The sequence below is a fragment of the Bubalus bubalis genome, chromosome 19 (assembly GCF_019923935.1).
Source record: "Bubalus bubalis isolate 160015118507 breed Murrah chromosome 19, NDDB_SH_1, whole genome shotgun sequence".
Lineage (NCBI taxonomy): Eukaryota > Metazoa > Chordata > Mammalia > Artiodactyla > Bovidae > Bubalus > Bubalus bubalis.
The window spans coordinates 4586598-4730776 of record NC_059175.1 but is presented as its reverse complement, the minus strand read 5'-3'; the positions used below and the strand labels follow the sequence as shown (position 1 = coordinate 4730776).

The 144179-nt window shown below is 43.8% G+C and overlaps 3 protein-coding genes and 1 non-coding gene across 6 annotated transcripts; 1 reads left to right on the top strand and 3 right to left on the bottom strand.

Moving 5' to 3' along the window:
* The first annotated feature begins 3403 nt into the window (after positions 1-3403).
* On the top strand, positions 3404-6823 carry NKX2-5 (NK2 homeobox 5). The gene is made up of 2 exons (XM_006058706.4): positions 3404-4184; positions 5710-6823. The coding sequence occupies exons 1-2, from the start codon at positions 3854-3856 to the stop codon at positions 6348-6350; spliced, it is 972 nt and encodes a 323-aa protein (XP_006058768.3). The 5' UTR covers positions 3404-3853; the 3' UTR covers positions 6351-6823.
* A 51665-nt stretch (positions 6824-58488) lies between these two features.
* Positions 58489-58560, bottom strand: TRNAC-ACA. Its single transcript has one exon. It is a non-coding gene; the product is annotated as a tRNA-Cys (tRNA).
* An 8005-nt stretch (positions 58561-66565) lies between these two features.
* On the bottom strand, positions 66566-79488 carry BNIP1 (BCL2 interacting protein 1). Its single transcript, XM_006058704.3, has 6 exons — positions 79286-79488; positions 77022-77114; positions 75688-75779; positions 72160-72261; positions 70397-70515; positions 66566-67152 (listed from the first exon to the last, which is right to left on the bottom strand). The coding sequence occupies exons 1-6, from the start codon at positions 79367-79369 to the stop codon at positions 66956-66958; spliced, it is 687 nt and encodes a 228-aa protein (XP_006058766.1). The 5' UTR covers positions 79370-79488; the 3' UTR covers positions 66566-66955.
* A 53-nt stretch (positions 79489-79541) lies between these two features.
* On the bottom strand, positions 79542-143969 carry CREBRF (CREB3 regulatory factor). Of its 3 annotated transcripts, XM_025270850.2 has the most exons (10): positions 143824-143969; positions 120143-120338; positions 117743-117868; positions 115214-116300; positions 108761-108955; positions 106641-106830; positions 105138-105211; positions 96540-96662; positions 89184-89319; positions 79542-79560 (listed from the first exon to the last, which is right to left on the bottom strand). In XM_025270850.2, exons 2-9 carry the CDS (start codon positions 120149-120151, stop codon positions 89204-89206), a joined length of 1920 nt encoding a protein of 639 aa, XP_025126635.1. In that variant the 5' UTR covers positions 120152-120338; positions 143824-143969; the 3' UTR covers positions 79542-79560; positions 89184-89203. The 3 variants fall into 3 exon arrangements, with proteins under 3 accessions (XP_025126635.1, XP_006058764.1, XP_006058765.1); XM_006058702.4 differs by lacking the exon at positions 79542-79560 and having other exon boundaries at positions 83662-89319; XM_006058703.4 differs by lacking the exons at positions 79542-79560; positions 143824-143969 and adding an exon at positions 142277-142976 and having other exon boundaries at positions 83662-89319.
* Positions 143970-144179: the final 210 nt, after the last annotated feature.

The window sequence follows — 144179 nt, the reverse complement described above, 5'->3', positions numbered from 1 at the left end:
CTGGAACAAGGCAAGCCTGGGGCAGGCAAAAGCCAGTGCCGCGGAGCCCGCCGGGACTCTTCCGGAGCCCGAGCGAGGGCGGCAGCCCCGAGAGATGCCCCCAAGTCTCAAGCCCCGGCCCGAAAGGAAGCCAGGACGGCTGAGGGGCCCCGCGGCCGGGGAGCCAGGGAGCCGGGGCCAGGGCCGGGAACCGGCCGCAGCGCCGCTACTCATCCATCAGCCGGACGAAGAGCAGAGGCGCGCTCTCGGCCCTCTGTTTGCTTTCTCGCCAATTATTGCCGCGCCGTAGCCCCTTTGTTGATACAGTAGTCCGAAAAAGTGCTAATGTTCATTTATCAGGGGGCCTGCCGGGGACTCCCACGAGTTGCGATTCTTTCCAAAATATAAACACGGGGCGAGCGTCCCAGACAGAAATCCCCATCTGTTTCCCCGGCGCGGGCCGAGAGCGAGGCGTTGTTGAAGATAAAGCCGAGGATAACGCCGCCTGTCTCCAATGGACGTCTCCCCGGCGCATTAATGACATTCCCGGTGATAGTTCCAGCTTATCTTTCAATTAATCATATATACCTTTTGCGGCCGGCCGTGCTGATTGCAGGAAAGCGGGGGCCGGCTCAGGCCGCTCCGATCGCTTTTCAATTAATAATATTTTATGTGCGCAGAACGCGTTCCAGTCACCCTGGAATTTGGCTCATCTTAAAGCACCGACTCTTTAAAAGGCAAGGAAATGGATAGATTTTCGATCTCTCCTCTCTGCCCCCTTTTGTCTTTCTCTCTGTCTCTGCCTTTCCCTGGACTGAAGGCTGTTTGTTTGTCCTGCTAGTTTGGCCAAAGTGCGGCTTAGAGAGGCGGCCAGGTTGGATCAGTCGCCCTTGGGAAAGAAGATGCATCCCTGGTGGGGAGAATCAAGTTTCCTCCCTCCCCCCTCCCCCCTCTTCCCCCCTCCTCCCTCCTCTCCCCCAACCACTGCAGCTTCACTGAAAGAAAACAAAAATGTTTTTACTCAGAAACTGTGAGGACTGCAAAGAGAGGTTAGGAATTACTCTTCAATTACTCTTATGAATTATTCTTTGTCTGCAGACCAACATGGGTCACCTCAATTTGGATTTTGCACGTATTTATCCAGTTTTGCCCTGTTTTCCTCTCTGGCAGCGCTAAGGCCTATTTTAGACCCAAGAGGAAATATTACCAGATTCACAGAGTGTGTAAGGGGTTGAAAGTTATCGATTTTGTTCAAATATGGAAGGTTTTCTTTCCTCTCCTTTTCATGACACCTGACCCACAAAACTATTTGTCAGCCTTAGGGACCCCCTCCATGCCCCAAAATAGGTGATAAATCTTCACCGCCTTGATTTGCAGAGGACATGCTGAATTTCTCTCTTCCTTCAGAACTCTCTCTTAAAACACACACACATACACACACACACAAACTAAAAACAGAGATCCCGGATGCAGCCTCAATGTCCCCCATTAAACGGTAATATTTCAGGCGTCGGCTCACACTAATCTTTCAAACTGTCATCGCCAGCCGCCCGGCCAGCCCATTCACTTAACAGCGCTCCCAGGACCCTCGCTCCCAGCTCTTTTCAGCGAGACGTTTAATTGAATCGGATGTGCCTCGTTTGCCAGACGTCACCGCCTCGGCGATAGGCATCCTCTCCCACTCCCCAAAAACATTCTTGAAAGGAGAGGTGGGCCCCCAAGCTGGGTTAGTTGAGGGCAATTACTGTACTGTTGGCGGAAAGCCCGTATCGAGGTAGGGCCGAAGAGAGGCCACTGATCTGTAGATCCGTCGAGGGAGAACAAGGGTTGGGAGGTGAGTGGATGAGGAGGATTCCTGGGGCTTGAGAATTCTCCACATTTGAAAAAAATCATCTCTACGAAAGACCAAGCTAACAGTCTCAGAACCGACCGTGGTCCCCGGCTGAAAGACTTTAAGCGGGACTCCCCCGCTGGCACTGGCGGCTGGCGCCTGCAAGCCGAGTCGGAGGGCTCCCGAGACTCCGCGATCGCTGTGCTAGGCTCCGCTCCCCTTTGCCCTAGCCCGGGGGCCACAGGTCCCGGGAGTGCGGATCTGGTGAGGAGTTGGCAGAGTCCCAATGTTGGGCCTACGCTTGACTCCTCTCGTGCCCTTCCCAGTGGCGCTGTGCAATGGTTCACCGTCAGGCTTGAGGGGCGCCTTGAGCGCGCAATGCGGAGCCTAAGGCCCTGAGCCCTGTCCTTAGGTTGCCTTTCGCCCTGTGAGCCTTTCTTCTGGGCCAAATGCTTCTTCCCCAGTTCCCAACTAGTCCTGCGCCAGGAGCCGAGCCCTACAAGCCTCCGTTCTCAGTCTGCGCGCTCCCCCGGACTTCCCACAGAAGCCTGAGTCGTGGGAAATCGGCGCTTTCCCCCTGACAAGCCTGGCCATCGCTAAAGATAGGATAAGGCGGAGACCTTAACCTGGGGCCATTCTGTCTGCCCGGACCTTTCCTGAAATTGTACACAAAATAGAATGCCTTGCTACAGTTTTCTGGGGGTGAGCAGAAGGCCCTACAGGTTTTAATCAGATCTTCCAAGGGACCCAGAGGGATGAGGCGGACTAGCACAGAGCTAGCCCAAGATCTGAGCGGGTAGATTGTTCTGAAGCACTCAAAGACTGGTCTGACCGAAGATCCCTACTTTACTGACCCTGGACTAAAAAGTAACACCCGCCTCAGGCCCTCCCCGCATTTGCCTGGCCCCCTGATGCCTCCGCCGCCGCCACAGGGGCACCCTACTCGCAGCCGGCCCAGAGAAATCGTGGGCGGCTGGGTTCAGAGGAGCCCCGCCTGCCTGAGACCTAAACCTGAGCTGGGGACAGAGGCCATGCAGACAAAGGCCTAGGCAGGGAGGGCAGGTGGGGAGAGGGAGGCCAGAATGACTGGCGGGCCCTGAGCTAGGACTCCCTAGCAGACGGCTCTACTCCGAGTCGCCGAGTTGGCCTGCTGGAATGCTGGCCTCGCTTCGTTACTAAGAGGAATCCCCCCCTCTCTCTGGGGGGGGGGGGGGGGGGGGGGAGACTGGCGCCCCCTGCAGTTGTGTTTGTGTAACTTGCACTGTCAGCGGTGCTCCCCCATCTCACAACCACCCACCTCGCTCTCCAGCTTGACTCATTCCAGGAGTTCCCAGGGCCTGGCCTCTTGGAGAAAGGCCACCACTCGGCCTGTGAGCCAGCTACACAGAATCCCAAGTTCTCCAGAACGCCTCCCTCCGGCCGTCACCCCAGAGCAAACTCTTTCCCCAATGCGTCTCTTCCTATTCAGACTCTTCTACCATACCATCAGTAATAAATAAACGCCTGGAAATAACTCCATCCCCGAAGCCCCACCCATCCAGTCCTTCACTTTCCTATTCTGTTTCAGGTGCTGAGGAACATTTTCTCAAATCCCAGATCCACCCAACCCGGCCTAAAGGTCGGATTCGGAGAATAATCGCGTTCTTTCCTATGCTTGCATCCTGGTAGGATTTTCAGGCTAACGCTAAAGGCTGCAGGAGCGAAAGGAGTCTTCCAAATGTGTCGCGGCCCCTTTAAAAAGCTCAGAGGGATTTTTTTTTTTTTTTTTTTTTTGAGCCGTATGACTATATTAGGTGACACGAAAGTGCTCATCGCTCCTGTCAACGAGGCCCCCGGCCCAATGGCAGGCTGAGTCCCCCTCCTCCGGCCTGGTCCCGCCTCTCCTGCCCCTTGCGCCCCGCACTACCTGCCGCCTGGCCACATCCCGAGTTGGAAGGCGGGTGCGCGGGCGCGCGGCGGGCACCATGCAGGGAGGCTGCCAGGGGCCGTGGGCAGCGCCGCTCTCTGCCGCCCACCTGGCGCTGTGATTCGCGCGCTGCCACCATGTTCCCCAGCCCCGCGCTCACGCCCACGCCGTTCTCGGTCAAAGACATCCTGAACCTGGAGCAGCAGCAGCGCAGCCTGGCCGCCGGGGAGCTCTCGGCGCGCCTGGAGGCCACTCTGGCGCCCGCCTCCTGCATGCTGGCCGCCTTCAAGCCCGAGGCCTACGCGGGGCCGGAGGCCGCGGCGCCCGGCTTCCCTGAGCTGCGCGCAGAGCTGGGCCCCGCGCCCTCGCCCGCCAAGTGCGCGCCTGCCTTCTCAGCCGCCCCCGCCTTCTATCCGCGTGCCTATGGCGACCCCGACCCTGCCAAGGACCATCGAGCCGATAAGAAAGGTGAGGAGAAAACCCAAGCTCCTTCACTTCTCTGGGATAGCTTTCGTCCCCAAACCTCGCGGCCCAGAAACTCTGGTGTGAGTATAGAAGAGGCGAGTGCCTGGGCGGATGGTGGAGCAAAGGGGTCTCCGAATGTGAGAAGTGAGGTTGTTGCCAGGGCCCCTGGGCGTCCAGTCGGAGGTTTAGAGGAAATGCTGGATCGTGGTTATCAGAAACAGGAGAGGAAAGAAAGGGAAAATATTTATATATTTTTTTCCGGCCTAACAAAGCCTCAGGCGCAGCAGCCCTGCTCCTGGATCTGTTATGAAGTTGAAGTTGAGCGATCTGTTTGTGGTGGACACAGCGAGAAAGATTCTCTATTTTTTTAAAGGTCTTCTTGAGGATCTGACCAAAACCGCTGCAATTAAATTGCTGCACACCAGAAGTACTTTTACGCACAATTGGAGGAGGTCCAAGACCTTCTCTAGCCCACCCTCTAGCCCACCCGTTTACCCGGGGTTTCTGGGGTCTTTCCTCCTTTGTGCCAGGAGAGCGGCGTCATTCAAAACAAGGATCTTGAATTTAAAAAAATGGGATACCTCAGACTCAAGAATGATTTTAGCAGCTTTCTTTTTCCATAACAATTTCCTCGCGCGGCCAGAGCCTAGGGGGTCTTTGCTGGAAATAGAGTGTCTCGCGACGAAAGGCGTGTAGCAATGGAAGACATGACTGGGGGAGGTGGTCGTATCCCCGCGCACATCCCGAGGTCGGGGGGAGGCCGGCCGGGCAGTCGAGAATGCGCGGCGGGAAGACCGTAGCCCAACGCGGGGTTGGCAAGAACCCGGGGAGGCCAGGGGCGCGGGTGTAGGGCCGCTGTGAGCCCAGAAAGGGTCTTGTGAGCCTAGAAAGATTTGTCTAGTAGCAGAGGGAAAGTCCCGGAACAGCTGCCGGCGGGCACTGCGGCTTGAATTGGTCCTTACGGATTCGAATCCAATTCGATTTCAAGGCAGGTTGCAAGGCCGCCTGCCCACCCACTGCTTTTTGGGCGCTGCACAGTTCTCACGGCATTTGAACGGGAGCCTTCGATAAATCACCGAACCAACTGCCTGTTGACGTTCTGTTTCTTCGGTTGCCCTAATTTTGAGACAGTGTGACCAATCCTAGGGTGAGGCCTAGGTCTCCTTCCTTTAACTTCGCAAACCAAAGTCTTACTAATCTCATTCACTCCAGCGCATCACTGAGCTTTATTTTCTTTGCCGCCTATCTTAAGTCACTGTCCATCTGTCTCACCAGAATGTGACTTACCCGAGAACAGAGACCTCTCTTGTTCTCCAGTGCCCACAGCTGTGCCCGGCACATAGTAGGCAATCAACAAAAGCTGGCTGTAGAGCGGAAGCCCAGTGTACCGTACAGTCTGCCGCAGCCAAGCTAGGGGCTCCAGGCTGGACAGGGGTGGCACCCACTGGGGCCCATCACCCGGCGAGAGCTCCGGGGGGGTTGGGTGGCCGTGACACAGCGTCTCTCTGCTTTTCTGTTCCCCGCTCAGAGCTGTGCGCACTGCAGAAGGCGGTGGAACTGGAGAAGCCAGAGTCGGACAGCGCCGAGCGACCCCGCGCGCGACGGCGGAGGAAGCCGCGCGTGCTCTTCTCGCAGGCGCAGGTCTACGAGCTGGAGCGGCGCTTCAAGCAGCAGCGGTACCTGTCGGCTCCCGAGCGCGACCAGCTGGCCAGCGTGCTGAAGCTCACGTCCACGCAGGTCAAGATCTGGTTCCAGAACCGGCGCTACAAGTGCAAGCGACAACGGCAAGACCAGACTCTGGAGCTGGTGGGGCTGCCCCCGCCGCCGCCGCCGCCGGCCCGCAGGATCGCGGTGCCAGTGCTGGTGCGCGATGGCAAGCCTTGCCTGGGGGACTCGGCGCCCTACGCGCCAGCCTACGGCGTGGGCCTCAACGCCTATGGCTACAACGCCTACCCTGCCTACCCCGGGTACGGGGGCGCGGCTTGCAGCCCCGGCTACAGCTGCACCGCTGCTTACCCGGCCGGGCCGCCCCCGACGCAGACGGCCACGGCCACCGCCAACAACAACTTCGTGAACTTCGGCGTCGGGGACTTGAACGCGGTGCAGAGCCCCGGGATTCCGCAGGGCAACTCGGGAGTGTCCACGCTGCACGGCATCCGAGCCTGGTAGAGAAGGGACCGGTTTGGGAGGCCTCCGACCGATCCCACCTCTCAAGAGAGACACTGACTAAAGAGGGGAGAGGGAGGGCTCCCGACACGATCCTGCGATCCCTCGGATGTCACATGCACTCCCACGGAGGCTTCGGAGCTTTTCCCGCCCCGTGCGCCTTTGTTCCCCGAAAGGGAGAGTTTGTGGCCAGGTTTACGCAGCTTGTGGTGAGTGAAACGGCAGCCTGGTGCCTAGCTGTGGCCCCAGGAGTGCCCTCCGAGCGCCCAGGAGCATCCCCAACCGGCCGAACACCAGCCCATTGGGACTGGGAGCCCGGGCGCAGCAGCCTCCTAATGGCCGCCTTTCCCCAAGCCTGGGCCGGGCGCCCGGGCCCTTGCTGCCTTGCGGCTGCCCCCCGCCCCCACCCGTATTTATGTTTTTACCTGTTTCTGTAAGAAATGAGAATCTCCTTTCCATTAAAGAGAGTGCGCTGATCCCGCCGTGTGCTTCTTTCAGCTTGCCATTTTCCAGAGACTGAATTCGGAGGGCAGAGGCAGCCGACCTTGAGCTGTAGGAATAGGTGTTCACTGAGCGCATTGATGTTGACATAAATAAAGGCTCTCCTGTGCTGGGTCCCATGTTAGGTACTTTCTGGGGTTGCTCATGTCATCCTCAGTAACTCGGGAAAGGGAAGTTCTGTTTTAAAGGTTAGCAGACAGGACTGGAGAGATTTAGTGACTTGTCTGGGAACAAATAGCCAGTACCGGGAGAACTGAGGTTCGATTCTGGGTCTCACTGCAAAGACTGAGGACACGACCCAGAGGTTCCAACCTCACCTCCTTAAACTCTACTGTTCCTGGCACTGTTTCAGGTAGGGGGCATTAAATGGAGAGTAAAAGTACCTGAGTCCCGTGAGATTGCAGGGCACGCGAACTCATCCTTCTTAGAATAACGCTGCCTGCGGCCCATTTTATAGATGGAAAAACCCAGAACCAAAGCCCTTGTGAAGGTTTTCAGAATGCCCCAGCCCAGCGATACTCAGATACACCAAATGCAAGTGCAGCATGGGTCCTGTGGCCTGGCCTCTCCGCTGCTCTGCTGGGGAGAGAGCGGAGTCTGGACCACGAAGAGGTGACTGAAGGACCGGACCGCCTCCTTCTGCGGCCAGGCCCCATAAGTTCACGTGGTCAGGGAACCCTTCTCCCCCATTTGACAGTTTTTTCAGCATTTAACGAATTTTGTCCTAGCCCTGACCAACGACGGCTACTGTACAGATTTTACAGATGAGAAAATTGAGGCTCAGTGAAATCAAGCTAAAAACCTGCCCACTATGGGAGTTTCTGGCTGTATGCCCATTTTTCCCCCCATCAGTAAAATAAGAATAACAAAAATACTTGCTCTGAGTCCTGGACCACCAGTCCGAAGGGGCTGACTGCAGCTCCTTTACCTCCAGTTCCACTCAATTCTCTAAAAGGGAGGAAAGTGGGAGGGCATCAGAGGTTTTGTGTTCCTATGGAATATGGGGTTTTTTCTGGATTTTGCCTGGAAAGTACCAGCCCGGTTGCCTGGCCCCAGAGTTCTTCGTGGAAGACAAAACATTGCTCCTGGCATATCCTAACCTCCTATGTTGGGAAGAGCCCCCAAGCCAGGCCTGGGGCCATCCTGCTTTCAAGCTGAGGACCAAGCAGCTCTGCCAATGCCTGTGGTGCCGCCTGTCCCCCAGGCTCACCCCACCACCTTTGGGGAGAGGGGAAGATGCCAGGGGACTCTAAGTGCTAAGAGCCGAGCTGGACACCGCTTGTGATACAGGGATGCAGGGTGTACGGGCTGAGCTCTGTAAGGAGAGGGGGACATGCTGCCTCAGAGCTGGGCTCTAGGCCCTCAGACTTAAATCTCTCTGCTGTGAGGCACATGCCGAGGGCTGCGGGAGGGGGATGTGTTCAGCCCAGCGCTTGCGTTCTGCCTCCTGTGCCTACAACCCTACTTCATGCCTTCAGCACTCTCTGAGATGCACGTGGCAGTCCCATCTCCTGGAAGGGCACCAGACCAATTCTTGACTCAGATAACCCTTTCCTACCAGGCTAGCCACAGCAGGTGGCCTAACTCACACAACCAGGGAGATCCTTCTACCTGGAGCTCACCCACATTCTTGCCCTTCGCAGTGTCCACTACCTCCTGGGGGTCTTGCACACCTCTGGGCCTTTTTCACCTTACACTCATCTACAGTAACACCGTGTGTGTGTGCTCAGTCGCTCAGTCGTTTCTGACTCTTTGTGACCCCATGGACTGGGGCCCGCCAGGCTCCTCTGTCCCTGGAATTCTCCAAGCAAGAATACTGGAGCAGGTCGCCATTCGTTACTCCAGGGGACACCACCCAGAGATCGAACCCATGTCTCCTGCATCTCCTATATTGGCAGGTGGATTCTTTTTGACTGCACCACCTGGGAAGCCAGCCTTTTTTTCTGTTACATTATGCTAACAGTAACATTAGAGAGAAAAAAAATCTTTCTCATATTATCCCACAAGGTTTTTCTATGATGCCTCCCTCTCCTTCTTTGTCATCCTTCAGGGACCAGCAGAGTGACTCCAGGGTCTCTCACAAAGGGATAAGAATGGCTGGCTGACTCTGGCTGCACAGGCTAAATGCTTAGGGGAGTTTGCTGATCTAATCCATCTTAATTTGCAAACCGGGAAGCTGAGGACCAGAGGTTAAGGCAATGGTCAAGGTCATACATTCCCTAAGCACAGAGCTGGGAAACCCACCAGGCAGCTACCGAAAGGCAGGGTGGGAAGCGTTTAAGAATGGAGAGCCAGTCTCCTGAAGATGCAGGGGACCCTGCTCTCTACCCTGGGCCAGCCCACGCTCTCACCAGTGGGTGGGGATCTCAGGCTTGGTATCCAGGCTCATTATGGAACAAATTGTAGTTCGCGGAGCCCTGGGAAGCAGCACACAGCTCTTGCCGGCTGAGGGTGTGGGGTCCAGGAGCCAGAGGGCTGAGGGTCAAGGGGTCGTTACTATCTTAAACTAACGACACCTACCTTCCACTAGCGATCCCTTCCCAAGGCAAATCGGCAGATTTGTTTTCCAAGTATATCCTATAAACGACGCATGCTGAGTGAGAAATTTCAACCAGGACAGAAAAGTGAGAAACCCCGGGCGCCTCCGAAGTGGCATAGGGTGCGGAGATAAGGATGGTGTGGCGGGCTCCCTATGTCCAGGGCTCTGAGGGTGCACATAGAGAAGTAGTTATATCTAATATTTAAAAAGAGAAATTAAACAAGTACCAGCCTCACCGACCCAATGGACATGAGTTTGAGCAAGCTCAGGGAGATGGTGAAGGACAGAGAAGCCTGGCGTGCTGCAGTCCACGGGGTTGCAAAGAGTTGGACAGGACTGAGCGACTGAACGACAGCAACCCCCTGAGGTTAAAAATTGAGAGATAAGCAGTGACATTTAAAAGAAAAAAGCTGGCTCCGCAGGCTAGGATGCGGTTCCCTCAGCCCAGCGCTGCCCTGCACAAGCCGGCAGAGGAGAGCCCCGATTGGGGGTCCCCAGAACGAGAGACAGGGCCCACAAGCCTCTCCCCTTTCCACCAGGCTGGAGGCCCAGACCTCCTCTCGCTTCCTCACATTGCTCCCAGCCAGCAGACACAGGTTTTGCCTCATCAGAATAGCCCCCATCTTATTTTGTAGGGCTTTCTCTTAAATCGATGCCATGCAGCCCATTTCAATACTTGTATTTAAACAAATTTGCAGCAGACCTGCCAGCTTGACGCCATATCATCAGCCAGAAAACCTGTGCAGCTACTGGGCAGGCTCGCCTGTCCTGGGTCCTGGCCGGGCCCTTGCCTCCTCTGGGAGGTGTTCCCAGCTCAGGCTGCTGGCCCCTGGGTAGCCAACAGACCCACCTAGCCCCGGGTCTTGCTGACCTCGCTGCTAGACAGGGCTCCTGGAAAAAGGGACCGCAGCTTAGATTTCACTTGTTTATCATTTGTGGAGCTTACTGTGGTACAAGCATTGTCCTAACTCTTTAAAATAAGCCCATCTAACCGTCTTTTACATTTCTGAGTTCTGCTGAGGAATCCATCTTAGGCCCAGAGAGGAGGAATACCTTGTCCAAGTCACACAGCCAGAGCTTGGTTTCAAACCGAGCAGTCTGACTCCAGAGCCCAAGAGCAAGGAAACATTTCATCCTCAGTTCAAAGAGTAGGCACAAAAATGTCTGTTGATTGACTGAAGGGTAGGTATGGTAGTAAAATTAGCTAACAAGTCTGCAAACATTTCTGTGTGCCAGACTTATCAGGCACATAAGGTAAGCATGATTCTTCCTCACTTGGGGCGGGAGAGGAGACTGAGGCATGTGGGAGAGGCCCACCCAAGCTCTCACAGTGGGGGAGGCAGGGCGGCTGGGATGCGGGGAGGGGGCGGCTGCCCTGCACCACTCTGATGCTTCTCAGGAGAGCTCACCGCAGAGGGGCGTGGCCAGTGAGCAGGCCTGGCAGGCTGGTTCCCCGGAGCCACGTGCTCCCCACCCCACTCCCACCCACAGCTGCGGAGGATAACAGCGGGGATTAGTGCCTAACATCTGTTCTTGCTTCCTTTGTGCCAGGCCCAAGGCTAAGTGCTGAACCTGCGAATCTCATTCTGTCATTTCCCAAGGAGGAAACTGAAACTCAGAGAAGTTAAGGACATTGACTACCTAACGCCACTCTGGCAGTGTGGCCTGGGGAATCCTGGGGAATCCAGATGGTTCCAATAGAGGCCTGGCTCTTTGAACCGCTCTCAGGGGTTCCCAAAGTTGCCTGAAGACACAAACTGCTGGAGTCTAGGACAACCTCAACCCCCTCCCTGCCCCAGCTCCCTTGAATTGGACTCCTTGGGGAAGGCGCCTGCAAAACCACATTTGTAACCAGGTGATTCTCATCATCTGGCAAGTTGGAGAACTGCATCTTTTCCCAGAGGCCTCTGATTCTGCAGGCTCCTCTCTTGATGGCCTGGGAGAAGCTGGAGTCAGATTTCCCCTCTCCAGGGCCTGCTTCTCCATCTCAGGGTCTCTGTGTGCTTGCTGGGATGCAGTGGCTGAGCACAAGCCTGGTAGCCTAGGGACCCTGGGAGCGGGGAGGAGGGCAAAGGGAGGGAAAGAGGAAGAGAAGGTGGGAGAGGTACTGGGGACACAACTGGCAGAGCTCAGACCGAGAGGAGCCACGCTGTGACTTACATAGCCAGCTCCTGCCAGCGCTGCCTGCACGGACAGCAAGGGGAGTCGCGGGGGCGGGGGGACTCTTCAGGGACAGTCCACCTGTTCTGCCCAAATCCTAAGCTCCAGCTGGAGCCCCAGAGGGGAGTAGGGTTGAACCAGACTCCATAGGCGTTTCAGTTCAGTTCAGTCGCTCAGTCGTGTCCAGCTCTTTGCGACCCCATGAATCGCAGCACGCCAGGCCTCCCTGTCCATCACCAACTCCCGGAGTTCACTCAGACTCATGTCCACCGAGTCGGTGATGCCATCCAGCCATCTCATCCTCTGTTGTCCCCTTCTCCTCCTGCCCCCAATCCCTCCCAGCATCAGAGTCTTTTCCAATGAGTCAACTCTTCACATGAGGTGACTAAAGTATTGGAGTTTCAGCTTTAGCATCAGTCTTTCCAATGAACACCCAGGACTGATCTCCTTTAGGATGGACTGGTTGGATCTCCTTGCAGTCCAAGGGACTCTCAAGAGTCTTCTCCAACACCACAGTTCAAAAGCATCAACTCTTCGGTGCTCAGCTTTCTTCACAGTTCAACTGTCACATCCATACATGACCACTGGAAAAACCATAGCCTTGACTAGACAGACCTTTGTTGGCAAAGTAGTATCTCTGCTTTTGAATATGCTGTTTAGGTTGGTCATAACTTTCCTTCCAAGGAGTAAGCATCTTTTAATTTCATGGCTGCAGTCACCATCTGCAGTGATTTTGGATCCCCGAAACACAAAGTCTGACACTGTTTCTACTGTTTCCCCATCTATTTCCCATGAAGTGATGGGACCCGATGCCATGATCTTCGTTTTCTGAATGTTGACCTTTAAGCCAACTTTTTCACTCTCCTCTTTCACTTTCATCAAGAGGCTTTTTAGTTCCTCTTACTTTCTGCCATAAGGGTGGTGTCATCTGCATATCTGAGCTTATTGATATTTCTCCCGGCAATCTTGATTCCAGCTTGTGCTTCTTCCAGCCCAGCGTTTCTCATGATGTACTCTGCATGTAAGTTAAATAAGCAGGGTGACAATATACAGCCTTGATGTACTCCTTTTCCTATTTGGAACCAGTCTGTTGTTCCATGTCCAGTTCTAACTGTTGCTTCCTGACCTGCATACAGATTTCTCAAGAGGCGGGTCAGGTGGTCTGGTATTCCCATCTCTTTCAGAATTTTCCACAGTTTATTGTGATCTACACAGTCAAAGGCTTTGGCATAGTCAATAAAGCAGAAATAGATGTTTTTCTGGAACTCTCTTGCTTTTTTGATGATCCAGCAGATGTTGGCAATTTGATCTCTGGTTCCTCTGCCTTTTCTAAAACCAGCTTGAACATCTGGAAGGTCATGGTTCACGTATTGCTGAAGCCTGGCTTGGAGAATTTTGAGCATTACTTTACTAGCGTGTGAGATGAGTGCAATTGTGCATAGGAGTTTACAGGGTGCCAAAGTTTCATCTGGCCCTCTGTCCACTGGAGGCTGTAAAAGGTTTTGTCATTTGCCCTGTTGAAGAAGTTAAGAAGCAGCCCAGCTGAATTTTAACACCAAACCCTCTTCTTTACAGCACACCACCAACGAGCCCCACCCCACCAAAATTCTAGCCTATAGAAATCTCAGTTGCCGCACTGGCTCACTTTAATTCTGCCTCTCACCCCAAAGTAGTTTCCTTTGCCTTCGGCTTCTTCAGTTCAATTCAGTCGCTCAGTCGTGGCTGACTCTTCGCGACCCCATGAATCGCAGCACGCCAGGCCTCCCTGGTTTACCACACAAGGCTGGCACATTCCTGCCTCTGGGCCTTTGCACTGACTGTTCCTTTTACTTGGAATGACCTTCCCCAGATATCTGCCTGGCTGATGCTTCATCTGTTTCAAGTCTTTACTGAGATGTCGCCTTATGAGACACATCCAACTATCCTGTTTAAAATTGCATCCTCTGTGGGAAAAAAAGAACCTTTCTCTACACTGTTGTAGGAACGTAAACTGGTGCAGCCACTATGGAGAGCAGCATGGAGGTCCCTCAGGAAATTAAAAATTTTAATAAATTTAAATTTATTATTATAATTAAAAATAAATTTGCCATATGATCCTACAATCCCACTCCTGGGCATATATCCAGAAAAGATGAAAAGTCAAAAACATGTGCACCCCAATGCTCATAGCCGCACTGTTTATAATAGCCAGCACTTGGAGACACCCTGGATACCTACCAGCAGGTAAATGGACACACACACATAACCTAATATTATCCAGCCAAAAAGAAGAATGAAACAATGCCAGTTGCAGCGATATGGATGGACCTAGGCATTATTATACTAATATTCACTTATAATACTTATATTATTATAAGTGAAGTAAGTCAAAGACAATGCCATGTGATATTACTTACATGTCGAATATTTTAAAATGATACTGATTTACAAAACAGAAATAGACTTACAGACACAAAAAAGAAATCTTTGGTCACCAAAGGGAATAGATGGGGAGTGGGGAGGGAGACATACATAATACTGTATATAAAATACCTAAACAACAAGGACCACTATATAACACAGGAAACTATATTCAGCATCCTATAATGAACTGTGATGGAAAAGAATATGAACAGATATATGTGTGTGTGTGTGTGTGTGTGTGTGTGTGTGTATATAACTGAATCACTTTGCTGTATACCAGAAACACAACATTGTGAACCAACTGCATTTCCATTTTTAAAATAGAACTAAAACAACTATAAATATATTTATTGACTATAAGATAAATTTATTCTCCTAATTTTTCATTTCATTTTCAAGACAATGTTCCAAACTAATCTTTCTTTCTGTTTTTTTCCTAGAATTTTTTTTTTTTTTACATTTTTGGAGTCTGTTTATTTTAAATGCTTTTTTTCTGGTATGTGTTTTCTTTAGAAAATGATGACCCCCTGATCTAACTGTCTTAGAACAGAACTTTCTGTTATACATTCACAAATACATAGTCTTGTATTTGAAGTTCCTTCTTTCTACCTCCTGATCCTACCCATCCATCAAGGTCCATGTCATATGGCCCTCCTTTCTGAGAGTGTCCACCGTTGTTAGAGAATTGACTTTGTAACTTGGCAATCACCATAGTGTCTGACTCATCTCTATGCCCACAGTGCTCAACAAAGAACAGGCTACATAGTAGGTGCTCTCATCTGATGAATGAATGAATGAATAGGTGAATGAATAAAGCCTGCGTGAAGGAAGCAGTACATCTACAGATCCATAATCTCCTGTACTTCTTTTCACACTCATGGCATTTGTAAGTCCCGTTGTAATGCTCTCTCTGCTGCTAAAGTGTGGGTTCCATGTAGGAAAGAAGTGTGTGCCCACCCCGCCCAGAGCCTGCTCGTAGCAGGCACATGATAAATACGCAGTGCCTGAGGGATTTCCCTGGTGGTCCAATGGTTAAGAATCTGCATTGCAATGCAGGGGACATGGATTCAGTCCCTGGTGGGGGAACCATGATCCCATATGCCAAGGAGCAACTAAGTCTGCGAGCTGCAACTATTGAGCCTATGCCACAAGTAAAGAGTCTGCCATGAAAGGTCCCACATGCTACAAAGAACCGGCGCAGCCAAATGAAGATATAAATAGATATTTCTTTAAAAATATGCACTGCCTGAATGAAGGAACTGATTTGCTTACTCTGACTTATAAGGTTAAAAGTTGCATTTCCGGAAAAATAATTTTTTAAGAGTTTATTTGAGCAAAGATTAATTCAGATAAGGCAGCACCAAACTGGAAGTGGCTAGAAGCAAAGGAGCCAGGGCAAAGACTTCTACTGAGGAACTGCAGAAGCAACACAGAGAAACCATCTGACTGGCTGTACTTTAAAGTCTACTCGGTTGGCTATTTGTGATTGGTTGTCCCTACTGTTGTGGGTTTTTTTCTTTAATTTTTATTGGAGTATAGTTTATTTATAATGTTAGTATAGTGTTGGTTTCTACTGTACCGCAAGATGAATCAGTTATACATACATATATCTCCACTCTTTTTTAGATTCTTTTCCTATATAATCCATTACAGAGTATTGAGTAGAGTCCCCTATGCTATACATGCATTCGGGCTGAGTTGCTTCAGTAGTGTCCAACTCAGTGTGACCCTCTGGATTGTAGCCTGCCAGGCTCCTCTGTCCATGGGATTCTCCAGGCAAGAATACTGGAGTGGGTTGCAGTTCCTTCTCTGATGCTATATAGTAGGTCCTTGTTGGTTATCTATATTGTATATAGTAGTGCTTATCACGATGGTATGATCACTCACCTAGGGCCAGACATCCTGGAATGTGAAGTCAAGTGGGCCTTAGAAAGCATCACTATGAACAAAGCTAGTGGAGGTGATGGAATCCCAGTTGAGCTATTTCAAATCCTGAAAGATGATGCTGTGAAAGTGTTGTACTCAATATGCCAACAAATTTGGAAAACTCAGCAGTGGCCACAGGACTGGAAAAGGTCAGTTTTCATTCCAATCCCAAAGAAAGGCAATGCCAAAGAATGCTCAAACTACCACACAATTGCACTCATCTCACATGCTAGTAAAGTAATGCTCAAAATTCTCCAAGCCAGGCTTCAGCAATACGTGAACCATGACCTTCCAGATGTTCAAGCTGGTTTTAGAAAAGGCAGAGGAACCAGAGATCAAATTGGCAACATCTGCTGGATCATCAAAAAAGCAAGAGAGTTCCAGAAAAACATCTATTTCTGCTTTATTGACTATGCCAAAGCCTTTGACTGTGTGGATCACAATAAACTGTGGAAAATTCTGAAAGAGATGGGAAAACCAGACCACCTGACCTGCCTCTTGAGAAATCTGTATGCAGGTCAGGAAGCAACAGTTAGAACTGGACATGGAACAACAGACTGGTTCCAAATAGGAAAAGGAGTACATCAAGGCTGTATATTGTCACCCTGCTTATTTAACTTACATGCAGAGTACATCATGAGAAACACTGGGCTGGAAGAAGCACAAACTGGAATCAAGATTGCTGGGAGAAATATCAATAAGCTCAGATATGCAGATGACACCACCCTATGGCAGAAAGTGAAGAGGAACTAAAAAGCCTCTTGATGAAAGTGAAAGAGGAGAGTGAAAAAGTTGGCTTAAAGGTCAACATTCAGAAAACAAAGATCATGGCATCGGGTCCCATCACTTCATGGGAAATAGATGGGGAAACAGTGGAAACAGTGTCAGACTTTGTTTTTTGGGCTCCAAAATCACTGCAGATGGTGACTGCAGCCATGAAATTAAAAGACGCTTACTCCTTAGAAGAAAAGTTATGACCAACCTAGACAGCATATTGAAAAGCAGAGACATTACTTTGCCAACAAAGGTCTGTCTAGTCAAGGCTATGGTTTTTCCAGTGGTCGTGAATGGATGTGAGAGTTGGACTGTGAAGAAGGCTGAGCGCCGAAGAATTGATGCTTTTGAACTGTGGTGTTGGAGAAGACTCTTGAGGGTCCCTTGGACTGCAAGGAGATCCAACCAGTCCATTCTGAAGGAGATCAGCCCTGGGTGTTCTTTGGAAGGACTGATGCTAAAGCTGAAACTCCAGTACTTTGGCCACCTCATGTGAAGAGTTGACTCATTGGAAAAGACTCTGATGCTGAGAGGGATTGGGGGCAGGAGGAAGAGGGGACAACAGAGGATGAGATGGCTGGATGGCATCACCAACTCGATGGACGTGAGTTTGAGTGAACTCTGGGAGATGGTTATGGACAGGGAGGCCTGGTGTGCTGCAATTCATGGGGTCGCAAAGAGTCGGACACTGAGCGACTGAACTGAACTGAGTGCTTATATGTCAATCGCAATCTACCAATTTATCCCTCCCCCCTTCCCTCCTGGTAACCATAGTTTATTTTTTACATCTGTGACACTATTCCTGTTCTGTAAATAAATTTATTTATACCATTTTTTTTTAGATTCCACATATAAGCAATATCCTATTTGTCTTTTTCTGTCTGACTTACTTCATTTAGTATGATAATCTCTAGGCCAATCCATACTGCTGCAAATAGCATTATTTTTTTCTTTTGAGTAATATTCCGTCATGTATATGCACCACATCTTCTTTGTCCATTCCTCTGTCGCTGGGCATTTAGGGGTCTTCCTAAAACAGTGCCGCAATGAACACTGGGGTGCATGTATGCTTTTGGATTATGGTTTTCTCCAGATAAATGCCCAGGAGTGGATTATTGGATCATATAGGAGTTCTGTTTTTAGTTTTTTAAGGAACTTCCCTACTGTTCCCCATAGTGGTTGCATCAACCTACATTTCCACCAACACTGTAGGAGGGCTCTGTTGCTCCACACTCTCTCCAGAATTTGTTGTTTATGGACTTTTTGATGATGGCCATTCTGACTCGTGTGAGGTGATACCTCATTGTAGTTTTTTCTTTTTTTTTTTTTAAACATTTATTTGTTTATTTGGCTGCACCGGGTCTTAGAACCATGTTGGAACACGCAGGAATCTTCCATCTTGCATTGCAGCACTTGGGATCTCTAGTTGCAGAATATGAAGTCTTAATTGCTACATGTGGTATCTTGTTCCATGACCAGGATTGTACCTGGGCCCTCGGCATTGGGAGCTCGAAGTCTTAGCCACTGGACTGCCAGGGAAGTCTCTCACTGTAGTTTTAATTTGCATTTCTCTGATAATTAGTGAAGTTGAGCATCTTCAAGTGGTTTTTGGCTATCTATATGTCTTCTTTGGAGAAATATCTATTTAGATTTTCTGCCCATTTTGGAAAAAGAATTTTAAATATGCCTATTTGCAACTTACTCATCACCTTTTCAAACTTCCCTCCTCTGCTCCTCCTTGGCAGCCCTGAAATTGGTTCAATACATATTTAGTAAATATTGTGCAAGGCACAGGGGAGCCCACCAAAGAGTAAGATCCCTGCCATCATGAATCTTTGGTTCTGATGGGGAGACAGACAGTAAACAGATAAATATTTAAGATTTATTTAAGACAATTATCTCGCTGAGAAGAAAATTTGGCTAGATGATATGACAGTGGCTGCTGGGAGAGGGTAGGTGGTGGGGGCAGGGGGAAAGGGAAAGTCGCTCAGTCGTGTTCAACTCTTTGCGACCCCATTGACCATACAGTCCATGGAATTCTCCAGGCCAGAATATTGGAGTGGGTAGCCTTTCCCTTTTCCAGGGGATCTTCCCAACCCAGGGATCAAACCCAGGCAGATCCCACATTGTGGCAGCTGAGCCACAAAGGAAGCCCGGGGGTAGGGAGAGAGGTATTTTCCTTCATTTTCGTTGATCGATTGATGCCCTGGTCCTCACTGCTGCGTGGACTTTCTCTAGCTGCGGTGAGCAGGGCTGCTCTGTTGCGGTGCGTGGGTTTCTCACTGCAGTGGTTCTCTTGCAGAACACGGGCTCTAGGCGCTCCACCTCAGTAGTTGTGCCGTGCGGGCCCAGCCGCTCTGTGGCATGTGGGATCTTGCCAGATCAGGGATCAAACTAGAACAAATAATTTCACAATTTGTATGGAAACGCAAAAGATCTTGAATAGTCAAAGCAACCTTGAGAAAGAATGGAGCTGGAGGAATCAATCTTCCTGACTTCAGACTTTACTACAAAACTACAGTCATCAAGACAGTATGGTACTGGCACAAAAATAGAAATATAGACCAAGGGAACGAGATAAAAAGCCTGGAGATAAATCCACGCCCCCGTGGGCACCTTATCTTCAACAAAGAAGGCAGAAATATACAATGGAGAAAGAACAGTCTCTTCAATAAATGGTACCAGGAAAACTGGGCAGCTAGGTGTGAAAGAATGAAATTAGGACACTTCCTAACACCATACACAAAATAAACTCAAAATGGATTAAAGACCTAAACAATAAGACTAGAATCTACAAAACTCTTGGAGGAAAACATAGGCAGAACAGTCTTTGACATAAACCACAGCAAGATCCTCTATGACCCACCCCCCCTAGAGTAATGGAAATGAAAACAAAAATAAACAGGACCTGATTAAACTTAAAAGCTTTTGCACAAGGAAGGAAACTATAAGCAAAGTGAAAAGACAACCCTCAGCATGGGAGAAAATAATAGCAAATGAAACAACTGACAAAGAACTAATCTCCAAAATATACAAGCAGCTCACAAAGCTCAATATCAGAAAAACAAACAACCCAATTAAAAAGCGAGCAGAAGACTTAAAGAGACATTCTCCAAAGAAGACACAGAGATGTCTCCTACATACAGAGGTCTATGTCTTCTATCTACACATGAAAAGATACTCAGCATCGCTTGTTATTGGAGAAATGCAAATCAAAACTACATTGAGGTATCCCTCACACCGGTCAGAATAGCCATCATAAAAAAAATCTACAAACAATAAATGCTAGAGAGCATGTAGAGAAAAGGAAATCTTCTTGCACTGTCGGTGGGAATGCAAATAGATATAGCCCCTGTGCAGAACAGTATGGAGATTCCTTAAAAACCTAGAAATAAAACTACCATGCATGTGTGCTCAGCCGCTTCAGTCATGTCGAACTCTGTTACTCTATGGACTGTAGCCCGCCAGGCTTCTCTGTCCATGGGATTCTCTAGGCAACAATACTGGAGTGGGTTGCCATGCCTTCCTCCAGGGGGTCTTCCCCACCCAGGGATCGAACCTGTGCCTCCTGCGTCTCCTGTATTGCAGGTGGATTCTTTACTGCTGAGCCACCCAGGAAGCCCATAAAACTACCATATAACCCAACAATTCCACTACTGGGCATATCCCCTGAGAAAACCATAATTGAAAAACATCCTTGAGTTTCATTGTAACCTTATTTATAATAGCTAGGACATGGAAACAACCTAGATGTCCATTTACAGATGAATGGATAAAGAAGTTGTGGTACATATTCATGATGGAATATTACTCAGCTATAAAAAGGAATGCATTTGAGTCAGTTCTAATGAGGTAGATGAACTTAAAAAGACAAATATTATAAATTAATACATATATATGAAATCTAGAAAGATAGTACTGATGATCCTACTTGCAGGGCAGCAACAGAGAAGCAGATATAAAGAACAGACTTTTGGACACAGTGGGAGGAGAGGGTGGGGTGATTTGAGAGAATAGCATTGAATCATATATATTACCATATGTAAAATAGATAGCCAGTGGGAATTTGCTGTATGAGGTGGGATAGGGGTTCAAGAGGAAAGGGACATAAATATATATATATATATGTATACTTATGGCTGATTCATGTTGATGTATGGCAGAAACCATCACAATATTGTAAAGTAATTATCCTCCAATTAAAAATAAAATTACATTAAAAAAAAAAAAAACCACCCGGTGCCCTGCATTGGCAGGAAGATTCTTAACCACTGGATCAGCAGGAAAGAGTCTAGGGAAGGCATTTTAGACTTTGTGGTCTGGCAAAGTTACACACTGAAGGTGACATTGAAGTCCTGAAAGTTTAGCTGCAGCAACCATGGGAAGATCTGGGGAAGAGAGTTCAAGGCAGAGGCAGCAGCTTGTGCAAAGGCCCTGGGGTAGGAATGACCTTGACATGTTCCAGAAACAGCAGGTGTGGTCAGAGGTTAGGTGGTTAGGTGGGTGGGTGGAGGAATATGATGTGGGGTTGAAGAGGTCAGTCTCATAGGCATAAGGCAGATTGACTTAGTGGTTACAAGTCTCCACTTCCCTGTGCAGTATTTCTACCCAGACTCAAATTTTTCTGACTCTTAACTTTGGACTTTGATAAACAGATGTTAGCAGATATGACACAAGCTGAGGCTTGACATGTGCTTTCCAGGAGGGGCTTACTCCTCTATGTTTCTGCCATTGCCATGGGAAGAAACGGCTCTGCCAGCCCACAGGACTAAGGAGGAAGAGAGACTCCTGGACCTGACCTATGGACCAAGCCTCTGCCAAACTCCATCCAACCGCCTTAACCAAACTCCAGCCAACCCAAAGATGTGTGAACAAGAAAAGCTAATGTTTTCAAGCCATTGGATTGGTGAGGAGGTTTGTTTCACAGCATTATTGTGGATACAGTTAATAGATGGTCATTGCAGGAAGGAGGATATGTAGTTAAAGGGTAATGAGGAGCGAGCTGAGAATCCTTTCTATCATGGCCCTTAGATGGTGGCAGGCGGGTGGTCATGGGGGCAGTTGAGTTATACTCTATTTGTTCTTTCGTGGGGCACAGAACATGACTTCATTTTTTCCCATCACATTAAAGTTAGCGTGGCCTTGTGACTTGTGAGCAGAAACAGTATCAACATGCCACTTCCAGATGAAAGCTTTAGGAGCCAGAGCGCTGTTCTATCTGTCATTCTTCCTCTGTCAGGACAATCAGTAAATCTAATCTCATCTCACAGATTTTGCTCCACTTCCCCTGCTCCCAGCTTGGTCCAGGCTACCATATCTCTGGCCTGGGTGACCACAGTGGCCTCTAGCTGATCCCCACCTTTTCACACTGCTTCCCTGTGTTAAACAGAATAATGACCCCCACCGACGCCCATGCCCTCATCCCCAGAACCTGTGAATGTGCCAAAACAAAAACAAACACAAAAAACCAAACCAACAACAAGAAGCAAATGCCTATGCGGATGATTCAGTAAAGGTTTTGAGATGGCGAGATTGTCCTAAAATCTCTGGGTGGGCCCCATGTCACCACGAGGGTCCTTATAAGAGGCCAGACAGTGAGCGTCAGAGGAGATGTGAGGATAGCAGGCAGAGGTTGCCGCGATGCAGCCAGGGGCCAACAAATGCAAGCAACCTCGTGAAAGTAGAAAAGCTAAGGGACAGACTCTCCCTGGAGTCCCCGGAGGAAGGCATCTGTGCCAACACCTCAATTCTAGGACTTCTGACTTCATTGCTATAAGACAATAAATCTCTACTATTTTAAGCCACTGTTCATAGTAACAGAAGACAAATCTACTTCCCTACAGTCTGTTCTCCACTCAATAGTCAGAGTGACCTATCAGAAACTGTAAATTGGATGCTATCACTTACCTGCACAAGGTCCTCCAGGTGTCCCCCTTGCTTGTAGGGATTCTGAACTCCTTGCCTGGGCAGCTGGTCCTGCCCACTTCTCTAGCCCTGTTGCTCACTCCTGATCACCAGTTCCTGCCTCGTTGGCTTTTCCTCAGCCTCTTCCTGCAGCACTCTACCTTCTGCCCATGGTGGTCCTTGTCTCACTTGTAGCCTGTATCTTCTTCCCTCAGGACTCAGCTTGAATGCAGCTTTCCCAGAGAAGAACTTTCTGAGCCCTAGTCTAAACTGGGTGCTCCCGTGTCCTCTATTTCAGCAACCTTATTAGAGTCTGTGGTTACACGTTTGCAGGTGCATTGATACATTGTCTTCCCTTCCAGACTATAAGCACCAGGAGGGAAAGGACTTGGCAATCAGAGCCGATACTTATTGAGTGATTACAAAGTGTCAGGTTGCACTTGCACCATTCTATTGAATCCTCACAATATTTCTGTAGCTGGACATCATCCTTATTCTTTTCATAGGTAAGGTCCAGAGTCTCAGCCCACAGGACACCAGGAGTAAGGGGCAGAGACAGGACTGAACTCAGAACACAGGCATGCTGGTCCAGAGCCCATTCTTTAATTCACTGGACTCTATTGCTTCTGTCTGAGTCATCATCACCTGGCACACAGTTGGTGCTCAATAAATATGTGGCAAATGAATGGCTGTTATCTAGAGGTACATCACAGGGCTGAGGATGTGTGTGCCCTTAATGGGAATGCTGGACAGAGCACAGCTGCATTGGTTAACATACAACACACAGATGAAAAGCAAAAGATGACAACACCAAAGTGGAGGCGTCCATGGCCTGACTGCCCAGCTGTCTCCCATGGTGCCCTGTCCTTGGAATGTCAGGTCCATAAATCAAAGCAAATTGGAAGTAGTCAAACAGGAGATGGCAAGAGTGAACGTCAACATTTTAGAACTCAGTGAACTAAAATGGACTGGAATGGGTGAATTTAGCTCAGATGACCATTATATCTACTATTGTGGGCAAGAATCCATTAGAAGAAATGGAGTAGCCATCATGGTCAACAAAAGAGTCCGAAATGCAGTACTTGGATGCAATATCAAAAATGACAGAATGATCTCTGTTCGTTACCAAGCAAACCATTCAATATCATGGTAATCCAAGTCTATGCCCCAACCAGCAATGCCAAAGAAGCTAAAGTTGAACAGTTCTATGAAGACCTGCAAGACCTTTCAGAACTAACACCCAAAAAGATGTCCTTTTCATTACAGGGGACTGGAAAGCAAAAGTAGGAAGTCAAGAAACACCTGGAGTAACAGGCAAATTTGGCCTTGGAATACGGAATGAAGCAGGGCAAAGGCTACTAGAGTTTTCCCAAGACAGCACACTGGTCATAGCAAACACCCTCTTCCAACAACACAAGAGAAGACTCTAAACATGGACATCACCAGATGGTCAACACGGAAATCAGATTGATTATATTCTTTGCAGCCAAAGATGGAGAAGCTCTATACAGTCAACAAAAACAAGACCAGGAGCTGACTGTGGCTCAGATCACGAACTCCTTATTGCCAAATTCAGACTTAAGTTGAAGAAAGTAGGGAAAACCACTAGACAAATCAGGTATGACCTAAATCAAATCCCTAACAATTATACAGTGAAAGTGAGAAATAGATTTAAGGGACTAGATCTGATAGACAGAGGTTCGTGACATTGTACAGGAGACAGGGATCAAGACCATCCCCAAGAAAACGAAATGCAAAAAAGCAAAATGGCTGTCTGAGGAGGCCTTACAAATAGCTGTGAAAAGAAGAGAAGCAAAAAACAAAGGAGAAATGGAAAGATACACCCATTTGAATGCAGAGTTCCAGAGAATAGTAAGGAGAGATAAGAAAACCTTCCTCAGTGATCAGTGCAAAGAAATAGAGGAAAACAATAGAATGGGAAAGAATAGGGATCTCTTCAAGAAAAGCAGAGATACCACGGGAACATTTCATGCAAAGATGGGCTCGATAAAGGACAGAAATGGTATGGACCTAACAGAGGTGGAAGATATTATGAAGAGGTAGCCAGAATACACAGAAAAACTGGGCAAATAAAGATCTTTACAACCCAGATAATCACGATGGTGTGATCATCACCTAGAGCCAGACATCCTGGCATGCAAAATCAAGTGAGCCTTAGGAAGCATCACTATGAACAAAGCTAGTGGAGGTGATGGAATTCCAGTTGAGCTATTTCAAATCCTAAAAGATTTGTGTAAGGGCTGTGAAAGTGCTGCACTCAATATGCCAGCAAATTTGGAAAACTCAGCAGTGGCCATGGGACTGGAAAAGGTCAGTTTTCATTCCAATCTCAAAGAAAGGCAATGCCAAAGAATGCTCAAACTACTACACAATTGCATTCATCTCACACGCTAGTAAAGTAATGCTCAAAATCCTCCAAGCCAGGCTTCAGCAATACGTGAACCATGAACTTCCAGATGTTCAAGCTGGTTTTAGAAAAGGCAGAGGAACCAGAGATCAAATTGCCAACATCTGCTGGATCATCAAAAAAGCAAGAGAGTTCCAGAAAAACATCTGTTTCTGCTTTATTGGCTATGCCAAAGCCTTTGACTGTGTGGATCACAATAAACTGCAGAAAATTCTGAAAGAGATGGGAATACCAGACCACCTGACCTGCCTCTTGAGAAATCTGTATGCAGGCCAGGAAGCAACAGTTAGAACTGGACATGGAACAACAGACAGCTTCCAAATAGGAAAAGGAATACATTACAGCTGTATATTGTCACCATGCTTATTTAACTTACATGCAGAGTACATCATGAGAAATGCTGGGCTGGAGGAAGCACAAGCTGGAATCAAGATGGCCAGAAGAAATACCAATAACCTCAGATATGCAGATGACACCACCCTTATGGCAGAAAGTGAAGAAGAACTAAAGAGCCTCTTGATGAAAGTGAAAGAGGAGAGTGAAAAAGTTGGCTTAAAGCTCAACATTAAGAAAGCAAAGATCATGGCATCCGGTCCCATTACTTCATGGCAAATAGATGGGGAAACAGTGGAAAGAGTGCAGACTTTATTTTATGGGGCTCCAAAATCACTGCAGATGGTGACTGCAGCCATGAATTTTAAAGATGCTTGCTCCTTGGAAGAAAAGTTATGACCAACCTAGACAGAGTATTAAAAAGCAGAGACATTACTTTGCCAACAATGGTCCATCTAGTCAAGACTATGGTTTTTCCAGTAGTCATGTATGGATGTGAGAGTTAGACTATAAAGAAAGGTGAGCTCCGAAGATTGATGCTTTTGAACTGTGGTGTTGGAGAAGATTCTTGAGAGTCCCTTGGACTGCAAGGAGATCCAACCAGTCCATCCTAAAGGAGATCAGTCCTGAGTGTTCATTGGATGTTAAAGCTGAAACTCCAATCCTTTGGCCACCTGATGGGAAGAACTGACTCATTTGAAAAGACCCTGATGCTGGGAAAGATTGAAGGCAGGAGGAGAAGGGGACGACAGAGGATGAGATGGTTGGATGGCATCAGTGACTCAGTGGGCATGAGTTTGAGTAAACTCCTCACAGGGAGGCCTCGTGTGCTGCAGTCCATGGGGTTGCAAAGAGTTGGACACGACTGAGTGAACTGAAATGAACTGTCCCGTCCCTGTTAAGTGTATGGCTTGCAAATATCAAATCACTATGTAGTACACCTAAAGCTAACATAATGTGGCATGTTAATTATATTTTGATTTTTTAAAAGTATGTAATCTGGGGATAAATAATAATGTAAAACTATATTTTAAAAAAGATGTATGTATATGTATAAAACTGAAAGTGTTAGTTACTCAATCGTGTCTGACTCTTTGTGACTCCTTGGACTCTAGTCTGCCAGGCTCCTCTGTCCAAGGGATTCTCCAGGCAAGAATATTTGAGTGGGTTGCCATGCCGTCCTCCAGGGGATCTTCCCTACGCAGGGATCAAACCCAGGTCTTGCACATTATAGGCAGATTGTTTACTGTCTGACCCAACAGAGAAGCCCATGTACATGCGTGTGTATATATATATATATATGTATATATATGTATATATATATACATATATACATATATATGTATATACACTATATATACACTATATATACATGTATATATATGTATATATATAGTATGTATATATATGTATATATATGTGTATATATATGTATGTATATATATATGTGTATATATATATGTATATATATATGTATATATATACATATATATACATATATATACTATATACATATATACACTATATATACACTATATATACATGTATATATATGTATATATATAGTATGTATATATATGTATATATATAGTATGTATATATATAGTATGTATATATATATATGCATATATATATGTATATAGTGTGTTAGCCGCTCAATTGTGTCTGACTCTTTGTGACCCCCAGGGAATAGCCCACCAGGCTCCTCTGTCCATGGGATTCTCCAGGCAAGAATGCTGAAGTGGGTTTCCATTTCCTCTCCAGGAGATCTTCCTGACCCAGGGATTGAGCCTGGGTCTCCTGCATTGCAGACAGATTCCTTACTGTCTGAGCCACCAGGGAAGCCCATATGTAAATATGCCCATATATATCACTGTACAGACCATACTGAATCAGTTTGGTGTACAGCACAAAGTAACACATTGTGAATCAATAAAAATTTCAATTAAAAATTATTTTTTGGTGTAAAGCGCATAGAGTTTCATCTTGTTAGAACTGAAACCAAGCCCCACCTTAACAGTGTTTACAGACAAGGAGCGAGCCATCCGGCCTCACTGGAGAATGATGGCTTTAAACCCTGACAGCACCTCCTGTCGAGGAAATGCACTCTTTGGTCCTGCAGGAATCATCTTCAAAGCCAGAGAAAGTGGTTTAAGCATGGCCTTTATAAGATGCTAATCATGGCCTGACTCCCGCCAACCAGATGGCTAGGCCGCCTTCCCCTGGTGGAATAAGGGGCCTGCTCCATGCAGCTGTCCAAGCTGGGAGCTGACATGAAGATGCTGGAATCCGTCTGCTCTGCTCTTTCATCCGCAGCCTCTGGGACCTGCAGTCCAGAGTCAAGAGTGGGCTGAGTCTCAGGGGCTGCAGCAGGTGAGGCCTCGCCAGCAGTTAGCTTCCATGCCCAGATATTTGCTCCTTTTCATATTCCTAATCTTTTTACCAGAAATACCCTGGATTTTGTTCCAAGCTATACTGGGAGCATCACCCTCTTCAGAGGGCATTGGGAAGTCAGGTGTTTTCAACACTGAGGTCCCTTTGCAGAATGGCCCTCACACTGAATTATGAAGTTCCAAAAGCATCACCGAGCTACTAGGGAGAACGTCAGTATTAACGGAGCACTCCTAGACAACAGGTTAAGAGAGAATTTTGTATCAAAAGAAAAATTAGGTAAACTGGACTTTATCCCAATTAAAAACATTTATGCATCAAAGGGCACGGTCAATAGTGTAAAAAGGCCAACCTACAGAATGGGAGTATGTATTTGCAAATCATATATTTAATAAGGAATTGATATGCAGAATATACAGAAAACTCCTACAACTCAACAACAAAAAGCAAACAACTAGAGACTTCCCTGGTGATCCAGTGGCTAAGAATCCACCTGCCCATGCAGGGCGCACGGGTTCAATCCCTGGTCTGGGGCCCGTGGACCACAGCTACTGACACACGCGTGCCTAGAGCCCGAGCTCCGCAACAAGAGGAGCCGCCGCTTGCTCCACAACTGGAGAAGGCCTGTGCACAGCGAAGACTTAGCCAAAAATAAATAAACTAACTTTTCAAAAAAAAAAAATATATATATATATAAACTGGATTTAAAAATGGGCAAAGGAACTTAAATAGACATTTCTCCAATGAAAATATACAAATAAGCCAATAAGCACATGAAAAGATAATATCATTAATCATTGTGTGCATGTGTGTTCAGTGGCTCAGTCGTGTACAATTTTTTGTGATCCCATGGATTGCAGCCCTCCAAGCTCCTCTGTACATGAAAATTTTCAGGCAAGAATACTAGAGCGGGTTGCCATTTCCTACTCTGGGGCATCTTCCCAACCTAGGGATCGAACCTGTGTTTCCTGCGTCTCCTGCCTTGGCAGTAAGATTCTTTACCATTGAGCCATCATTAATCATTAGTGAAATTAAAAATCAAATCAAAACCACATATCCATTAGGATGGCTACCATCTAAAAAAAAGAAGGGGGTGTAGGTTGATGAGGATGTAGAGAAGCTGAAACACTTGTGCATAGCTGGTTGGGACGTAAAATGATGCAGCCTTTGTGGAAAACAGTATGGCAGCCTCTCAAAAAATGAAACATAGAATAATCATATGAATCAGCAATTTCACATCTGCATACATATTGGAAAGAAGAGTAAATAGGAGTCAAAAAGATATTTGTGCACCAGTGTTCATAGCAGTGTTATTCATGATGGCCAAAAGGTGGGAACAACCTACGTGTCCAGTGTTAGATAAGTGAGTAAATGAAATGTGGAATATATACACAATGAAATATTATTCAGCCCTAGAATGGAAGGAAATTCTGACATAAACTACAAGATGAATGAACCTTGAAGACTTTATGCTTAAATAAGCCAGTCACAGAAGGACAAATACTGTACGATCCCATTCATATGAGCCCCCTAGAGTAGTCAGATTAATGGAGACAGAAAGTAGAGTCATGGTTTCCAGCAACTGGGGGCAGTAGACAGTGAGGAGTTAGTATTTGATGGATAAAGCATTTTAGTTGGAGAGGATGAAAAACTTCTGGAGAAAGATGGTGCTGACGGTAGCATAACAATGTGGATGTACTTGGGGCCTCTGAACTACACACTTTCAGAAAACGGTGTACCTTACCACAGTGAAACAGATAAGATGGTCAGCCAAGTAACTGAACCACAGAATCACCCTTGACCTTGTCCCCCTCCTCAGCTCCATTGGTAAAGACATAGTGGTTACAGAGCTCTCTGAATTTACATTCTAAATATCTGTGGCAGGTTGATTGCAAATTAGCACCAGTTATCCTTCTCTCCATAAGCCTCTTATCCTTCTCGATCAGAGGGCAGACAGACTGAAAACCACAATCGCAGAAAACTAACCAATCTGATCACATGCACCACAGCCTTGTCTATCTCAATGAAACTGTGAGCCATGCCATGTAGGGCCACCCAAGACAGACAGGTCATGGTGGAGAGTCCTGACAAAACGTGGTCCACTGGAGAAGGGAATGGCAAATCACTTCAGTATCCTTGCCTTGAGAGTCCCATGAACAGTATGAAAAGGCAAAAAGATAGGATACTGAAAGATGAACTCCCCAGGTCAGTAGGTGCCCAATATGCTACTCAGTGGGGAAATAACTCCAGAAAGAATGAAAAGACAGAGCCAAAGCAAAAACAACATCCAGCTGTGGATGTAACTGGTGATAGAAGCAAGGTCCGATGCTGTAAAGAGCAATATTACAGAGGAACCTGGAATGTTAGATCCATGAATCAAGGCAAATTGGAAGTGGTCAAACAGGAGATGGCAAGAGTGAACATTGACATTTTAGAAATCAGTAAACTAAAATGGACTGGAATGGGTGAATTTAACTCAGATGACCATTATATCTACTACTGTGGGCAAGAATCCGTTAGAAGAAATGGAGTAGCCATCATAGTCAACAAAAGAGTCCGAAATGCAGTACTTGGATGCATTCTCAAAAAAGACAGAATGATCTCTGTTTGTTTCCAAGGCAAACCATTCAGTATCATGGTAATCCAAGTCTATGCCTTGACCAATAATGCCAAAGAAGCTAAAGTTGAACGGTTCTATGAAGACCTACAAAACCTTCTAGAATTAACACCCAAAAAAGATGTCCTTTTCATTAGAGGGGTGGTGGTTCAGTTGCTCAGTCATGTCTGACTCTTGAGACCCCATGGACTTTAGCCCACCAGGGTCTTCTGTCCATGGGATTCTCTAAGCAAGAACACTGGAGTGGGTCGCCATTTCCTTCTCCTCATTATAGGGGACTGGAATGCAAAAGTAGGAAGTCAAGAAACACCTGGAGTAACGGGCAATTTGGCCTTGGAGTACAGAATGAAGCAGGGCAAAGGCTACTAGAGTTTTGCCAAGAGAACGCACTGGTTATAGCAAACACCATCTTCCAACAAGAGAAGACTCTAAACATGGACATCACCAGATGATCAACACCAAAATCAGACTGATTATATTCTTTGCAGCCAAAGATGGAGAAGCTCTATACAGTCAGCAAAAACAAGACCAGGAGCTGACTGTGGCTCAGATCACTAACTCCTTATTGCCATATTCAGACTTAAATTGAAGAAAGTAGGGAAAAAAAAAAAAGAAAGTAGGGAAAACCACTAGACCATTCAGTTCAGTTCAGTTCAGTTGCTCAGTCGTGTCCGACTCTTTGCAACCCCATGAATCGCAGCATGCCAGGCCTCCCTGTCCATCACCAACTCCCAGAGTTCACCCAAACTCTTGTCCATTGAGTTGGTGATGCCATCCAGCCATCTCATCCTCTGTCGTCCCCTTCTCCTCCTGCCCCCAATCCCTCCCAGCATCAGGGTCTTTTCCAATGAGTCAACTCTTCACATGAGGTGGCCAAAGTACTGGAGTTTCAGCTTTAGCATCAGTCCTTCCAATGAATGCCCAGGACTGATCTCCTTTAGGATGGACTGGTTGGATCTCCTTGCAGTCCAAGGGACTCTCAAGAGTCTTCTCCAAGACCACAATTCAAAAGCATCAATTGTTCAGCGCTCAGCTTTCTTCACAGTCCAACTCTCACATCCATACATGACCACTGGAAAAACCATAGCCTTGACTAGACGGACCTTTGTTGGCAAAGTAATGTCTCTGCTTTTGAATATGCTATCTAGGCTGATCATAACTTTCCTTCCAAGGAGTAAGAGTCTTTTAATTTCATGGCTGCAGTCACCATCTGCAGTGATCTTGGAGCCCAAAAAAATAAAGTCTGACGCTGTTTCCACTGTTTCCCCATCTATTTCACATGAAGTGATGGGACAAGATGCCATGATCTTCATTTTCTGAATGTTGAGCTTTATGGCAACTTTTTCACTCTACTCTCACTTTCATCAAGAGGCTTTTTAGTTGCTTTTCACTTTCAGACCATTCATGTATGACCTAAATCAAATCCCTAATGATTATACAGTGAAAGTGAGAAATAGATTTAAGGGACTAGATCTGATAGACAGAGTGCCTAATGAACAGAGGTTCTTGACATTGTACAGGAGACAGGGATCAAGACTGTCCCCAAGAAAAAGAAATGCAAATAAGCAAAATGGCTATCTGAGGAGGCCTTAAAAATAGCTGTGAAAAGAAGAGAAGCATAAAGCAAAGGAGAAAAGGAAAGACATACCCATTTGAATACAGAGTTCCAGAGAATAGTAAGGAGAGATAAGAAAATCTTCCTCAGTGATCAGTGCAAAGAAATAGAGGAAAACAATAGAATGGGAAAGACTAGAGATCTCTTCAAGAGAAGTAGAGATACCAAGGGAACATTTCATGTAAAGATGGGCTCGATAAAGGACAGAAATGGTATGCACCTAACAGAAGCAGAAGATACTGTGAAGAGGTGGCCAGAATACACAGAAGAACTGTACAGAAAATATCTTCACGACCCAGATAATCACAATGGTGTGATCACTCACCTAGAGCCAGACATCTTGGCATGGGAAATCAAGTGGACCTTAGGAAGCATCACTATGAACAAAGCTAGTGGAGGTGATGGAATTCCAATTGAGCTATTTCAAATCCTAAAAGATGATGCTGTGAAAGTGCTGCACTCAATATGCCAGCAAATTTGGAAAACTCAGCAGTGGCCACAGGACTGGAAAAGGTCAGTTTTCATTCCAATCCCAAAGAAAGGCAATGCCAAAGAATGCTCAAACTACCACACAATTGCACTCATCCTCACACGCTAGCAAAGTAATGCTCAATATTCTCCAAGCCAGGCTTCAGCAATACGTGAACCATGACCTTCCAGATGTTCAAGCTGGTTTTAGAAAAGGCAGAGGAACCAGAGATCAAATTGCCAACATCTGCTGGATCATCAAAAAAGCAAGAGAGTTCCAGAAAAACATCTATTTCTGCTTTATTGACTATGCCAAAGCCTTTGACTGTGTGGATCACAATAAACTGTAGAAAATTCTGAAAGAGATGGGAATACCAGACCACCTGACTTGCCTCTTGAGAAATCTGTATGCAGGTCAGGAAGCAACAGTTAGAACTGGACATGAAAGAACAGACTGCTTCCAAATAGAAAAGGAATACATCACAGCTGTATATTGTCACCATGCTTATTTAACTTACATGCAGAATAAACCATGAGAAATGCTGGGCTGGAGGAAGCACAAGCTGGAATCAAGATTGCCGGGAGAAATATCAATAACCTCAGATATGCAGATGACAGCACCCTTATGGCAGAAAGTGAAGAAGAACTAAAAGCCTCTTGATGAAAGATCAGATCAGATCAGATCAGTCGCTCAGTCGTGTCCGACTCTTTGCGACCCCATGAATCGCAGCACGCCAGGCCTCCCTGTCCATCACAAACTCCCGGAGTTCACTCAGACTCACGTCCATCGAGTTAGTGATGCCATCCAGCCATCTCATCCTCTGTCGTCCCCTTTCCTTCTTGCCCCCATCCCTCCCAGCATCAGAGTCTTTTCCAATGAGTCAACTCTTTGCAAGAGGTGACCAAAGTACTAGAGTTTCAGCTTTAGCATCATTCCCTACAAAGAAATCCCAGGGCTGATCTCCTTCAGAATGGACTGGTTGGATCTCCTTGCAGTCCAAGGGACTCTCAAGAGTCTTCTCCAACACCACAGTTCAAAAGCATCAACTCTTCTGCGCTCAGCCTTCTTCACAGTCCAATTCTCACATCCATACATGACCACTGGAAAAACCATAGCCTTGACTAGACGAACCTTTGTTGGCAAAGTAATGTCTCTGCTTTTGAATATGCTATCTAGGTTTGTCACAACTTTCCTTCCAAGGAGTAAGCATCTTTTAATTTCATGGCTGCAGTCACCATCTGCAGTGATTTTTGGAGCCCCCAAAAATAAAGTCTGACACTGTTTCCACTGTTTCCCCATCTATTTCCCATGAAATGATGGGACCGGATGCCATGATCTTCGTTTTCTCAATGTTGAGCTTTAAGCCAACTTTTTCACTTCCACTTTTACCTTCATCAAGAGGCTTTTTAGTTCCTCTTCACTTTCTGCCATAAGGGTGCTGTCATCTGCATATCTGAGGTTATTGATATTTCTCCCGGCAATCTTGATTCCAGCTTGTGTTTCTTCCAGTCCAGCATTTCTCATGATGTACTCTGCATGTAAGTTAAATAAACAGGGTGACAACATATAGCCTTGACGTACTCCTTTTTCTATTTGGAACCAGTCTGTTGTTCCATGTCCAGTTCTAACTGTTGCTTCCTGACCTGCATACAAATTTCTCAAGAGGCAAGTCAGGTGGTCTGGTATTCCCATCTCTTTCAGAATTTTCTGCAGTTTATTGTGATCCACACAGTCAAAGGCTTTGGCATAGTCAATAAAGCAGAAACAGATGTTTTTCTGGAACTCTCTTGCTTTTCCATCATCCAGTGGATGTTGGCAATTTGATCTCTGGTTCCTCTGCCTTTTCTAAAACCAGCTTGAACATCTGGAAGTTCACGGTTCACATATTGATGAAGCCTGGCTTGGAGAATTTTAAGCATTACTTTACTAGCGTGTGAGATGAATGCAATTGTGTAGTAGTTTGAGCATTCTTTGGCATTGCCTTTCTTTGGGATTGGAATGAAAACTGACCTTTTCCAGTCCCATGGCCACTGCTGAGTTTTCCAAATTTGCTGGCATATTGAGTGCAGCACTTTCACAGCACAAGTGAAAGAGGAGAGTGAAAAAGTTGGGTTAAAGCTCAACATTCAGAAAACAAAGATCATGGCATTGGTCCCATCAGTTCATGGAAAATAGATGGAGAAACAGTGGAAACAGTGGCAGACTTTATTTTGGGGGGGGCTCCAAAATCACTGCAGATGGTGACTGCAGCCATGAAATTAAAAGACTCTTACTCCTTGGAAGGAAAGTTATGACCAACCTAGACAGCATATTCAAAAGCAGAGACATTTTTTTTGCCAACAAAGGTCCATCTAGTCAAGGTATGGTTTTTCCAGTGGTCATGTATGGATGTGAGAGTTGGACTGTGAAGAAGGCTGAGGGCCGAAGAATTGATGCTTTTGAACTGTGGTGTTGGAGAAGATTCTTGAGAGTCCCTTGGACTCCAAGGAGATCCAACAAGTCCATCCTAAAGGAAGTCAGTCCTGAATATTCATTGGAAGGACTGATGTTGAAGCTGAAACTCCATTACTTTGGCTACCTGATGTGAAGAGCTGACTCATTTGAAAAGACCCTCATGCTGGGAAAGATTGAAGGCAGGAGTAGAAGGGGATGACAGAGGATGAGATGGTTGGATGGCATCACTGACTCAATGGGCATGAGTTTGAGTAAACCCTGGGAATTGGTGATGGACAGGGAGACCTCGCGTGCTGCAGTCCATGGGGTTGCAAAGAGTTGGAGATGACTGAGCGACTGAACTGAACTTATCCATCTCTCCCTGAATCCATGTCCTTTACAATGTGACTTTGCTGGTCCTCTCATCAAGAAGTAGAGTCTATTTCTTTAGCCCTAGAGTCTGGGCTGGCCTTGCAGCTTGCTTACTCCAGTAGGATCTCATAAAGTGGTGTGCCAGTTTTGATCTTGTCCTCAGGAGATCTTGACTGCTTCTGCTTGCTCTGTTGGAACCCTGTCACTGTCATCAGAGTGAGCCAGAGGTAGCCAGCTGGAGGATGAGAGACTATATGAAGAGAGCCCAGTTATCCGGCTCAGGTCATCCCAAACCGTCCCACAGCCAGGGGGCCCCAAACACATAGTGAGGCCAGCCATGGTCACAGAGCTGATAACATTCAATTGACATGAGTAGGCCCTGCCAAGACCAGAAAACTGGCCAGTTGACCAGTAAACTCAAGAGCAATAATACATGTTTATTGTTTGCAACCATTCTTGGGGTTGGGAGGAGGGCTGTTATGCAGCAACAGCTGGCTGACGCAGTACCGCCCCCAGCACTGTCTTCTACTCTAAGGAAGAAGATTGACCTTAACCTTAGTTTTCCATCCTTCTGAGAACCAATTTTTTCAATGGCTAATGGGAAGGAAACTTTAAATTTAAAAACTTAAGCAGAATATATTGAGACACTGATTGGTTTGCTCTAATTTTTCAAGTTTTTTTACCTTTGATGAGTGAAGCATTTTTCGGATGAGAAATGGCCTTCTGTTAGCTCTCTGATTCTTGTTCTGTTTCGAGTTTTCTTTTGTGCTGGTTTCTCCTTCCAGTGCACACAAGCTGTGTCATGACGGGTCTGTGGGCTTTTCACCATGTTTCCTACCCTCCGCTTCATGCCTTGCTTCAGTCTTTTTCTCTGTGTTTTGAAAGAATTCCTCTTTAATTCATAAATTTGGTATTTTGTAGTATTCATATTCCTGTTGCTTCCTCCATGACATTTTAAATTTCTGATCATCATCATTTTCACCCCCTAGAATATTTTTCTGATTCTCAGATTATTTTCTTTTCATTACTGCTCAACCCTGTTTTCCAAAGGCTGTGTCCTTTCAGATCTTACTGAGAAGATAAATGAGAACTTGTTACATACCTCCCTGTAACATCTTTACATACATCTTTCTGCTGCTGCTGCTAGGTTGCTTCAGTTGTGTCTGACTCTGTGTGACCCCATAGATGGCAGCCCACCAGGCTCCCCCTTCCCTGGGATTCTCCAGGCAAGAACACTGGAGTGGGTTGCCATTTCCTTCTCCAATGCATGAAAGTGAAAAGTAAAAATGAAGTCACTCAGTTGTGTCCAACTCTTCACAACCCCATGGGCTGCAGTCTACCAGGCTCCTCCATCTATGGGATTTTCCAGGCAGGAGTACTGGAGTGGGTTGCCATTGCCTTCTTTGTACATCTTTCTGACCTTTTAGTAATTACATTTTAAGGGAGATTATTCCTTTTGGACTATAAAGAAAGCTGAGTGCCAAAGAATTGATGCTTTTGAACTGTGGTTTTGGAGAAGACTCTTGAGAGTCCCTTGGACTGCAAGAAGATCCAAGCAGTCCATCCTAAAGGAAATCAGTCCTGAATATGCATTGGAAGGACCGATGCTGAAGCTAAAACTCCATTACTTTGGCCACCTGATGTGAAGAACTGATTCACTAGAAAAGACCTGATGCTGCGAAAGATTGAAGGTGGAGGAGAAGGGGACGACAGAGGGTGAGATGATTGGATGGCATCACTGACTCGATGGACATGAGTTTGAGCAAACTCTGGGAGCTGGTGATGGACAGAGAGGCCTGGCATGCTGTAGTCCATGGAGTTGCAAAGAGTCGAACATAACAGAGCGACTGAACTGAACTGATTGCTTTTGGGGTGTTTTTTGGCTACATTGTGTACCTTGTGGGATGATCTTGTTCAGTCCTGACCAGGGATCGTACATGGTCCACAGCAGTGAAAGCACCATGTTCTAACCATTGGACCGATAGAGAACTCCCAGGTGACTTTAATTCCTCCAGGTAGACACTTTCTTTTGATCTGCTGAATTCTTTCCATATTCTAGGTAATTCTGTTTGTTCATGCTTATAGGAATGGTGGTTTTCATAACCAGTGGAGTGGTGGTGGTGGTGGTGGTGTTGATGGTGGTGATGGTTTTGGTGGTGATGGTGGTGGTGGTGATGTTGATGGTGGTGATGGTGGTGGTGGTGGTGATGATGGTGGTGATGGTGGTGGTGGTGATGATGGTGGTATTGATGTGGTGATGGTGGTGGTGGTGATGGTGGTGGTGGTGTTGGTGGTGGTGGTGATGGTGGTGGTGTTGATGGTGGTGATGGTGATGGTGGTGATGGTGGAGATGGTGGTGGTGGTGGTTTTGGTGGTGATGGTGGTGGTGGTGATGGTGGTAATGGTGGAGATGGTGGTGATGGTGTGATGTGGTGATGGTGGTTTTGGTGGTGATGGTGGTGATGATGGTGGTGTTGATGGTGTGATGTGGTGTTGGTGGTGATGGTGGTAGTGGTGTTGATGGTGGTGATGGTGGTGGTGGTGCTGGTGGTGGTTATGAATGGGGTGGTGACCTCACCCCAGGGCCTTGTCAATCCTCATTGGTTATCTGCAAAGCGGCTTCACCCTGAGCCTATAGGAGAGGTTCCTGAGGGCTGTGGTCACCTGGAATCCATCTCTAGCTGGTCTTGACCAGGGTGGGAGGACCAGCCACATCCTACACCACAGGCAAGCAGAGCATGTAACTGACCAGCCCTTAAGGAGTCCCTGTGGGACAGACAAGGGCTTGGCTGGGAGAGCACAGGGCATTGGACCAGGGAGGGTAGGGAGGCCTTCCATGGGAGGGGCTGTGGGGTAATGGATCAAGCTCTGGTTTTAGCACCCACTGCCTTATATTATTATCCCAGCTCTGCCACCACGAGAGCTTGGGGGGTTTACTCCACCTCATGAGCCTTGATTTTCTTGGCTGTAAAATGGAGTTAATACTGTACTATTAGTACACTAATAGTAACTCAACAAATGTTACTTCCCTTTCCCATTTTCTATGAGTCTCAGTTCAGGCAACAGGCTAGGCCTAGGGCACTTTCCATCTGAGATCCCAAAGCCGAGATTCCCCACAGACAATCTCAGGCTGGTGGAATTGGAGGTGGGGTGTCATGGTTAGAGTGCAAACTTTAGCCCCAGACAGCCCTGAGCACTGCTTCCCAGCTGCGTGACCTTGGCTAATACACGTGCCCCCGCTGCACCTTGGGTCCTTAGGCATTGTGGGGTTGATGCTGTACCGCCTCACGGAGCCGCTGTGAGACGATGCTGGGACACGAGAGCACTCTGTGAACAGTGTTTGTGAAAGGATTTGGCAATCCCTGATGTGGGTTTCTATAATGTAGTTTGAAGAGAAATATTACAGTGTTGCTGTGTGTGCTCACTGGACAGGAACCAGCTGGGCTGAATGTTTCTTGCAAGAGAGATTGACAAGGGCACACGTCCACTCTGCTGTCACTGTCCCAGGTCACCGTGGCCTCATTCAGAGCGGGCACGATTGGCCTGGAGAGGGGCGAGTCAACAGCTCTCCCCTGGTCATATTTGACCATCACACAGTCAGAAAGGAGGGCTCAGCAGGCGCTGCTCCCATGTTGTTCTATATTTACCCCTCACTGGTCTATCCATGGGGCCGGGTGTGTGCTGATCCCTGCCCAGCGCCTCCCTGGCTCCCAGGGGCTCGTTATCACTGGACACAGACCCCTTATCTCCGTTGAAGGCTCAGGCAGCAATTTGCTTTCAGGTTGAGACCTCCTCAAATCAATTTCGGATGCTTTCTGTGTGACAGCCTGTGGCTGCGGGCACCTCCCTGGTCCCCTTGACTGGTCTCTGCCTCTCGACAGTGGTTCAAAGGAGCTTTTGGAAACCTTTTACCCTGCCAACAAGTCATCATTCATTCATGCACTCAATCAATGCTTATTGAGACCTTGTGCTGGGGGCTGGGGATATAAGCGCTCATAAGATATATATGAAGACACGACGCTTCCTGCAGCTCATAGTGAATAAAATAATCATGCAGTAATGAGTGCTGTCTTATGAAGAGCCAGCAGAAAGATAATAAAAAGACTGCCTTTGGATCATGTGCTAAGATCCCAATGCTACTGCATTGGATCCCCAAGAGGCCCCCCCCAGGGGAATATCATAGGTGCTCCCCCAAACCTCCACATCCTGCTGGTTCAGAACTTTTAAAAATTATTTCTTTATTGAAACATAGTTGATTTACAATGTTGTGTTAATTTCTGTTGTGCCACAAAAGGTCTCAGTTAACACATATATACATTCTTTTAAAAATTCTTTTCCATTATGGTTTATCCCAAGATGGATTGGAAAGATCCCTTGGAGGAGGAAATAGCTACCCACTCCAGTATTCTTGCCTGGAGAATCCCATGGGCAGAGGAGCCTTGTGGGCTACAGATATAGGGTCACAAAGAGTCGGACGCAACTGAGCCATGCACTGTGCAGTATAGTAGGACCTTGTTGTTTATCCACTCCATATGTAATAGTTTGCATCTGCTGCTGCTGCTGCTAAGTCACTTCAGTCGTGTCTGACTCTGTGTGACCCCATAGACGGCAGCCCACCAGGCTCACCCTTTCCTGGGATTCTCCAGGCAAGAACACTGGAGTGGGTTGTCATTTCCTCTCCAATGCATGAAAGTGAAAAGTGAAAGTGAAGTTGCTCAGTCGTGTCCAACTCTTCGCAACCCCATGGACTGCAGCCCACCAGGCTCCTCCATCCATGGGATTCTCCAGGCAAAAGTACTGAAGTGGGGTGCCATTGCCTTCTCCCCCCAAACTCCCAGTCCATCCCTCCCACACTGCCTTCCCCTTGGCAACCAAGAGTTTGTTCTCTATGTCTGTGAGTCTTTCTGTTTCATAGGTAAGTTCATCTGTGCCATTTTCTAGATTCCACATATGAGTGATATCACATGGTGTTTGTCTTTCTGTCTTATTTAGTATGATAATGTATGGTGTCATCTATGTTGCTGTGAATGGCATCATTTTGTTCTTTCTTATGGCTGAGTAGTTTTTCATCGTGTATATGCACCACATCTTCTTTCTCCATTCATCTGTTGATGAACATTTCAGTTGTTTCCATGTCTTGGCTATTGTGAATAGTGTTGCTATGAACACAGAATACGTGTATCTGTTTGAATTAGAGTTTTGTCCAGGAGTGGGATTGATGGATCATATAACAACTTTATTTTTAATTTTCTGAGGAACCTCCAATACTGTTTTCTATAGTGGTTGTGCCAACTGACATTTCCAGCAACAGTGTAGGAGGATTCCCTTTTCTCCATACTCTCTCCAGCATTTGTTTGTAGACTTCTTAATGATGGCCATTCTGGCTCAGAAGTCTTATCAACATCCTGGGATCATATCCTTAATTCAAAGGTTGCCCACGCTGTAATGGGCCGAACTGTGTCCCTATACAGATATGTTGAGTGTCTCAGCATGTGACCTTATTTCAAAATAGGGTCGTTCCTGATATAATTAGTTGATATGGGGTCATTAGAGTGGGCTCTATGGGGTCCTTACAAGAAGAGGAAATTGGACACAGAGACAGATGTGCACCAGGGAAGATGATAGAAAGAAGCAGGCAGAGAACAGCCAAGAGATGACATAGACAAGGATAGACAAGGACATAGACAAGACTGGAGCGAGGCAGCCACAAGGCAAGGAGTGCCAAAGACCACCGGCTACCACCAGCAGCTGGGGGGCAAGGAAGTCTTCTCCCCTAGAGCTGCCAGACAGAGATGGTCCTGCCGACCCCTTGATTTCAGGATCCCAGCCTCCGAGAATATAGTTCTCTGTTCTTTTACGCCACCTACTCATGCACCAAGTCCTCAGTGGGCAGTTACTCTGTGCCGACACTGCCAGATCTAGGGACACAGCTGGGGCCTGGGGCGCGGCCGAGGGGTAAGCTGGTGAAGGGCCTGGGGCAGAGGTGCCAGGTCCAGGGCACCATCATGGAAAGGCATCTACGGCTGAGACTGGAACCAGAGTCAGAGGAGGTGTGAAATCATCCTCCCCGGCGGACAGAGCTGGGAGGCAGACTGTGAGATGGGACTTCCGGGGCGGCCTCTCCCATCCTCTGGGCTGTGGTCATCACCAGGTTGTGCTCTTGATGGGCCCAACACAGCAGATGAGGCTACTACTTCAAAAACTCCAGTCTCATCCAATAGTTAGGCCTCCCTGAGACTGCCCCAGATGACACTGGATGGAGTTTGGGGGCATCCCCAAAACCCTCCATTCACACGTACCAGGGTGTTACCAGTCTAACCCACATGTCGCTCAGGGCTCACTCAGGGCCGTCGTGTCAGCATTCTGTCTGCAAGGCCCCATGTGTTTGCCCCACGCCACGCCCTCCCCAGACCTGTTCTCGTGTGTTGACCGCATGCCTTGTCCAAGAGAGAGCAACCGGGGTTAAGATCCCTGACTTCCTCGGACTATTGATAACGTTCTAGGTATCTATTGCTGTGGAAGATAGCCAACCTGTGCTTAATGGCATCAAACAACCACCATTTAACTCTTCCATGGGTCAAGAATTCAGACAAGACACAGTGTGGGTCCAGACTGCATTCCACCCACCTCCTCTGGCCCTCTGGGCTCTCCTTGAACTGGCCAAATGTGTGCCAGTTCACATGAGTGTGCCACCCCCTGGCCAGCATGGGCCCGAGGACCTGTGACCCTCAAAGGGTGTCACTGAGGCCACAGGTCCTGGGATTATCCCTCCAGAGGCCCTGAGTCCCCAGGGGACACAGAAACCCACCTGGAGCTCTGGATCCTCAGCCTAGAGGTGATGCCCCTCGTTCCCCACTAACGACTCAGACACCTGTCTTCCCTCCTTGAACTCTGCTCCACTTGAAGCGGCACAGATCCCCAGCTGGGGCTTCAAAGGCGTAGGGGACGGGGGGATTGAGTGGCCCTAAACACAGGAATCGGAGCTGCTTGTGATTCTCTAGAGTTCCCGCCCAAACTCATAACTATTCGCAGGCACAGACAGCTGAGCTCTGTCTGCGCTCTTGAAAGCGCTGCCTTTGAAGCTGGCAGTGGAGTGCTGAATGGCCCGCCTGAGTGGGCACCACACCCAGAGAGGAGGAGACGGGGCAACCCCTGGAAGGGCCACTCTGTTAAAAGGATCCATGGCCACTGCCAGGAGGTGAGAAGAACAACAGGAAGAATACACGTCCCTGCCAGTGACCTCTGGTCCCCAGTGATGACCATGGGATCAAAGGGGACTGAGAGTCCAGGGACAAAGCCACTTCTCTTTTCAGCTGACAAGCTTCAGCCCAGCCTTTTCCTGATGGACAGTGAAACTAGAAGGAAAAGCCCTTGCTCTTTGGAAGTGGGAGTTCTTTCCTTCCTTACTCCCTTCATTCATTCATTTGTTCTTTCCATCATTCAACACAGAGTGATTGAGAGCCCACTGTTTACATGGTCCTGCTGGGCTGAGCACTGGAGGTTGCCAGGTGGCCAGGCCAACTCCCCCACCCCCAGACTAGATGATCAGACCAGCATAAGTTCACATCCTAGTCCAGTTTCTTGCTAGCTGAGTCTCCCTGAATGGTGGCCCCTCAAAGATACATCCACCTCAAATCTGTAAACCTGTGAATGTGACCTTATTTGGGAAAGGGGCGCACAGCAGGAACTCAAGAAATGTTGGCCATTTTCATTTGTTCTGAGTCCCCCACCCCACTGCCTGGCTGTAAACGGCGTCTTGGTCTCCAGTGAATTTCTAAGTCGGACCCTGAGAAAGAAAGATGCAAAACTTGATTTTGATACCATGTAGATGTTTTAAGGGGGTCCGCTCATGCTACCTGCCACCCTGAATTGCCTGCATTGCCTGGCATTTTGTGTGAAGGTCCTTGGGCTCCTGGACAAGAATGAACTCTAAGGAGATTAGACAGATCAAATTCACAAGTGTACAAGCTAAATACACTCTGCACTTGAACTCCTGCCCTTGAACACCACTGTGTGATGAAGTATGAGTGAAATGAACCCCAGCAGCCAGGGTGAAGCCTTCTTTCTTTATTTATATTCATCTTCAATAACTCCTAATGTTTAGAGGCTTTTTAAACTTTCTGTTTGGAAATCATTACAGACTCACAGGAAGTCACAATAGTACAAACGACTCAGGGTTCTGTGCCCCCTTCGCCCAGCCTCCCCTAGCGGTGACCCCTGCTTATACAGCAGTAGCCACTGTCCAAAGGAGACCGACCCGGGTATAATGCTGTCAACTATTATTCTGTTCTTGCCAATCTTTTCCATGCGTTCGCTTTTGTGTGTGCGTCTATGTAATTTTATCCCAGGAACAGACTGGTGTCACCACCACTGAAATCAAGACCCGGACCACATGCATCCCCACACAGGACGTTCCTCGTGCTGCCCTTCACAATCACAGGTGTGCATACCTCGTACCCTGGCAACCTCCAATCTGTTCTCCCTCTCGCTAGCTTTGTCATTTTGAGAATGTTATATACGTGGACTCGCAGAGTAGGCAACCTTTGAGACCAGCATCATTCTCCTGAGATCCATCCAGGGGGTTGCATCTATGAACAGTTTGATTTCTTTTACCGCTTTTCATTCTATTGTAAGGATGAACCTGATTTTGTTTAGCCATTCACCTGTTGAAGGACATTTGAGTTATTTCCAGTTTGGGGCTACTAAAGATGATTTAAACGTTCATCTACAGGTTTCTTTATGGGGGTACGTTTTCATTTCCTATGAGATAAATACCCAAACAAATGTTCAGTTTTAAGCTTCTCTATTATCTGGAACAAGGCTGCTAAGATGTCATGATCTGCAAAGACTTTAGAATTTGTGTTTTAAAACATCAGCTAGGTAGTCATTTTTCTAAAGAGAAATCATCTTGTTTTCACACTGATTTTGTAGATGGGGCTCCTTCTATATAGAATCTGCATATGAAAGAATACTAATATGCTCTTTTTGTCAGAGATAATTGTGTTAGTCTCATAACCAATTTAAAAAGTAGAGAAGAGACAGCCACTGTACCGCCATTCCATTTACGGTGACGTTGAAACCGGTGGCTGATGTGGTTTTCTTTTCCATTCTGCCAAGCCTGAACTGTCCTAATGGACCCCCACAGGCTTAGTGGTACCACTGCCCCTAAAGGGGACACGTTCGCCACGGTGGTAGCAATGTCTGTGTAGAGACGCAGCCTGGGCTGGGCCTGTCCAGACGCCCGCCTCCACCCTTCCCTCGCACCTCTGTGGGCCCCACTGTGGCCACACCCACTGTACCTGAGCACCCAGAACACAGCGCCGCCAGACTCACGGCCCTTCTCACCTCATGCAGCCGGCCCTCTGCCGCTGACTACAGTCCAGCATCCCAGGAGACAGCACCTCCTCGGCTGCACCCAACATCCAGCTCAGACCAGGAGGTCCCATTGAGGCCTGGCCACCAGGGGCCACCATCCGGCCCACACGCTCAGCTGGGCTCCCTGTGTTGACTCACAGGCCAGGGCCTCCTGGGGCCCAGGAAGAAAGTCAGCCAGAGAAAAAGAACCACCAAGACGGAAGCCATGGTCTTTCACAACCGTCGCTTTTGCTGTATTTCATTCATATTTGCAGAAGCAACAGAACAGAATGTATGAGGACCTTGCTTTGTTTAAAAAAGAAAATAACTTGCCATATCTCATCAAACCTAAGATGCTCTAGTTTGTAAGACGATCACTGCTTTATGTACCACAAAGAAAGAAAATGTGCTTCCATTTAAACCACAACACACGACTGCAAGACGTCTTGAGTTCAGAGATGCTCACAGTCAAGCCATGTGCATCTTGGAATCAGATGAAATTCAGGATACAAAAGTTAAGAAGCACCTCCTGGAATGGTAACAGCTCTTCTCTCTGCTTGGGGCACCCCATGCCCACCTGGGTGACTGCTATTTACTCTAAGAGTTCAGCTCAGATGTCTCCTCCCAGGGAGGATGCCCCAGGACATTTGGACTCTATTCTGCGAGCACAGGAGTTGCAAAATGATGGCCTGTGTGTGTCAGTCTGGTGCAGAGATGTGTTTTGTTTGGCCTGAGCAGGGTTTTGTTCTTGTTTTGCCCGTCATCAAAACTTTTTTGAAAATCTGACATCAAAATAGGAGAGAGCTGTTGTATGCCTTAAAATCTAAATATAGCTAAATTAACTACAAAGTTAATTAAATACATACTTATGTTATCTTGGTAGAGTAGCAAGAATTACTGAACTGATAAGGCTTTCTGTGATGGAATATAAATTGGGGAAGTTGTGTGGATCATCAGTGTTGCTTTCTTCTAAAAGAACACCCTACTGTGAATCTGGCCTTTCTTCCTGTCGGCAAGCAAAACAATGTATCAGATCAGATCAGTCACTCAGTCCTGTCCGACTCTTTGCGACCCCATGAATCGCAGCACGCCAGGCCTCCCTGTCCATCACCAACTCCCGGAGTTCACCCAGACTCACGTCCAACGAGTCAGTGATGCCATCCAGCCATCTCATCCTCTGTCGTCCCCTTCTCCTCTTGCCCCCAATCCCTCCCAGCATCAGAGTCTTTTCCAATGAGTCAACTCTTCACATGAGGTGGCCAAAGTATTGGAGTTTCAGCTTTAGCATCATTCCTTCCAAAGAAATCCCAGGGCTGATCTCCTTCAGAATGGACTGGTTGGATCTCCTTGCAGTCCAAGGGACTCTCAAGAGTCTTCTCCAACACCACAGTTCAAAAGCATCAATTCTTCGGCGCTCAGCCTTCTTCACAGTCCAACTCTCACATCCATACATGACCACTGGAAAAACCATAGCCTTGACTAGACGAAACTTTGTTGGCAAAGTAATGTCTCTGCTTTTGAATATGCTATCTAGGCTGATCATAACTTTCCTTCCAAGGAGTAAGTGTCTTTTAATTTCATGGCTGCAGTCACCATCTGTAGTGATTTTGGAGCCCAGAAAAATAAAGTCTGGCACTGTTTCCACTATTTCCCCATCTATTTCCCATGAAGTGATGGGACCGGATGCCATGATCTTTGTTTTCTGAATGTTGAGCTTTAAGCCAACTTTTTCACTCTCCACTTTCACTTTCATCAAGAGGCTTTTGAGTCCCTCTTCACTTTCTGCCATAAGGGTGGTGTCATCTGCATATCTGACAACTGAAAATACTGAGCATGGCTGAAAACCATGGTGATCTTGCAGGAATCTGGACATTTTACATCCATAAGGTAAGCATTTGGAATTTGAACCAGCCATTTCTTTTTATGTTTTTTTTTCTTTTCCTTTTCCAAGGAAGGATGCAGTAAATCTCTAGCCAAATGCATGTTGATCCTTTCACAAGCCTCCCCTGTCTGGATCACTAAGGTGACACCCCTAGCGAGCAGCATGTGCCCCAGAGTATGGCATCAATTTCCAGGATCCATGCAGGGTGTTTTTGTTTATCTTTTGGTTTTTTGCTTGTTTGTTTCCTTCTCAATTAGTGGCTAACATTTAAGAATCAAGAGTTTCAAAAAATCCAACTATCTGGCTTTTCTAGGAAAACCTGAACGTGTGACATTCCTGAGCCGGGGTCCCTGCTTGGCCTAAAGACATTTGTGTTATGACCCCTGCCACAGGCAGTAGGAGCACAGAGGGATTCAAGGAGGGTATGGCATGAGCTTCTGAAAGAGGGGCTGATGCCTAGCACTGATTTAATGAGGAAAGACTGATTGGGATCAATCAGAAGCTGCTGGAGTGATTCAAGCAGGAGATGGGGAGGCCTGAACTGGCATGAGGCTGCATGTAGAAGTGGGGGCCTCTGTGACCGACCAGGGAGAAGAGCTGAAGACACGAGAAAGGGACTTCCCTGGTGGTCCAGTGGTTAAGACTCCATGCTTCCACTTCATGGGCTTGATCACTGGTCTGGGAGATAAGATTCCACATGCTACATGGCTGAAAAAAAAGGATATAGGAAACGGGTTTGGTTTCTGGCTTTGGCACTAGAGGCCAGGGAGGGTGGGGAGGCTTCCAGGTGGGGATAAAGTTGCAACCAAAATTGGCAACCCTGGGGTTGACAAAGGCTTTGACACCCAGCTTCTGCATCCTCTGTGACTGTCCTATTTAAGCAGGCATCCCTCACCTACCTTCCGCAACCTTCTGGTTTGGTCTTGGGCCAGAGCCCTGTGATGAAGCTGAGGATTGGGCTGAATTTCAAGAAGAGCCAAATCGCAGGCTTTGGGGTAATGCTAATCCCAGCTCTGGGTGAGACCAGTTCATGGTCAATGGAACAACTGGTGATAAAAGGGAAAGTAAGCTGCAAAGGCCATCGAGGGGCTGCAATGGGACCTGGGGCGTTTGCAGGGAGAATTTTTGCTCTACGGCTACACTGCTCTTCTCTGAAAGCCCTGCTGGGGAGGGCACTGGCCTGCCAATGTGTGTGCATGTGTGTGGGCTCAGTCATGTCCTACTCTCTGTGACCCCATGGACTGTAGCCCACCAGGTGCCTCTGTCCGTGGAATTTTCCAGGACAAGTTACCATTTCCTTCTCCAGGGTGGCCTGCCAATCTCATCCTCTTAATTTCACCCACTTCCAATACCTAGGGGCTGTATCATTAAGGACACTTGGAGTGCAAGTAACAGAAACCCAAAGTAGAAGAAGCTAATTTTTGGCTGACCTACCTAGGGAAACCAGAGATACACCTGGTTTCAGGATTGTCTGGATCCAGGGACTCAAATGATACCAACAGGATGCTATCCCTCTGTCCTTCAGCTCTCCTTTTGAATAGACTGCCCCCAAAGACAGTCAGCCTATAACTTCAAAATCCCCTCCTTCAAGTTTATTGATCCCAGATGAAGGGAATGCTTCTATCTAGAGAATTCCAGCAAACATCCCAGGGCTGATGCTTGGTGGCCTGGCTTTGGTTATGTGAGCCAATCACTATGACCCCAATTGTGCAACTCTGGCATAGGGGCTTAGGTGAGTGCCACCCTGACCAAGACTGAGAGTGGGCAAGAGTGGTTCCACAGAGGAAAATCCCAGAAGAAGGGGACTGGACGCAGGGCAGGCAGACACACAGGATATCACCACAGAGCGTTTGCCTTTCAACCCTGAGGTCAGAGGGAGGAGGAGCTCCTCCCCTGCCCAAGGGGAAAGGGAATTCTCCCAGACCATCTCCTACCACAACCAAATAACCTCCTCTTGCTCAGCTAGACCCACTCCCCCTACCCCTAAAGAAAGGGGGGAAGGACTTCTGGATAGCCAGGGAGCCCCCCTCCCCCACCTTGACTCTGCTCACACCTGTTTTACATCACAGCAAAAAAACTAGCAAAGGAAACAATTTTGAGTATGTTAAAGTACATAAGGAAAAACATTAACCATGTCAGTAAAGACTTTCAAATCAGAAGGGACTGGATGTATTTGGGTCAGAGGATTGAGAAAATTCTGGATCACTAACGTTATCCACTCAAAAGTATCTCTGCTATTGCTTTCCAGGATTTTGGTTTGGAAAATGGTTAATAATTTGGTTTCAGCTGCTGCCACATTCCACACAGGCCTTGGGATTACACAACCACTTTTGTTCCTGAGAAGAGCTGAGGGTGACGCCTATAACTTGCTGGATAGAAATGTTTGAAGTCAGCGTAGTGTGGAGTAACATGAGCAGCAGGGCTGAAAGATGGATGTAAATATTAGCCTTGAAAGCTCACCTTCCTGAGTAAATCCGTTTTCCAGAAAGATGATGTCTGAGATGTCTTTTCTGACCTGCGGTGAGTCAGCGCCCCAGGTGGGAGGGAGGTGAGGAGCCCATGAAACGCTCTGCTACCTGGGAAAGATACATGTGGGGGAGTAGCCCTTAGAATGGCTTGCCCCCATACATCACAGCAGGATCCTCTATGACCCACCTCCCAGAATATTGGAAATAAAAGCAAAAATAAACAAGCGGGGCCTAATTAAAGTTAAAAGCTTTTGCACAACAAAGGAAACTATAAGCAAGGTGAAAAGACAGCCTTCAGAATGGGAGAAAATAATAGCAAATGAAGCAACTGACAAACAACTAATCTCAAAAATATACAAGCAACTCCTACAGCTCAACTCCAGAAAAATAAACGACCCAATCAAAAAATGGGCCAAAGAACTAAATAGACATTTCTCCAAAGAAGACATACAGATGGCTAACAAACACATGAAAAGATGCTCAACATCACTCATTATCAGAGAAATGCAAATCAAAACCACTATGAGGTACCATTTCACGCCAGTCAGATTGGCTGTGATCCAAAAGTCTACAAGCAATAAATGCTGGAGAGGGTGTGGAGAAAAGGGAACCCTCTTACACTGTTGGTGGGAATGCAAACTAGTACAGCCACTATGGAGAACAGTGTGGAGATTCCTTAAAAAACTGGAAATAGAACTGCCTTATGATCCAGTAATCCCACTGCTGGGCATACACACTGAGGAAACCAGAATTGAAAGAGACACGTGTACCCCAATGTTCATTGAAGCACTGTTTATAATAGCCAGGACATGGAAGCAACCTAGATGTCCATCAGCAGATGAATGGATAAGAAAGCTGTGGTACATATACACAATGGAGTATTACTCAGCCATTAAAAAGAATACATTTGAATGAGTTCTAATGAGGTGGATGAAACTGGAGCCTATTATACAGAGTGAAGTAAGCCAGAAAGAAAAACACCAATACAGTATACTAATGCATATATATGGAATTTAGAAAGATGGTAACAATAACCCTGTATACGAGACAGCAAAAGAGACACTGATGTATAGAACAGTCTTTTGGACTCTGTGGGAGAGGGAGAGGGTGGGATGATTTGGGAGAATGGCATTGAAACATGTATAAGATCATATATGAAACGAGTCGCCAGTCCAGGTTCGATGCACGATACTGGATGCTTGGGGCTGGTGCACTGGGACTACACAGAGGGCTGGTATGGGGAGGGAGGAGGGAGGAGGGTTCAGGATGGGGAACACAGGTATACCTGTGGCGGATTCATTTTGATATATGGCAAAACCAATACAATATTGTAAAGTTAAAAAATAAAAATAAAAAATGAATGAAAAAAAAAAAAGAATGGCTTGCCCCGATCCCACTTTGCTCAGCATGAGAACTTTAGAAGTCCAGACCCTACCACTCGAAAAACCTGAAAACCATCTAAATGCCCCCAAAAGAATGGAGGTGGGTGAAACCATCAGGTTCATTCACTTACTCAGCAAATATTCATTGAGTGCCTTTTACGTGCCAGCAATTATCTCTGGGTAAGAGGTTTCCCAATAATTTTTTTTTCCTTCTGTAGAATTTGTCAGTGTTTTCCCAATTTTCTCAGTAAGCCTGTATGACTTGTAACATCAGAAAAAAAAATCAATGATCTCCTTCAGTAAGCACAAAATCAACAAAAGGAACTCATGCTCGGAGCCCACGCTGGCAGCAGGCACCAGGTACCTATTGCCGTGTAACAAATGTGCCAAACATAGTGGCAAAAACTAACAACACTCATTCATGCGTTGTTATTTTCTCTCGTGGTTCTGGGGCTTGTCCAGGCTCAGCTAGACACTTCTCAGTTTCTCACGTACATTTGACATCAGATGATGGCTGATGCTGGAATCATTTTGAAAGTTTCCCCACTCGCACGTCTGGCATTTAAGGCTGGCTGTTCCTGAGACCTCAGCTGGGCTGGAACACCAGCAAGTGGGCTCCTCGTGTGGCCTGGGCTTCTCTACAGCATGGTGGCTGTGTTCCAAGGGGGAGTGTTCCAAGAGAGAGCCAGAAGGATGCGATGTTGCCTGATGACCTTGTCTCCGATGTCACACAGTAACACTTCCCCTGCAGTCACAGAAGCAAAAGTCACGGAAGTCAGCCTATATTCAAGGGGAGAGGACTTAGACTCCACCTTATGACGGGAGGCTTGTCAGGAAATTTGCAAATATCTTTAACAGGGATTACACCGTGTTTTCCTGAATCAAAGCTCCCAAGCACCTCTGTGATCTTTCAACACCAGCAGTCATCCTTCCCACCACTCTGTGAGTTCCTGTCTTATCTGTCTTCTCAGCATCCCTGCCCCCACTTCAGACCCTCTACTCTCAGCAGGAGACCTGGTCCCCTCAAGAAAGGGAAACCAGACACAGCAGATGTCCCCACGCATATGTACTCTTAGGGCTGAATCTGAACCCCCTTTCCAAGGTGCCCCCTCTCCGCTCAACTCCTCCATGACCTCACCCAACCCATTGGTCCATCCTTTCTCTCCCTTTTCCTTCACATTCTTGGAATGTGCTCTGTTTCTTGACCCTAAATAAGCCAGTCCCTCAGAGCCTGGGGGAGGGAACCATCCAGAAAGTTATTGCAATCAGGCGGCCCAGGTCAGATCAGGGCAGTGGGAAAAGGCAGGAAAGGGTCGGCCGAAAGCAAGTCCCCTTTGAAAACGGCTTTGAGGTTTCCAGTTTTTTGTCTCATGCATCATGGTATCTTTCTTACTAAATATGTCAGACAGAGTTCCCTCTGTCCTCTTAAGTCCCAGAGCAGCGAGTAGGCATGGATCCTGCTGTGAAGAGGCTGAAAGACAAAGCCTTTCCAGAGAAGCAGAGTCAGGAGGCAGCAGGAGCAGGGTCCTGGGGCTGAGAGTGCCTTTCTCAGAGGCTGAATCAGTTAATCCTCGCCTAGAGAAGGAGGGTGGCCACTGTCACTCCCTGTCTGCAGATTCCCTATGGCGGTGTGCAAAAACGCTCTCTCCAAGCTTACTAGTTAAGTGGAAACTGGCTGTGATGAACCTGCACACAGCACCAGAGCGACATCAACGCTGCACAGGGACCCAGGGAGAGGACGGAGAGCCTGGCAGTGGTGTTGTAAGGCTGCGGGGTCACAGTTCACACTCATCAGCATATCCAACACCCCATCCAACTGTGTGGAAACGACTTTTTAAAAAGCAGAACAGCTTTGGAAGAAATAATATCACCTAATAAACCTAGAAGAGAAGTCATAAGTGACAAAGAAAAACAAATCAGGAAGCGTCATTTGTACTGGATACCCTATGGCATTATTTTGCGTTGAACACAAACACACTCACTGTATGTGTGAAACAGTTGTTTAAATGCTGGATATTATGCTGAAATGTCTAACAATCCCAAAATATCTGATAAGTTGTGAGGATAGGAGTCTAAGACTGTATATTTGCCATGATGTTTGGGGAAATCGGTTGGGATTTCTGGATGGACTGGATATCAGGATGGTTCTTCTCCTTCAAATCAAGGATGGCGCAGCCTGTTGCCTTCTGAAGTCCACAGCTCAGGATAGGGGTTCAGGACTGGGGTGATGAGCAGTGCTTGTCCCCAGTTCCCCACCCGATGCCAGACCTAGTCATCATAGGTCTTCACGGCTGCCACTCTGCTGGGCAAGACATCATATATGTCTCATTTCAGTTGTGGATCATGGATTTCCAGTTGAGGGAGAGCATTTTTTCATCCTTTATTGGTTGGTTGTATCTATTGACTCCCATTAACTTCCTGGGCACAGAGAGACCATCTCTGGCTGGTGCCCTGAACTCCTTCCAGTCTAACCTTTAGAAATTCCCAGGATCTCTGACAGGCTCTCCCGCAAGCAGCTTTCCGAACAGGGCAGACAAGCACATTCCAAGAAGCAGGGCTGTCTGAGCTCTGCTGGGAAGGAGTGTGACTCCGGCACCTAGTTCCTCTCTGGGTTCCTCTGCCTTCCTCCCAGAAGGGGAGGTTGGGGGCCTTCTAGGCTCTCCTGGGGAAGTGCCCAATCAAACACCAGCTGGTATGGCCGGAGAGTAGACACAGTGTGGGGCACGTGACCAAGGGCATGTGCCACTCGCTGGGGCTTTGGGAGAGCCTTCTGCACCATAGAGCCACTTGTCATTTGGAAATGCCGCGAGGAGCCGGGAGGCACGTTCAGCCAGATGGTCCGACTGTCCTCCATGTGCTCTAAGACCACCCGGCTCCACACGGCCACAGGCTCCCCAACCTTCAGAGTGACCTTCATCACTGAAGGGCACTGATCACCTGCATCTGTACCTTCGGGGGTCCCTGTGGGTTGGCCCTGAGCAGAGGGCTGGGGAAGGGGCCCTGAGTTTTAGACAGTGCTGGCCTTCTGACTTGATCGGTAGTGGGTTAGAGAAGACAATGACACCTCAGTGTGTCTTGCTCGTTAACTGTTTTTGCGTGAGAGCAAGCCCCCGACCCCAGAACCAAGCACGCACAGACACGAGCGACTGAGCAAAAGTTTTAAAAACAAAACAACTGTCCCCTAGATTTACTTCTAATTTACAACGTGCCCTCTTATTACTATTTTTTTTCCAATTTATCCGCCCTCAAAGCCTAAGTTTTTAATCTCTTATGGCTGAAAGACGTGGAGCCTCAGAGAAGTCTAGGAACTTGTTCAGCATCAGAAACCTTAGAGCCGGGAAATGTAAAAACTGTCTGGAAAGCAGTCTGGCAGTTCTTTAAAGAGTTAAATCTAGAGTTACCCCCTGACTCAGCAATTCCACTTTCAGGTACATTTCCAAGAAAAATGAAAACGTGTGTCCGTGCAAAAACTGTTAGAAAAAAAAATTTTTTTTAATTTTGAGATATATTAAAAAAAAAAGACCCATGATAACCAATGTTTGTTCAATACATTTTTAAAATGAGAAGGGAAAAAAACTCTTTCATGAATGTTCATAACATACTCATGATAGCCAAAAAGTGGAGACAACCCTAATGTCCATCAACAGACAAAAAGATAGGACTTTTGTGGTGGCCCAGTGGCTAAGATTCCACGTGTCCAGTGCAGGGGGCAAGAGTTTGTTTCTGGTTGGGGAACTAAGATCCCACATGCCATGCAATATGGCCAAAAAACTTAAATTTTTTTAAAGAAACATCAACAAAATGTGGTCAGTCTATACACTGGAAGATTATTCAGCCACAGAAGGAATGAAGCTCTGATAATACATACTATAACACAGACGGACCAAAAACATCATGCTCTGTGGAGGAAGCCAGTCCCCAAAGACCACATTTTATATGATTCCAACCACATAAAAGTCTAGAATAGGAAAATCTATAGAGATGGAAGTAGACTAGTGGCTATTTAGGGCTGGGGGTGGGACTGGGGAATGGAGGAGTAATTGCCAACAGGTACCGAGTTTCTCGTTGAGGTGATGAAATGTTCTAAAATTGTGGTGATGTTTGCACATACCTGTGAATATATTGGTACTAAAACCATTGGATTGTTCACTTTAAGTGATCAGTTGTACCACATGTGAATTAAATCTAAATAAAGCTGTAAAAAAAACCAAAAACTTTCAAAGCCAAGACTTGCCATATGAGCTTTTGAGTATAACTTCATCTCTTTCCACACATCAGGCTGAAGGTCAATGCATGAGGTGCCTGACTTGAGCCCCAGAGGCATCTGCTGGATGGTGAGTGCTCACAAGCCCCAGTGCTGGCCAACAGCCTGATGACACAGCCTAGCCAGGAAGAAAGGGTGTATGCTAACAAAAATGGAGGATTTTAAAAAAGGACGGATGTTAATAAAAATATTAACCAAGCTCTATTACAGGGGGAAAGTAGCTGAGATACCCTTTGAACTATGGGATGGATTAACTGTGTCACGGAGTACGATGCAATCACAAAAAATGATGTACCAAATAAAATCTCAAAGTCCATTAACAGAGAACAGAGTAAATCATTTACAGGGTGTCCCCACAATGGTGTGCCACAGAGCCATTTGAAAGAATGCGGCAGCTCTATGAAAACTGAAATGGAAGGATCCTAAGAGATACTGATGTAGGTGCAAAACCGTGCATAGGATTCTTCCACTTGTATAATTTTATATACACACATGTACATATACACACACACACAGACACACACATATACTTGAGTACAGGGACAATATTTAAAATATTTAGCAATTGATAGAGCAGATAAAATTGTGGTGCTGGGGAAGACTCTTGAGAGTTCCTTGGGCTGCAAGGAGATCAAACCAGTCAATCCTAAAGGAAATCAATCCTGAATAGTCATCGGAAGGACTGTTGCTGAGGCTGAAGTTCCAATACTTGGACCACCTGATGTGAACAGTCAACTCATTGGAAAAGACCCTGATGCTCGGAAGGATTAGAGCAAAAGGAGAAGAGGGTGGCAGAAGATGAGATAGTTAGATAGGATCACCTACTTAATGGACATGAATTTGAGCAAACTCCAGGAGACAGTGGAGGACAGAGGAGCCTGGCATGCTGCAATCCATGGGGTCAGAAAGAGTCGGACACGACTGAGCGACTGAACTGAGGGTACCATCCAGTTAGCATGGATGCTGGCAGATATTGCTGCATCCACACTGAATATTAAACCTGAATTTGTGAGTGATATATTAGAACATTTCTGGAAGGAGATATAAGAAGCTGATGTCAGTGATTGTGTATTAACTAAGGAGCTTTTGACTGAATGTAAGATTATACCCAATAAATACTCAACTTTTACAACTCAACAATAAGAAAACAAACAACCTAATTAAAAAATTGCCAAAATATTTGAATAAACACTTCACCAAAGAAGATATTCAGACGGCAAATAGGCATAAAACATCATTAGTCATTGCTGGTAAGTCACCTCAGTCGTGTCCGACTCTGTGTGACCCCATAGACAGCAGCCCATCAGGCTTCCCTGTCCCTGGGATTCTCCAGGCAAGAACACTGGAGTGGGTTGCCATTTCCTTCTCCAACACATGAAAGTGAAAAGTGAAAGTGAAGTCGCTCAGTTGTGTCCGACTCTGTGCGACCCCATGGACTGCAGCCTACCAGGCTCCTCCGTCCATGGGATTTTCCAGGCAAGAGTACTGGAGTGGGGTGCCATTGCCTTCTCCGTCATTAGTCTTTAGGGAAATACAAATTAAAACCACAATAAATGCTGTCATACACCTACCAGAATGGCTCACGTTTAAAAGGTTGACCATACAAAGTGCGGGTGATGACATAGAATAACTGGAATTTACTCACACAGCTGGTAGGAATTTAAAATGGGGCAAACACTTTGAAAACACTTTGATAATTCCTTAAAAATGTAAACATACACTTATATGATTCCAACCACATAAAAGTCTAGAATAGGGAAATCTATAGAGATAGAAGTGGACTAGTGGCTATTTAGGGCTATTTAGTGGCTATATAGACTAGTGGCTATATGATCCAACCAGTGCTTTCCTAGGTATTTCACCACCTACAAATGAAAGCCTAAGTTTATACAGAGATTCTACACGAAAGTTTATATCAACTTTACTTTACAGCAAAAACTGGAAATGACTCTAATGTTCATTATTCAGTTTGGACAAACTGTGATATATTCACATGATGAAATACTACTCAGCAACCAAAAGGGATGGACAATTGATACATTCAACAAATGAATCTCAAAATACTTATCCTGAGTGAAGGAAGCCAATAGTTACACTAAGTGCAAGGAGCCACACTCCCAAAATAGTGTGATAGTGACAGGAAGCAGGTCAGCGGTTACCTGGAGAACACGCAGGGCCGGTGGAGGAACAGTGAGGGCCCATTGGCCACAAAGGGCCGCCCCGCTTCTGGGCTGACGGGCATGCTAGTCACCTTGGTTGTGACTGTATGCATGTGTCAAAGCTCAGTTGTGCGGTTTAATTATGTGCAGTTCATTAATTATCAATTTCATCTCAGTAAAATCATTTTTAAAGTAAAAAAAAAACCACAACAGTTCATACAATCTGAATTAATATATTTTTGAGAAAATAGAAAAGAAAAAATACACAATAATGTATTCCCAAATGTTAATGGCAGTTCTCTCTAGACGGGATTATGACTTCTTCCTATCTTTGAGGGGAGAATTTTGTTCTGATTAAATATGTGCTCAGTCACTCTTGTTGTCCAACTCTTTGTGACCCCATGGACTGTAGCCCACCAGGCTTCTCTGTCCATGGGATTTTCCAGGCAAGAATACTGGAGTGGGTTGCCATTTCCTCCTGGAGGGGATCTTCCCAACCCAGGGATCGAACCCAGGTCTCCTGCATCGCAGGCAGTTTCTTTACCTGCTGAGCCATCAGGGAGGCTCCCCTGATTAAATATACTTACTAGTTGTCCTGCAACTGGCACATCTGGCATTGCTCTCGTAACATGAAACTGCACTCTGACGAAAGCATGCCTCCACCGACAAGAGACTTCCCACAGACAGCCTTCATTAATTGGGGTGAAACTCCTAGCTAAGGGAATCTGGAAGGGGCCGGCCCTTGGGTGGTTGAACACTCAGCTGCACCCCATCACTACATCCCAAGGTTTGGAATCCGCCCTGCACTAGCTACCCCTTCTTAAGCATCCCCATGATTTCCTGGTGGGAACCGACCCCTCCTGCCTTCCATTCTGTGGTTGGTGAGAGCAGGGTTGTCTCCACCCCCCTGCTGGGCCTGACCAGACAGGACATCTGCCCAGTCAGGACATCTGGCCCCCTCAGCTGCAAGAATGAGGGCAGGGACCAACGCAGGGATTTTTGGGAACTCTTAGAGAAAAGGCCCTCTCTTCTGGGGTTCCAAGCTAAGAGGATGTAAGTCTGAAGCTGCCTGTGGAGGAAGAGGGAGACTTGCCACCTCAGGCAAGTCCCCTTGAGAATAAAGCCAACATGGACAGAAACAGGGAGATGAGTTCCTAACATTGTAATTAGAGCACCTGAATCCAGGTGTGATTAAAGCCACTCTCCATGTTTTATGAGCCAGTGAATTCCCACCTAAGCAAAAGGTTAGATGACTGCCCTGCTCCTAAACGCCCCTCTCCAACCCCAGGTCAGCAGGGATCCTCACCCCTCAACCCCTCCCTTTAGATCTCTGTGGTTGCTGGGTGGGGTCCGCATCAAGACAGAGCAGCTAGACCCTCTACCCATATTGTTTGGCCTCCCTTATTCTTGCTGTTGAGAGAATTCCAGAGGCCCTGGAGCCCAACTGCCTGATTTGAACCCTAGATCCATCAGTTCCTAGCTGTGTGATCTGGGGTATGTTTCTGGTCCTTTCTGGGTCTTAATCGCCTCTGCTATGATAACACTACCTACCTTATAGAATTCCTGGATTAAGTGAAAAAATAAGTAAGCAGTCAGTAAGTTTATTAACATCATCACCACTGCAGAACATAAAAGTAAAAGTCAAGTCACTCAGTTGTGTCTGACTCTTTGCGACTCCATGGACTGTAGCCTACCAGGCTTCTCCGTCCATGGGATTTTCCAGGCAAGAATACTGGAGTGGGTTGCCATTTCCTTCTCCAGGAGATCTTCCCAACCCAGGGATTGAACCTGGGTCTCCCGCATTGTAGGCAGACGCTTTACCGTCTAAGCCACCAGGGAATTATAGAACATAAACATAAACACCTGACCAAATATTGTTTTTGGATCTCTTTATAATTGCTTACCATTAATTTTATTTTGACTGCCATTTGCTGTTTCTAAGCAGTCTAAGAGAGTTGTCACTTTGCTCCCAGGGTTTCGGGGGCCCCTTCTAGGACACTCACCACCTGCTACTCTGTCTGGCTCCAGGTCTGTCTCCGACAGGCTGCAGGCTCTGCAAGGCAGGTGGAATCCTCGGCACCCAGAAGACTGTAGCCAGCGTTCACATGCAGGAAGGTTCTGGAATCAACTGGGTGGATGAGGTCATTCAGGAAGGCAGTCAGAGCTTGCAGAGTCTAATGAGACACCTCCTTAGTCCTCTGATCCCCTGGTTTCGAAACCTGTTTGGGTGGAGGCAGAGAATGCCCGGCAGTGCTGTGGACTGCTAACCAGGAATACCCTTCTGAGAAGTGCTAACACTTCTGTCAGGAGTACTCTTTGTTTTTCATACCAGTCAAGCTGTCAGATTAAAACTGATGGGCCATTTCCTCAATTTTCAGCCCATATTCATTGGCTATTTTATGGATTCATTTCATCCAGGGCAAAAACAAAACAAAACAAAACAAAAAAAACACCTCTTGGGGGAGGAGGGGAAGAGCAAAGACTTAATAATAAAAAAGAGAACATTTTACACTGAGTTAATTCTACCCATTGACTTTTGTTTTCTAGATGGATTAGGAAAGATGACGAATTTGCCCTGGTCTGCTCTGTCCCACTCTCAGCCCTTGCCCATTTGAGAAAATCGGCTCCATCCCTGGTCCTGAGTCCCTGTCAATCCCGGCATTCTCTTCTTGGCCTAAGTGCCATTTCCCCCAAAATAAAGTCCCAAAGAGAAAAGGGAGTGGATGCAGTGGCCATTGAGGTTATGGTGTGAGCTCTTGGCTTGAGTTTTGTCTTTTAATCCTCCCAGTGCCCCTGAGAGGTCCGCGCTGTTGGCTGTCCCTGTGCTCCAGAGCAGGGAACCACAGAGGGGCAACCGCTGCCAGGGAGAGGGCAGCTCACCTTCCCACCACCCCCGCGGTGGTGCGCTGACACCGCAGGCCCTGGGGCTTTGCTGCTGGGTACTGAGAAGGGGGTGTCACCCGCCTCCCCTCACCCCAGCCCACAGCCCTTCATTCCCGACAGCATGGCTGAGACTCCCGCCTGGTATCTCTTAGATTAGCCCCCAGCTATTTTTATTCTGCCCCTTGCTGAGGGAAGAAACACAAGTTTGGACAAACCCTCAGGCCGGGCCCCAGGGGAGACCACCACTGCCAAGGAAGAAAATGGAGCTGATTTTACATGTTACCATCTTTTTAACAACATCTCTTTTCCTTAGAAGCATGGCCAAATTGAACCACCTTGCCAGACTGCCTCCAGCAGGGCCTTTTTGACCCCCTAAACTCACTCACACAACGGATGGAGGCCGACTTTCAGAGTCTTGGGGACTTGTGCCTGTTGAATTAAAGTCCCATCTCCTGGGCTAGTGGGAAGAGGTGTTCTGGAGAGGCGCTTGCTGATGGGAAAAGGAACTGGAAGGGTGTCAGAAACACAGGGAAGCCTAGAGAAAGCCAGGCTGTGCTGGGAGGGTGAGATCAGGGCTGGGCCAAGGTGGGGACCTCAGGGACGTCTGAATGAAGGTGACGGGGTCCAGAGCTCACCTGAGTGGAGATAAAGCTTTGAAAACCTTTTTCTACTTTTGAATCTTATTTATTAAAAGTTTAAAAAATGTTTTTTATTGAGGTGTAGTTGATTTACAATGTGTTCATTTCTGCTGTACAGCCAAGTGACTCGGTTACACATATATTCTTCTTCATATTCCTTTCTGTTATGGTTTAATCACAGGATACTGAGGATAGTGCCCTGTGCTACACTATTTTTAAAGTTTTATTTTGTTGGAGTTGGTTGCAGTGCTGCTTCAGTTTCTGCTGTATACACAGACATGCTCTTTTTCATAGTCTGTTTCCGGAATCCTCGATGACGGCCCTCTCGACGACAGTGACAGCTCCGAGGACATGGGTGGATGGCCTTGCCTTTGAGAAGAGGGAGCGTACGAGCGTGAGGAAGACCCAAGCCAGCACTTTAGGCTGAATAGAAGATAAAGCAAGAGGAGGCAGGAGTGGCCGAGGAGGGACGAGGAAAACAGAGAGGGGTGTGTCACAGAGGCGGGAGGTCTCTGGGAAGATGCAAGGAGTGCTGGCCAATGCTGAGGAGGTAGGCGGGGCAACGCCTTCAGACCAGCAGCCTGGAGATACCTGATGACCTTAGCAGAGCTTGTTTTGGGGAGAATGATGGCAATCAGTTCAGTTCAGTTCAGTTGCTCAGTGAAGTCTGACTCTTTGAGACCCCATGGACTGCAGCACACCAGGCCTCCCTGTCCATCACCACTTCCCAGCACTTACTCAAACCCATGTCCGCTGAGTCGGTGATGGCATCCAACCATCTCATCCTCTGTCATCCCCGTCTCCTCCTGCCCTCAATCTTTCCCAGCATCAGAGTCTTTTCAAATGAGTCAGTTCTTCATATCAGGTGGCCAAAGTATTGGAGTTTCAGCTTCTGCATCAGTTCTTCCAATGAACACCCAGGACTGATCTCTTTTAGGTTGGACTGGTTGGATCTCCTTGCAGTCCAAGGGACTCTCAAGAGTCTTCTCCAACACCACAGTTCAAAAGCATCAATTCTTCGTAATAGAAGACAGATTGAAGGAGCCTGGGGAGTGGGAGCTGAGGAGACGTGTCCCAGAAGTCTGCAGAAAAGAGAAAGACAAAGCAATGGCTCAAGAGGGAAACCAACTCTTCCATGTCTTTTCCAGAGGGACGCCCTCTGCCTGCACAGGTGCCCCCAACCAGCACCCAGGACACCGGCTTCATTGTCATTCTGTGCTGTCCTGAAGGGCAGGGCCTCCACTCCTATGCAGTCCTCGGGGCCCTAACACACGCGGGGAGCTCAACAAACAGTAGGTGCTTTGGATGATGTTGACCACAACAGTGACAACAGCAACGGAGACAGTGATGAAAATACAGATTCCTGAAGGTTGGAAAATCTCCTGTTTGGAGGATTAAAGGAATAGGTAGACTCTGAGAAATCTGGCTGGTCAGAGCACCTCCTCTGTCGCTGGTCATCTCTGTCAGTCCCTGTCTGCTGATTCCTCTTTTCTCTTCATCCTTATTTCTTCTCTGTCTGTACTTAGGTCTCGGGGTGATTTCATCCACCCTCATGGCTTTAAATTCTGTGTGCCAGAGATTTCCAAATGGAAGATTTCCAAACCTGCCATCTGTCACTTTGACCTGGGTGTCTTTATGTAGGGCACAACTTTTGAAAGAATGACCTAGTCCAAGGACACAACATGAACTGATTAGAATCAAATGGGACCACGATGGCAGACAAGCCAAACCTTGATCCGGAATCAGCAAGTGAAATGGCACACCCAGAGGTGCCATGACACTTCCAAGGCACTGTCAAAAGACTAAGGAGTGGGTGGTGGCCCAAATCCTGGACATCTCCATCCCTTCCCCAAAATAGTTGGAATAACCCTCCCACTCATTACCATATGAAATTACCCAGCCTGTAAGAACTAACCACCCCACATTTTGCTGCGGCTCTCACCCTCTGCGATGGAGCATGCTGTGGAGTGTGCTTCTCTCCGAATCTGAATAACTACACTTCTTACCTATCACTTTGTCCCTCACTGAATTCTTTCTATGATGAGACATCAAGAACATGAGCTTTATTAGGCCCTGAAACCAGGTACCGTGGATTTTGGCTGGGTTTGAGTCCCAGAACATGTGTTCAAGTCCCAGTCTGAGACAAACGGTTTCATTGACACATCTAAACGTGTCCAAAGCCCAGCTCCTGACTGCCTTCCTCTTTTGGTTACTCAGGGCCAAAATCTGAGTTCTTTGCTCTCCTTCCTTCAAAAATGATATCCGTTCCTTCAGGAAACCCTGTCCAGCTGGGTTGGTTCTCCCTTCAAAATACATCCAGAATGTGACCACCTCTCGCCACCTCCATGCTGTTGGCCAGGTGCAAGCCACTATCGCCTGCCCCCAGGGTGGCCGCCATTGGCCACCGAACTGGTCTCCCTGCCCTGCCCGTGTCCCCTTCACTTTTTTTTTTTAAACAAACATTTAAGATTTATTTATTTGGTTGCAAGGTCCTAGCCGCAGCACATGGATCTTCACTCTTCGTTGTAGCATGCGGGATCTTTAGTTGCGGCACGTGGACTGCTATTTGCAGCCTGTGGGATCTAGTTCCCTCATCTGGGATCCAAGGGCCCCTTGCATGGGGATCTGAATCTTAGCCACTGGACCACCAGGGAAGTCCTCAGTATCCCTTTCATTTTGTTATCAACACATAAGTCATATGAAGCCACTCCTCTGCTCCAAGCCCCATGATGGCTCTCCATGTCTCTTCCAGTACAAGGTCAATCCTTCCAGTGACGTACAAAGCAGTCACGATTTAGACTCCCACTGTCTCTTTGACCACCTTTCACTCCTGTCCCTCTCACTCTCTGTTGTAGCCATGCTGACTTCCTTGCTAGTCCCCACATTTGCCAGCCATGGTCCAATTTCCTCCCTCCTCGCCCAGATCAAGCAATTCTCCACCAGCTACCCACTCCAGTATTCTTGCCTGGAGAATCTCATGGGCAGAGGAGCCTGGAGGGCTACAGTTCATAGAGTTACAAAGAGTCGGACACAACTGAGCAACTAACAGTTTCACCTTTTTTTTCACCTGGAGATAGTATCAGATCTCCCATAGTAAGTCCTCTGGGAGTCCTCCCGGCCCCATCCCACCACCCCCCACCTCGACTCCAACCACAAGTCCAGTCTGTCACCTGTGTTTCTGACCAACAGGCTATAGATGGGAAGTTCCCATGAACCCCTCCTCCTTGGGTCTGATTAGTTTGTTAGTGTGGCTCACAGAACTCAGAGAAATACTTAATTTACAAGAGCAGCACCAGTTATTATAAAAGGATGTAGCTCAGAACTTCCAGATGGAAGAGACGCAAGGCCTGGGTGCACCCGAGGTGGAGCGTCCCTGCTCTCCCAAAGCGCGCCTCTCCCCGCAGCCTCCAGATGCTCACCAACCTGCAAGCTCTCTGAATCCCATCCTCTGGGTTTATGGAGGCTTCATTACATAGTCACGGTTGATTAAATCACTGGCAATGGGTGACTGAACTCAATCCCTGGCTCCTTTCCCATCCTTGAAGGTCAGGGGTGGGGCTGAGAGTTCCAACCCTCTGATCATGTGATTGGGTTCCCTTGGTCACCAACTCCATCCTTAGTGCTTTCCCAAGTCACTTTATGAACATAACAAGACAATTTTATCACTCTCCTTCAGAACACATTCCTATGGTTTTAGGAGTTCTGTGCCAGGAACATGATTAAGATATTCAATATATTGAATATATTCAAATATATTCTGTATCTTATTAAAAATCACAATGTCACAGATGCTCTTACTGTAGTCCTTTGCTCTAGATGGTCCCTGAGTGGTGCCTTCTTCCCCCAGCTGTTCACTCTGCTCAAACCTTGCCTCCTCAGTGAGGCCATCTGTGACCCCCTTGCTTAATATTCCAAACCTTCCCTCCCTCCCCGCTTTCCAAATCTCCATTAGCTAGTGCCACATTTCCCAAAACACTTATTTTCTAACACAATGAATAACTTATCTAGTATGTTTTTTATTGAAGTATGTTCAGATATTAATACTACTAATTTCTGGTATACAGAATAGTGATTCAGTATTTTTGCAGATTATACTCCATTTTATTACAAGATAACGGCTATAATTCTCTGTGCTATACACGATATCCTTGTTTATCTACTTTATACACAGCAGTTTGTATGTTAATCCTATGCCCCTCCTTCATGCCCCTCCCTTACCTCTCCTCTTTGGCAACCCCGTGCTACAAGTTCCAAGATGGCAGAGAACCTTTGTTTTGTTCACTGAATATCCCTAACACAGTGCCAGGGACAAAGGAGGTGTTCAGTAAATACCTGAATAAACAATCCCTTGAAGATTATTCTAATACTTTTAATACCATGAGTATCGGCTCAGCAAAGTAAATATAAGCTTGCCTTATATTAAGGACTTTGGGACAGTTAAGGACTTTGGGAACATGATGTACACACTGCTATGTTAAAAATGGATAACCAACAAAGACCTATTGTATAGCACATGGAACTACTCAATACGTGCCAGCCTGGATGGAGGTGGGTTTGGGGAGAATGGGTACATGTATATGTGTGGCTGAGTCCCTTCGCTCTTCACCTGCCACTATCACAACATTGCTAATCGGCTACACCCCAATACAAAATGTTTTTGGTGTTGAAAGTTTTTTAATTAAAAAAAAAAATTAAAAATTAAAAAGTGAATTAAGGTAATGCGTGAAATGTCTTCCAAAGGCTATACAGGTGAACTTTGTTCATCTGCATGTTTGTTTAAAAATATATATACAATAACATTTCATTTGGATGAATGGAAATAGTTTACAGCAAGACCGTAAGCATGAAATGCGAGCACTGCCCCCTCCTGGTTGAACATGGAGACGCGGCCTCTGGCACCGCCAGCCCCACTGGGGACAAGTTAGGCTGGCTGCTGGGGGTTGCGAGACATGCTGTCGAAGGCGTTCCAAACTGGGTCAAATTCAACCCTATTTTCAGGAGGAGCAAGAAGAAGAGGAATAACGTATCAAAGGCAGAATTTTAGGGAGTACACAGCCCACACATTTACATATCGTGAAGAGGATGTTGACAATTAGTGGGAAGGAGTAAAGAAAAACGTTAAGACAATCCTAAAATGATCACATCCATCTGCTGCACTTACAGCTGGAATCTGAGTGGGAATTTCCCATCTGTGCTTTAGTCTCAGCTTTAATTTGACTATAAATAAGACACACGCGTGCACAACTTACAGTGAGCAGCTTCTGGGCCAGGAGCTGTTTAAGGATGATATATATAAACTGTGTGCACACACTGTAACTCAGAACCCACTCAGTACACTAGTCAGTCTGAGGCGTGCAGCCGATCTCTCATAACTTGGTCCCAGGATGATCTGACACTTCATAACGGAGGCCTTAACGTTGACACCCTCTGCTCAGACAGATGCAAACAGAACTTCCGACGCCCAGGCCAGCCTCCCCTGGAGAACCTAGCTGTTTGCTTCAGGAATTCTCAGCGCCCAGAGGTCTGACGGTGGCTGGATCTGGGAAGCCTGTGGTTCAGTCAGACAGAAGCGGCACTTGCTACTTTGCGTTCTTGTGTGATTCTCAAATGGTCTCCACAAGCATCTATATATGGACCATCACCCCCGCTGCCCAGGTAGGGAGGCTGAGGCTGAGCGGCCTAAGGTAACTTGCCGTGGTCATGTGGTTTCTTAGCAGCAGAACCAAGACTCAAAAAGTTCAAATCCACACGTTCTTTCCACTTTCTCCTCTGCCCCCACATTACCCTCCCGGGCCTCTGGGGCTATAAATAGTGGGGGAGGCTGGGATATTGTGGCTGAGGGCAGCCAGGCCTTTAGCACAAGGGGACACTAACATCTCCCAGCCGGGCCTAGCTTGGGCCCTGCTACCCGCCAGGTCTCAACAGAACTCAGGCCCAGACAGGCCCCAGCTTATCACTGGCTTCACTCTCTGGGTTATATTTAGCCCTGGCCCTCACAGAGAAAGGTGTGGGCCAGCCCCTGAGATGGTGCACACCCCCAGCCACTGTGCGCAGAGAGGGCGTCCGCCTTGGCCTCTTCAGACGCTGCTGCGAGCTGCCGCCAGTGGAGGTGCACCCTCCTTCCTGAGGGCCTGCGCGATCTTGTCTGTCTTGCTCGTTGAGGGACCATGGCAGCCTCTAGAACATTCTGTCTCTGTGTGGCTGTTGCTTAAAAATTCTTTGCTGAGTGAACAAGTGAATGATCTGAGTTCAAGTTCTAGATAGCTGGACTTCAAGAACAGGCACATGAATTCCCAGAGGAATGCCTTAGAAAACCAAGTGCATTTCATGCTATTAAATACAGTCAACTTTATTCAAGGAATGGATGTTTTCATCCTCCTCCCCCTCTTCTCTTCCCTCCTCCAGATCTGGCATTAAGGCTGCGGGGGGGCAGGGGGACATGGGAGGGACATCAAATCCTGGAGGCCGCCCGGGTGTCCCACGTGACTGCACTCACAGTGTGTGAGGGCTCTTGGCGTCCCTGCAGGGTCCCGATGACAGGCTCCCTCCTCGTCCTCTGCTCAGCCCGTCACACCAGCCACCTGCAGAAACTCGCGGGGCTGTGTCTCCATCTCACCTGCTGAGCACCTGAAGCAGGCTGGGGCCAGAGTTCAGGAGTGCGGCCAGACTCTGACAGCGGAGTTCAGAGGGCAGAAGCTGGCAGCTCTCAGATCTCACAAAAACGGAAAGAGCCGTTTTTTCAAAATATAGAGGACTGTAGCAAGAAAGAGTGCCAGTGCAAGGAAAATGAGAAGCTTGTCTGTCAGCTCTCGGCGATTATATTTTGTGATGAGCTTCCGTCCCAACTGGATGGTCCCTGACATGGATTTGAATTCTTCATTTGCATCCAGGATAGTCCGTGAAGAATTAACTGAAACGAGAGGGAGGGAGCATGACTCAGAAACTGTATGGCACCAAACCCAGAGACTTTGCTGGCTGGGTTCCCGGTGTAACACTGCGCTTGGAAGCAAGTTCCCGAGCCAGAGCAAAAGATGTGAAGATAGGCAGCGCAGAGGAGCACAGAACAAGGACAGGGCAAGGAGAGGCAGCTCCCTGGGTTCCATCCGGCTCAGAGAGGGATGAGGTTTGCTGACACACACTGTCACAGGGCCATAACTAGGGAGGACTCCTAACCTGACACCTTAAACCTTCTCCCAACGTGGACACCAACAGGGAAAAGGGCAGACACCGGTTCCTTTTCTCACCACCAACCTCCACTTTCTGGAGGAGGCAGGCACTGCTGAGAAGAACCAGTGGTCACAAAACTAACCCAGGGGACTGTGGACAGCACTGTGAGGTCTCTGTGGGGACAGGACTTTGCACCTGCGAGGTGCACCCTGCCAGGACGCCTCCTGGTCAGATCTGCTCTTCACAGGATCGTGAAAGAGCTGGGGTGTCCTGGGCCCTGCCACTCACCCTCATACAAGCCAGTCCTTTAGCCCAGGGACGCTGGCTGTAGTGTTAAACACATGATGCCCATGCTCCAGCCCCCTGGGAAACCTACGAAGAGGCCACGTGATGCCCGTGCTCCAGCCCCCTGGGAAACCTGTGAAGAGGCATGCACCCTTAAGGTTCATTGTGCCCATGTGACAAACGAACCGGAGTGCCGGTTACTAGGCCTGACACCTGGGGAAGGCTTACCTGGCAAGACTCCTCTATTAAGCCTAACAGGGCATCATCAGGATATCCCCGGAGTGAAACGCTGTCAAGTGAGAAGGCTGGGTGTGAAGGACAGCATGTGAGATGTTTCCATTTATGTAACAAAGGAGGGGATAACTAACACCTGCTTGTACTATGCACACTGGAGAATCTCAGAGGCTACAAGACAAACTGGGAGCGGTGGGCGCCTCTGGGGAGCAGGCCAGGAGGTCTGAAGGCAGAGCTGTTCCTGCCTGTGCCGTCCAGAGCTGTGCAGCCGGTGCTGACTGCAACAAGTCACGCGGCCCGAGGGAGTCAAATGTGCCCCATCCAAACCGTGATGTCCCTATAGGCAAATACCCACACGAGTTCAGAGATTCAGTGTGAAAAAGAATGTAAAATCTCTCTCAATAATTTCCACTATGAATTGCATATTGAAATAAATATATTACAATCAATATATTTGTAATATATTGCAATCATATACATTTGTAATATACTGCAATATATTACAATCATATATTTGTTTTTAACTTTTTTTTTTTTGATGCAAAATATTTATTCCAAGTTAGTTTGTTTTTAACTTTTTTTAATGTGCCTAATGAAAATTTTAAGTATGTGGCTCCCATGATGTTTCTATGGGACAGTGCTGACCTGGAGGGTTTTTCCCTTAACTACGTCATTCATATTACCTTTTACAAAATTACAAGCCAGTAAGCAAATAAATTACCAGAGGAAAGAGAGCAGTAGCTTGAAAAGCACAGGGGTACAAACAAACACTCATGCAACAAAAGTCCCTCTCATCCTCTTTCTCCATGCCTGTTGCCACGCTGAAAACCTAAGACTCTCTGAAGTAAAAATCTAACTGGCTTTTCCATTTAAACTTTCTTTACAGAGAACTTTAACCATCACAGAAGCAGACAGAACAGAATCATGAAACGCCATGTGCCACTGCCCATACCCAAGAACCATCAACTCCCTGGTAATCCTGTCCCTGCAAGACCCCCAAACAATTCTGGCCCCGCTACAATTGTGCAGCAAATTCCAGACATCATATCCTTAATGGGCTTAAAAAAAAAAAAAAGACAAAAAACTGCAGTCCTAATAGATTTCTAAATCAAGCTGAATTTATGTGTCACAAGGCAAGGATTAATAACCGTTCTTCGATGGCCATCTCGCCTATAACGTGTGATCCCAAAACAACCCTCAACACCCCAGAAACCACCAGGATCTGTGCCCCCTTCTCAGCACGTAACTCTATGTGCTCTGATCCACCTGCTGGGGGTGGGTGCCTGTTACTCACACCAGAGCAGAAAAGCCCTGGACTCCAAGGCCAGGCAGGCTCCTCCCTCTCACACTCTCCTCGGGCGGTGGCCCCAGTGCACACTCAGAGGTGACCAGCTGGTTCCGAGCCCAAACGCCCAGGTGAGTTTCAAACACAGGCAGTGACCTCAGGGACAAGCGCCTTGATTCTCTTTTTGCTTCTGCCTGTTAGGATAGTGCACGGAAACAAACAAAAGAGTGGTTCAAAATGCAGATAATTTCTAGGGGTGATGGTGGTATTGTTTTTTTGTTTCTTGTTTCAAAAGTCTCTTATCTTTTAGAAATATATATGGAAGCACTTATATGGATGGCGTCTGAAATTTGCTTCAAAGTAATCGAAACAGGGGCAGGGTGAGGACAGAGTTGAGGCTGGCCAGGAGCTGGCCACGGCCGCAGCTGGGTGGCGGCTCCTGGGACTCGTGTCCCTGGCTCTCTACCTTCATCTCTGTGCGACTCCTCCAAAGGTATCTCAGAGCAAACCCTCTGCCTCTGTTTTCCTATAGGGAGGATGCTGGGAAAGCTGCTGGGGAGAACCAGATGGTCTCAAGAAGCTCAGCTTCTAACTGTATCTTTCAAAAGGAGCTCACAGGACTTCCCTGATTGTCCGGTGGGTAAGATTCCACGCTTCCACTGCAAAGGGCATGAGTATGATCCCCAGTAGGGAAATTAGGATCCTGCATGCTATACAGCACAGCCAAAAAGTAAAAAATATATATACAAATATATAAATAAAAGGAGCTCACAGGAAAAATAACATTGGGGAGTACAATTCTAAGTGGATGCCCTAGTAGACCAGCAGGCAACCAATAACTGATCATCTCTCTGCCTGGCCAGAATGGTCCCCAGAGCCCGAGATGAAAAACGGACTCCCAAGCCCTTCCTCCAGGCCTGTTGGCACCCACTCTCCAGGAGAGCGCCTGGGAGTTCTTCCGAACATTTTGATGGGGTGTGTGGATCTTTCAGTACAACTATAAAAACCAAAAAGGGAAATGAGAGCAGTGCATCCCAAATGGGTAAGACCAAGCTGTCACAGGAGAGAGAAGCCACACAGAGCAGTGAAGGCGGGGCAAGTGAGGGCAGGGGCGGAGGAGCCCAGGCGTGAGGGCCATGGAGCCCAGAGGCAGCCTCCCACTGCAGGCCTGGCCTGACTTTACCCAGCGTCTGCATGGCTTCCTCGCTCTGCTGGACCTGCTGGGACATCATCCTGCTGATCCCCATGAGGCTCTCTGTGATGTCACTGGATGTCTGGGCCAGGCTCTCTTTGGCAGTTTTCCTAGAAGTACAGAGTAGGAGGAGGAATGTCAACAAAAGCCCAGCTCAAGAAAGCCCTGGATTCAAACAAGATTCCACTTTTTAAATCTATCAAATTAGCACATGTTTTTTAAATGGTCATACTTAATGGTGGCAAAGGACTTCCCCTGATGGCTCAGTGGTGAAGAACCCGCTTGCAACACAGGAGACTCAGGAGAAGCAGGTTCGATCCCTGGGTTGAGAAGGCCCCCTCAAGGAGGAAATGGCAACCCACTCTAGTATTCTTGCCTGGGAGAGTCCATAGACAGAGGAGTCTTGCAGGCAATAGTGCATGGGGTCACAAAGAACCTGATATGACTGAGTGACTCAGCACACACGCAGTGGTGGCAAGGGCATGGCGAGAGCACGCACTTGAAGACTGCTGGTAGGAACGTCCACTGGTGCTCCTTCTGAGAGCCAACTGGCGATATGTATTAGGAGCCTTAGCGATGTTCATGCCTTTGACCCAATAATCTCACCCCTGGGAATCTCTCCAAAGGAAACACACAGAATGTGGACAAAGCTTTACGTACTGACATGTGCCCTCGTGTGTTATTCATAGTACTGACATAACTAGAAATATAAACACACACAAGCAGAGGATTAGTTATAAAGAGCTTTTTAAAAAAACAGGCAAGTCTTTGTGAGGATAATAATACTAAGTGAAGACTAGGAGACTACATCTAACGTTCAGTTCAGTTCAGTTGCTCAGTTGTGTCCGACTCTTTGCGACCCCATGGACTTCTGCACACCAGGCTTCCCTGTCCATCACCAACTCCAAGCTCAACATGAGTTTGAGCTCATGTCCATTGAGTTGGTGATGCCATCCAATCATCTCATTCTCTGTCATCCCTTTCTCCTCCTGCCTTCAATCTTTGCCAGCATCAGGGTCTTTTCAAATGAGTCAATTCTTTGCATCAGGTGGCCAAAGTACTGGAGCTTCGGCTTCAGCGTTAGTCCTTCCAATGAACATTCAGGACTGATTTCCTTTAGGATGGACTGGTTGGATCTCCTTGCAGTCCAAGGGACTCTCAAGAGTTCTCCAACATCACAGTTCAAAAGCATCAATTCTTCGGTGCTCAGCCTTCTTTATGGCCCAACTCTCACATTCATACATGACTACTAGAAGAACCATAGCTTTGACTATGCACACCTTTTGACAAAGTAATGTCTCTGCTTTTTAATATGCTGTCTAGGTTGGTCACAGGTTTTCTTCCAAGCGTCTTTAACTTCATGGCTGCAGTCACCATCTACAGTGATTTTGGAGCCCAAGAAAATAAAGTCTGTCACAGTTTCTGTTGTTTTCCCATCTATTTGCCATGAAGTGATGGGACCAGATAATGTATGGTACCATACTGACTTGATAAAAAATATGGAAGAAAAAATAATGAAAGGAGGCAATATATCAAAATAGTTGTGAATGGCACAATTCATGCTTTCACTTTGTGATTCACATTTTACCAATTTACTAAAAATAAGAATGTATTTCTTTTATAGTTAAAAAAATTACTTATAAAATATCAATTTTATGCTGAAAACAAGAGAGGGTTCCCCACAGTAGGTTTTGCACCTTGCCAACTGCTGTCTATTCTGTCATCAAAACCCAGAAAGACAAGAAGATACATACCTTTGCCGGAACAGGTCTCCTCCCTGGAGAAGTTCTGCCTTCTCTAGGTTGTCGATTGCAATTTTGCAAGTGAGGTTAGCCTTCCTCCATGAGGTCTGATTGCTGGAATTATAAAAGCCATGTGTGAGTCTCTCTTGATGCCAACAGGCTGTCAGTTAGTTCAAGTCACAGCAGTCTTCCAGCCAGGGAGTGATGGGGAGGCCACCTGTGTGCAGCCCAGAGTCCATCACCCCTCCCACCACTCCGTCTTCTTGGTTGCCCCAGAAACTGTTTCCGTTCTCCTACCGCCCATAACAGTCCCTCTCCCCCAGGGCAGCCAGAGGGAGAAGCCTGGTCGTAGCATCCCTGTGTTTATAGCCCGCAATGGCTCCACTAAAGGTCACATCCAAACTGCCCAGCTGGGCGCACGCGGCCCTGTTCAGTCATCTCCTACACGTTACTGCTCTGCCCGTGGTGTGGCTTGGTTCTGCTCCTGGAGAACCATGCCTCGTTCATCTTTGTATCACCAGTACCCAGGACAACAGTTATTGACCCATTAGCTGCTTGATCAATATAGGCAGTAGGAAGTAGAAAAACCAGTATAAGAGAGTTTTCTTCAATATTTCTTCAAGGTTTGCTGCTCTTTACACCAGTGGTCCCCAATCTTTTTGGCACCAAGGCCTGGTTCCGTGGAAGACGATTTTCCCATGGGTCAGTGGGGGTGGAGGGCAGCTTTGGGATGGTTCAAGTGCATTACACTAGGGTGCACCTTGCTTCTATTTTGGGGCAATCTCAGGATACTCCACCTTGACTTTAGGGTTAAGGTTCGTGCTCTTCTAAGAAGCTAATGCTGCCACTTCTGGGAAAGGAAGCAGAGCTCAGGTGGTAATGCGAGTGTTGGAGAGTGGCTGTAAAAAGATGAAACTTTGTTCAATTGCCCACCACTCACTTCGTGCTGTGTGGCCTGGTTCCTAACAGGTCATGGACTGGTGCTGGCCTGTGGCCTAAGGGCTGGGGACGCCTGCTTAACAAACCACAGGCCAATCGTGGACAACACAAACACGTTGTACTAGCAGGGCCCGGTCTGACACAATTTATTCACATTCTTTACCTGATCTTTGTGATGACTCAAATTAGTAAACAGTTTCCTGAAGTTAGAGTGGAGGGGGGTCTTTGTTTTTGTGTGTTTGTAAAATATTTTATTGACGTATAGTTGATATATAATGCTGTGTTAATTTCTGCTGAAAAGCAAAGTGTCTCAGTTATACATATATTCTTTTTCATATTTTTTCCATATGTATGGTTTATCACAGGATATCGAATATAGTTCCCTGTGCTAGACAGTAGGACCTTGATGTTTATCCGTCTTATAAATAGTAGTTTGCATCTGCTAACCCCAAACTTTCAGTCCTTCTCTCCCCCACTTACCCTCCTCCTTGGCCACCACAGATCTGTTCTGTAAGTAAGTGTGTATCTGTTTCATAGCTATGTTCACTGGGCCGTAGTTTAGATTCCACATATCAGATGGTGTTTGTCTTTCTCCTTCTGACTTGTTTGATGGTGTGCTAATCTCTGGGTCCATCCGTGTCGCTGCAAATGGCACCAGCTCAACCTTTCTCATGGCTGAGTGGTGCTCTGTTACACATATGCGCCACCTCTTCTTCCTCCCTCCTCTCTTGATGGACATGTCGGGTGTTTCCATGCCTTGGCTACTGTGAACAGTGTTGTTATTTACCTGAACATAGCGGTACGTGCATCTTTTTGAATTATAGCTTTGTCTGGATATATACCCAAGAGTGGGACTGCTGGATCATATGGTAACTCTGTTTTTAGTTTTCTGGGAAGCCTCCATACTGTTGTCCATAGTGGCTGCACCAACTTCCACTACAGTGAGACCCTTGTTGATGGACTCGAGTTAACTGGGCTCCTCAGAGAAGCAAACTCATGCGCTAGAGCTCTTACACAGCTGGCTCAAATCAACTGTGCTAACCTCCAGAATATTTAGAAAGGCAAACGACAGTCCACGAACTGATAGGCTGGAGTTTTGAATAGCACCTCTGGGCTGAGAATGTTCAAATGAGCTCTCTGATGCCTGGCCAGCACCTACGATGCCGGCTCACACGTGAATTAACTACATTTTTAACTGTTTACAAGGGCGTTCTGCTGGGCCCTGCAATGCAGAGATGAGTGAGCCTGTCCTCAGGGACTCATATTTATTGGGGAGAAAGACAAACAAAGTATTTACTGTACAGTATGACGAGCACCATAATCCAGGTAAGCACAAGCACGGTTTTGACATGCAACTGCCAAAGTATTACTTTACTGCTTTCTCTCTTCTACCCTGGAATTAGACATCCTGAATGGCCACACTCAACTTTAAACCCATGCTGAGGTGGTTTTGCTGGTGTAACTTGATAGATTTTACACAAGGAGTCCTCTTTACTCAGTCTTTATAATTGAGCCCCCATGGTGGCGAGGGAAACAAAAGCCATCATGACCCAAAGTATCACTGGTCGCCACCCACACATCCCTCCCTCCTCACAAGAGCCTCCACCGTGCCCGTGTCTTCGTCAGTCTCTGTCCTCCTGACAGCTGGGCATTATAAACAGAGCTGCTATCAGCAAGGATGATGCTGGAGCATCACTCAAATCAGACACAAAGTGCAAGTGAAGTCGCTCAGTCGTGTCCAACTCTGCGACCCAATGGACTGTAGCCCACCAGGCTCCTCTGTCCGTGTGATTTTCCAGGCAAGAGTACTGGAGTGGGTTGCCATTTCCTTCTCCAGGGGATCTTCCCAAGCCATGGATCGAACCTGGGTCTCCCACATTGTACAGACACTTTACCGTCTGAGCCACCAGGGAAGTCCCAAAGCTGTAGACAAACACAGATGTGACAAAGTTAAGACCAGGTAACAAGATGAAGAGAAAACCCATGAGGATGGGGACAGGACAGGGACTTCAAAAGAGAAGGATCTAGAAACGCTGATGGGGACCTCCAACATTTCTGCAGTAACAACCCTCTTTCTGACTGTCGTGGGAACAGCAACTGTGAAGGGTCAGGTACTGTTTCATGCTGTCAGATGACTTTGCTGGAAAAGTCCCCTAATTCAACACCAAGAAATAGCACATACTTCAATTATATAATCAAGGATTAGCATACAGCTGCAATGAAAACTTCAATTCTACTTAACATAAGCTTATTTACATTTTTTTGTCCTTTTTTTTTTTTAGGATAAAGTCCCATTCAAAACTTTCTAAGTTTTGGTCTGTCTTAAGTAGGTTCACCTTTGGTGGACTTTTTCTGCTATCAATTCTCTTTAAATTAAAAAGGACCTTATATTAAAAAAGCAACGAATTTTTTGCTTTTTAAAAAATATAAAACACAGCATACTGTTAAATACGCTTTTGTACACTATGCACAGTCCCACCTACCCAAGAGCCCTGGCTTACCCCCAGCTTTGGCAGGTTTATTAGGCAAACTGAGGCACAAGCCTCACCGGGAGCAGGAGGCCCAGCAGCGGCCACTGGCAGGAGGCCAGGCCCCACCCACCTGAGCATCTGCTTTTTGTGATTCTCCACTTCTTGGAGCAGAACTTGCTTCTCTGACTCTTTGTCTTGCTCTTTAGCCGACTGCTCAAGCTCCTTTGGGAGGAAATCAGCTCTAAGTTAAAATGATTTTGAAAGGCAATGAAAAACTGGAAAGCACTTCTGTTTCTGCCAGTTATGCAGCAGCACTTGAAAGCCCGCCTAGAACAGGAGACTCAGGAATGCTGGTTCATACACAACAAACACCCTTTTACATGGATAGCTGTGTAAAAGGAAAGAAAGGACCATCCTCAAGATCTCAAAATAAGAAAGGAACTACGAGTCAGAGCAGTCTTCCTATGAGGGGTGTGAGGCTGCCCTGGAGCAGGAGATGTGTTCCTGCAATCCAGGACATGCCTGAAAGGAAAAGGGAAAAAACTACAATAACATAGGAGCCTACTGATCCCACTCTGAGACATGATGGAAGTAACACTCTGCTATCTGTTTCTACATGCTCTCAATCTTGGTACATATTTCATTTTAGACTGAGTGGCAAACACGGTTTTCAAGTCCATGTGGGGACAGAAAACGAAGCCTTGGCCACCTGAGGCTGGGAATTGGAACTGAGATCATTGCAAAGCCAGGAGCACAAAGGGACGCAAATACCCTCAGTGAAAAGGTGAGCTAGGAAAATGTCTGTCAGCCAGCACAGAGAAACTGTGGAGTTTTTTGTTGTGGGATCTGGCTAGAGGGATATAAGTGTCTCTCCCGATTATAACCATGGCGCTCCCCTCACATGGATCGAGGGTCCAAGTTCATCCTCCCTGAGTGGTTCAAGAACCTCCACAAGGAGAAACGAACATAAAAAGTGCTCCCAGACCTGTGGTAATCCCAGGAGACCTGGAAAAAGCAAATGCAAAAACCTCTGAAGAGACTTACATTCAACCCAGGTTGCACAAAAGCCCCAAAGGTAAGGCCTTCTGAAAAGAAAGACTCAGAGCCCAAAATAACCAAACACCAGGACACAGCCATCCACCACAGTGAGGGACAGCAGACCTCACTTTCTTTTCATCCAGAACTCTCTCTAGTTCTCTGTGACAGAACTTCCATTTCCCCCACCTTGCCTCCTCACTCCCTTCTCCCCACACGCCCATTCTTCCACTCAGCGATGGTGCCCTATCTGCACATGACGGGGGGTAAGCAGTGAACGCCAGGAGCAGTCCTGCTCTCATCGAGTTTACACTCCATTAAAGAATATAGATTTTAAACAAATCATTAACTTAACACGTTTGCAAAACCTCTCCAATGCACATTCTCTTCTTTCCCCAGGCGCAGCGTCCCAGCTCCGCACTCACTCACCTGTATTCTGTGCCGCAGTTGCTGAAACTTCTCTTTAACTTTAGTGTTCAGTTCAGTAAGTGCACTTAATGGTCCTGAACAATCTCGAATATCCTAGGAGACATTGAAGAGATGAATGGGCCTTTCTCAAGGCAATGAGAGGAAATGACACCAGCTGTACAATGAGAGAGTTGGCTTAGACCACAACTCAGTTGGACCTACTGGCTGTAATTCACCCTAATCTTTGGTGTTTACATCTGTAACACAAGCAGAAGCATTATAATTTACATTTTTTTAATCCCTCTTTGGAGTTAAGTCTGAGCGAGTAACATTGAAGCATAAGCAGAAAGACAACAGTGCGACTTCCCTGGTGGTACAGCGGATAGCAAATCCGATGCTGCGGAGCAACTAAGCCCGCACACCAAAACTGCGGAGCCTGCCTGCTGCAACTGCCGAAGCCCTGTGGGTCCTAGAGCCTGTGCTCCGAACAAGAGAAGCCACAGCAACGAGAAGCCCAGGCACTGCAACAAAGAGCAGCCCCTACTTGTACAATCAGTGAAAGCCCATGCGCAGCAACGAAGACTCCGTGCAACCAAAAATTAATTAGTAAATAAGTTTTTAAAAACAGAAACGAACTAAGGAACTAATAAGTCTTGATGTTTAACGGAACACCACCCAGCCATTATGAAAGACTTAAAGCAGCTTGCATATCTGACAAGGATGAACACCTGAGAGAGTACTATAACTTTAGGTCTTTCCAACTTAAAAATGAGCGATGCTAAATTCTTGGCATATGACAAGACGAACCTCTTTAAGATTAACTGCTTGATCTAATTTTACAAACCATCTATTAATATTATAAATCAGTTTACAGACATGTTCAAATGTAGATTTAGAATTTGTTTCTGGACATTCAGAATTACCAGGGCCAGGTAAGGCGGGCCCTAGAGCCAGACCATGTGGATTCAAATTCTAGTTGCAGCAATTTATCAGATGTAAAATCTTGAAAAAGTTACTGAGGCTTCTTTGTCTGTTTCCCCATCATTACCCACTTCATGACCAGGTACCCACATAAAGGGCTTAGCAGGAGTTGCCACACTGTAAGGATGTGCTAAATCTAGCTATAATCAATTGTTCTCTTCAGGAGAGAGTGAATCTTCAAGAGTGCAAAATGGGGCTGAAGCAATTTAGATCACCTGAAAAGCCAATTTCATTTTTATGAATACTAAATTCATTTTTCTAGAATTGGCCCAGATGTTTTGTAGTTTATACATGGGAAACGTGAAGTTCAAAAAATTTAAATGTTTGTATCAAGTTGTTCTTGTTCTCTGGATTACTCATTAAATCACAGTTTCATGCAACATTTAATGGCTATTAATTTGGTTTATTTTGCACCTGATTTCCGTGGGGAGCTTACTTTCCTTCACCTTTTACCACAGCTAGATGAAGACTCTTACTTAGCACCTAAGGTTGAGTAACACTGCTGGAAATGGAAACCATTTGCCCAAAAGGAAAGTTTAAAACTCTTGGTTTCTTTTTGATAAACTAAAGGAACTATTTTTACATTCCCAACTCTTGCCTATGCCAATTGGTTTATTGAACTATTACCTTCAACCCGTAATTGGCTTAGGCAAAGGATCTCAATCCCCCATCAGTTAAACGAAGTAGACGCCAAGAATTTTCTCTAGGATGACTTTCATTGTCCGCGTCCCAGTTTTGCCATTATCTACTTTCTGCTCAGACAGCACTCCTTCCTCATTTACAAAATCACAACTACGGTCTAGGTCACGTTCATTTCACCCAGTACCTCCTGTGCCAGGCGGCCTTTGGTGCCACAGGGCATCAGACCAGCAGGGGGCGAGGCTGATGGCCTACAGGACGCTACTAAAGGATGGGGAGGACGGGGTCAGAAGGCGGGGCCAGGCAGGATGACAGGTATGTTTTGAGGCCGGCTGGGGGTGGCGAGGTGACGGCCAGGGGTGTGTAGGGGAGCGGCCACATAGGGGAAGCCCAGTTAGGAGTGGAGGTGGAGGAGGGGGTGTCCTGGAAGAGGGTGAGCTAACGGCAGTCGGACGGAATGCCAAGGCCAAGGATCAAGGGGATGGAGGGGACGGGGCCAAGGGACGAGACAGTTGAGGGGTAGTGGGCAGGGAGCTGGGCCAGTGGCCTCGGAGACATGACCAAGTGGGGAAAGCTCGGGAGTGAGACCGCTGAGCTCACAGAAGGCCAGCTAAGCTTGGGATTTAGGGCTACTGGACCCTGGCGGGGATCCCGGGCATTAGTACCTGGATAAGCGCCTTCACCTCCAGATCGAATTTGACAATCTCTTGGTTACAGATACGGACGTGGACATCTTGGGCAGCCGCCATGTTGGAAATGCCGGCTACGGGAAGCCGCGGAGCCCAAGTTCCAACGCGTTTTCGTACCGGCTTCCTTTTTAGCCTCCGGGTCTTGCGGCAGCGCCCCCTAGAGACCGGGGCTGAGGCGAGAGAGGGTGGTGGCGCCAAGTCCTGTGGCCTTTGCCTGACAAGTGGCAAAAATCAGTCGGCTTCTTGTGGACCTAGAAGACGTAGAGAAAGAAAGGAGGGAATTGTCAGGACGCTTTAACAGGGGCGTCTCCCCATATTCTGCCCATCAGCCATTCTAATGACCGCATATTTTTTGCACAGAGGCGGGGAAAAGATTGGAAGAAAATTATCCATTGGGATGTCTCTGGAAGGTGGAATTAAACAATTTTTTATATTCCTTTAAACTTTCTTGTATTTTTCATATTTTCTACAATGAATATAAGTTGTGGGGTGAAAGAAAAAAATGACAAATGTTATCATTACTTTTTAAAATGTATGAAATTCAAGGCAGTTTGCTAGGGGTAACAACTCCTGTCAGTTCAGCCCACGGTTGGAGGGTCTTTCTAAAATGCACAACTGATCAAGTCACATTCCAACTTACACCCCTTATCTGACTCCAGGTGTTTCCCTTTTGTGTGCAGTTGGTTTTAATAAATGGACTTTGCTGGAGTAGCTTTGATGGATTAATGTAGTTTTTAATGAAAATAAAAGTGAGTCGCTTAGTCCTGTGACTCCATGGACTGACTGTAACCTGCCAGTCTCCTCTGCCCATGGGATTTTCCAGGCAAGAATACTGGAGTGGTAGCCATTTCCTTTTCCAGGTAGATCTTCCCGACCCAGGGATTGAACCTGGGTCTCCCACATTGCAGATTCTTTACCGTCTTTAGAGCCACCAGGGAAGCCTTAAATTACTTAATGGAAATAATTAAGAACAAATCTTCAACAGATGGAGGCTCATTGCATTTTTTATTATTATTATTAACTAGTCCAAGATTCTTAGCTGGACCTCAAGGGCATCAGTCACCCCACCAGCCCTGTCTCCTTCCTGGATTCTTCAAGCTCTTTTTGGAAGTCTAGTCCTGGAAAGAACACCCTCCCTTGAAGTGTTCATCACACCACCACATCCAATAGACTGGCTGTGCATTGCATCTTGGGCATCTGCCCTGGCTTGAATCCTGCTTGACCACCCGCTTCATCTCTCTGTGCTTCAGTCTCCTCAGAGGCTAACTGCCAGCGATCACAGCATTGACTGGAGGACTACATGAGGTAATACGTGAAAAGCACCAAGCACAGTGCAGTAACGTGGTCCATGGTAAGAATGCTCTTACTGTACTGATACTTTTTTTAATTTTAAACTTTACATAATTGTATTAGTTTGTACTGATACTTTTGAAGCACTTCCCTTGTGCCAGCCACTTTGGACTAAGTGTTGTATGTGTATCATTCTAATGTAACTCTCATAACCACCCTGTGAGGTAGAATTATCCACTTATTATAGATAAGGAGACAGGCACAGAGAGACTAATGACTTGCCCAGCCCAAATGGAATTGCTAGGTCAAAGGATAGATGCATTTTAAAATTTGGATACATGCTACCGAATTGCTTTTCAGAGGTTATATCAATTTACACTCCCACGAGCAATGCGGTACTAATGCCTGCTTTCTCACAGCCTTGCATACACGGTGTCTTTACAAACACGAGGATTTCTGCCAATTTGATTAAGTGAAAAGTGCCATCTTTTAATTTTCATTTCTCTTATCATGAACTGAAAACTGTTTTTATTTTACTATCTGCTCATTTTTCTATTAGGCTGTTGGTATTTTTTTGTATCAGCTCCCAGAGCTATAGCTTTATCTTAGTCAATAGAATTTTGACTTGGCTTATGGTATTTTGGGCTTAAAGTTTTATTTGAATTTTTTTGCATTTAGATCTTTACCCATTTTGAAGAATGTGTTGGCTTATGGTGTGAAATATAGAGCCAAGTTTACTTCCTCCAGAGGATTACCCAGTTGTTCCATCACTATTTTCTGAACAACCCATCTTTTTCTCACTGGTTTCAGATGCTGTATTTACCATATAAATTCTTATATCTGAATTTACTTCTGTACTTTCCATTATATTCTCTTGACCTAGTCATTCATGCACCATAATGACAGCTTTAATAATACAGTTTAATGTGCTTTAATGTTAGGATCAGGCACCCCATTTTTTTCTCCATGTGAACTTTAGTTTTAATTGTATTAATATGTCTCACTGGGATGGCACTAGATTGTTACTTTAACTTAGAAAGACTGACAGCTGTATGCCATTGACTGCTCCTGTTTAACAGCTTCGTCTATCTTTCCATTTGTTCAAGTCTTCTTCTGTGTCATTCGTAGTATTTTAATGTTTTCCATAGAGCTTGAACATTTTCTGTTAGGTTCATTCTTGGCAACATCTTAAGATTAAAACCCTTAAAAGAAACTGAGGTTGATGTTTTTCAAGTCACTCAAACGTTCTAGATTCTCAAGTAGAAGTTCCCTATTCAAGACAGTGAAGAAACCCAAAGTCTGCATGTAGTAGATGGACCCACGTGATCTTGGGCCCTTTCCCATCATGCTTCTTGAGGGAAATTCCTCTGCAACCAAGGGTGGCCAACTGCATCTCCATGAGGCAGTTACAGAAGGAAACACAGCTCTTTTCTCCATGCTCCCACACACTCCCTTCTAATAAAAAAGACTCAATTCTAAGCCCTTTAGCTAGAGACCATCTTTGCCGGATAGGTATACAATTTGGTGACCTGCACTCCCCATCACCGACTACTGCCAATGTTGTTTTTCTCTCATCACCTTTACCTACTAATCCTGAGACTAGCTTTTGGCTACTACAGCTACTAGGTTTTGGCTTTAATTCTTCCTCGTTTTCAAATCCTAAGCCCACTGTCTCCCTCCTACATAGAAAACCATCCAAATACTGCCTGTGACTTGGCCTGGTCGCTTACAGGCGAGTATGCATGGCCTCTTGAGTGCTGCAAGCAGACTGCCATTTGAATTAAGAGTTCTGTACCATGTAAGTTGGGTCTGGGGTGACTCCACACCAGTCTAGTCTAGGTCTAGTCTGACTTTTCTGTAAAATGGACATGATCATCTACCTGACTGGTCACAGAAAGCAGCAGGTGACTTCCCTGATGTAAAGGCACCTAGCAGCGGCTTAACAAATGCCGCCCTAGCCTTCCAGGGCTTTCTAATGCTTTCTTCCTATTCTGAACCTTTCAGCTGGGACATGAAAGTAATTCCGAACTAATGTTTTTCTCTCTGGCTAAGGTGTTCTCCTGGTTCTGAAATCAGTTGTCGGCAAGGAGGGACAACTGAACCACCCATCTCACTGCATGCTACCCACAGAAGGTTCAGTTTCCTAAGAGCTCTACTTGAAGGGCTCACCTCACCCAGCTCCTTCAAATTCCCAGACCTCGACAGAGGCTCCTGTGAGGTTAAGCCTGCAAGCAGAACCAGTCCATGAGAGGCTATGTCCACTCTGCTTCCTGACTGCCTCACTATCACTCAAATGAAGCAAAAAGGGCTTCTTCAAGGGACCAGGGATATCATGAGCACAGCCTGTCAATTCTCTCAACACCCCCCACTGGGTGTGGTACCCGTGTCCTTGAGGTAAAGTCCTCCGTAGTGATGTGCCTAGAACCCTTTGCGTGTGTAAAGCTCTTGTGTTGTTCTGTGGTCCTGTTCAGACCATGTGGCCTCCCTCAGCAAACTGAATATTCCTGGAGGTCTCTTTAATTTCCTCCCAGCCAGTACCTAGCACAAGTCTTCACAGAGTAACTGCTAAACGAATGTTTGTCAGCTGAAGGCACATTGCTGCAGTGAGGTTCACTCAGGTCCACTGATTTAATGGTTCTATGTACACGCCCAGCCAAGCTTGGGATTTAGTGAGAATTATGAAACACACATACAAAAGCTTTGAGGCAATCCTCAAAATACTTTATTTCCCTCAAAGAACTCACGTGGCCAGAGAATCAAGGAGAAGAAATAAGGATAAACTATGTTCTAAACTATAAAGAATGTGTTTCTGTCAATAAGTAATACTACTTAGTAGCAAAATTTAACTAGCATGTTGAAAAATCAGCTCTAAGTGTTAAAAAATGTTAGCTCTTTGTACACTACGGCAAGAGAGGGGCAGTGCTATCAAGAGTTCAGTGCTGTCTCTAGTTCAGAATTTTGTTGCAGTGGCTTACTTTGAAGGGTAGACGGTCACCTCGGACAGCAACAGAAAAGCAATGGGAAAAGGAAGGACGAAAACACGAGGCAAACAATTGAAAACCTTTTCTTTTCAGCTTTTTTTATTTTAAATTACAAAGGATGTTGCATACACTGATGAATCTGTATCTGACTAGAAGTGCTGAGGGGCTGGAAGGTGACAGAAAACAAAGGCAATGATTGTATTGCCTTTTCTTCTGAAAAGAAAAACTGCACAACTATTAACCAACATTTAATAGAATAATTTTTAAACAGCTCATGCGTCAACAAGATAAAATTCTTTCTAGACAACAGACAAGACTGAATCCAATAAAAAGTTTCATAGCTCCAGTTGGTGGGGAGGGAAACAAAACTACAGAATATTCATGATAGCATTACAAACAGGATCCTACGCGCTATGCCAAAGAGGTCGCCACATTGTATGAACAAATGCTCTGAATTCTTGCCCTTCCGCTCTTCTCTTGTGACTTCTTATGTGCGGTCAGCCCTAGTATCACTGTTAACCACAAATGCTAAGTTATAGGACAAATCCTAGGGAAAGAAGGTTAAAAAAAAAAAAGCAGGCAGTGGAATACAGTGTCATAAAAATGTGGCGAAAAGGCAGATACAGTACACACATATACATTTCTGTTATTTGGTTCTGAAAAAAACAAAGGGCGAAGGGCAAGACACAGTAATCAGTCCCGCTCACATCCACCCAAGATTTAATCAACTACACAATTGTGTTTACACTGTGATGAAAGAGGCAAACCCGGTTCACCCAAACTTGGCACATTGACATACCCAACTCTGATGCTCCTCACCAGTCACCAAGTCGTCAATTCCAAAGTACTATTCAGAAGTAGTCTTAAGGTTTTGTTCCCTCACCACTACCCCCAAACCTCTCTCTTCTAAAGGAAAATGGCAATTTGGCATAATTCAGTCCCTAGGTGTAATTTCTAGATGTCAGCCGGCTTGCTCAGCACGAGGATTACGCTTCAGCACATAACCCCACTCGCCCCGGAGGGAGAGCCCAGCAGTGCTGTCGCCATCCTCCCCACACGCATCTTCCTCAAACGAAACCACCGCTCCTACGGCTGACACTCATGGTCACACCCCAATGTGTTTGAAATAGTAAAAAAACATGGAGTCATCTTCTCATAATGCCCTTATTAAGATTACAAAGATTACAAAAGAATCCACAAGTATTGCGGCACTGTGTGAGACTTATTTGTCATGATCTGAGGGAAGAACAAGACTGCAGTTCTGTGCAAAGTTGTGGAAATGGCCTCAGTTCCACGGGAAATGGTATTCCACGATAGACCTCACTAGAAGGAGAATTGAAACCTTTAACACTGAAAGCATAATTCAATGCATTCTCAAAATTCAAGTTTCAAGATGTGGAGAGATGCTAACATTCTGTTACATAATTAACTAGAAAATACTTGAACAGCATTTTAGGAAGACTATATAAAGAAAGGGAACCTAAGTTTGTGTTAATTCCTGCTGAAGGCAACTTGAATTCGTTTCTTAGAAAGTTAACTAAATCTTAGCAGCTAAAATATTTTTAAATGTATGGAATAAAGAAAAGCACATCCATTCTTGACATTTTGGTGAATAAACTAACAGCTTTATTAATGAAGGCAAACATCAGATAATTGTATGAATATTATATATAAAAAAAGAAATCCAAACTAACAGCATTGTATTTCAAAAGTACTGTACTTCTGTTTCTTTTAAAGAGACTTGTCATCTGTTTTATAAAACAAACAAAATGAGTACTCTTTTCCTAAAAAATTCTGGAAAAATGAAATGGTCAATTTCAAGCTGATGAACTGAATACACCTTTCTTTAAATGCAGACTATTGCTAAGGAGCAAATAAAGTCAAGCATCAGAAAGAAGATGTATGACAAATTCATGAAAGTTAGGAAAAAGGGATGTAGTGAAATTACTGCTAATCTTTCCCCCTCATATTCAAAGACCATTCAAAACTGGTCTTTCATACAAATATAAAATAACAATAAAGAGAGGGAATTTAAAACCATACTCATCTGAAATCCTTCATGATGTTTTTATAATAGCTCTGATTCTCTTACCAAAAAGTTCAAAGTGAAAGAGTTAGGAAGTAAAAGGGAATGAAGACGTTTTGTTTTAAATGTACAAGTAAGGCACAATATAAAGCCACATCATAATCTGTCATGAAGGATATAGGAAAGGACAAGAGTCGTACATGGTACAGTAGAACAAGCAATCATACTGACTGAAAAAGTGTGGCACCCATTTCAAAACTCAGACAAGATCTTAACAAGGACAACCGGACAGCATGCTTTCACATGGAGACAAACTCTATAAAGAATCCAGTGTATCTGAAACGAGGAAGAACATTTTTTGTTTTTTTAATTCATAGTAGTACTAGAGTCAAAGTTTATAATTGCTTTGGGAACAATGGGTTTATTTGAGGTGAATTCACAATGCTTTCACTTAACGTAAGATTCTGGACTTCATTATGAGCTATCTGTATACCATGAATGAACACAGAAAACCTTTAGAGAGCTCTTCTCTAATGATCTTCACCCAAAAATACATGCCACAATTTTCAAAAACAGAACATGTACAATTGTTGGGGTTTTTTACGTTACCCTTATAAGATTTGTTTGTGTGATACACTAAACGTATATATTTTAATGACAATAGAGGAAGCAGATTATTACTGGCATTAAAGTACAACCATTTCTAGACGGTTTTAAATGCCACAGAGTCCCCTGGTTAAAATGTAAAGCTGCACAGCTTGCCTATGTCATCTTTATGATAAAGTTAAAACAGCAAGAGGATTTAACTTTCACTCTACATTTTACTGCCAGGTTTTTATTTAGATCAAGTATCGCTGCAGCATTCTGACCAGCCCAGATTTAGCAGCAAATGGCAGGAATCATATAAAATGCAATTTTTTTTTTAACAAAGTGCTTTTTCTAAGATATACATACATATATAAATAGGTAGGTACAAAATAAAGTGTCAACATTAAAAAGCTCAACTATTTAAAAGCTTTTAACTATTTAACTTAAGTAGTACATATAAAACACTGAAATGCAAGGATATGGAATCTACTAAACAGATTCAAAGTCTTTTTTTTTGAAATGCAAGACCAAAAAATCAAATTCTGGTTTGCAGACAAGAAAAAGGTATAAAAAACCAGAATTCCTAACAGAGCAGCTAGAAAGGGGCAATTTTATAAACCTCGTCAGCTGAGTCTCTACCAATGAAGTGATTTTCACCTGATTGCAAAACTGCCATATTTTGGAACATATTTCAGTTTCCCAGACACACACTGTCAAAACTTCATATACCTCCAAGATACAAACCTGTGCTTTGCCTTCTCCCACTTAAAAATGAAAACCATTGACCAATAAACTTACATTCTATTAAACCATTAAATCTGAGCTTATCTGTTTAGTGTGAATGCACTAACCACGTACATTTCCACCAAGCACACAGGGTAATTTTGTGCATCACAGTTCAGCTAAGGTGTTAAGACAATCCTTCTTGGAGATTCTTCTTCATAATGTCAAAGAAGCATGAAAGCAACATTGCTCTGTTGTTACTGTGCGTATTAGAACCAAACCTTTATAAGCTATAGCTTCATGTGCTATCACTTACAAATGGGAGAGGGTGGTGGGCAGGAAGAAAATAAAAGGAAACACGCTGTATAGACAAAATATAATTAAAAATAAACTCTCCAAGGGGTATGGAGAAGTAGTTGGAGAAATAGATATCTTCCCAGCAGCTAGGTCTGAAATTTTTGGTATTTTTTTTTCTGGCTAAAGAGAATTTTTTTTAAAAAGATAGAATTTTTAAGTTATCAGTTTTCAAGAGTTCAAAACACAAAATCTGAAAATAAAACAGTGAGAGAGACAGGATGGAAAGATTTGTAGGGAAGGTTTATAACGCTGCCTTGACATAAGAAATTTCTCATCAAGAGATAAAGCTTTAACATAGTTAAAACACTGACTAATGAAGCTGTTTTGTGTGAACAAAAAGAGCACCTAAAAACTAAATGTGTTAATATTTCTCAGTTCTAGAAACTATAGAAGAAGAATAAGTCACATGTTAAGTTTGAAGAAGCTAGTTTGAAAATACCTGTACAAAAATATAAAAATCTATAAATTTTTTTTTGTTTTAAGCTTGTGTTGATCTTTGAAAATATTACATGCACAATAATACATCAATTGGAAAAGTGGCAACTAAAGAATTAGATATTTTTAGCTTTTTTCTTTCTTTACATATATATACATAATACAATAAAAATAATCTGTATTTTGGTTGTTTGGTGGAAGTATACTACAACAAGCTAAATAAACTTTTTAATTTTCAAGGTCAAAAACTATTTTACCAATAGCTTACTAAAATGAAATATATTAAAATTTCCTACAATAAGTGCAGAAATAAAAAGACTTACAGACACCTAAATGGCCACCAACTTATCTACTATGGAAGCGAACTAGAGGAACAGCAAAATAATATCTGTGTGTGTGGATGCTCCTTCTGTAGATAATTGGACCCAAACAGAAATAAAATTCACAGTTCAGTAAGATCCCTAACCCTGACCTTTTCGTTTTTCTTTTTTTTCTCCTTTTTTTTCATACATTCATACAGTATCATGTAAGCTGTGCAAAACTTTACTTAGACTGGCAGTTTGCCATATCAGTTGCATTTGTCTTTGGTACAAAAAATAAAACAATCGCAATAATGTGCAAGTATTTGTCTTCTTCCGGTCAAGTACCGAAATATGAGTTTTCTAGAGCCATCTTTTTTTTTGTTTGTTTTTTGTTTTGTTTTTTATACAATACACAGACTCTGTGGCATATATCTACATTTCAACATAGTCCTATATACATTCAAAAATTTTGAAAAAGAGTTGGAACAAAAAAACATTTAAACCCCATAATTTTTCCACCTATATATCTTGTTTTTTTTCCTCATTAGGGTTTTCATCATACAAAATATTACCAGTTTTATAGTTTCCCCAAAATACAAGGCACAAAGAATATGCTTTTTTTTCTTACTTGCACAGACATTTTATATATATATATTTATATATATATTTATATATACCATATAGAGCTCGGAAAATGAACATCTAATATGGCACATGGGCATGAGTGCTGGGTTGTGCCATGTACAAGTGAGAGTAACAGTTGTGGAAAATTAGAACAAAAAGCAATAATTCTAAAAACAATCAAAACTGACTGTTTAAAAAAATGCTTCCTCAATTTTTTTGTGTGTGGTTCAGAGCATAAACCTGCCACAATATTTGGCATTTACTATTATCTTCACTCTTTCAAAGTGTCTTGCTTTAACAGATTTTGTAATCTGTATCTAAACATCTATTTAAATGTATGATTTTCAACTGATGCCTGTAGCAGTTTTAACCATGGTTTATGCTCTGAAAAATGCAATAATCAAGTATTTTGGATCATGCTTCACTTATGCTACTTAGTTCTTAAAACAATGTAACCTAATTGTAAATGTTTACATAATGCTAAACTGACATGCAAAACAGAATGAAAATTTACAATGAATAACGTGACAAACACAGACATTTCTGACCAGTGGTCCAATGAAGCTGATTACACTTTTGATGTTGGTATCCTTAGTCCTACAAGGCCTCCAGTGGGATTGCCTTCTGCAGTCTTCTCTAACACTTGGTTAACAAATTCTGAGGTTTGCCCAGCAACTGGGAGACCTGAAGAAAAGAGTAAAAGGCACACTTAGATATATCTGAAGGTAAGGAACAGGAAAATCTGAGGGTCGGGGTGTCCCTCAGCTTGATACGACTCCTAGATGAGTGCTTGCTGCTTGCTACTGCAGCCCAGAAAATAATTCTACCCACAGTCACTAGTGCCCACAAGACTAGCAGGGTCAAACCAAGGACAGTCCAAACGCAAACCCCAAGCCTGCCAACAGACACTGTTTCCTAAAACCTGCCAACATGTCTTTTTCCTGTTCTCTCACAGCCAGTCTCTTCCAACTGCTTTAACTTCACTGTATCTCGTGGACGGGCTTCACCCATGTGACCAAAAATACGTATCTACAGGATGTTTTGAGTCATTTTTTTAATAAGGATTCGATCAATTTTATGTGCATTTTTCTTCATTTTAAAGGTAAGTGGATAAATAAGCAAACTTGGAAGAGGAAAGAAAGATGGGAGATACTGCATGTAAGTTTATTTTTTTTGTCTTCCTCATCCTCTATGACTGAGATTGAAAATATCTGATTTATTGATTTTCAGTAACAGGTATATATGTTTTAAAATGTACTAAAAATAAGCAATTAAAAGGAGATGGAAGCAGAAAAATCTATTTAGTAACTGCTTATAAGGAGTCAATGTACTGTAAGAGAGTACTGACACCACCTTAAGCATGTGATCAAATCCATTGGGACCAATAGCTGGACAAACTGATACTGTGTGTTTCTTCTTTTCAAGACTTTTTTTTTTTTTTATGTGGACCATTTTTAGCTCCCTAACCAGGGATAGAACCCACACCACCTGCATTGGAAGGCCAAGTCTTAACCACAGGACCATGTATGTTTCTTGACTGACATAATGAGAAGGATATAACCTACAATGTATTCTTGCCAAGAAAATTTAACTGTATCTGATCATGGGGAAACATGAATTCAGATGCTGGGACATTTTACAAGATCAACTACCTGGATTTTTTTATGGAAAGAAAAAAGACTAGGAGACTGATTTAGATTAAAGAAGAACAACAACAAAAAACTAAATGCAACACATGATACTTAATTGGATCAAAAACAAGTTTTTGATACAAATTGGATCAAAATTTGATACAAATTGGATCAAAAAAAGTTATAAAGGACATTACTGAGACAACTGGGAAAATTTAAATATGAACTCCACATAGATGTTATGGCGATGTTGAACCAGGAAGTGCCAATAGTATCGTGTCTAGGTAAGAAAGTGTCCCTGTTCTTGAGGAACACATGTTGAAGTAGTAGTTAGGGATGAAAAATTATGTTTGTAAGTTACTTTCAAATATTTATAGGGAAAAATGTAGATGGAGGCAGAACTAAAGCAAATGCAGCAAAAATATTAACACTGGTTAATCTAGCTGAATGACATGCAAATGTTCACTGGACTATTTATTTCTACTTTTCTTGTAGCACTGATATTTTAAATGAAAAGTTGAGAAAAAAATTAAGTACACATTATAATTAAAAAGTGAGCCTGCAAGACAAAAATGCAGAAGTAGAAAATAATCAGAGAACACATACAAAATGAAACTACAATAATATGGATGACAACAGAAGATGAATAGAATGACAACAGAAAGCAAGAAAGTCATATGAACAATCCCTAACAGAGATTTCGATGACAGAAGTTAAAACCAAACATGTATCAATAAATAAAAATGAGTGAAACACATCCATTAAACAAAAACTCCTGGGGACTCCCTTGGCAGTCAAGTGGTTAAGAATCCACCTTGTAATGCAGGGGACATGGGTTTGAGCCCTCATCCAGAAAGTAGGATCCCACATGCCATGGGGCATGCCCGTGTCCCACAGCTGCTGAGCCTGTGCTCCAGAGCCCACACCTGCAGTTACTGAAGCCACGCCCAGAACCCACGCTCTGCAACGAGAAGTCACCACAGTGAGAAGCCCATGCACGACCTGAGAGCAGCCCCCGCTTGCCGCAACTAGAGAAAGCCCATGCCCGACAATGAAGAGCTTGTGCATGGCAATGCCGCCAAAAATAAACTTTTAAAAAAGAAAGAAAAACTCCTAGACTGATTAACAAAGAAAAGCCAAACTATAAGTTATCTATAAAAATCCAGGAGTGAATTTATGGTATTAAAATCAAAATGAAGTCTACATTTTAACCTAAGACCTTTTAAAAAGAGATCTCATATAAAACAATACAGAAAGACTGAAAATTAAAGGGTAGGCAAAAAAGACAATTCTCAAAATGAGAGAAAATAATTACAAATGAAGTAACTGACAAAGGATTAATCTCCAAAATATATAAGCAGCTGATGTAGCTCAAGATCAGAAAAACAAACAAACCAATCAAAAAACGGGCAGAAGACCTAAATAGACATTTCTCCAAAGAAGACTAGATGGCTAAAAAACACATGAAAAAATCCTCAACCTCACTTGTTTGTTAGAGAGATGCAAATCAAAACTACAATGGGTATAACCTCACACCAATCAGAATGGTCATCATCAAAAAATCTACAAACAATCAATGCTGGAAAGGATGTGGAGAAAAAGGAATTTTCTTGCACTGCTGGTGGGAATGTAAATTGATACAGCGATTTCTTGAAAAACTAGGAATAAAACTGCCACATGACCCAGCAATCTCACTACTGGGCATATACCCTGAGAAAACCACAATTCTAAAAGACACCTAGATGTCCACTGACAGATGAATAGATAAAGAAGTAATCATACATATATACAATGGAATATTACTCAGCCATAAAAAATTGAGTCAGTTCTGGGGAGGTGAATGAACCTAGAACCTGTTATACAGAGTGAAGTCAAAAAGACAAAGACAACATCATATATTAATGCATATATTTATATATGGAATCCAGAAAAATGGTACTGATAAACCTATTTGCAGGGCAGTAATAAAGATGCAGATATAAAGAACAGACTTGGGGACACAGCAGGGGAAGGAGAGGATGGGATGAACTGAGAAAGTAGCATGGAAACATATATATTACCATATGTAAAACAGACAGCCAGTGCGAGTGTGATGCAGCTGCAGGGAGCTTAACCCAGCTCTGTGACAACCTACAACGATGGGGTGGGATGGGGGACGGAAGGGAGGTTCAGAAAGTAGTGGACATACGTACACCTATTGTTGATTCATGATGATATATATGGCAGAAACCAACACAACATTGTAAAGCAATTCTCTTCCAATTTAAAAAAAAAACAACTAATGTGGAAGTTTAAAAACTCTTTTCTATACATGTAAATTTCTGGATATCCTGATATGTTTATGTCATTGTTCCATCTGAAATTCTGTTTTTCCTTTATCTTGTCCTAATCAAAGAACAAATTATAAGTTGATTTCCTCAATAAAATCTTACCAAAAAGAAAAAAAGGTAGGCAAAGGGTTACCAAGCAAATATAAATAATAAGAAAGTTGTATTCATGACTGTAATATCAGACAAGATTGAATTCAGGAAAAAAGCTGTAAACAAAACCAAAAAATATATGTTCTTGAAGATAAAGTCATCTATAATGAAGGGGATGTAACATACAGCATGGTGACCATAGTTAGTTAATAATACTGTGCTGCATATTTGAAAGTAGGTAGGAGAAAGGATCTTAAAAGGTCTCATCACAAGAAAAAAATATTTTGTTAACTATGCATACTGATGGATGTTAACTGGACTTATTGTGGTGATCATTTTGTAATATATACTAATATCAAACCAGTACATTATACACCTGAAACATAAAATGTCAATCACACCTCAAAAAATTAGAAGCAAAATGAAAAAATTCCTGAAATTAAAACTAAAAGGAATGTAAGAGCTGCAAATAAACACAACAGATAATGCATCTGAGAGAACAGCAGTGAAAAAGGAAAGAATTTTAAAATTAGAAATGAAGAGATCTTCTTAAATTTGAGAAAAAGTAAATATACCTCAGAAAATACTGAAGATAGGCAAAGAAGATTCAATCCACAAATAGTAAGTATCCCCAAAGAAGAAAACCATAGCAAGGGAACAAATTAAATACTAAAAGATCTGAAGTTATTTACTGAAAGAGCACAGAGTGTATATGAGACTACCGACCTAAAATGACCAACTCCAAGACATAGTCTAGTAAAGTTACTAAGATTTAAATAAAAAGAAAAAAAAATCCTGCTGACATCTGGGCAAAAATAGCAAATGACATAAGGGGAAAAAAATCAGACAATTATTAGCTTTTCAAAAGTAATAATTTATGCCAGAATAAAAATGGAGAAACGTATTTAAAATACTCATGGCAGGAGAATGTGAGTAAAGGACTGTATCTGGTAAAATTGATAATCAGGTATAAAGGGAAAAGCACAAACTTATAAATATGCTATGCTATGCTATGCTAAGTCACTTCAGTTGTGTCCGACTCTGTGCAACCCCATAGACGGCAGCCCAACAGGCTCCCCCGTCCCTGGGATTCTCCAGGCAAGAACACTGGAGTGGGTTGCCATTTCCTGCTCCAATGCATGAAAGTGAAAAATGAAAGTGAAAGTGAAGTCGCTCAGTTGTGTCTGACTCCTAGCGACCCCATGGACTGCAGCCTACCAGGCTCCTCCGTCCATGGGGTTTTCCAGGCAAGAGTACTGGAGTGGGGTGCCATTGCCTTCTCCGACTTATCAATATATAAACCTTTAAATTAAAAAATAAAAAGGCAGGAAGAATTTTTTTCTTACAAAACATTAGATTCCTCTCTCTACCTAACATAGGAAGACTATGTAGAAATAAAAGTCTTTTAGGGAAACAAACTCAAATGTTTACAATGTAATGTGGTAATATCAACAACTAATACTTACTGAGCATTGAGAATCTGTGTTCAGCAGTATGCTAAGTGCTTTATACATACTCTTCCCATTTAATCCACACAACTGTCCACATTTTATAGATGAATAAAATTAGGTTGAGGGAAGTGAAGTTACTTCCCTACGGTCCTCAGGTAATAAGTGGCAGGGTCAGGACTTGAATCCAGAACTGATTTCAAATACTCTCTTTTTAACCATTATGCTAAATGAGCTTTTGTGTTTTTAAAACATATCTTAATTTCTGCATATGACCAGTGGATATTGCTAGAGCCAAAGAGAAACCACCAGCATTTTTGTGTGTGTGTAAAAAGATACGGAATAAGGCATGCAGAACCTGAAGCACCTTAAAATAATAAAAATGTTTCAAGAATGAAGATAAGTGTTCAGTGGAATCAAATGTTACATAGAATGTCAAGAAAAATAAATCCTCAAGTAAGTCTATGGGACAAGGCACTTAGTGGGCCACCTGTGAGTTATACAGATATATATTAAACTATCTAGAGATGAGTGTCAGATGACAAGGCCAAGTGATGATACATGGGTACAGTGCAAGCATTTGCAAGTAGCAGAACTTATTTCTATTCCTAGTCCCCCTACTTGTTGGCTATAGGACTCGTGGCAAGTTACTTACTACCTTGTTGGGCTTCCAATTCCTTATCTGTAAAACCAGGATAATAATACCTCCTTCACAGAACTGTGGAAGTAAATGACTAAACAACCTTAATAGTCAGATCCTGGATCACAGTAAGTACTATACAAATGCAAGCTGTTTACCCCTTTCTAGACTAACAAACTCTTTTTTCTTGTCTCTTAGATCTCTCTTTCATGTCTTCTCCATTGACCTGCAAACATGAAAGTTGTCAAATTTCATGAAACCTTTGGGTTAAAATCTATATGCAGTGCTAATTTTACTAATGATTCCCAATTGCCGTTCAGAAACACTAGTATATTTTACATTCATTATGTACACAATGCTGACAAGAGAAACTAATAGTCATTTCAAAAACCATGATAAACTTACTAAGTACATGGAAGCATTCAACATGCATTTATTTTCAATGAAAGAAAATGCAATTATTTTAGCATTAGATTTGGTATACAGGAATATTTCTGTATAAACAGGAATAAAATATTCTTGCTCACTCCACTCCATCTAAGAATCTTAATTTCTTCATAGCAATTACCACAATATTATTATTATTTCTGGTTTTCTGTTTATTCTTTATGCTCCATTTTTAGACTGCAAGCTTCTTAAGAAGAGTAGCAACAAAATCTTTGCTTAATCCCTGTGTTCCCCAACATCTGGCACATGGTAAGGCATTGAAAAAATTTTGTGGAATGAGTGAATTTATAATAACTGGGTATCAGAAAAGCTGTCTTAAATTCTAAGATATTTACAATTGAATTTTTTTTAATAATAGCGTTTGGCACTCTAAATTCAGGTAACGAATTAATGATTGAAAAGTAAGCTCTAATTCTTTTAAGTGAACTGATTCAGTATACAGTCAGCATTCTGGGTGAAAATGAACTGGAAGAAAATTTCCAGGTAAGTGAAATTTACTACTATACAGAACGACGATGTAAGAACCAGTTTTTAAGAGACAATCTTATGGGGAGGGAGGAGGGAGGAGGGTTCAGGATGGGGAACACATGTATACCTGTGGCGGATTCATTTTGATATTTGGCAAATCTAATACAGTTATGTTAAGTTTAAAAATAAAATAAAATTTAAAAAAAAAAAAAAAGAGACAATCTTAGAAAAAACAGTTAAACAAAGAACCAATTTTACGATGCTTCAGGGTTTTCACAGATTGTGTTATGCTGTAATGCCCTTGGGATGCTACTGATCACAGGCTGATCTGACTTGCTCCTATGGCAGCTAAGCTCTTGGTTCTCTAGGGTTCGAACGTCTATGTCTCCATTAGCTACCTCTACCCTCCCTGTCAGGTATCACTCTGCCTGACTTCTGTTTGGCCGCCTCTCTGTTCCTCCCTATGTGGCACAATCTGTTCAGGAATGGAAAACCAGGTAAGCAAGTTTGTTAGAAACCTGTGAAAGAGTAAAACAAGTAGGTAAGAATCTCTACAAGTATATACTGCAGGCTTGGCAAGGTCAAGGACCTTTATTTTCCCCAAAGAAGGTTAAAGTTGCTAGAAGTTTATTTCTCGCAAGTGTTAAAATAGTTCAGTGATGAAGTCTAAATAATAAGCTGTGGTTACCAGCAGGATATGTTTATGAATGCTAAATCTTCTCGTAAAGGAAAGTAACTACAATGAGAGCACTTGAGTTTTTCCTTAAAAGAATTTTTACTATTCCCTTGAGTCACATGCCTTACACTGAATGTTATTATTTGTTATTAATTTATCCAGTATTCTTCTTACCAAGAGTATCCTTAATGAGGATTTCAAGCTTCTGTCCCATGTTGGGTCCTCTCTCCTCTCTTGGATTCTGTACTCGGTTTACAATCTCTTGCTTGATGGAGTTGATTACAAACAATAAATTATCTGTAAGACAGAACAGGACACTTGGAACATGTCACTAACATGGAAAAATTTACTTTTAATTGTGTAATAACAGATAATTAAAAATGAAGAACATATAAGAAAGCATTAGGCAGTGATGGTTGCAGCCTTCTTATCCAAAGTGATTAATTTCAAATGATGTGCCACTTTTGTAACAGTCTGCACACATGTATCAGTCTTCACTATTCTGCAAGCAATTTGTCCTACTTGTCTTCACAGCTTTAAGACCTACGACAGTGTCTGATACTGACTCAGTTTTAGTAAATATTTATTAAATAAATCATAGCTCTTTAAAGACAAAGCTTTAAAAACAAAATTCTCTGCCTTTAAGAAGCTTTAAAAAAACAGCAAATTTAACCAAAAGTAAATAAGGAGGAAAATAATAAAGATAAGAGAAATCAATAAAACAGAACACACACAATAGAGAAAGTTAACAAAGTCTAAAGCTGGTTCTTTGAAAATATCAACAAAATTGGTACTCACTCCCACCCTAATCCCCATCCCCAGGCTAGACTGCTCCAACACCTATAGCTAGAATGAAAAAGGGGTTATCACTTTAAAACAAAGCCATTAAAAGAATAATAAGAAAATACTATGCTAACAAACTAAAAAACTTGGATGAAATGGACAAATTTATTGAAAATGTTACTTAACATGAAGAAAAGGAATATCTGAACAGCCCATTTCTAACAAAGGAGTTGAATTTATCCAAAAATACTCCCCAAAGAAAACTCAGAGAGTTTTAATGTAAAATTCTATCAAATATACAATGAAGAAATAAAAGCAATCTTATCAGACTTTTTCAAAAAAGAAGATCATGACTGAATTAATTCTATAAGGCAGTGTCCTTAAATACCAAAGCCTGACAAAGACATTACAAAAAAAGAAAATTAACAGACCAATATCCCTTTTGAATATAGACCTAAAAATCCTTGACAAAGTATTAGCAACAGACTCCAACTTAAAATATCAGACTGCTGCTGCTAAGTTGCTTCAGTCATGTCCGACTCTGTGCGACCCCATAGACGGCAGCCCAACAGGCTCCCCCGTCCCTGGGATTCTCCAGGCAAGAACACTGGAGTGGGTTGCCATTTCCTTCTCCAATGCATGAAAGTGAAAAGTGAAAGTGAAGTCGCTCAGTCGTGTCTGACTCTTAGTGACCCCAAGGACTGCAGCCCACCAGGCTCCTCTGTCCATGGGACTCTCCAGGCAAGAGTACTGGAGTGGGGTGCCATTGCCTTCTCCAAATACCAGACTAGAATCCTGCAAAATATTTGACTAGAATCCTGCAAAATATTTGCAATACACTCTAAGTAAAAAGTAAAATACATCATAACCAAATACAGTTTATTCTAAGAATGCGAGGTTGGTTTAATAAAAAATTAGTTAATATCATTCACCGTATTAACAGGGGAATATGTGATATATTACCAGAATAAAGGAGAACAATGATTGCTCCAATAAATGCAATTTAAAAATAAAAGAAATGACAGTATTCCCTATCTATTCATGAAAAACGAAACTAGGAAAACAAGGAAACTTAAAACAATTGAGGGCATCTCAACTACCAAAAAACCTACAGCCAACATCAACTTAAAAGTCAAAGTTTCCCCTGCAAACAAGGTGGTCACCACTTCTATTCAAATGTCCGAAACATTGCAATAAGGCAAAGAACAGAATTAAAAGGCACAGAAATCAAAAGTAGTAAATAAAGCCATTTCTATTTGCAGGTGACAACTACTTACATAGAATATTCCAGGGCATCTACACACCTACTACTGGAACTAATAAATTTAGCAAGAAAATACGGCAGGAGTAATACACGGAATTCTTTGGTGGCCCAGTGGTTAAGAACGTGCCTGTCAATGCAGGGTACATGCGTTTGATCCCTGGTCCAGGATGACCCATATGCCTCAGAGCAACTAACTAAGCACAAGGGCCACAACTACTGAGCCACATTCTGCGACTACTGAAACCCGAGTGGCCAGAACCGTGGTCTCCAAGAGGGGCCAGTGCAGTGAGAAGCCCGCGCACGCGACCAAGAGCAGCCCCCGCCCACAACTAGAGAAAAGCCAGGCACAGCAATGAAGACCCGGAGCAGCCAAAAAATAGATGTTAAAAAGGGTATAAAACAAAGTTTCATTTTACATATTAGCAACAAAGAATTTGAAATTTCAATAATGAGTCCATTTACAATAACATCAAAAATATAAAATATTCAGGAATAAATCTAACAAAAGATGTTCAACCACTGTACATTGAAAACTATAAAACAAGTCAGAGAGAAATTAAAGAAGACAACCAGATGGAAAGAGATCCTAAGTTCATGGATTGGAAGCCTCCATTTTGTTAAGATGATAATTCTCTCCAAATTGATCTACAGATTAAAGCAATTCCAATCAAAATTTCAGGAGGCTTCTTTTATAAAAAGTGATAAACTGGCTCCAAAATTGATAATGGTCATGCAAAGGACCTAGAAGAGCCAAAACAACTTTGAAAGAAGAGAACAAAACTGGAAGACCAACAAGCACGAACATTACCAAGACTTTTATGATCTACTATAAAACTACATTAAGATACTGCATATTCACATAAAGATAGACAAACAGCTCAATGGAACAGAATACAGAGTCCAGAGGTAGATCCATACATATAGGATTAACTGATTTAACGAAGGTGAAAAAAAAAATCAATGGAAAAAGGAAGTCCTTTCAAAGAATGGTGCTTGATCAACTGGGTATTTGTTTGTGGGGATTAAAAAAAACTGTAAAATCTAAAACTATATAAATCCTAGGAGAAAATATACACAAAAATACAGTTTTGAAGTTGGCAAACTTTCTAATTAGAACACACAAAAATATAAAATGAAAGACTAACATATCAGACTTCATCAAAATTAAAAATTTTTGCTCTTTGGAAGATGTCAGTGAGAAAACAAAAAGGCAATCCAAAGATTAGTATAAAATATTTTCAACATATATGTCAGGTAAAGAACCTGTGTCTACAATAAAGAACTTTTAGAAGACAAAATTTTTAAATGGCAAAATATTTTAAAAGACACTTCACCCACATACACACAAACAAAATATATAAACAGCCAATAAGCAAAGATGTTCAACATCATAAATTAATGAAATACAAATTAAATGATATACTGCCACATATCTATCAGGTTGGTTAAAAGTAAGAAGACTGACCTTACCAAGTGTTAGCAAGAATATGGACCAACTAGAACCCACCTATACTGTTTTTGAGAATGTAAAATGGTACAGCCACTTTGGAAAACAGCTTGGCAGTTTTTTATAAAGTTATTCACAGATATTTAACCAAGAGAGATTAAAACATATGTCCACCCAAACACCTCCACAGGAATATTCATAGCAGCTCTATAGACATATGTCTATAGCAGTTACAGCAATAGCAAACAATTTTCACCAACACATGAATGGATAAACAAACTGCAGTATATCTAATACAATGGAATACTACTCAGCAAAGAAAACCATTTAACTATTGATATAGATGGAGAAATGTTTACATAAATATGCAGAATGAAAGTAGCCAGGCAAAAGAGAAGAATGTATGGCAGGATTCCATTAGTATAAAATTTTAGAAAATGTACACTCATTTATAGTGACAGAAAGCAGATTGTGGTTACTCAGAGATAGGAAGAGAGCGAGGACTAGCTTACCAAGGGGCACTAGGAAACTTTTGGAGGTGATCAAAATGTTCACTATCCTGACTGATTTCATACATATGTACATATGTCCAAAGTAACCATATAACCCTCTTTAAATACGTGGAGTTATTTTACTTTAGTTATACCTCGATAAAGTTGCAGGGTGTTTGGGGGGAACACACCTCCAGTTTCAACACATGAAAGTCCTATGGTCTGAAGTAAATCTCTCCTACTTCAGACACTGCTTTGAAATCAATGATTTGTTATTCCTTATCTTGTAAAACTTACAAGAAACCAATCTAGACTAATACTGAAGAGGGAAATCAGAAATAACTGGCAGGGGGAGGGGAAGTAATTTAAAACTACATGCAGGGACAATATATTAAAAAATGTGTCACTAAACAAGGAAAGCACAGCTGACTCCCTAAACCACATGAAACAAGAAATTTACGCTTGTTTCTCAAATAAACAAGAGAGAAACCATTAACTCAAATATAAATAAGGACATTTACATGCAGGCTGGACTGATGAGAAGCAAAAAGCTTCCCCATCCTCAATAGGTAAAGCAAATCAGCTCACTGTTTAAAAGTGAGAAGAGCACTAAAAACTGAAACAGCAGAACAGCTCTTCCCAACCTGGGCAGTGTCCATTCCAGAACACTGGGGGCAGGCGGGGCAGAGGTGAAGGGTTCTACCGTCAAAAACTTCTAGGTGAGGAGATAAAAGCATCTGGCTCAGAAAGTGAGGACCAACCTTAAATTTCTAGGTCAGTCAGTCGCTCAGTTGTGTCAGACTGTTTCATGACTCCATGAACTGTGGCCCGCCAGGCTGCTCTGTCCATGGAATTCTCCAGGCAAGAATACTGAAGAGGGTAGCCATTCCCTTCTCCAGGGGGTCTTCCCAACCCAGAGATAGAACCTGGGTCTCCTGCATGCAGGCAGATTCTTTACTGTCTGAGCCACCAGGGAAGCCCGAAGTCTCTTAAGAGATCCCTCCTGTTCTGAGTTCATGATCATCCAGGAATCTTCCAAAATTGTAACCTTACATAGCTTGTCTGGGGATAAACTATGTTAATCAGGATGAAGGTCCTGTCCTCTTCATAGCTTTACATCTCATTCTGAGTCAACAAATCTACATTTGACTCACAGAGCTCACAGAGTTCCTGTGAGCCTTGGTAGAAGGAATCAAGAGGAGGAGGAGGTTTGGCAGCATAGGACAGGATGAGGACCACAGTTGTGGGCCCTGAAGCCAGTCCTTGGAACAGTGCTAGTTGATGACAAATTAAAATAGGCAAGGACAATACAGTACATTTTTCATAAACCTAACTTTAGTCTGAGAGTATGCCTGTCGTAATTTTCTAACACTAAAATATTCTTCCCTGTATGAAATGACAGTAATTGTAGATGATATTCTTTTTAATGTCCTCATGTGGCAAAATATAAAGTTGGCAGCCCTATGGTTCCCAAGTCCCAAAATTTGTTTCCAATGTCACTGATTTTAGAAACCATTGGGTCAATAGGTAATGGATAAAAGTGTTCCACAAAGCAGTAACAGTGACTCGCAGATATGTAGAGGAATCAAGGGCACCATGCCCTTGAGAGATGTATGCATGTTCCATGGGAAGAACCTGCAAACCCCATGCAATCTGGCAGAAACCAACACAGTACTGTAAAGCAATTATCCTTCAATTAAAAATAAATAAATTTAATTATAAAAAATATATACATGTGGCAAAATACACAGAAGTAGCAACTACTACATTGCTTCTGACATGTCTTCTAAACCAAGTCACGGTTGCACTTCTCAACACTGGAAAAGAGAAGCTTGTAAGACAGATGTGGAAGACAGAAATGAATGAGAAGGTCCTTTTCCTCTGTGCTGACTAATTGAGAAGAAAATACACCTAGAGATAAGTTTTTTTCCTACATGAAAATATCTACAGGCTTTAAGTTAGCTTTGGGAATAATAAAAATTAAAGGCCATCAAAAACTCAATTTGAAACAGGAATACATTCAGAAATATACATATTCCTGGCTCTTAACCAATTTCCCAATTGTTCCCCACCCCAGAACACAGAAAATATGTGCTTGTGCTCACACATACATATATACAAGCACAAAAATATATGGCCATACAGATGTGTATGATTATGGATAAATTTATTAACTGAACAACATACAGTTATATGCCTACATGCATCCAGAGAAAAAGAGACCCAGAAGGGTTCCAGTGACCAACCACATCTCCCTGCATTGTGAGTCAACTGGGTTCTATTATAAAATGAAATATGAATGCCCGTGACATTGCAATCATTATATATATATACTTCAGTTAAGTTCAGTTGCTCAGTCGTGTCTGACTCTTTGTGACCCCCATGGACTGCAGCACGCCAGGCCTCCCTGTCCATCACCAACTCCCGGAGCTTACTCAAACTCATGTCCATTGAGTTGGTGATGCCATCCAACCATCTCATCCTCTGTTGTCCCCTTCTCCTCCTGCCTTCAATCTTTCCCAGCATCAGGGTCTTTTCCAATGAGTCAGTTCTTCACATCAGGTGGCCAAAGTATTGAAGTTTCAGCTTCAGCATCAGTTCTTCCAATGAACATTCAGGACTGATTTCCTTTAGGATGGACTGGTTCGATCTCCTTGCAGTCCAAGGGACTCTCAAGAGTCTTCTCCAACACTACAGTTCAAAAGCATCAATTCTTTGGTGCTCAGCTTTCTTTATAGTTCAACTCTCACATCCATACATGACTACTGGAAAAACCATAGCCTTGACTAGATGGACCTTTGTTGGCAAAGTAATGTCTCTGCTTTTTCACATGCTGTCTAAGTTGGTCTAACTTTTCTTCCAACGAGTAAGCATCTTTTAATTTCATGGCTGCATTCACCAGCTGTAGTGATTTTGCTGCTGCTGCTGCTAAGTCGCTTCAGTCATGTCCGACTCTGTGCGACCCCATAGACAGAAGCCCACCAGGCTCCCCCGTCCCTGGGATTCTCCAGGCAAGAACACTGGAGTGGGTTGCCATTTCCTTCTCCAATGCATGTAAGTGAAAAATGAAAGTGAAGTCGCTCAGTCATGTCCAACCCTCAGCGACCCCATGGACTGCAGCCTTCTAGGCTCCTCCATCCATGGGATTTTCCAGGCAAGAGTACTGGAGTGCGGTGCCACTGCCTTCTCCGCCAAGGCAGGAGACCCAGGTTCAACCCCTCGGTCAGGAGGGTCTCCTAGAGAAGGAAATGGCAACCCACTCCAGTATTCTTGCCTGGAGAATCCCAAGGACAGAGGAGCCTGGGGGGTTACAGTATGTGGAATCACAAAGAGCTGGGCACGACTTAGTGACAGCACACACGCATGCACAACACTTACTGAACACTTATGTGCCAGACATCAAATCATGCTGGAGTTAAGAAAATCTCTGGAAACAAATAATAATCAATCATTTAGCCACTGTTCCACTTTCAGATACAGCTTAGCCCAACAGCTAACTGACAGTGAAGAAGACAATTTTAGAGGCAAAGGAACATATGAGCTCTTATGACACGAGGCATAAGGAAGAGTAACCAAGAAAGGGGGAGGGAGGGGTGGTCCTTATTATGGAAGATCAAAAGCAGAGCTTCCCCACCCTCTAGTTCACTATAAAAGGGTTCCAAACGTGTGAGATAATGATTCGCTTTCCCTGGTGGCTCAGCTGGTAAATAATCCGCCTGCAATGCAGGAGACCTGGGTTCGATCCCTGGGTTAGGAAGATCCCCTGGAGAAGGGAACAGCTACCCACTCCAGTATTCTGGCCTGGAGAATTCCATGGACTATATAGTCCATGGGGTTGCAAAGAGTTGGACACAACTGAACGATTTTCACTTTCATTTTCAACCCACAGGGACCCCCTCCCATGAGCAGCCTACTCCGTTATACTCCAGGATACCTTAGAGATGACACCTTTCTGCATGTGCCAGGATGTGAAAGATCAGGAAGCACTGATCTAAACCAACGGATCCCAAATAAGTACTAGAATGGCTGTGTAAGAGTAATCTGGGGTAACATTAAAAATATGGATTTGGGGGTTCTACTTGCATAGATTATAGTTCAGAGAACCTGGGGAGAAGTCTAGAAATCTGTAGTTTAATATGTACACACAGATGATTCTAATGAGCAATCACATTTGTAAAACACATTTCCAAACTATCCATTCAAAGGTTAAAATATACATTAGTCAATAAAACTGGCTAACTTCGCACACAACTGTAAAATTGAAGTCAGAGTTTACCATGGTCACAAGAGGAGATATGGCTTGGGGAGCCACAGATAGACACTAAGAGAAGAACATGAATAAATAAGAGAATAGCTTACTGAATGGATGAACAAAAAACAGAGGCTGGCCTGGACTTCCCTGGAGGTACAGTAGACAAGAATCTACCTGCTAGTACGGGCAGTACAGGTTTGATCTCTGGTCCAGGGAGATTCCATATGCCACAGGGCAACTAAAGGCCGTGCAAAAGTACTGAGCCCAAGATCTGGAGGCTGCGAGTCTCAACTGCGGAGCCCACAGGCTGCAAGTACAGAAGCCCGCACACCTAGAGCCTGAGCTCCGTAACAAAAGAAAGCCCGAGGCAGCGACCAACACCCAGTGCTACCAAAGACAAAGCATTAAATCAAAGCGGCTGGCCGAAAGCTGGGCAGAATACAGGGAAAGCAAGAAACAAAACCAAAAATGATAAAAAGAGAGCAGTCAGCAAGGTAGATGGAAATTAATCAAATTCGTGTAAGCGTAGGCTTACCATATTCTGTGTTGAGGCCCCATAATTTCACTTTATTAGCTTCATACTGTGCTTTTTTCTTTAACCGACAAGCCCTGAGAAAGGAAGGAGCAATTACTTCACTTGTTTTTTTAAAGTGAACATTCAGAATATGCTTTTTGCTACTGTCATTTTCTAATAGCAACCAAAAAAATCACTGTCTACTGATGTTTACATCAAGGGCCTCAATTACCCAAAACATACAATATAATCATTTATCTAAACTTATTTCTTAAAATTTCACCATTCAAAAAATAAAGCTATGGCTAATATACCAAAATAAACAGAAAGTGACAATCAAGTGTTGTAAAAAATGTGAAGTAAGTGGAACCCTCATATGTTGCTTGAGGGAATGTAGAACAGTACATACAGTTACTTTGGAAAATAGTAAATATTTTTTAAATTTACTTCATTACTTTGGAAACAGCTACTTTGGCATTTTCTTATAAAGTTAAACACACTAGGTATTTACCCAAGAGAAATGAAAACTTATGTTCACATACACACCTGTAAGTGTGTGTGTGTGTGTGTGTGTGTGTGTGCGCGCTCAGCTGCTCTGTTGTGTCCAACTCTTTGAGACCCCATGGACTGCAGCCCGCCAGGCTCCTCTGTCCATGGGATTTTTCAGGCAAGAATACCAGAATAGGTTGTCATTTCCTCCTCCTGGGGATCTTGCCAACCTAGGGATCGAACCCCCATCTCCTGCACCAGCAGACAGATTCTTTACCACTAAGCCACCTGAGAAACTCAAGGAAATGTTTATGGTGACTTTATTTGTAACCGCCAAAAATTAGAAACTACTCAACTATCCTTCACCTGGTGAACAGATACACTGGAGTATTAATATATCACTTCAAAGGACTATTACCATCAATAAAGAGTATCAAACTGTTAGTCCACACAAATGGATGAATCTCAAATTCATCCTGTGCGAAATCAAAGCCAGACTCAAAGGATGCACAGAATGATTTCATCTGTATTCTAGAAAAGGCACAACTGTAGGAACAGAAAACAGATTGGTGGTTGGGAGGAGTCAGGGTGAGAGAAGGAGTTCACTTTTACAAAGAGGCAAAGGAAAATTTTTAAGGTGATAACAACATTCAGTATCTTGATTATGGTTGTGGTTACATAATTGTAACCACAAAACTCACAGAAGAATACACTAAAAGGGAAGACAAGTAAATTATACTCAAAAAAAACCCTGACTTGTTGCAAAACAAACAAAAAATAAAGCTATGATAAAATTTTTCATTTTTATACTACAATATAAGGCCCTTGAGTTCATTCACTTCTCCCCTTTAAAAACTTATTCCATGAAGCATAAGTACCATCATTTATTTTCAAAGGAAAAATTATAATACTCTCAGTGTTCTATTTATAAAAGGGTATTTCTGAAACACTGGCCGCAGGCATCTCCTGTATGAAAGCTCACTGAAGTCTAACCTCAGCTCCTTCACTACATGAGTGGGCATGGCTGCCATGTACCTGGAAGCCAGCTTATTCTTCTCCTTCCGTGACCGTGGCCGGGCTGTTAGGGGAAGCTCACTGACTGGAGTCAGATCACTAATCACTTTATTCAGCTTCCGCAGTTCGTTGCCTATCTGGAGCAGTTTTTTAGGGTTTGGAGTCAGGTCTTCCACATCTGTTCTCCGAGACTTCTTGACTGCATATTTTCCTATAGATGATTTAAAATAAGTTTAAGTGAGATCATTTTATTTAACAAGAGATACATTTTCTATAGACATTTAAAAAATCCATCTCTCTCTTCCCTTTTCTTTTTCAGCATATGAACAATCTACGGAAGGAGGGCTGGACTCCTCTTCTTCCCACCTTGTGACAGCAAGAAATGGAGGTAATATGGCACAACTCTATCCTTTTCCCAGCCCTTCTCCATCTTAAGGTTTGCAGCCCCACTATGACAGATTCTTAATTATCTGCTGCTACTGCTGCATCGCTTCAGTCGTGTCCGACTCTGTGTGACCCCAAAGACGGCAGCCCACCAGGCTTCCCGTCCCTGCATGGAAGTAATAATCAAACCTCAGGACTATGGTGCAAGCTCATCTGCACATAAAAATCAGGGCTCGGATATAGTATATGGTCAGGAACAAATGTGGAAATTTTACCCAAACCAAGACGTTTATACTGCTATGACTGAAAATATGTCAGACATATATATTCCTGTGTTGAACTCAAAAGTCCAGCAAATAAGGACTGCCTTTTCAGAAACTCTGTCTTCAGTCAGTTTGATAAACCACAGTACCCAAGACTCAGAAAGACCTTCCCTACCACTGCAGGCAAGAGGGACGGCTCTGTTCTCTGATGGCAATACCCTGAACAACTTTCCTAGAACTCATTACATGCTACCTGGACCTGTTTATTGGACCTGTCTTTTCATTTCTGGCAGAAAACTGATCCCAAGTCAAAAACCAGGTCTTTCATTCACTGAAAGATAGTGCTATGGAAAGGGAAAATGAGGTACAAATATACTTCTGATACAACATCTGTGTCACAAACGCTTAGCAACTTAAATCTGTAGCAGGAGCGACTACTAAACTGTTTACTGAGCTTCAGACCTACTAGTGCCCTCCACCTTCTCAGTACAGACTTTGGATTGAGGTAAAAATAAAATCTGTGCACAAGAAATTCTACTCAATTACATCCTCTTGGGTTCATAGTCTAAATCTGGCCTAAGACTATCAGCTTCTCCTGATTCCTACTGTTTAGTTTTTCCTACTCCATTCCTTCTCTCCACAATTATTCTTTCTTTCTTTTCCTTTCCATTCTCTCTTCTCCCACCACAATTTTGATTCCTATCTCCCTGTTTACATTTAGGCCTGGAGACTGGATAAGAATGAAAGACAGAGGTGCCGGAGCCCATTCTCTTCCTCCTCAATCCTTCTTTATTGCTAACAGCAGCTGCAACAGGTCAGCAATCAGCAGGCTCCCGGTCATTTCCTGGGTAGGACAGGTAGACTAAGAAGTGACTAGAAATCATTTTTACGCAAGCTTTCCTCCTTGTTTAGGTGATGGCTGTTAAAACTGAAAAAAGCTATTCACTAATGAAGAGCAATCATAGCAAATACAGAAGCTCTATTGCTCTACTCTCCCATTTGTTAGGAGGGGTTGAACCTATACATAATGTTTAATGATTAAGTATTGTGATTTACTATCTCTATTTGAAAGTGACTTTAAAATATTAGGGACAGATGGTTACTAAGACTTATCATGGTGATCATGAAATGAACTGAAAGCGACTCAGTCGTGTCTGACTCTGCAACCCCAGTATAGTCCATGGAATTCTCCAGGCCAGAATACTGGAGTGGGTAGCCTTTCTGTTCTCCAGGGGATCTCCCCAACCCAGGGATCTAACCCTGATCTCCCACATTGCAGGCAGATTCTCCACCAGCTGAGACACAAGGGAACCCCTTGTGGTGTGCATGGTGCACGCAAACGTCACTACGTAATATACCTGAAACTACAATAACGTAATGTTGAACGTCGACTATATTTTAAAAATAAGAAGAAGAAATAAAGAAAGAAAAAAGAAGGAAAGGAAGGAAGGAAGGGAGGGACACACAACACGTATGATCAAAATCCCCTCTCACCATGGTGTAAGCCGTTTTTCTGATACATGTTACTTGGCAAGGTCTCTCGGTTCCATTCAGATGGCCTCAGCATCCTCTCTTGCTGTGATGGTGTGAGTTGCTCACTGTACTCCCAGAAGTACCTTCTTTTACCTCTCTTCCGAGAGGTAACTGAAGTCATCTCCTTCAAGTCTTCCACAGAATCATTTTCATAGCCTTAAAAAAAAGAAAAAGCCCACCCCCCAATACTTCTTAAGTTTCACAAATTTTAATAAACTAAGCAAGAAAAACAAAAAGATTCCTTCTATTTACTACTTGACACATTTCACCTGAAAACATCATTAGCATGTCAGATAATAAAATCTGTAAAAATGACATTTAATATAGATATTTCTAACTCATAAAATATTCAGAGATTAATAAACAGAAATAACTACACTGTGTATCTTTCTTAGGTTTCTCTTTGGTTAGTACACGACACTTTTTTTGTATCATCACATAAGATTGAGAGAATAATGAAATCCAGCTACAGGAAGACAACCCAATCTAAAAATGGGCAGAGACCTAAATGCACATTTCCCCAAAGAAGACATACAGATAGCCAATAGGCACATGAAAAAGATGCTCAATATTGCTAATTGTCAAAGAAACAGATCAAAACCACAATGGGTAACACCTCTCACCAGTCAGAATGGCCGTCATTAAAAAGTCCACAAGCAATAAATGCTGGAGAGGATGTGCATGTTGACGGGAATGTAAGTTGGTAGAGGCACTATGGAAAACAGTATGAAGGATCCTTCAAAAACTAAAAAGAGAGTTGCCACAGGATTCAGCAGTTCCACTCCCGGGCATATATCCAAAGAAAACTCGAGTTCAAAAAGATACACGCACCACAATGTTCACAGCAGCACTATTTATAATAGCCAAGACTTGGAAGCAACCTAAATGCCCATCAACCGTTGAATGGGTAAAGAAGATACAATACCACTCAGCCATAAAAAAGAACAAAACCGTGCCATTTGCAACAACATGGACAGAAGTAGAGATTATCATATTAAGTGAAGTCATACAAAGAAAAATAAATACCATGATATCACTTATATGTGGAATCTAAAATATGATACAAATGAACTTATTTTACAAAACAGACTCAGTTCAGTTCAGTGCAGTTCAGTCGCTCAGTCGTGTCTGACTCTTTGCGACCCCATGAATCGCAGCACGCCAGGCCTCCCTGTCCATCACCAACTCCCAGAGTTCACTGAGACTCGCGTCCATCGAGTCAGTGATGGCCATCCAGCCATCTCATCCTCTGTCGTCCCCTTCTCCTCCTGCCCCCAATCCCTCCCAGCATCAGAGTCTTTTCCAATGAGTCAACTCTTTGCATGAGGTGCCCAAAGTACTGGAGTTTCAGCTTAAAACAGACTCACGGACATAGAAAATAAACCTGATTACCAAAGAGGAAAGTGGGGGGAGGAATAAATTAAGAGTTTGGGATCTGTGGACAGAAACTACTATATATAAACAAAAGATACTACTGCATAGTAGGGGACTATCTACAATATCCTATAATAGCAAAAATAGTGAAAAGAATATGAAAAAGATTTTATGTGTACATAACTCAGTCACTTAGCTGCATACCAGAGACTAATGCAACACTGCATGAATCAACTATGTTTCAACTTTTAGAAAAGGAAATGCAGTCTCTACCATTAGTTAATTATGGTACTTAGAGACTATACAATTTTTTTGATGTCTTTATGTATTTGAAACATTTCCAGACAGAAAGCTGTTTCATTTCTCGGATGGTAACCTACCAGGCAGAATTCTGTAAGGCAGCAGTGGTTTTCTTCCTACTTCCCACACTATCCTTTTTGTAAAAGTACAAGAATGACAGTTCTCACACAGGCTATTCAAATAAAAACATATGCCTATTCTAACTAATATTTTATCAGAAGCGATTTGAATTTACTTCACTTTTTAAGAACCTATCTTCCCTACTAATAGGAAGTTTCAAAAAAAATTCTGGGCCACTGGAACTACTGGTTTGACCCAATACAGGATGATCTGTAAAACTAAAATACCCTCAGAGCACGTCCATCTTAAAAGTACAAATGGGCTGTGCACAGAAGATGTTGTTGTTCGCTAAGTCACATCTGACTCTGCGACCTCATGGACCGTATGTAGCACACCACACTCCTCTGTCCTCCACTGTCTCCCGGAGTTAGTTCAAATCCATGTCCACTGAGTCAGTGATGCTATCTAACCATCTCATCCTCTGCTACCCTCTTCTCCTTTTGTCTTCAATCTTTCTCAGCATCAGGGTCTTTTTCAACAAGTCGACTCTTCACCATCAGGTGGCCAAAGTATTAGAGCTGCAGCAACAGTCCTTCCAATGAATATTCAGGGTTAGTTCCCTCTGGGATTGACTGGTTTGATCTCCTTGCAGTTCAAGGGACTCTCAAGTCTTCTCTAGCACCACAATTTGAAAACATCAATTCTTTGGCACTCAGCCTTCTTTTTGGTACAGCTCTCACATCCATACATGACTACTGGAAAAACCATAGCTTTGACTATACCTCAACACAGGCAGGTGCACCAACTGAAACACTCCCATCAGTGTCAAGAACTGGCGTCCCACATTTAAGTGTTCTTGCCTGGAGAATCCCAGGGACGGGGAAGCCTGGTGGGCTGTCGTCTATGGGGTCGCACAGAGTCGGACACAACTGAAGTGACTTAGCAGTAGCAGCAGCCCAAAGTATAAAGGAAACACTTTCACATGTAACTTTCTCAGGCAACCCATCCCCCCAACACTTTATTTGATATGTTCCTCAGGTGGCCTAGATTTCTGGCAAAACACTGTCTCTCTCATTTAATGAATGTACTCACATATTTTGTGAGTACTCACAGGTATTTCATCTGATGCTTCTAAGAACCTGGTAGGAAGAGGTTATTAACCCTATTTACACAAACATGCTCATGGAGGTTTAAGTGATTTGGCAAAGCTGGGACTGGCTCAGGCCCCATGACTCCAGCTCCAATGTGGCTTCCTACTTTCCTGTATCTATCCAGTTGAATGGTCTGCATAGAATTTTTTCCCATATATATTCCATGCTAAATCCAAACAGTCATTAGGATATGGACTTCTCCTCTCCTATCCAAATTAGTTATCAGTTTTGCTTAATTCATATGTCCAGCCTTTTCCAAAACAGTGTTTAACGGTATCCATCTTCTTTAACCTAAAATTTTCTAAAGTATATACCATAAATTCACAATAACATGTGCGCACACATAAATACACACACAAAGGATTTGTTAAAGTCTTTCAATTAAAAGACTACTGTGATCAAGTAGCATGCAGAAAAGTTATTCAATATATTCCCAGAACACTGGTCTTGCATTTAAGATGATTAAATATTTCTCCAAGTGTGTTCATAAGAACACTATTGCTGTAAACTATGCCCTCAATCCCAAGTGAGCTCTGTGGTCAAAGAAATTTTAAGAAGCGCTCATCTCGCCTCTCTCGCAAGTCACAGCGCACAGAAGAGCAGCAGACCAAGAGACCCCAGCTGCACACAGGCCCACTAAACCTCAAGCTACACGAAGACAAGAGTCCTGCCAATTCTGCTGACCTCTGCACAGCCAACAATTAGTACACATAGCGTCTAACAAAAGACAGATACACACCCCACTGTTTTTTTAAACAAATCAGTGATTTGTTTAATGTACAAATGTACATTTCCCATGGAGACTTTTCTGTTTTCTTTTCATTTGATGGATCACCATATTGATCTAATTCATTCCTTCCTGACACAATTACCAAAAGGTAGTCAAAAAGGTGACACAGACGCCTAAAAGTCTGATCACACACCTTTGATTAGTGCAGGTTACTGCCATTAAGCTGGTAAAGCCAATCATGAAAATGTTTAGTAGGAATTACAAACTAAACTCTCATTCTGGGGACCTAAATCTTAGCCTTACAACCATGTAATTCCATGACCCCAAACAGTTGTTGCCTGTCCTCAGAACAGGCTGTATTAAAACTTGGGAGCAAGTCCAGAGCAGGGACTGAAACTCCATTTTACACCTTTCCTGGGGCTTTGTAGACTCAGGCACTGTTGTAGCCAACCGCCAAGAAACAGCATCAAGGGAGCCAGTCATCACAAAAGGGCCTTTGTACACTGTCTGCTGCAAATTAAACTGATCAACCCACTCTAAAACTCTCAAGAAACTATAACCATCCCACTTTTCTGCTTCAAAGAATTTCTTCTTGCCTCTCACCAATTCACATTTGTATTCTTAAAGTAGCCTGTTTAGCTCTTTTTTCCAAGAAGGGAAATTTTCATTAGCAAATGTGAATAAATCCCCAAAATACCACAAAATATCATTGATTTGAGGTTAAAGCATTTCACTTGTTGACATTTGTGAGAAGCGTCCAAGTAATCCTAACCAAAGAGGTTTTACTTCAGGTCAACTGGAAGTGAGTGAATTAAATGCCATCCAAACATTTACCATTGTTAAACAGCACCAAGAGGAAGGCTTCACCTTGCCAAGTGCCAGCTAATGCATCTCTGTTTTAAAGCGGTGTTGGCTGCTTAACACCAACAAACTCACGAATCAGGGTTCTCCTACCAGGACAGGGCAAGAGAACGTGGCAGGACAGAAAAGCACCAGCTGTAACAAGGCTTGCCTTTCCCTATGAGTCAAAAGACCGAGAAAACGGAAATGCGAGTCAAGTTATGAAGTGGTTTCTCTTCATAGGCCTACTCATCTCTCAACACATTTATCCAGGTGAAACCAAGTCAAAAGATCAAGGATGAACTTAAACTGGAGTTAAAAGTCAAAGAAAAGTGGGAATTCCCTAGTGGTCCAGTGGTTAGGACTCCATGCTCTCAATGTCAAGGGCCCAGGTTCCATCCCTGGTCAGGGAACTAAGATCTCATCCAAAAAAAAAAGTCAAAGCAAAGCAAACCTAAAACCAGAAGCAGAATAGAATAAACAGTATAGTCCTTGCCCGCCTTGACTGGTGATGGCAGAATTTACTCCCTCAGGAATATTTAAAAGGAATATTTACATATTCCTTTTAGTGTCAACTGGTAAAGAAATTTTTCTTCTCTACACTTTCCATTTCCTAGTTATTACTCCTTGTCTCGATCCTTCCCCCCCCTTCTACCCTAATTCTAAATACGGGATTCAGAACAGTAGGGCTGATCCGTCAGGCTGTAAGGACCACCAACAGCACTCTGGTCTCCCCATGGGAGGGAGCTACATAACTTACCACTAACTGCAAAGACAACTCTCCTTCAAACACCTCAAAGCAGATTCATTAACTGGCTGAGAGAAAAGTTTTCTTGCTAAGTAGAAAAGACAACTGGTTTTATCGAGACTATACTGAGTACTAAAGAAAACCAAAGAAAATGCATAAACCCTGTTCCTCCACAGCAAAGTACCTTTTCCTTACTTGAAACTCCACCCAAGTCAAACAATTTAGTTTTATCAAATGCATAAATCTAAGCATTTATGCAACAGAAAAATTTCACTAAGACGAAAGTCTCTCAGCAATAATATGCTTCACTGGCCACAATACAGCTACTGCTGCACCTGCTATAGCTAAAAAGCCTTTCTGGAGATTAAATATCAATGTTTATATTGCCCAAAATTCCAACAACAAAAGGGCTCTCTTTGACAATTCATGAAGTTTTTAATAACTTGGTCTTTTATGTAGAAGTTATGGTATTAACATTATTTTTGAAGAATAACTTTCATTTAAATGTGAAGATCTTCACCTCTTTGTGAATTTTTAACTCTATGCCACTTGAAAATACCATTTTCATAAATAAAAACTGCAACCGTGACAAGAGCCGAGCCATGTACATGCTGAAGTGAACCAGTTCCCCACAGGTTTCATTTTCTTTTTCCCTTTTATTTATAATGTGCTGTATATAAACAGAGCAGACTCCTTCATGCTCATTAAATTAAAGCACGTATTTTTATTCAATGGAAAAATACTGTGCAAATGAAAGATGCAGCAAACACAAAGAAAAAGCTGTCTTTTACATTATTCATTAAACAGGCTTCGTTGGTTATTAGGCATGAGTAATACAAACCATCATCACTTGATTCACTATTCTTGGGATTCCAAACTTACCTTAAGTCTAACAGAGGGACAAAGGCAGAAATAGGAATATTTTTAAACCAATCAAGTTTGGCATCTTTGCACAGCTGCTAAAAGAGTGACAAATGAGGTCACTTAACATAAGATAAATTAAGAAGCAGCCCTCAAGGAACCAGCATATGAACCACACATGAGCAAGAATGATTATTTTAAAACTGTTTAAATAGATAAGAACAAGTATATATCCAAGCCAAGATACTAAGTCATTTAATCTCCAAACTCAGACAAAGAAAGTCCATAGCAAAACTTTCTATTTCAAGAGAGTAGGAAACAGTTTGGTAAGCCTCCAAATAATGTAATACCTGGTTCAGAGAAAGTGTCACTAATGTCATCATCCTTGTCATCTTCATAATCCTCTTCCTCTTCTTCCTCTTCCTCGTTTTCAGAAAGTTCGTGCTCGCTGCCAAATCCTTCATCGTGGTCCTCGTCATCAACATCCTCCTCATCCTCCTCATCCTCTTCAGGACTGCATTTGGTTGGCTGTTCACCCAAGTTGTCAGAGACAAAAAGGGAATAATTGTGCTCTTCTTTTTTCTGGGATGAATCTGAGACCGATGTGCTGGCAGAAAGGCTACTACTCTCTCCTGCTGCAACTGACCCAGGCCCCTCCTGAGGCAGGGGGCTGAGTAGTAGTTCCTGGGCTTCTTTAAAAGGCAAGGCTGGAGCGGCATGGCCCTGCAGAGGCTCCGTCCCTTTTTTCTCTGCTCTCTTGGCTACTGCACCACAGTAGCAGGTGTTTTCCTTTGCTGCATCTGCATGAACCTGGCTCGAGAGAGGCCGGCTCTGCTGCACTGGGTTGATCTTTACCTTTGCCTTTTTCACATAGTCTTTACATTCAACATGAAAGTTCACTTTCTCATTATGATACATGTTGGTCTTCACCATGATTTGTGTGCTTGAAGTGGGTTTACTTGCTTTTTGGACACAGTCTGACAAAGGGACCTCAGCTTGAAGAGTCTTAGAAGAACACACAGGGGCAGCTGCTCTGCTTGTGATCTTTTTACCAGGGAATGAAGAGGCCAAGGGATTTTGTTTGACACTGAAAAGTGAGTCAGGGTAATAAAGGGAATCAGAAACAGACTGCGAGTCCTCGCTATTGAGCTGGGCCAGAGTTGGAGTTTTACTTATGACCTCTTCATCTTGGTAAGGGCTGGAAAAGTCATCAAGACCCAAGTAATCCACTTCTTTTGTTCCCCAGATGTCACAGCTGGTTAGTTTGGTGTACTTCGTTAAGTCTTCACAGTATGTATCCCACTGTTCCCAGTTTGAGGTTAAAGTACCCTCATTATCTAGGACATCTGTGAAAGACTCCAGATTTTCAATGTCTTTGCAGTCCTCCAAAGAAAGGAAGTTGTCTCTAGGATTCTGTTGGTAGTTCATCTCTCTATCCTGAGAAAGGTTAAAAAAAAAAAAAAAATCACATACCATATTTAAGGAAAACATTAATAACCTATATCCTCACTTTCATGTATCAGCTAAACAGTACTCAACCTTTGGTCTGTTTTAAGATAAAGACTACTTACATGTCACTCTACCGTTCCATATAGTATCATTTCCTTGGGCAAGGAAAAAAAAAGAGGGAAACTATGTCCCCTGAGAAACTTAGGCATGGTCAAGGGCTCTTGAACTTCACTACAAACACTCTTCCTGAAAAAGTCTACATTTCCTGATCTTTAACTCAGAAAGGATTCGGAGCTCTTCTTAGAAACAAGCTTCATTTATAAAGCAAATAATAAAGGCCTTTCCTTCATAGAAGAATCTGTCCTCCTAAGTCAGAACTTATACACAGAGTGAAGAGCAATCCACAGAGAGCTGAAACTCAGCCACAGAAAGATGAAATCTTTGGAAAGAACCTGTACCAACTCTTGGGCTTGGGGAATAAAATACTTCTCTCATTAGTACTGTACTTCTCATGAGTAGAGATGTAATTTTTAAAATGTCAGTATGACTATGCAGCCATTAACAAGAATATACGTAAGCTCTAATGTATTAAGATGAAAGGCCACTTACCATGTTATGTTAGAAAGAGTTAAGCTACAGAATACTGTATTAATATGTCATACAATTTAAAATATTCACATATTAATTTATTATTAATTATACATGCATAGAAAAACTCAGTTGGTCTTAATTACCTTTAGGGAGAAGGTTTGGTGGGTGGAGGCTCAGTAAGAAAATGAGGAAATTTTCTGTTTTCCAGTCTGTTTTTGTTCTGTATCAATTTTTCCATTTGTCTTTCTGTTTTGTTTTTCCTTTTGCTTGCATATGTGTCTTTGTGTGTTTTACCAGTTTTACTGAAGTAGAGTTTACATACAACAAAATTCACCTCTACAAAGTGTACAACTCGATTTTTTTAGTAAATTAACAGACTTGTGTCAGCTTTCCAGTTTTCATATACCTATGCTGCTTAAATTGCATGTAATTTAAATTATTCTTAAGTGTCTATTTACCTCAAGAATAAATGATAAGTATATTCAGATATTGCTTGGAATTGCTATTTTTGCCTTACATTCTCTGTAGTACATGCCTTGCTCAATGTTATCATTCCTAAATATCCTAGCTGAAAAGTCTTTTAACTGTTGGGCTAAAAGATGCCTTCTCACCCTCATTGTCAAAAACTAGATCTAAGAATGTTTAGATAATCTTTCCTCCTACTATTTTCAATGGCTTCATACATCCTGCCAAAATACTATGACTGATACTAATATGCATTAAGTTTGGCCTAATCACATTCTTTTTTATAAAGAAGGCCTAAAAAGGCCTTTATAAATAAAAAAACTATACCTTTACCCCAAATTGATTAAAGCAGAATCCAAGAAAATGTTACTTACCAGTTCATACATGAAATCTGGATCTGAACTGTTTGCTAAGAGATCTGTGCTCATCAGAGTCTGTTCTGAAAAGGTGTGGCTTCGAAAGGCATCCCCAAAAGGCGGATCCATTCCGCTTACACTAGGCTACAACAGAGTGATTTTAATTTTGCAAAGTTAATGACTGCTTCAAGGCCAATTACATACAAGACCCACCCACCATACCTACCAAGTAATTATTTTCAGAACAATTTTGTATTTTTTTTCCGCTTAACATTAAAATAACACTAAGATGCATTAAACATAGGAAAAGGAACAGAGTGGCAACGGTTAATAGTACCTAATTTCTAAAAACTAAAGCTTATTTAGGCACCGGAGTCAGCACATAGTACCCTCATGAGTACTTTTATTTATTAGCTATATAACATGTCTTCAAATCCATCTCTAACAACACTAGCTGTTCTAACTCCACAAAGTAGAGGATCCCCTGCCATTTCCTGGAGTCAGCAGAGGTAGCAAGACAGTCTCACTCTACACTCCTCAATGAATTCAATATCTTATTTCCCCAAACAACTGAAAGACCATTTGGGCATCTCTAGTCCAAAAATGCCTCCAGGAATGTGATGGAGATAGGATAAGCCAAATATCAAAAAATCTGCTGAGTGAGGCCAGTAACTGGAACATGAACTCAGTAGCCTTAATCTTGATCCCTAAGAAGGGTACAATTTCTAGGACAAAATAAGAAAGGGAGAAAATAAAAAGACTCAGCATCCAGAGTTAATGCTCCTTCTTTTTTCTTCATCCCCCCTTTCCCATTTCAGTATCTATACAAAACACTCCAGGGTGAAGTTCAGGCTAACACTCCTAAAAAGTAGCCCACACAAGTCAAAGTCCTCACTTTGAAATCTAACTTGGATAAAGAAAGAAGATGGGAAAGAATAAAAATTCCCTCTTTACCTTTTTGTTATTTTCCAAGTTACTGGCAAAAGTTTAAAATTTATATTATAGTCTACTTGCTTATATTTCTCTATTCATATACATATACTTTCTACCTAACACTGACTGACCCATTTTTATGCACTTTTTCATCATGTTTTTCTTTATGAGTATGTCCCATCCCAGGGATGGGTGGCTCAGTTGTAAAGAATCCACCTACCAATGAAGGAGATGTGGATTCAATCCCCGGGTCGGTAAGATCCCCTGGAGAAGGAAATGGCAACCCACTCCAGTATCCTTGCCTGGGAAACCCCATGGATGTAGGAGCCTGGAGGGCTACAATGTACGGCGTCGCAAACAGTCAGACACAGCTTAGTGACTAAACAACTTCCCACCCCATTCTTTTGTTCCTAATCTTCTGCAACCTGTAGGATGCAAGTTCAAAGTAAGTGTTTTATGGACATAACTTCAAGTATTCACTAAACAGTGAATGAAACTGTGAATGGGAAAGAACTGGAAACAGGTATCTGTAGTCCACTTGCTCTAATGGTTGGGGTGGAGAGAGGCCACTGGTCCACAAACCCCTTTCTTCCTTCACTGCCTGCTGGACCATCTCAGCAAGTTGTTGATTTCCTGTGCTCAAGGCACAGTTCTGCCTGGCCCCACATAAAGCTACCTTACAGTCCCTGGCCTCTCATTATTTCTAGGTTTTTCACTAGCACAAAACGGGAAAGGATAAGAGCTAACCATTGGAGGGGGAAAGGAGGACGTTTGGACATGCAGAGTGGGGAATAGGAGGGTTCATTTATTCTTTCAGTGATTGCCTCAAACCAGTAATTACCATAGCATAAATAGTCACTCTTAGATTTGTTTTGTGGGAAGTATGTGTATGTGTGTGTGTGTGTGTGTATCTGGGAGATATACAGATATATATTATATAGGGGTGGGTGTGTGTGTGTTTACCTGGGGGAGATATATACATATATATATTATATAGGGTTGGGTGTGTGTGTGTGTGTATCTGGGAGATGTGTGTGTGTGTGTGTGTGTGTGTATATATATATATATATATATTATATAGGGGTAGGGGTGTGTGTGTGTGTGTGAAAGAGACATTGCAGTCCCTCACCATTTCCTCCTAATTGAATCCGATGGGCATGAAGGAAGAGGAACAATGGGAAACAAGAAGATACAGGGGAATGAAATGGGCTTTCTGTGGCAGATTAATTTCTAGGGAGCTGGTTTAGCCCCCATAAAAGTCAGCGCTTCTGTCACCTTTTAACCAATTTTTCGTTCACATTGCTCCATGTGTCAAGCTCACTGAATTTCAAAGCTGTGGTAAAGGAAGGATATCTATTCAAAGCCAGCTGACAGCAGCAGCAGAATGTCTTTACAAACAGCACAGAGTCGCACTAAGACCCGGAAAACCTACAGACCTGGCAGCAGCAGGACTAGAAAACCCTGCCCCTGCCCTGTGTGGTTTACCTGAGGCATTTCCAAGCCCGGATCCTGAGAGTCTGAGCCCACACTTCTCTTTGTTCTTGTTTGTAGATTCCTTTCCAGCTTTACTTTTATTTCAAGACCAAAGATGATTTTCACAACAAACAGCAGGTTTTCCAGGATGCCTTCAATTCAACTGCTTGGATCACTTGTGTTTTTTTCTTAATAATTCTGTGCGAATCTGTCAAACAACACAAAGTAACTTCACTGAAAATGCCACTAAAAACAAGTTGACCTTTCAAAAAAGACATTAACAAAGAACACTTACCAGCATTGTGATTTTAATATTAAGAATGTGGCTGTTTTTAACAACTATACTGAAATTCAACATCTGTCCCTTTGTTTCTATAATAGGATTGGTCAATAACCAATTGGCACCGTTAAAAAAGAAAAAACAAACATCAACGAAATTAACATAGGCCCATTTTTCCTGTGACCTAAAAATGCATTTTACTTAATGTTAAAATAAAGCTCCCATTCACTTTATGCTTTATATGAGAAAACATAATGTATCAACAATTCCATCTACTGTATAATCAATACTACTAAGTGAATCTACATTTTATGTCCCTCATAAATCTACTAGAAGAACAATGAATACATAATTTAGAATTTAACATATCCTTTACATTAAATGGGCTTCCCTGGTAGCTCAGATGGTAAAGCGTCTGCCTACAATGCTGGAGACCTGGGTTCGATCCCTGGGTCCGGAAGATCCCCTGGAGAAGGAAATGGCAACCCACTCCAGTATTCATGCCTGGAAAATCCCATGGACCAAAGAGCCTGGTGGGCTACAGTCCATGGAGTCACAAAGAGTCCGACACGACAGCGACTTCACTTCACTTCACTTCTACGTTAAATAGGGTTTCCCACGTGGCTCAGCGGCAAAGAATCCGCCTGCCACAGGAGACACAGGTTCAATCCCTGGGTGGGGAAGATCCCCTGGAGTAGGAAACTGCAACCACTCCAGTATTCTTGTCTGGAAAATCCTGTGGATGGGGGAGCCTAGAGGGCTGTGTCCATGGGGTCGCAGAGTTGGACATAACAGAGCACGCGTGCACACACACTACATTCAGTAAAATCACATTCATAAAGGCATATGCAAATTACTCTTTGAGTTATAAGTGAAAGCTGTCCTTGAAGTGAGAATTATTCAAGTTCTGAATATGTGTATGTTGAGAGGGGAAACAGGAATAAGTACTACTTTGCAGAGTGGTTTCAAGGGTTAAACTAAATCACTTCAAATCACCTGGCAAAGGGTCTTGAATGTGGTAGAATCTGACAGGTTAGTTCCCTTTTCCCTCCTCTGTGAAGGCTTTAATCAAGAACTAAACAGCTATACCTACTTCGTCATCTCTTTCTGGACAAGTGGTCCTCAAAGTGTGATCCCAGAACCAGTAGCATCAATATCAACCTGGAAATTTGTTAGAAGTGCAATTCTTGGGCTCTAGCCCAGATCCACTAAGGCAGAATCTGTGCAAGTAGAGCCCAGGAAAGTGTTTTAACAAGCCCTCAGGATGATTCTGCTCCTCCCTAAAATGTGAGAACCTCTGTTTTAAACTGAATTCCTTACTCTCTTCAGTCTAGATGCAGTGTTATTTCTTAGATTGAAGCAGAGTGCCAATTTAAGCTATGCTGCCCTCTGTAGTTAATACATTCTCTGGCCTAGAGGTTTACAGTGGTAAATACCAACTTCAGAGACCTCTTGCTGAACAAATAAGTGAGAGTCAACAAGGACTCAATAACTATTCTACTCAGTTGGATTAGTACTTAAATTGAATTATCATCTGCATTTCTGAGATCTTTGATGGGCTCTTCTCTCTAGCTGGCTGTCATTCCCAGGGCACTGTTCTAGCCTAGGAAATACCTTCAAGTGCTCAACCTGGGCCTAGAAACAGCATGAACTACGCATCTCAATCCAGTGCTACAGTTTAAATGGACCGATGCCTGCTCATGCCAAAGGCTAGTTCTGGCCCAAATGCCCTTTATATGGCTTCATGCCTTGAACCTACTGCTGATATGCAATCTCAGTCCTAACTCTTCCCCTGACTCCTGTGTGAAACAAGGTCAGCTGTCTCTTCCAGATCTATTACTTAGATCCCCCTCCCCAAAAAACACAAAGCACTCAAGCGATGCATTCAACAAAGTGGACTGGTTAGTGCTGTGTGTGTTAGCTGCTCAGCCGTGTCCAACTCTTTTGTGACCCCATGAACTGCAGCCCGCCTGGCTCCTCTGTCCATGGAATTCTCCAGGCAAGAATACTGGATTGGGTTGCCACCCCTTCTCGGGGAATCTTCCTGATCCAGGGATCAAACCTAGGTCTCCTGCATTGCAGGCAAATTCTTTACCATCTAATCCTGGTCTATAAGCTAGGTCTGGGAGAAAAGTTTGATACTCTTCTAAAACCTGGAAGTTACCCTTTCTAGCAACAGGGTTAAAGGCTCAAGAAGATGTTCAGTTCTCATCAAGATATATTTACTGGCATCTACTATAAACACTATGTACCAACAGCGTGGTTTGGCATTTACTACAGACACCATGTACCAAGAGCGTGGTTTATCAGGGAAACATTGGACTAAAAAGGCTAAGTTCCAGTCACAGTTCTCACTTGAAAACTCTACAATATTGGGTAGGTCAATCTTTCTAAATTTCATTTTCTTCATCTCTAGAAAGTAGTAATATTATTCCTGCTACCAAATTTTCTAAGCCATAAAAATCCCCCCCCTTTTTCTTTTAACCATCTGAGCCACCATTTGTTGGGCTCTTTTACCATCTGAGCCACCAGGGAAGCTATAAAACTTCCATACGAATACAAATATTCATTTAAAATGTTATTTTAAACACATGGCAGTAGAACAAACTTGTCAATGCATTAGCAAAAAGAGCACTTGTTTGGGAGACAAGAGGCTTGGATTCCAGTTTTGATTCCATAATTAAATAGGAGAGTGACCAAGATGTCAGAGTAGAAGGAACCTAAATTCACCATCTCTCATAGGCACACCAAAATCACAACAATCTGCAGAACAAACACTGTTGAAGAAGACTGAAACCTACCAGAAAAGATCCTCAACAGCTAAAGACATAAAGACAGGAAACCACAATGAGATCAGTACAAGGAGCAGACTTGCAATATAATCAAATTCCATATCCCTGAGATTGGCCAACCACACACGGGAGAATGATTACATTACAGAGATTCCCCCACAGGAGTGGGAGTTCTAAGCCCCACATCAGGGACCCCAGCCTTGGGATCTGGCACCAGGTAGAGGAGCTTCTAGAGCATTTAGCTTTGAAGGCCAGCAGAGCTTAACTGTAGAAGCTTCCCAGGGAAACAGCAATTTCACTCTTAAAGGCTGCACTGCTGCTGCTGTTGTTCAGTCGCTCAGCCGTATCCAACTCTTTGCCACCCCATGGACTGCAGCACGCCAGGCTTCCCTGTCCATCACCAACCCCAGAGCTTGCTCAAACTCATGTCCATTGAGTCAGTGATGCCATCCAACCATCTCATCCTCTGTTGTCCCCTTCTCCTCCTGCCTTCCATCTTCCCCAGCATCAGGGTCTTTTCCAATGACTCAGTTCTTTGCATCAGGTGGCCAAAGTATTGGATCTTCAGCATCAGTCCTTCCAATGAGTATTTAGGACTGACTTCCTTTAGGATTGACTGGTTTGATCTCCTTGCAGTCCAAGGGACTTCTCAAGAGTCTACTCCAACACCACAGTTCAAAAACATCAATTCTTCGGTGCTCAACTTTCTTTTTGGTCCATCTCTCACATCCATACATGACTACTGGAAAAACCATAGCTTTGACTAGATGGACTTTTGTCAGCTGAGTAATGTCTTTGCTTTTATTATGCTGTATAGGTTTGTAATAGCTTTTCTTCCAAGGAGCAAGTTTCTTTTAATTTCATGGCTGCAGTCACCATCTGCAGTGATTTTAGAGCCCAAGAAAATAAAATCTGTCCATTGTTTCCCCATCTACTATTTGCCATGAAGTGATGGGACCAGATACCACGATCTTAGTTTTCTGAATGCTGAGTTTTAAGCCAGCTTTTTCACTCTCCTCTTTCACCTTCATCAAGAGGCTCTTTAGTTCCTCTTCACTTTCTGCCATAAGGGTGGTATCATCTGCATATCTGAGGCTGTTGATATTTCTCCCAGCAATCTAGTAGTAGAAAACTACTGGAGCTCATCCATGAATTTGGTAAAGTCGCTGAATACAAAATTAATATACAGAAATCTGTTCCATTTCTGATTACTAACAAAGAAATATCAGAAAGAGAAATTAAGGAAACAATCCCATTTACAATCATGTCAGAAAGAATTAAATACCTAGGAATAAGCCTACCTAAGGAGACAAAACACCGGTACTCCAAAAACTATAAAATGTTAATGAAAGAAACTGAAGATGACACAGATGAAAAAGATATACCATGTTCTTGGACTACAAAAATCAATATTATTTAAACGACCATACTACCAAAGGCAATCTACAGAATTCAAAGAAATCCCTATCAAATTCACAGAACTGGAACAAAAAAAAATTTTTTTAATCTGTAAGATTAAAAGACCCTGAGTTGCCAAAATAATCTTGAGAAAGAAGAATGGAGCTGGAGGAACCAAACTCTTTAGACTACTTTAAAGTCACAGTAATCAGAACAGGATGGCACTGACACAAAAAACAGACACACAGATCAACGGACCAGGGCAGAAGGCCCAGAAACAGACCCACACACTCACGGTCAGTCACTCTGTGACCAAGGAGGCAAGGACATACAATGAGGAAAAGACAGTCTCTACGTGGTGCTGTGAAAACTGTACACTTCATGCAAAAGAATGAAATTAGCACATTCTCTAACACCATATACAAAATAAAATAATCCACTCAAAATGGATTAAAGACCTAAATGTTAAGGCCAGATATTATAAACTCCCTAGAGAAAACATAAGCAGAACACTCTGAAATAAATCACAGTGATTTTTGGGGCGATTCATCTCCTAGAGTAATGGAAATAAAAACAAAAATAGAATCTGCCTGTCGATGGAGGAGCTGAAGAAGAGCCTCTGGTTTGATACTTGGATTGGGAAGATCCCCTAGAAAAGGAAATGGCAACCCAGTCCAGTATTCCTGTCTGGGAAATCCCATGGACAGAGGAGCCTGGCAGGCTACAGTCCATGGGGTCACAAAGACTTGAACACAACCGAACAACTGAGGGCACACACACAGCTAAATTTAAAAGCTTTTGCACAGCAAAGGGAACCATAAACAAAAAAAGACAACCGAGGAACTGGGAGAAAACATTTGGAAACAACACTATCAACAAAGGATTAATTTCCAAAATATACAAACAGCTCATACAGCTTAATAACAAAAAACAAACAACCCAATCAAAATATAGGCAGAAGATCTAAATGGACACTTCTCCACAGAAAACATACAGCTAGCCAAGATGCACATGAAAGATGCTCAATGTCACTAATTATTAAAGAAATGCATATCAAAACTACAATTAAGTATCACTGTATGGCAGTCAGAATGAGCATCATTAAAAAAATCTACAGACAATAAATACCAAAGAGGTTATGGGGAAAAAGGAATTCTCATATATTGCTGGTGGGAATGTAAACTGGTGTAAACACTATGGTGAATAGCATGGAGATTCCTTAAAAAACTAAAAACGGAGTAATCATATGATCCTATAATCCCATTCTTGGGCATGTATCTGGAGAAAACTCTGATTTGAAATATACATGTACCACAACATTCACTGCTTCACTATTTACAGTAGTCAAGACATGAAGGCAACCTAAACATCCACTTACAAGAGGAAGGGATAAAGATGTGGTATACAATGGAATACTACTCAGCCATAAAAAATAACGGAATGCTGACATCTGCAGCAGCATCAATAGACTTAGAGATTATCATATTAAGTGAAGTGTCCCAGATAGAGAAAGAAAAACCGTATGATATAGCTTATTTCTGGAATCTAAAGAAATTATACAAATAAGCTTATTTACAAAACAGAAATGAACTCACAGACATAGAAAGCAGACTTTTGGTCATCAAAGGGAGGTGGGGGAGATGAATTAGGTGTCTGGGATTAACATATACACTATTATATATAAAGTATATAACCAACAAGGACCTACTGAAGAGCATGGGGAACCATGCTCAGTATTCGTAATAACCTATAAGGGAAACAAACCTCAAAAAGAATACATATATATGTGTGTATGTGTATATACATACATATGTGTGTATAACTGAATCTCTTTGCTGTACACTTGAAACTAATACAGTACTACACATTAACTATATTTGAATTAAAAAAAAACTAAACAGCCTTATGAATTAGAATAAGTTGCTATTTCTCATCTCCCAGACTGAGGAATTACAATTATTCTCTCTTAACTATGTAATAGAGATGTTATGAGATTTAAATGATATATTAAATTAAGATGTAGTAATGAAATAGATCTGAAAGGTGATTATTATCAATACGTATATTTTGCCAATGCATTATTTTCTCCCACAGCTAGTCCAGCTCAGAAACTCAACATCTGTGACAGCTGTTAGCAACAAGGCTGTATATTTTCAAGACACCAATTCCCAAAGACAGGGTATCCACTATGCAGAGAATGGAGCTTGTTCTCCTGGGGAAAAGGTCTTCAGTTGCTCCTCCTAGTCTCTTAAGCTAAGCTAAGTCACTTCAGTCATGTCCGACTCCGTGTGACCCCATAGACGGCAGCCCACCAGGCTCCCCCGTCCCTGGGATTCTCCAAGCAAGAACACTGGAGTGGGTTGCCATTGCCTTCTCCAATACATGAAAGTGAAAAGTGAAAGTGAAGTCGCTCAGTTGTGTCCGACTCAGCGACCCCATGGACTACAGCCCACCAGGCTCCTCCATCTATGGGATTTTCCAGGCAAGAGTACTGGAGTGGGGTGCCATTAGGTGGCAGCAAACAGGATGAGATGTGGGTCAATTCTACCCCAGGCAGCAGGGCCTTTATAGTGACAATAAACTCACCCAATCTCTAAAACTGATGACTCAAGCTCACAATACCAACTATCCTCATCCCCAGCATTTTGCACCCATTTCACAGAAATGCTTGGTACTATTCCAAACATCTACTGTGAAACAACCAAGAAGAGACAAACTCCCTGACCAAAGCTGCAAGAGAAAAAAAAAAAAAAGAACAGGGGCTTCTACAGCAGTCACCATTAAACAGAGTCTTCCATAATGACAACTGCTCCCGAACTATCTCCTATACAGAAGGCACATTAGATGGCCAGGTAACACTGGGGAGGAAGGTGTAGTAACACGCTTCCGGGGAAGCCTTCACACTTCTGTGGGCTCAAGAATATCCATATTCTACTCAAAGTTTTTGATATTAAAGCATGTAAAAAGTTAATGATCATTTCCACATGTCTGACCTAAGGAATATTTGTTCCTAAGAATTTTAAACGGTTACCCAACAGAAGTGTTGTGAGGTTAGGAAAATATCACGTTAAAGCTGTTACACTGCCTTTATGCAGAATCTCTTAGAAACTTTAAGATACTAGCTTCTAATGTGCATTATAAATCACCAATAGATGAACAGAGCAGATCTCATTTCTCAAACTTATTTGATCATAAAATCCTCCACCCTGCCCTCAAGCTGACCTCAAGGACTGGTGGTTACGCCAGAAAGAAACAAAAACCCAACAATGACAGCTAGGGGAAAGGCTAAATTAATTCCCCTAGTTATTACTTCCTCATTCACAGCTCTAGCTCACTAGTCCCCAGTACAGTTTTATGAGTCTTTCAAGAGAGAGGACTGTGGTCCATCAGAAATAATATTTACCAATAGATTTTCTGTACTTGGGCTCATTCAAGACTACTCAACAAGAGCTCCTAGGTGCAGGAAGATACTTCAGTAACAGAGAACTACTTTTCTAAAGCATCATCCTAAAAGATGATGCTGTGAAAGTGCTGCACCCAGTATATCAGCAAATTTGGAAAACTGAGCAGTGGCCACAGGACTGGAAAAAGTCAGCTTTCATTCCAATCCCAAAGAAAACAATGCCAAAGAATGTTCAATTACCACACCATTGCACTCATCTCACATGCTAGCAAAGTTATGCTCAAAATTCTCCAAACAAGGCTTCCAACAGTATGTGAATGGAGAACTTCCAGATGTTCAAGCTGGATTTAGAAAAGGCAGAGGAACCAGAGATCAAATTGCCAACATCTGCTGGATCATCGAAACAGCAAGAAAGTTCCAGAAAAACATCTACTTCTGTTTTATTGACTACACCAAAGCCTTTGACTGTGTGGATCACAACAAACTGTGGGAAATTCTTAAAGAGATGGGACTACCAGACCACCTGACCTGCCTCCTGAGAAATCTGCATGCAGGTCAAGAAGCAACAGTTAGAACCTGACATGGAACAACGGACTGGTTCCAGATTGGGAAAGAAGTACATCAAGGCTACACTGTCACTCTGCTTATTTAACTTCTATGCAGAGTACATCATGCAAAATACCAGGCTGGATGAATACAAGCTAGAATCAAGATTGCCGAGAGAAATATCAATAACCTCAGATATGCAGATGACACCACCCTTATGGCAGAAAGCGAAGAGGAAGTGAAGATCCTCTTGATGAAAGCGAAAGAGAAGAGTGAAAAAACTGGCTTAAAACTCAACATTTAAAACACTAAGATCATGGCATCTGGTCCCATCACTTCATGGCAAATAGATGGGGAAACAACGGAAACAGTGACAGACTTTATTTTCTTGGGCTCCAAAATCACTGCAGATGTTGACTGCAGCCATGAAATTAAAAGACACTTGCTCCTTGGAAGAAAAGCTATGACCAAGATAAACAGCATATTAAAAAGCAGAGACATTACTTTGCCGACAAAGGTCCATCTAGTCAAAGCTATGATTTTTTTCCAGTAATCATGTATGGATGTGAGTTGGACCAAAAAGAAAGCTGAGCACCAAAGAATTGATGCTTTTGAACTGTAGTGTTGGAGAAGACTCTTGAGAGTCCCTTGGACTGCAAGATCATCGAACCAGTAAATCCGAAAAGAAATGAGTCCTGAAAATTCATTGGAAGGACTGATGCTGAAGCTGAAGCTCCAATATTTTGGCCACCTGATGCGAAGAACTGACTCACTGGAAAAGACTCTGATGCTGGGAAAGACTGAAGGCAGGAGGAGAAGGGGACGACAGAGGATGAGATGGTTGGATGGCATCACTGACTCAATGGACATAAGTTTGAGCAAGCTCTGGGAATTGGTGATGGGCAGGGAAGCCTGGCATGCTGCAGTCCACGGGGTCGCAAAGAATCAGACATGACTGGACAACTGAGTTGACTTCTCTAAAGCAATGAGATGGGCTGAATGATTTATTTATAAGCAGCACCAGTATCACTTGAAGGCAGTCACAGCTTCAATCGCTTTCACAGCCCTCCCCACCAGACCCTACCCTAAGTTTTTCTGGTTTTCCATTTGAATACACATTGAGGCTTACTATGTTCATTAGGCAAAGTGAAAGGTCAAGCAGGATGACAGGAAAGGTCAGAAGACTTTGTGTAAAGGTTCATTCTCGAGACTGCTCACAACACTAATCCAAACTTTAAAAGCCAAACCCCAAGAGCTGACTAGTGTGACCCACGCAGCTCACACATATCCAAGAGCTCCTAAATTGTGCCCCTTCCTAATCTGAGGGTTCCAGCTAATTCCTAAGAGTCCATATATTAAAAAAAAGTTGACATCGAGAAAAATATTGTTGTTTAGTCACTAAGTTGCATCCAGCTCTTTGCGACCCCATAGACAGTAGCCCACCAGGCTCCTCTGTTCACGGGATTTCCCAGGCAAGAATAATGGGAGAGGGTTGCCATTTCCTTCTCCAGGCAAGAGACATAAAAATTGCTTTCTAAATGAAAATCCTTATCAATAGGCCAATACTGTATATATGATGGTTAGAGTCCCTAGAGGTCCCCTTCTATGTGGCACCAACTTAGGCCACGGCTCTTTTTTATTATCTTGAAGAAACCAGTTCCTCACAATGGTAAGCAGCACGCCTGAATCATCAGAATAGATGTTAAAAAAATCTGACACACCCATCCAGGATGGTTAACAGCCAAATAACGGAAAATAACAAGTGTTGGTGAGGATATGGAAAAATCAGAAACGCTGTGCACTGCTGATGGGAATGTGAAACAGTACAGCTGAGAAACAGTTCAGTGATTCCTCAAACAGCTAAACACAGAATTACTGTCTGATCTGGAAATTCCACGTCTGGATACATACCCAAAGAAATCGAAGGCAGGAACTCAAACAGACACATGTACACCCATATTCACAGCAGCATTATTCACAAGAGCCAAAAGGAAGAACAATCCCAGTGGTCATTAACAGATGCACACAGTGGCGCATTATTCAGTCATAACAGGAATGCCGTTCTGATACATGCTACAACATGGATGAGCTTTGCAAACAGCATGCTAAGTGAGACAAATCAGACACACGAGACAAGTATTATACGATTCCACTTAAATGAAGTACCAGAAAAGGCAAATTCATGGAGAGAGAAAGAAGAGAGGCTACCAGAGGCCGGGAAAGTTATTGTTTACTGGGTAAAGAATTTCTGTTTGGGGTGATGAAAATATTCTAGATATTTCAGAACAGTGGTGATGGTTACACAAAACTGTCAATGCACTTAATGCCACTGAATTATACACAATGTGGTTTAAATGGTAAAATTAATGTTTATTTTACCACAAGCCAAAATTTTATGATTATCATTATTCTGACTTGCCACACACAGCTTACAGGATCTTTGCTCCCTGACCAGGGATTGAACCTGGGCTTCCTGCAGTGGCAGCACAGAGTCCTAATGACTGCCAGCGAATTCCCCACTAGAATTTTTTTAAACAACTTTAGTGGTAAGAAAGGCCATCACATTTATACTGTTATATAATTTATATATCATGGTTTATTTTGATCGTTCCTAAATGCTGCTAGCTTATGTTCATCATTTCTTTCATGTGGCAGAGTTCTTGGGTTCTCTCTCTGTAGGTGGTAACCATCCTGACCCCTAATTTAAATAAATCGTTTCCCCTGCGATTTAATCCCCAAGATGAAAGAAAGGGAAGGGGGAGAGGAAGGAAAGACCGCCACACATTCCATCCAAACTGCTACACTTCAAATGCCCCACTCAACAATTCTTTTCCTTTAGAAAACTACTTACCACGAGTTGAACAAAACAGACCTGCAGAGGCTTACTAGATCAAGCTGTTTTACCAGTCACCAAACCACTGAGGACGCAGAGGCTGACTATGCAAGGGATTCATTATAGAAAACGTGGGGGCTGTGTTCTCCCTTCATCACATCGTGTAAACCCTATGAACCTGTCACTCCTTTCTACCCTTCAACAGCAGCTCTCTAGAGTCCAACATATGGGAAACAAGCAAGCAAATTTCAAACTAGATGGTTATCCTAAACAGATGTTAATCCAGTCAGGATGTGATCCTCCAGTCATAACACCTTGTGAACTCATCCCTGGGCAGCTCAATAGTCTCCTTTTATCCTCACACTCAGGATTCTAAAAATAAGGAGGTAAATCGGGTTGGTGGCAACACTTTAATTAAGTAAAACAGTTAAAACCACGTTTTCCTGAAAATCCTGAAGAGCTGAGAAAATATACTAAATCTCAAAAGTGATCTCTCCTTGGAATGCTGTCTTAGAGAAAGACACAAGCCCTCTCAGAGAATTCCTTTCCAAAATCTTTGTTGTTCAGTTGCTAAGTCATGTCTGACTCTTTGCAACCCCATGAACTGCAGCACCCCAGGCTTCCTGGGCCTTTCCTATCTCCCAGAGCTTGCTCAGACTCATAGCCACTGAGTCAGTGACGCCATCCAATCATCTCATCCTGTCACTCCCCAAACTCTGGCTCAACGATAACCAGAGACAACACATGACAGCTTATTTAAACCACTTTCGGAACCAATAAGAAAGACTAAGAAGGCAGGTTTCTTTCAGTGTGAGTTGAATGGGAAGAGTTTTTATTTCTGAAAACCATCAGCTATTAAATACTAGGGTCTTTCTGCAGTCTTAATACCTGCCAATTAAGTTGTTTGAACCATAAGAATAAAGACAGAACCAAAGAATGCATTTCTAACCACAGCCGCCCTTGACAGCTCGTGACAAATGCTCAGTTTCTATTTGGTGCTACTGTTCACAGATTACGAAGCACACTACCATACCCTGCCACTGAATACAGCCCGGTGGAGTGATTAGGGTTAGTTATCAGCATCATCAGCACCCTCGCCCTCTGTCCAACCGCCGGACTCTAATTCAAAAAGTTCACCAACGATGGGTTGTCCAAGGTCATTAAGTAAATGGATGCCTCTGTGCAAACTATCGGACTGTCTCTATCGTCAACGTCTCAAAGGTCATCTCCAAAGGCATCCCAAATCTGTGTCTTCATCCTAAACACACCAGTGAACCATCTCTACTATCTGAGACCCAGGTATTTTCCTGGATCACTTACAGCCCATGACCTCAGACACAACACGCCACCTCCCCACTCAAAGGTTTTTTCTGTCAACAGTACCACCATTATCAGACGTTCAGGCGTGTGACACTGATCTCAGCCTTGACTCTCTTCCTCCTCCCCACTTGCTGTGTTTTAAATGACGTCAGCCTCTTTATTAAAAATATACCCACAATTTAACCTTGTACAGAGGGTGCATGTACCTGTCTGACTTTGCCTTTCCCACTTTCTCAACCCCTGCTTGGAACCTTATCATTTTCTATTTACTGTCCCAATAACTGCCCTACAGATCTCTTTGCTTCCAACCTTTCCCTCTCTCCACTTCTTATGCTCCATTATCAAATTATTCTCCCTAAACTACCACATCATATTAGCAATGTGCTGGTAAGTTTTCAGCAACGAACATTATCTCCTGGATAATGTTCAAAATACTCAGATACAAGGAAACTATCTTTCAATACCCCAACTTCCACCCCTCTCTAATAAGTATAACAATAAATCTTACAATCTCCCCCAAGTCCTCAGTTACAATCCCACTTCACTAAGGATCTCCAGCAGTGAGACTCCGGCTTTTCATGCCTTTGCTTATGTTTTTCCTCTTTCTTCTCCCAAACGCTTGCCTTTTCTATCAGAGACTGTAAAATCTTTAAGAATGACTATTATATCTCATGTCTACTACTACAGTGTCAAGAGTAATGCTTTGCTCAGCACAAGCATCCAGACAAGAGTTCCATGAATAGGAAACCTCCTAAGACCACAGGTCATTCTAGATAAGGAGTCAGAGGCGTGTCATTCTTCATACAGAAAGAGGACATTACAAAGAAGTCATTCAATATATATTTATTAAGCATCTTTCATGCGCTCCGAAGTATCTTGTACAAGCTTCTACAAGCTTGTTAATTTGAGTCTTGAACCACTCCTGAATTTTTTTTTTTTAATTTCCAGGAAGAGTACTGTTCAAATATCAGTCAAATATCAGTCAATTTTAAAGATAGTAAATAATTTTTGTCTAGGGAGGAGAGAATAAAGGAAAGAACAGGATTAAAACTTCTTTAAACCAACTGAATCCAGGCACTAGACTAATGCATGTTACACTATTCTCTCTCCTTTGCTTTCTCTATTTCACACACACACATTTGTAACTAAGACAAATATTTTATTCAGGTTCAACACTGGAGTTTTAAGGAATCATTTCACTTTCTGAGCTGTTCTGCAAAAATCTACAAAACATAAAAAGGAACAATACAATTAAAGGTAGCAGCACAAAAACAGCAGTGCGTGTGAGAGCACACCTGAGCCACGCAGCAGCGTTGTCAGGGAGACACCCACTTGGGGCCGACCCTAACAGCGCCAGTGCTCTGGCAATCAGAGATCTGGGCCCTTCCTCAAAGTTTATTGTCTCCTGACTCCCTTCTCAGAGTTGATGCTTTTCAAAAGTAGCATGAATGTATATACACTAGAGGCAATTTTTAAATTCCCTTCAAATTCCTTCCTAGCGTGAAATGGGCTATTATATGCCACTGGCTCAGGACTATACAGGTACAGAGGTTATGGCCCAAGGGCTACAGAGGTTGTAAATACAGTTGAATACACTGAGAAATGGTGGCTGCCTCTTTGGCTCCACTACTCCTGAAAGGGTTTCTCTGGTAGCTCAGCAGTGAAGAATCTACTGGCCAAGCAAGAGATGTGGGTTCAATCCCTGGGAAGATTCCCTGGAGAAGGAAATGGCAACCCATTCCAATATTCTTGCCTGGAAAATCCCTTGGACACAGGAGCCTGGCAAGATACAGTTCATGGAATTACAGGAGTCCAACATGACTGAGTGACTAAATAATCACAACAAAATGAGAAGCAAACTCTAGATTCAAGATAAAAAGTTCTGCTGAGTATCTGGGATTTTGTTCCACATTCTCACCTGTCTTATCTGTAAATACAAGAATTCCCCAGGGATACTGTGATTCATGATAATATGTAAAGAATCTAGCCCTGGCACAAAACAGACACTCAATAAATGGTGGCTATTTTTTGTTTTCTGATTCCTTCCTTAGTATAAGATGTTCCTCAGATATGGCTGCTACTGAATATACAAACCTAAATTCAACATGGAATCCTAACTTGAATTCCAAACTTAATTATCACAAACCCAGCTGCCTGAATCTAGGGTGAATAGAGGATATGCAGGCAGCACAGGCCATGTGACACCCTCACTCCCGCTGTGTGAGGGTGAGATGTCCATTATGCCGGTTTAATCAGCAAAACAATCTTTGGGTTCACAAAGTAGTTCATAAAGTTGCAAACTAGTCATCTCTGTACACAATAAAGAACTGGAGAAAAAGTTACAAGGAAAAGGGCTTCTTCTGAGATTATTGCTCTTTTCTTCAAAAAAATCACATACATTTTACCTCTTTTTATAGTCATTTATACTGGCTTCACCAAAGAGTCTGAGTAACTGGAGGGAATAGATTTATACAAAACTTATCTTTGTACTTAAAAGACCTTAAACAGTTTCTGAAGAACACACACACATACACATACAGTTTAATCTACACTATACTTGTCTCAACAAGGTTCAGAATAAATCAAAACAAAGGAGGTAGACTATCCCAACTGCTGAGAAAACATAGCTTTGAATAGAATCAGCAGCTAACAGCAGAGAAATTCAAAGAGTAACCAGAACCTGGTCCCATTCTTCCATTAGACACTCATAATTCTTACGTCCCCCCAAGGAGAGTAAAGAAGAAAATTCATTTACAGTAACTTAATAGTTTTTAACTTGGGAGTTTGGGAAACCAGCAAGTTATTGTGCTAAGGTATAAAACAAGGTAACAAGAGCCTAATAAGGTCACTCTACTAAGACTATGTACAATTTAAAACAAGAGACAAAAACTGCAGCTGTTTCTTTCTTTGTTCATTTTTGTTTGGCTGTGTGGCTTGTAGGTTCTTAGTTCCCCAACCAGGGACTGAACCTGGGTGTTGACAGTGAAAGTACTGAGACCTAACCATTGGACCACTGGGGAATTCTCAAAAAAACTGAAAATTTAAAGCAAAGTTTTCAAACTCAATCACAGCCATAGATCAATGCCTAACTATGGATTTTGTTCAGCCGACACAGTAGTGTCTGTAAAAAGTTAAATTTTAACTGTCAGAACTTGAATTGGAAATCTCATATAAAATTTCTGTATCGTTACCAAATACCTCTCTCTTGAGGGGGAAAAACAGACCTGACAACACTGGGCACATACTCCCAGCACGATCACCTGAACTGGAGTTGAGAGCCATCACTTGACATTGGCCTGTGCTTTCCAGCTTGCTCCAGTCACCATCCAGTCCTATTTCACAGGTGGAAAATCTTCAAGATTCTCAAAACGACATGCACGCATGCTAAGTTGCTTCAGTCATGTCCAACTATAAGGTACCCCATGGACTCTAGCCTGCCAGACTCTGCTGTCCATGGGGACAGACAAGAGTACTGGCAAGAATACTGGAGTGGGTTGCCATGCCCTCCTCCAAAGGCTGTTCCTGGCCCAAGGATCGAACCCACATCTCTAATGTCTCCTGCACTGGCAGGCGGCTTCTTTACCACTAGGTGCCACCTGGGAAACCCCTCAAAACCACAGCTGGCAAAAAGCCTGTTTGTTGAGTATAGCTAACTCCAGGACTTTCTTAAGTTCTCAATCATTTCACAACTCTACCTCCAGGTGAAATGTAATGTGAAAACAGGTATTTAAAAGAACTATACAGGAATGTCTATAGCATCTTTATTCACAATAACCTAAAAGCTGAAAGCAGCCCAAATAGCCATCGACTGGTAAATGGATAGACTGTGGTACATCCATATGATAACAAGTACTCAGCTGATACTTTAAACAACATGAATAAATCTCAAAAGCATTATGTTAAGTAAAAGCAGTCAGACTCATAAGACAACAGATTCTATGACTGTACTTATATGAAATTACAAAAAAGAAAAAACTGTGGTGACGGCAAGTAAACAGTAATTGCAGCCGGAGTGCAGAGGGGCATGAGGGGACTTTCTGTGGTGATGGAAATATTCCATATCATGACTGTAGAGGAGGTTAAATAACTGCACACATTTGTCAAAACTAAAAATTGAGTGAATTTATAAAACCTGTACCTCAATAAAGCTAGTTCTAAAAAGAGGCATTCAAAAAATACTATAAAACTACAGAGAAGAGTACTACTATCTCTACCTGGTAAAGTTTGGGAAAATTTCAGGAAAAGGTGAGATTTGAATTGGGTCTCGTCACAGAACAAGTTTAAGGCACATAAGAAGTAAAAAACACAAAATATAAGTAGTAATATTCTGCACTGTAGCCTATGAGAAGAGGCATCTCTGAATACAAAGGAAAAATACGTCAAAAAAGGAAATTCACAGAAATGAATAATTAGTACCTGGATAAGTATCAAAGGCAAGTTGATCACACAAGATTTCCCAAGAGGGAATCAACTCAGACATTTACTGCTGTTTATATGCAAAATTAACAGTACCGTGAAAGAATTTTTGTTTTCTTTTCAAACAAAGCAAAAAGAAAAGGAAGAAAAGGAAAAGGAACCTAAAGAGAGTGAAGGAAGGGATGGAGGCGAGATGAAGGTAAGGGACACACTGCGTCAGAATCAAGGGCACCTGGTGCCCACAGACGAGAAAAGAGAAAAAGGGAGGCATGTCAGGCCGTGATGAGGGGCTAAAAGGAGAACTAAAAACCAAGGGAAAGAGACCAAAGTCAGAGTGCAGGAGAACAGAGAACAGAGGCCTGGGACTGCAAAGCAGCCCAGTGGAATCAGAGAGAAGGGAGAGCAGGAGAGTTCTTCCCCCACCCCCTCCAATCGCACAAAGCAGCCCCTTCCCTTCCTGTCTCTCCTCTGCTGAAGTCTTCCCATACCCAACCCCACTCCATACATCTTGTACACCCTTCAGACTTCTCTGATTTCTTTCACTAGTCTTCAAATCCCAGTTTAAATGCCATCTTGTCTGGGAAGCTTTTCCAACTTTTCCAGGCAGAATCCACGTTCTAAATACCATAATGTTGAACTGTAGTATCTGTCTCCTCTACTAGTCTATGGGCAACTCCAGCAGAGGAGTCAGTAGCGAGGATGAAACCTTTACTAAAGAGCAATTTGAAAAACTATAAAGTCCACCTAGTCTTCTACAACGATTCCCAGGTGACTCAGTGGTAAAGAATCTGCCTGCCAAGCAGGAGATGCAGGCATGATCCCTGGGTCGGGAAGATCCCCTGGAGAAGAAAATGGCAACCCACTCCAGTATTCTTGCCTAGAGAATTCCATGGACAGAGGAGCCTGGCAGGCTACAGTCCACTGGGTCGCAAAGAGTAGGACACAACTTTGAGATTAAACTAATAAGTCTTTCACAACAAGTCTTAAAGCAGGCTCCTTGAAGCTTTTCTGTTTAAAGGCTACAGTGAGGGAATCCCCTGGTGTTCCAGGAGTTAGGACTTGGTGCTTTCACTGCCAAGGGCCCAGGTACAATCTGTGTGTGGTCAGGGAACTAAGATCCTACAAGCCACACAGTACAGCCAAAGAAAGGAGTACAGTGTATCTTTCAAACAAGAGTACATCTACCTTACCGCCAGTGTCTCCCTATATGATCAAAGAGCATTTTTAAGTTTTGTTTTCATTTCTCAGTGAATGGCACATATAAAACAGAAGGAAAATTGCACCAGGAATAGCCTATAGCAGTCAAAGTAGGAAATTTATCTACAAAATAAAAGGGTTCAATTTGCCAAAACAAAACATTACTTGGAAGAAAGCGTTAAGTGTTCCACAAGGAAACTGAAGGACAAAAAATAGCAAGCTCATGATGCTCTCACGAGAAACTTGTCAACGTCAACAATATCGAAAGATAAGTAAGTGAAAACATGACTTTGTAACAAAACATGTAAATATGGTTTGGGTGTTGTCCAAAGGACAGAATGACAGGATGATCAGAGTTGCTGGAAATTAGTGAGGAAATGAATAGCTCAGAAGGCTGCTGGGGGTGAAGACTTCCAACACAAATTTTGGAAGAAATGTCATGAATGGCTGAAAAGGCTTACAAGGCTTAGCTAGCAATGGAATGAGATAGTACTGCATTCACAAAGTACCACTGCGTGTGTGCTAAGTCACTTCAGTTCTGACTCTCTGTGACCCTATGAACTATATAGTCCACCAGGCTCCTTTGTCTATGGGACTCTCTAGGCAAGACTACTAGAGTAAACTTCCATGCCCTCCTCCAAGGGATCTTCCCAACCAGGGATCAAACCCTTGTCTCTTGTGTCTCCTGCATCGGCAGGCAGGTTCCTTACCACTGTGCCATCTGGGAAGCCCACTGCAGTCCCCTGCATCAAACTCTCTCCACATCTAACCCAAGTCATTGGGATAAAACAGACTTATTAGCAAGAATGATTTTACATATTTCTCCGTAAAGGGACTCTTGCTATACAGATGAATAATTATCCCAAACATCTAAGAAGTAAGAAATTTTGCTCACATTTGTCAAACATCTAGAGACCAAGTGTGCCAAGAGCTAATGACAAATTCACAGGACAAAGAACAAGGTTTTTGGTTGCTGTTTTCCTGGAAGGAGTATTTGAGTCTAACCAATGGAATGTACCTAACAACAGCAACAACAAAAAATCAAGGGATTTTTAAGAAATCATCGAAATAGCTTTTCTTACAAAAAAGGGTGAATTTTAACATGTAGACTTCTTGTTTGATGAGCAGATGGGGACTAATTACTCCCTTCCAACCCCAACGTCTCTACTAATAGCAGACTGACTTCACTGCCTTCTATCTAGAAGTTTTTAGCAATCAACTCACATGGATGGAGGAGCCTGGAAGGCTGCAGTCCATGGAGTCGCTAAGTCAGACAGGACTGAGCAACTTCACTTTCACTTTTCACTTTCATGCATTGGAGAAGGAAATGGCAACCCACTCCAGTGTTCTTGCCTGGAGAATCCAGGGACGGGGGAGCCTGGTGGGCTGCCGTCTCTGGGGTCACACAGAGTCGGACACGACTGAAGTGACTTAGCAGCAGCAGCAGCATTTATTTAAGCAGTTCAAAAACACTAAAAGGTGTTAGGCACTGGGGATACAGAAATAAGAGGAAGACTCTGACCTCAGGTTGCTCGCTGTTAAGTAGGTAGGGAAACACTGTAGAGTGCAGAAAGTCCTAATAAAAGAAAAACTGAGAGGCAATCACTAAGAGAAAGAAAATTAAATACGTATTTGCTAGGTGGTTTCAAGCAAACCCGAAGTATTAGCATATTCAAAGTACAAGAGTTTGAGAATAACTAACAATTTCCCAATAGTCCTGTGAAATAGAAGAAAAATCACTAATCCTTACCATTAACAAATTAATAAGCTGAATCATTCATAGTCACCCCGGCAAACATAGGTTAACCAGAACTAGAAACGAGATTGAAGGCCACAGGATGCTTTTTGGTTTTAAGAGGTCAATATATTCTCTTTTCTAAATTTTCACGCTCACCCTGAAATCCAGTTCGAATCAACAAGACTGGTGAAATACTACATAAAAACAAAATAGAAAGCTACACGTGAAAAAAGTACTTGCCTGTGTAACATTTTTAGTTACGGCATCTGCACTTCAGTGGGCACTCAGCACTGATATTTTCCAAGGAAGGGGAGGGGCGGCAACCTACATTTTGGCGGTCTGGTTTGAAAACGCACCCTATCCTATTTAGGTAATTCTACAAAGAGCTCAGGCAAAAACAAACAATGTGGCTCCCAAATTACATGTATGATATATATAAGATCTATGTGTGTTATCTATTCACTCGACCAACTTCTCTCCAAATAGTTAACACACTAAGGTTCTTAAATACATTTTAAAGTCAAATTTTTTTCAAACAGAATGAATCTCTAAAATAAATAAGACTTGACATTCCCACATTTGGTTTAAACAGGTTTTCAGGAAGACATCTATTCGCAAATAAAAATGTAGAATAAAATGTCGACATGCGGTCTTAATCTAAAAGTTCTTCAAGGCATGAGATACATACATTCTGCAAGTGCTCAAATATTACCCAAAGTTCATGTTTATATATGTTGCAATAACTTAACATCCAAGTACTTAAAACCCAGAGACTGATGTCTTGGAACATGGGTCGATAGACAAACTACAGCCTTCAAATATAGCCTGTTCTTATACATAAAGTTTTATTGGATTATAGCCCCAAACATACTGTCTATGGCTGCTTTCATGCTACAATCTGCAGACCCGAGTAGGTGTGACAGACACTACATGGCCGACAAAGCATAAATATTTACTACTCCATCCTATTCAGAAAGTCTGCACAGATTACTCTATCTTAGAATCATTAGAATCAATGATCTGACAAATTTATGTCCAGTCTAAGAGTTCATCTACTCTGAAAGCTGAACTACTGAATATGGTAAAAGAGGATTTGTCCCCAAAACATCCAAGTACAAACCTACACGGAAAGAAACCTCTGCTGAATCACTGAAAGTCATGTAGTTGTCAATCTACACCGAAAAATAAATTTTAAAAGCAAACGGTGAAAAAAATAAATAAAAGCAAACGGTGAATTTAGTTCACAAGCTTTTAAAACTTTGCTACAGTAACAGAATCAACATGCAAACTCACTGTGCTTTCATTGTCACTTGTACTTAGCTCACCACCACCAGGAGACATACTAATTATTCCTTTATTACTTATACTTGCATCCAAGAACCCACGCACATTAAACTAGTAAACCAAGACATCGTTTTTGTAGAAGTTTGTTTCCCCCTGTCATGACAGAGAATGGGATGGTAAGTGGAGGTAATCTCTTCTTCTAGATATATTTAGCCTCTTCTATGCTTATTAGTCTAAAAATTCCAAAGATGCTTTATTAATCACATAAAAAAGTTACATCCAAATAAGTCTTGTTGAATCTATTTGTCATTCTTAGAATAAGACAAAAAAGGTGAGCAAATACTTTCATTTGCCATAAAAATTATATTTAAGAACCCGAAGTCTATCAAATAATCAGGATTTATATTTTTATATATCCTTAACAGAACCGTGAGTCAATCATATCAAATACAGAAATCGATAAACCATTTATTTACCAATTATTTTTCTCCAGTTAACAAAATAGGAGATAATTGCAAATTCCTAAATACATACAGTCAACTCTTGAATAGCCCCTCACGATATACCTAAGGCATGTTCCTGACAGCAAGTGTTTAACCAAAGATGCATCAACAGCCTGGTACCCTTGAGAATACCAAGAGAGTCACAGGTTGTAAGGTGATGTTAACATAGAACTAAATTAAGCATCTAATACGGCCGAAGTGATGCCAAAATAATCATAAAACAAAGTAAAATAAGTGATTTTCTAATTACTCATACCATTCCTCTTTCATCTTTGGTGTTTCTCCTAGCTATTTTGGATTACAAGAAAATGGGAAAAAAATATTTAAAAGTACAACCAAGTGACAATCAGTTTACCATAAATCACAAGATTTATACAGAAGTCTCATTTTTTGCTTTTTTAAAAGAAGTCAGTCAGATCTTGATCCTATTTCTCACCTGCAGGGTATTCCCAAGACAAGAGTCCTAAAGAACCTTCAAACCTAAATAATTTTCTCAAGACTCAGTTTTCTCATGAAAGTATATTTAAGGGCTATAAATTTATGTAAGCAGGAGGGGCAAATTACTGTAAGCAGGACCAGGGCAAGCACGAAGGGCCTGATCTTTAGAAGGTATCCTGATGAAAAAAATGGAGACCCCGCCCAGCCCTTAACTTTCTCGGCTTTTCTAGTCCTGGTCTCCTCCGTGTAAAATCCAAAAAAAAAAACAGAACTTCCTCTTCACTGCCTCCTTCTATCCGGGGCCTGGTGCACAAATTCAGACCGCTAGTTATCCAAGTACCTTCTTAAGGCACTCTTCAGGCTCAAGCTCGCTCAGAAACAGCAAAAAGATTTGCCTTCTTGGGTTAAAGGAGGGCAATTACAGGGTTTGGCGGCCGGGTTTATCAGGAAGCTTAAAGCCGAGAAAGAGGGAGAACCCAAAAACTGAGCTCATCTACTCCCAGGAACCATCCCCAAGGGGCGGCTAGACTGCCCTCGGTACTTCCCTGCCTCCTCTGCTCGGGTGGGGAGAGCGGTGGGTCGGGGTCAGGCTCCCCTGAGCTACTTCATCGTCCCCTCGGACTCGCCTTCGGACACCCGAAACGCCCCCGGCCCGGTTCCCTTGCCCTTTGCCCTGTCTCCTCCCCTCTCAGTGACCCACCGCCACCGGTCCCCTCCCATCTAACATGGCCGCCCCACCCGGCCCACCCCCGACACAGCCTAACAAATGGGGGGGGCCGTCACACCGCCTCCCCCAAGCCCATTGGCGCGTCAGCCTCCGTCTGCCTGCTCCATTGGATGGCAGCGTCTGCCACTCTGCGCCGAAAGCTCCGCCTCCAAGCCGCTTCAAGCTGCTTTGAGAAGACATATAAACAAATCCCGGGAGGGAGGCCCCTCTCGGCAGTCTCTGGGGCGGGGACGAGAAGGGGGAGCGGCTACCCCCGAGACACCCCTGCCTGGACCCCCCCAACCGCAGCCCGCGCCTCCTCGTCTCCTGCCAGCCTGGTTCCAACCTTCGTGGCCCCGGCCCTTCCTCACACGCCCCTCTCTCTCCTCCTCCCCCGCCAGCCTCGCCTCCCCTCCCTTCCCCGGCCCCTCCCACCCGCTCGCTTCTCTGACAGGCCGGTTGCCGGCTGCCACGGCCCCGGGCTCCGAGGTAGCGGTAAAGGGCCAGGCGGCCTGGCAGGGCGGACGCTCGGCACTGCCCACCCCTGGCCTAGCCTGCCGTCCGCCCGTAGGTCCCTCTACCGCTGCCCCGCGCTTTTATATAACCGTCCCGGGCCGGGGGTGGGGGAGGGGAGCCGGAGTCCCCGTGACCGGCAGGCGGCAGCCTGCAGCCCGCGCGCCCCCAGACTCGGTCCTAGTCCCGGCCCCCGCCCCGTGCCGACCCGGCCCAGAGTCCCGGCGCTGCCGCCTCTTAGGCCAGCGGCCCTCCTCCGCCCCCCGCCCGGCTCGTCCCCTAGCCCAGGCACCTGCGGGCTCCGGGCGGAGGGCAGCGGACCTCACCTGTGGGTGTGGGGGCGGCTCAGGCGCTGAGTCTGGTTCCACTGCAGGGGCCGCGGCCCCTCTCCATGCTGCCTCGGGTTTGTTTTGTTTATGTCCTTCCTGACGGGTTCCCGGAAATCGCGTGACTCGCCCCCCTCACGTGGGCCGCGGCGAGGAGGAGGAGAGAGGCGGGGGCCCGCCGGCCTCGGGCCAATCGCGAGGCTCCCTGCAGCTCGGCCAATCAGGAGCTCGGGCCGGCAGAGTACCCCTATCACATGACGCGGGAGGGGCGGGTTGCCGGGAAAAACCAGGAAGAGGGGGCGGAGCGGGGGCTAAGCTTGTCGCTGCCGCGTGGGCGTGGGCCGTCTCTGATACTT

Coding starts and splice junctions, on each gene's coding strand:
- CREBRF (XM_025270850.2), bottom strand. Junction 108,956..115,213: donor TGACACTTTCTCTGAACCAG/GTATTACATTAT, acceptor CTTTTTTTTAAG/GCTATGAAAATGATTCTGTG. Junction 105,212..106,640: donor AAGAATAAGCTGGCTTCCAG/GTACATGGCAGC, acceptor TTCCTTTCTCAG/GGCTTGTCGGTTAAAGAAAA.
- NKX2-5 (XM_006058706.4), top strand. CDS start 3,854: ATGTTCCCCAGCCCCGCGCTCACGCCCACGCCGTTCTCGGTCAAAGAC. Junction 4,185..5,709: donor CCATCGAGCCGATAAGAAAG/GTGAGGAGAAAA, acceptor TTCCCCGCTCAG/AGCTGTGCGCACTGCAGAAG.
- BNIP1 (XM_006058704.3), bottom strand. CDS start 79,369: ATGGCGGCTGCCCAAGATGTCCACGTCCGTATCTGTAACCAAGAGATT. Junction 77,115..79,285: donor AGGTGAAGGCGCTTATCCAG/GTACTAATGCCC, acceptor AATGTCTCCTAG/GATATTCGAGATTGTTCAGG. Junction 70,516..72,159: donor GGAGACCTGTTCCGGCAAAG/GTATGTATCTTC, acceptor CTGTACTTCTAG/GAAAACTGCCAAAGAGAGCC.